At 40.7% G+C, this 116,593-nt stretch overlaps 1 protein-coding gene across 2 annotated transcripts; it reads left to right on the top strand.

Moving 5' to 3' along the window:
* Nucleotides 1–8,028: 8,028 nt before the first annotated feature.
* Nucleotides 8,029–106,795, top strand: LOC139161324 (ABC-type organic anion transporter ABCA8-like). 2 transcript variants are annotated; one of them, XM_070740302.1, is made up of 39 exons: nt 8,029–8,166; nt 8,810–8,926; nt 17,683–17,884; nt 21,324–21,518; nt 31,111–31,211; nt 33,616–33,842; nt 38,606–38,744; nt 41,697–41,882; nt 42,194–42,326; nt 43,703–43,874; nt 46,974–47,032; nt 47,459–47,569; nt 50,286–50,461; nt 53,115–53,234; nt 53,620–53,758; nt 54,551–54,641; nt 58,602–58,741; nt 60,810–60,929; nt 62,835–63,018; nt 67,607–67,770; nt 71,297–71,424; nt 74,508–74,645; nt 77,323–77,436; nt 79,180–79,356; nt 81,329–81,442; nt 83,936–84,061; nt 85,389–85,460; nt 86,899–86,990; nt 88,169–88,292; nt 90,874–91,006; nt 93,722–93,813; nt 94,994–95,160; nt 95,577–95,652; nt 97,844–97,938; nt 99,401–99,520; nt 101,049–101,189; nt 103,491–103,570; nt 103,752–103,807; nt 104,297–106,795. In XM_070740302.1, the coding sequence occupies exons 2-39, from the start codon at nt 8,822–8,824 to the stop codon at nt 104,372–104,374; spliced, it is 4,887 nt and encodes a 1,628-aa protein (XP_070596403.1). In that variant the 5' UTR covers nt 8,029–8,166; nt 8,810–8,821; the 3' UTR covers nt 104,375–106,795. The 2 variants fall into 2 exon arrangements, 1 of the variants encoding a protein (XP_070596403.1); XR_011558092.1 differs by lacking the exon at nt 8,029–8,166 and having other exon boundaries at nt 8,787–8,926; nt 104,297–105,219; nt 105,564–106,795.
* The last annotated feature ends 9,798 nt before the right edge of the window (nt 106,796–116,593 follow it).

The raw sequence follows: 116,593 nt of genomic DNA, 5'->3' as shown, positions 1-116,593 counted from the left end.
CCCCGACTCTCCCTACCTTCCACAAAGCTTTGAAGATCCACCTCTGCCAATAGGCTTGGTGGGGCCATTGAAACTTTGACATCTTGCCCCGCCCAATGAATGAATGTTAGATGTGTGATGTGAGAATCTGTTTGTTTAGTTTTAACTGTGGGGTTTTTTAGAATACTGTTTTTATGTAGATTTCTAATATGTTGTGAGCAGTCCTGAGTCTCAGGAGATGGGCAGCATAGAAATCAATCAATCAATCAATCAATCAATCAATCAAACAAACAAACAACAAACAAACAACAAACAAACAACAAACAAACAAACAAATAGACAAATGTTTCATGAATACTGGCATTTTCCCTACTAAACTAACCACTTGAGCCTGTTTATTTACTTATTTCATTTGGAGACCACACAACTTCCACAAGTTCCTTAGGGGAGATTACTGTAGAGACAGAAAAGCAGAAAACCAAATAATTAAAACATACATATGTATCTGGAAGAGAGAAACACCCAAACGTACCAAATCTGCAAAAACTAAGAGACTTGGCATCCATGCTAACGTCAAGACTGGGAGCACAGCCATATTTTTAATTACTCCCATAACAGCTGTACAACTAGAACCATATGAATGTCTGCCCACTCCCACTTTATTGCATGTTGTTCCAGATTATCTGTTGCAAATGTTTTAGTTTCATATAATTTGCATTGCTGTATTTGATTTAAACAGCACTGGGTGAAGAAGTAAAACATGGACAATGCAGTAGAGGCTCTACTGTTAAATCTAGAATATTTTTGTTCCAGCTTCCTATGAATCTCTTGAGAAGAAAAATCTTCCATAATAAAATGTGCACTTTGGACCAATGTTCCCTCTAATTTTTTTTCGGTGTGGGTGAAAAAGTATAGTGTCTGAACGGCAGTCCCTTTGGGACTGGGTGGCAAAGAATAATAAATAAATAAATAAATAAATAAATAGATAGATAGATAGATAGATAGATAGATAGATAGATAGATAGATAGATAGATAGATAGATAAACAGCCTTCTTTTTTATTAAAATAAATTAATAATAAAACAAAACCAAAATCTATTACTATTAAAACTAAAACAACCAGCAAAACAAAAAACACAACTATTAATAAATCCATGCCTTAAAATCTTCATTTCTTAAATATTTATCATAGTATTATAGTAATCTAGTAATACTATGAAAATCTATTTGAACACCAATGCATCAATTAATATATTTCCATAAATTATACTTTCCTATAATTTCCTTCAATATTTCCAAGCTCAATTAATTTTCAGGCACTTAGCATTTACTCTTATTAACTTTAATCAATCTTCTACATTTCCAAGTATATTTTAAATTCATAATGCAAACTCATAAAATCATACAGTACATATCATAAACCCCTTATTTATCATATGTATCTTCCATTAATTTTACCTATGTAATTCTATATAGTTCTAAAATTCTAATCCAATGTTTTAATTAATACTGTACATCCTAATTGCACTGATTTACCACATATCAATTTTACAGAACATAGAAAGGTGCTACACAACCTAAAACCATCTCTATCTTTTGGACCTGGTGGACTATCTGCCTACTTCTTAAAAAAGCTTTCCACTGCCATAGCAGAACCCGTGAGCATAGTTTATGAAAAGGACTGGCTCCTTGCCCAACCTATCTATGCTCACTAACTACAGTCATCCCTATCTTCAAAAAGGGTTCTTCACCTGTGAAGTCATGGAATCAATCATTAACTAATCCATTACCCTTCACTTGGAGGCAAAATAAACCTACTCTCTAACAAAAAATTTGGTTTCAGGAAAATTTTGTCCTGTAATCTGCAACTTCTACACTACAAAAACATATGGACTATACAACTCAACCAGTAATAGATGCAATTTGCGTAGACTTCTGCAAAGCCTTTGATTCAGTGGTACGCAGCAAACTACTTCTAAAACTAAAATCTTAGAACATTTTCAAATCCCTGCATAAATGGATAATTGCATTTCTGTCAAATAAGCAACAAGTACAGTGGTACCTCGAGATACGAGTTTAATTCGTTCCGGACCTGGGCTCTTAAGTCGAGCAGCTCTTATCTCGAACGACTTTTCCCCATAGGAATTAATGTAAATAATTTTAATTGGTTCCAGCCCTCAAAAAACTCACAAACTTAGTCTAAATTATGCAGAAAGACATGTTTTTAATGAAGAAATGTACATGTACATATAAATGAATAATGAAGTTTCTTTCACTTAACTTGTAAACTTTCTTAAACTTTTAAATTTACATATGTTCAACTTCTCTGCCACCCAATCCTGTAGGACAAAGGTCCCCAATCCTTTTTGCACCAGGGACCGGTTTTAAGCGATCAAGAGAGGAATGGGTGAATGAATGGACGGAGGGTGGGAAGGAAGGAAGGAAAGAGGGAAGGGACAGGAACAGAGGAAGGAAGCAAGGAAACTTATGAAAGGGGAGAGTAAGAGAGGAATGAGTGAAGGGAGGGAGGGAGGGAAGAAGGTGGGAAGGAGAAAGAAAAGAAGAAATACAGGAAGGGAAGGTAAAAGAGAGAAAGAAAAAGAGCAAGAAAGAAAGAAAGAAAGAAAGAAAGGGGGAAGGGACAGGAACAGAGGAAGGAAGCAAGGAAACTTATGAAAGGGGAGAGTAAGAGAGGAATGAGTGAAGGGAGGGAGGGAGGGAAGAAGGTGGGAAGGAGAAAGAAAAGAAGAAATAGAGGAAGGGAAGGTAAAAGAGAGAAAGAAAAAGAGCAAGAAAGAAAGCTGCAAGCCCCCCCCCCAAGCCCCCCAGGCCGGCTGCAACCTTTTAAAACACACGCGCCGCTTCGCAGCTGTCTCCTGAAGCCGAACGCGGAAGTTAGCGTTTGGCTTCAGGAGACAGCTCCTTGGCGCTTGTATCTCGAATTTGGGCTTGTAAGTAGAACAAAAATATCTCTCCCCTCCCAGCTCTTATCTCGAGTTGCTCTTAAGTAGAGCAGCTCTTATGTCGGGGTTCCACTGTATTTATAATTGGGAGCACTCTATCAAACCCTGCATCTGTTAACAGTGATGTCCCTCAAGGCAATGTTTTAGGATGCACACTCTTTGTACTTTACATAAATGACCTTTGAAATCATATTAAAAGCAACTGCATTTTCTTTGCTGATGATGTAAAACTATTTAAAAACATCAACAATGCTGCTACCATACAAAAAAAAAATTCTTGACTATCTGTCAGAATAGTCAACTCCAAATATCAACCAACAAATGCTCTGTCTTACACATTGGCAAAAAAAATCAGAATACCACAATCTAGACGGATGCATCCTGATAGACAACCCTCAGTTTGTCAAGAACCTTGGAGTACTCATCTCTAATTATCTAAGTGCCAGAGCTCAGTGTAACACCATTGCCAAAAAGGCATTAAGAGTTGTTAACCTAATCTTGAGAACTTCTTTGGTAATATTGTGTTGCAAACTAGGGCATATAAAACCTTTACTAGACCAATTTTTGAATACAGCTCATCTGTCTGGACCCAGCACTGTATAATACAATTGAGTGAGTCCAGAGATATTTCATGAGAAGAAATATCACAAGAAGAAATCCTCCACTCCTCTACTCACAACAGAATACCTGATACCATCAGGCTTGACATTTTGGGTTTAGACAATTTAGAACTATGATGCCCTCAGTCTGACTTTAGATTTGTGCACAAAATTATCTGCTACAATGTCTTACCTGACAATGACTACTTCAGCTTCACCTGCAATAAACATGAGCCCATAATAGATACAAATTTAATGTAAACCACTCCAAAACCGATTGCAGAAAATAAGACTTTATCAACAGAGTGGTCAATGCCTCTCCTGACTCTGTGGTTTCATCCCCAAACTCCCATCACTTTAACCTTAACCTTTAACCTCATCCCATTCCTAAGAAGTCTGTAAGGGACATGCATAAACACACCAACGTGCCTACCGTCTCTGTCCCACTGTCCCCATTTATTCTTATCCATTACCTGTATTCATGTATAAGTATGTTTATACTTATATCTTTTATCTTATATATGCTTGAGAAAATTAAATAAATAAATAAAATAAGATGGGTTGACAAAATCAGAAATGAGGAGGTGATAAGCTACTGGGAAAGCAAAATGAAATAATCAAAACCATTAAAAAGTGAGTTAGAATATTTTGGATATGTGATGTGACAACCAGAAAAATATGCCATATTTTAGTTAATCCTCTAAGGAAAGATTGAAGGAAAGCAAGGTCTAGCTAGAAGAAGGACATTGCGGCTTCAAAATCTAAGGGACTGGTTTGGACAAAGCTCAGCAACACTTTTTCATGTGGTTGATAAAAATAGCATAGCCAACATGATTGCCAAAGTCCAATGATGGATATGGCACAACAGCAAGAAGATGAACATCATATTATCCAGATGATTGGCCAGGAAGTACCTGAGCACTAGAATGTCCATGCTGGCGCCATTTTTTTTGTGGGTAAGGTTTTTTTAATTTTTCTCCACTTTTAAACAGTGCAATATCATATGCCTTCAATCTTCAATGCAATGCAAGCTTACATTTATATTCGACACTTATCATCCAAGAATATGCTGCCTCCTTTACTTTTATCACCTAGAAAACTTTCATATAAACTTTTTCAATATCATTATACAAACTTACAATACTATTTGCTATTACCTCTCATCTATTTGCTTTCACTTATCTATTAAATTTTATTACATTTAGGCCAAAGTGATTATTTTCAATTGTCATACATCCTTATTTACCTCTTAAAAATGTCTTTACCCTTATCATATACTAATTGCCTTTCAAAAAGAAAGGTTATTTAATCTTAAATATTAATTATCCATACTATATCATCCAAATCTTACAAGATATTATTATAACCATATCATTCCCAAGGAAAGAAAGGAAATCAAATTATATCAAGGTTTCCTCCAGTGACCCTTGCCTTCACAAATATCCAAACTAAGTCTTAGCTTCATATTAGTACTACTAGTGAGCAACCTGGTCTTACTTCACCTGGTATTGAATAGTTTGTTTTTGTGGTCCAATTATACCCCTCCACATGCTCCGCCTCCAGGGGCCCACTGCACATGCGCCAACCACGCAATGCCTTCTTAATGATCTCGCTCGCTCCCACGAGATTGCCCCTTCACAGCCGCCCACAAATGGCGGCTTTCATGTGTCCTCAGCTCCCCCACAAATGGCGCCAATGGGGGAGATCGGCAGTGGACACTTCTATTGGTATCTTTTTTTAAATTACCATCAATTGCATTTGATTTTTCCAAACATCAAAGTTTCCTTCAGTGACCCTTGCCTTCCCATGTCTCCAACTAAGTCTTAGCTTCATATTACTACTACCAGTGAGCAACCTGGATTTACTTCATCTGGTATTGAATAGTTCGTTTTTGTGGTCCAATTATTATCCATAATTTTCCTTCATTCAGCTTTTTGGTGGATGGATTTTCACGCTCGTATGACAATGTGATGTTTCCACCCTTTTGTGTTTTGTCCAGATTGGTCTTAGCCTTTCTCCTAAGTATCAGTTTAGAGCAGTGATGGGCTCCTATGGGAACAGTCAGGAATGCAGTTCCAGTAGCAAAATTTGGAGCTCCACCTCAGAGCAACCAATTTGCACTCAAAGATATTGAAACAAAATGCATAAGCCATGCCCACAGTGTGGTAGTAAATATTTTGGTAGCCCATCACTGGTTTAGAGCTACAATCATTGTCCCTGTGAGTGATTGAGTCACCCTTGAAAAATAAAATCACCCGTTATCTCAACTTCTCTATTTGCAATGGTTTGGCGTTGCTTGTTGGCATAAATTTAGTTACTTTTCAAGGTTTCTGAAAGGCAGAAAGGATGCAATGTAACCTTTACTCTGTATATGTTTGCAGTTGTGTTCCATTTAATAAAATCCATCTACTTCCTCCCTCCTTCCCACCATTGCCGTGCTGTGACTCTGAGCCAAAACTATTGCCTTGTTAGACCAAACCATTTGGCAAATCCTAGTAGATCTAAAGAAAAATCTGAATGGGCAGGAATTATAGCTAGCAACAAACAAAAACAAACTTTGGACCATTTAAACTTTTCTTTAAAATTCAAAGCAATACTCATTCAGATGCCATTATAAACTGAGAATTTGGGGGGGGGGGGTTGGGGGGGATTTTGCAGTTCACTGGTCAATCCTGTTTCCTAATTTGTTTTGAAAACCATGGAAGATGCTTCAAATGACCACATCGTTGAAACGGAACATTGGAAGTTTTATAACTCAGCATAAAATATTTTTTTTTAAAAAAAACCAATCAATTTTGCAAGGCACAATAATGAACCTGTGATTATCTCAAGAATGGGTCATCCTCTTATATAGCTTTTTCAAAAGTCACACTTGTACTATTCCTGCATCTATTTGACCCGGACCAGAAAAAGGTTGATTTTAGCTACTGTAATTTTTTTTAATACCTATTGCATTTGAACATTTCTGATCATAACCAAATGGAAAAATTAAATGAAAAAAAATTATGCTTAGTTGTTTATTTTGTTCAGAAAATCCCCCCCCCCGGGCTGTGGGCAATTTTGTTCTTTTATATATAGGTTAGGCTGCAAGATCCAAATTTTTTGAATACTTCTTTTTTTGTATACTAATTTGAACATTTTGGATAATAAAAAAATAAAAATGAAATTAAAAAAGTAATGTTTATTTGTTTATTTTGCTCAGAATAGGACCTCCCCCCAGCTGTGTGCAATTATTTCCATTCATATATAGATTAGGCTGCCAGTTCCAAATTTTTTAAAATCTTTTTGCATTGGTTTACTAATTTGAATTATCCTGATCACAACCAAATGAAAAATGAAATGAAAAAAATAATAATGTTTAGTTTTATTTTGCTCAGAAAAGCTCCTCCCACCCAGCTGTATTATGTTCTTTTATATTTTTTAGGCTGCCAGTTCCAATTTTTTGAAAACTTTTTGCATTGGTTTACTAATTTGAACATTCCTGATCACTACCAAATGAAAAATGAAATGAAAAACTTAATTTTAGTTGTTTATTTTGCTCAGAAAATCCCCCCCCAGCTATGTGAAATTATTTTCATTTATATATTTATTAGGCTGCAAGTTCCAATTTTTTAAAATACCTTTGACATTGATTTACTAATTTGAACATTCCTGATCATAAATACATTAAATATGAAATGAAAAAAATAATGTTTAGTTGTTTATTTTGCTCAGAAAAGCTCCCCCCCCCCCGGCTGTGGGCAATTATGTTTGCTTTATATATAGACCAGGCTGCAAGTTCCAAATTACATCCTTATTTTTAGTACAATGGATTTCTTGCATAAAACTAGTTGTCTGGGTACTTTTCTGTGTACTTCATCCAGGGGTGAGCTGCTGCCTCAACAAACAGGTACGCAGTACCAGTAGCAAAATTAGCTTATACGCGAGTATATATGGTAGTGCGTACCTATTTGTTCCGGCTGCAGTCCACCCCTGGATGAAGTATACAGAAAAGTAAGTAAATGATATCCAGACAACTAATTTTATGCAAGAAATCCATTGCACTAAAAACAAGGATGTAATTTGGAACTTGCAATGTTTAAGACAGAGCATTTGTTGGTTGATTTGGAGTTGCCAATTGTTGACCATTCTGAAAGGTAGTCAAGGTTTTTTTGTAGGGTAGCAGCATTGTTGGTGGTATGGAATAGTTTTACATCATCAGCGAAGTTTAATAATTTGATTAAGCTCAAATCTCATTTCCAGAATTGTGTTTTAAAAATGCATATTTTTATCTAAATGCAGAAAAAAATATAAATGTTAATAAATTCTTTGTCTCTCTCAAACTGGAATATAACTTAAATTCTTTTTCAGAGATACAGCTGTGTCAACACTGATGAAATCCTCAAAACAAAGTGCATTGGGAGAGGGAAAATGGGAGGAGGAAAATAAGGCCACCAAAGTATTGTGAAAAACTCTGCCTTTTTTGCTATGTTAATGAATTGAAGAATGAAGACATGAAAAAAAAATAGTAAGCTGTTGTAGCCTTCCCCCCCCCCCCCAAACAAATCACATTACAGATGGACATTGGTTTAATTCTTTAACAATCCTTAATTTCTTTCCTCCATTTCTTGTTCAAATTGTTTAAGGTAAGCATTTCTGGGCTACTTTCTCCTGACTGCATTAAGACAATAATCCAGCTATGCAGAATATTATTTAGATTTCAAGCATTATGCAATTTAACTCATTGAAAGCTATTATAAATTCAGTTTGACTTAATCTCCATATGCTTTGCCTGGATTTTCTTGTTGATGTGGATCATGCTTCTGAGTAAAAGTGTGTCAGATAGAATTATGTTTTAAAAAAAGATATTTACCGAAGTTTCTTAGAACATTGTATTGTTGCTTTTTCATTGGCAGTCTAAAGCTTATGGATAAATTGCTTTCTGCATTGTTAATATGGACCTCTACTTCCACATCTGGAAATGCTACTAAATACAGTGGAGTAGATGAGAATTCAATACAGAATTTTTAAAAAAAATGCTTTTGGTCTATCTATTCTATTGTATTTGGCTAAGGAAAAAGTGGCATGCTCAAATACTCTTGGTCAAATAATTCTAAGTCAAAACCCTGCATGACTTTAACCTTTATCGATCTGTTTAGGAAATAAATAGATGCACAGAACATGACCCCATAAGCAAGGAAAGGAGGGGGATTGTAATGTTTAACCTGTCCCTCCCACTACAGCTTGCTTGATGTTAAGATTTCTTAGTGGATTTCTTTTTTATTTCAGGCAAGCCTTACCATGCAGACAGAGTCAGTACGAAAAAGAAGCTTGTTCCAACAGACTGCTGCGCTCCTGTGGAAAAATATAATTCTGAAATGGAGGATGAGAATGCAGAGTTTTCAGGCAAGTGCCAAGCAGCCACTTTCACTTCTATGGAAACAACCCCTCCCCTTTCCTCACCCCCCTGCTACTCCCCACCGAGATTACTTTTCTTCTAGTTTCCTTTCTGTTTCTAAATATGAGAAAATTGTGAATGCAATGCAAAATTTGGACTAAAAACAATTTGTGTTGTGCTTATTTTACAACTTGATGGATAACATCATTACTTTTTACTTATGTTTATACAAACTACTACTATCCTATACATATTTGACAAATAAATTAAACAAACAAACACTTGTTTTGGGAAGAGTGGCAGGTACTCATGTTCTGTATCAGCAACAGACTTTGCTAATTGTCTATGACATGTCAAGAACTTTTCAGGCAAGCTAAGGGTACAGAATAAGATGGCACAGGATCAGGTTCAGCTTAGAGACAGACAACAATACTTGAGTGCAAACTGACATAGCAGGGATGGTGGCACATTTGGAGGACTTTCAGGGTACAAAGGCAGGAGTAGAAAAAAAATCAGTTTGCACATACTGTAAAAAGGGCAAAAAGTCCGATAAATATGTTGAAGAAAGGGCAAATAAAAAGATCTTTAACTTCTGGCTAAATCAATTTTAGCAACTTCCTTGAGTTGCTAACAATTCTTGGTTATAAACAAAAAGAGTGCACACGCCATCCATTTAAATGCTGTCCTTTGTATGCAATATAGAGAAAATTGAGTTTTTTGAAGAGTAATTTTTTAAAATTGTAACACTTTAGGAATATGGGTGATTCTAAAAGCATTTGTTAGTTTCTTCCCATCTGCCATATACCAGCTTGCTGAATTCATGATGCCTTTTGAGGTTAAGAATGAATGTGTGGCTAAACAGAGCTTTGCTGGAGAGACGGAGTAACGACACGGACACAAGAGCTGGATTTAAATTGGGTCATTTTTATTAACATAAATTTGCATAATTTATTCAATACTTTGCACAAATTAGCATAATCAACTATGACCCTGAAATGGACCTGCAGGGTCAAACAACTACTTCCGGGGCGGAAATGACGTTATGCCAAAAAACATTCCTGGGCAACTCATGGGCGTATCTCGATGCAAGTCCAGGTGAGGGCCAGGCCGTCACCTGCGACCCTGCCATGCTGTGCATGAGGGGGGTCCCACCGGCTAACCGGAATCCGGGAATTAAAGGTGCAGGACCCAAAGACAGGTTCCCCCCAGCTGCTCAGGCAGAAACTCCCTCCATGAGCTTGCGGAGAACCTGTCAATCATCCCCAAAGATGCCCAAGGGAGAACGCGCGGTTGCTAAACCACCCCAGTTTTCCGCCCCTAACCTGCCTACCCAAATGACCAAAGGTAAGCCAATTAACCTAATAAATGCAAGCACCCCCTAACCGCACATCCATCACCTCAGTGTGGAATGGGCGAAAAAACAGCTCTGCTAAGAGGCAGAACTGCAAAAAATTCCCATTCGGCCCCCTAAGGGCGACCCCTAAGCACACTGCGAAATAGTGGAGGGCGGGCGGGTGTCTGCTCAGCTCTGCAGTCCGGGCGAAAAGGGAGAGCCCCGGGCCTGCTCGCCCTTATATAGGGCAAGCAGGCCCCGCCCGGACCAATCAGGAGCCTGGCCAATCAGGCCCTGATCTCCCGAGCGAAGTCTCGCATCGCGAGACTTCGCCCGGGATCCAAAATGGCGGCCGCCATGAGGGACCGTGTCTCCCGGTCCCTCCAGCAAAGCCTGCCTGCCGGGTAAGTCCGGCGCTGCCCTTGCTGGAGAGACGGAGTAACGACACGGACACAAGAGCTGGATTTAAATTGGGTCGTTTTTATTAACATAAATTTGCATAATTTATTCAATACTTTGCACAAATTAGCATAATCAACTATGACCCAGAAATGGACCTGCAGGGTCAAACAACTACTTCCGGGGCGGAAATGACGTTATGCCAAAAAACATTCCTGGGCAACTCATGGGTGTATCTCGATGCAAGTCCAGGTGAGGGCCAGGCCGTCACCTGCGACCCTGCCATGCTGTGCATGAGGGGGGTCCCACCGGCTAACCGGAATCCGGGAATTAAAGGTGCAGGACCCAAAGACAGGTTCCCCCCAGCTGCTCAGGCAGAAACTCCCTCCATGAGCTTGCGGAGAACCTGTCAATCATCCCCAAAGATGCCCAAGGGAGAACGCGCGGTTGCTAAACCACCCCAGTTTTCCGCCCCTAACCTGCCTACCCAAATGACCAAAGGTAAGCCAATTAACCTAATAAATGCAAGCACCCCCTAACCGCACATCCATCACCTCAGTGTGGAATGGGCGAAAAAACAGCTCTGCTAAGAGGCAGAACTGCAAAAAATTCCCATTCGGCCCCCTAAGGGCGACCCCTAAGCACACTGCGAAATAGTGGAGGGCGGGCGGGTGTCTGCTCAGCTCTGCAGTCCGGGCGAAAAGGGAGAGCCCCGGGCCTGCTCGCCCTTATATAGGGCAAGCAGGCCCCGCCCGGACCAATCAGGAGCCTGGCCAATCAGGCCCTGATCTCCCGAGCGAAGTCTCGCATCGCGAGACTTCGCCCGGGATCCAAAATGGCGGCCGCCATGAGGGACCGTGTCTCCCGGTCCCTCCAGCAAAGCCTGCCTGCCGGGTAAGTCCGGCGCTGCCCTTGCTGGAGAGACGGAGTAACGACACGGACACAAGAGCTGGATTTAAATTGGGTCGTTTTTATTAACATAAATTTGCATAATTTATTCAATACTTTGCACAAATTAGCATAATCAACTATGACCCAGAAATGGACCTGCAGGGTCAAACAACTACTTCCGGGGCGGAAATGACGTTATGCCAAAAAACATTCCTGGGCAACTCATGGGTGTATCTCGATGCAAGTCCAGGTGAGGGCCAGGCCGTCACCTGCGACCCTGTCATGCTGTGCATGAGGGGGGTCCCACCGGCTAACCGGAATCCGGGAATTAAAGGTGCAGGACCCAAAGACAGGTTCCCCCCAGCTGCTCAGGCAGAAACTCCCTCCATGAGCTTGCGGAGAACCTGTCAATCATCCCCAAAGATGCCCAAGGGAGAACGTGCGGTTGCTAAACCACCCCAGTTTTCCGCCCCTAACCTGCCACAGGAGTGGGGGTCAGATCTCTATCTTGGCCCCCCGACTCCCCCCTCTAGCTGCGCCAGCTCACGCAGAGACCGCTGCAGGTCCTGTAAGAAGATGGCGTTCCCCCGCTCAGACAGGTGAACGCCATCGGCCCGGTAAAGCCATGGCCGGTCTATTGTAATAAGGGGATGGGGCACTACCACTCCACCCAATTCCCTAACTGTTTTACCCATAGCCCTATTCACCCGTCGCCTAGCCCGGTGAATGGCCCTAAGGGAAGAGGCGTCCCTCCACACAAGCCTAGGTAATATTTCTGACCACACCACTTGCGTGGTGGGCCATACCTCACGAAGCCTTCGCAGGTCTTCGCGTGCCTGGATGATCAGCGCCAGGCCTCCCAGTATGCACAGGTCATTGCCACCTAAGTGCAATACCAGCCACCTGGGTGCGGCCACAGGACTCTGCCCACCCAAACCCACTTGGGCGCGACTCCAGGAGCCGCCCCCCATATTGCCGGGCGCAGCCACAGAATGCTGACCGCCCAGCAACGCCGGTAGGAGACCCTCCCACCGCATACCTCTCCGGCCCATCCAGGTAACCCTGACCCACTGCCCCAGGGACAGCTGGGTCCCGATGGTGCTCCTGGCTGCCGCGCAGCCGGCCCAAAAAATCATGCTGTGGCCACACAGCAGCGCCGTCGGTTTCATGTTAGCCTGGGGACCTGCAAGAGGACACACACACAGAGAGGTTACCTAGCCTAAGCCCTGCCTAGGATCCTCAGCGGGCCTAACATAACCCAAATATGCCGCTGACCGCCAGCGGCCGATCTCCCGAATCCGATGGGCCGGGAAACCAGAAAGTGCCGCGCTAGTGGCGCCGCCGATACGGAACGAATGCGTTCCGTAACCGGAGGGATCCATGCCCACCTGGGCCATTGCCCTAGATACCAGCGCCCAAAATTGGAAATGGGTCAGAGGGGTGCCGTCCCAATGCCTAAACAGGTACCCCTGACCTGACCCCCGCAGACCACAATAAAGCTGTAGGGCGGCCACCGGACACACAGACTGGTCGGTGGCCGCACTAAGTTGGATGGTAACCCCTCTGCGCAGCTGATCTGTCTTAGACCGCCTTACTACAAGGGACACCCCCCCTTGTCTAAAGGCCAGATCAGCATACTGGAAGACTCGGAGCGAAGTGTCAGCCTGAGATGAAGCCATGGCCTCGCTGACCCGAAGGGCCCCAAAAAACATGACACAAGTCGCTGCCCTAAAAAGACGGGCCTCGTACAATGAGGAACACAGACTGTCAAAAACCACGTTGATTAAAGACAGCTGCTCCACCGTCAGAGCCTGACGAGTGTCACCAGGGGCCCCCGCTTGATCCCTAAGCCAGCCTTCCAGCATCTTCCGGATGCGAAAGTCACCCGAAAGATCTGCAAACCCCCCCGCCTTGGACAGAAAGGCGAGGCCGGCTAACCGGGACCGGATCGTCCTAACTGACAGGCCACGCTGCCTAAGGTGGACGCAAAACTCGGCCAAGTGCTCTACAGGGACAGGCCAACTAAGCTGGTAACCCCTGCCCTGCCTGAACTCCCCAAACTCCTTACCTGCACGCTGGTATGCCCGGAGGGTGCCGGGCGCTACAGACAAGGAGATTGCCCGGGATGCCTCGTCTCTCCACCACTCTGGATCCCCCCCAGACTCCAGAGGTGGCTGGGGAACGCTTCTGGCAACTCTCGGGCCCACGGGGCCAGGGTCCGAAACCTGGACAACTGACCACGGGACAAGGCATCAGCAACCCCGTTATCCAACCCGGGGACATGCTTAGCCAAAAACAATGCGTTTAGAGACAAGGACCTGTGCACAAAATGGCGGACAAGCCGCATGACCCTGTCGCTCTTTGAGGACAGGGCATTCACCACATGGACAACTGCTAGGTTGTCACACCAAAAGTGCACGGTCTTGTCCCTAAACTGCTCCCCCCAAAGCTCTAAGGCCACTATTAAGGGGAAGAGCTCCAAAAACGTCAGGTCCTTAACCAATGAAGAGGCGCTCCATTCCGGAGGCCATTCCGACCAGCACCACTGGTCACCTAACACCACCCCGAAACCACAAGTCCCTGCGGCGTCAGAGCAGAGCTGCAACTCAGCTTCCAAAAGAAGCTCGTGCCTCCAGAAAGACAAGCCATTAAACCTGACCAAGAAATCCCGCCACACGCCGAGGTCAGCCCTGACCCCAGCGCAGAGGCGGGTACGATGATGGGGCAAACGGAGCCCCTTCATCGCATCATACAACCTCCTGGAAAAAGCCCTACCAGGAACAACTACCCGACAGGCAAAATTAAGAATGCCTGCCAATTCCTGAAGCTGCCGTAGGGTCACCTTCCGGCAGCCCAGCACCTCATCAAGCTTCCTCTTAATCTTGACCAACTTCTCTGGGGGCAATCTGGAAGATTGCTCCTCTGAGTCTAATTCAATACCCAGAAAGGTAATCCTGGTGGCGGGGCCTTCGGTCTTCTCAGAGGCTAAAGGCACCCCCAATTGAGCACAAAGGGCTTCGAAGTCCCGCATCAGAGCAAAACATTGCTCCGAATGCGCAGGCCCCGCCAACAGGAAATCATCAAGGTAGTGAACGACAGTACCCAGACCACTTTGCCTCCTGAGCGCCCACTCCAAGAAGGTGCTAAAACTCTCGAAAAGAGAGCACGAGACAGAGCAACCCATGGGTAAAGCTCTGTCCACGTAATAACCCCCCTCGAAATGGAAGCCCAACAGCTCAAAGTCGTCTGGGTGTATGGGGAGGAGCCGGAATGCCGACTTAATGTCGCATTTTCCCATAAGGGCTCCCACCCCACACGTCCTAACCATCGTCACGGCTGCATCAAAGGACGCATACCGGACTGAACACAGCTCGTCAGGAATGAAATCATTCACTGACTCCCCTTTTGGAAAAGACAAATGGTGAATCAACCTAAATTCACCACTCGCCTTTTTGGGGACCACACCCAAGGGAGACACACGAAGATTCGGGAAGGGCGGTTCCGGGAAGGGCCCGAGGACCCTGCCCTCGGCCACCTCCTTCCGAATCTTCTCCCTAACAATGTCTTCATGTCCAACAACTGACCTAAGGTTGTCAGACATGAAGGCCCTCCTAACACCCATGTAAGGGATCCTAAATCCCTCCGAAAAACCTAGCAAGAGAGCGGCCGCTCTCGAGCGAGGGTGGTAGTCACCCAACCAACCCTCAAGCACCCGTAAATTAATTGGGCTGGGCCCCTTTTCCCCCAGCAGGCGGGGGAGGCTTTGGGAGACCCGAGCCTTTCTTTTCAATCCCCTTCTTGGGGCGGGGGCACACGGCTGCGGAATGGTTCCCCCCACAACTCCCGCAGGCGTGACGAAACCTGCAAATGGGACGAAAACACGCCCCCTTTGCAGTGAACTCGTGACACACCAAGGAGGCCCCTTTTCCAACGGCACCCGCCACGGCCTTGGCCGGCGCGGGCGTCACGGGCTCCTCTTCCATAAAGTGACCGCTATCGGTCCTATCACAGCCCTCCTTCCCTGACATATGCGTGGCCTGGAACCACAGGTCCGGAACCACCATATCCCAAGGCAAGTAGGGGTCATGGGCAATACGCATCCTGAACCCCTTATCGTAATGCCTCCATATGGTGCCCCCATATTCAAAGTGGGCCCTCGCTATAAGGTCGATGTACTTCAGCAAGGCAGCGGCCCTACCCGGCTGCCTCTGAATTACCACCGACGCAAAGGTCAAAAAAGGCGTACAGCCAAGAGCTGAAGCACTTTGTGACCTTTGTTTTCTTAATCTTCTCCCCAGGGACCACCTCCTTGTCTTGCTTGGGGACCTCCCTGTTTAGAATGGAGAAAAGATCGACATACTCCCCCCGCCATATTGCTTCCTTCACCGACGGGTGGAGATGATAACCTAAAGGCGTTGCGGGCAACCCACAAGGGATGACCCCAGGCTTGATGCTGGCGAACGGGTCCCACACCGTGGTGGCCCCCGAGCCCAGCACACCAAGCCCCGAAGGATACACAAAAGGGGGCGGTGGCATAATGGCAGGTGGAGGAGGCATCCAACCCCCCACCCCCGCCCCAGGTGGGAAAGACACCCCTGGCGCCCCCACTGGCGGGGCAGGCGGAGACCAAACCTGCCCGCATGTGCCCGCAGCAGCCCCCATGAAGCTGTTGCCACTCCCCAATGCCGGCGGGATAAACCCGGGACCCTACACAGGAAGGAGCGATGATGTGCCTACATGTGGTGCAACCTCACCTGCCCCGTAAGGGGTAGAAGCCATCCACGGTGGGCCCATCCTTGTTGGGCCCTGGAACGATGACCACTGCCCCGACTGGGCCATCTGCCCGGTCTGGGCCGTCTGCCCGGTGTGGGCCGTCTGCCCGGTGTGGGCCGTCTGCGTGTTGTGGGCCCCTTGCCCCTCTGGGGTTGACTCCCCTTCGGGGTCGGTGCCCCATGCTGCGGTGGCAGTCGTGGGAAGCCCCTCCGGGCCTGCACCCGACCGCCACCTCTCCAAGTCGTCCAGTCGCTCCAAGACCCTGGCCCAGGAGAGAGAAGGGGAAATCTCGGGTTGAGGGACTGTGGGTGTGAATCCCACCCCCCCCTACCGGGATCCCACCCAGGGGCCCCTCTGCCGCTGCCCGAGCCCGGGCAGACGGCCTGGCAGCCCTCCTGGGCCGCACCACTGGTTGGGGCGGAGGGCCCTGAGCTGGACGCTTTTTAGGGGCCATGACCCTAACTTATAGTCTATTTGTAAACCAAAGAATAGAAGAGGGCATGACAAATCCCCCCCGAAGGCCCTGCACCCCCAGACAAGGCCTGCCCTAACCAGCAGGCCTCGAAGCGCAAACCTCCCAGGAGGCCAAACCACCAACCCCCCCAAACTGTGGCAAGAAGGCCCCACCACCAGGCCTTTATGACAAGGCCTCAAGCCCCCAGGAGGACCCCCACGGGCCCGCGAGGCCACCCAAGGGCAGCACACCACACCACCACCAACGATGCTAATGTGGCTCCAAACCGGAGCGGAGCCCAGCCGATGCTGGCTCCTCTGTGACCAAGAAAGGCTTCTCGCTGTCCTGCAGGCCACAAAATGGTGCCTCGCACGAGGTCGTCCACAAAATGGCCGCCGCGAGCAGACTGACGAACGTCTGCTCAGCTCTGCAGTCCGGGCGAAAAAGGAGAGCCCCGGGCCTGCTCGCCCTTATATAGGGCAAGCAGGCCCCGCCCGGACCAATCAGGAGCCTGGCCAATCAGGCCCTGATCTCCCGAGCGAAGTCTCGCATCGCGAGACTTCGCCCGGGATCCAAAATGGCGGCCGCCATGAGGGACCGTGTCTCCCGGTCCCTCCAGCAAAGCCTGCCTGCCGGGTAAGTCCGGCGCTGCCCTTTTCGCTGTCATTATAATTACTCCCCATATTTTATATGTGCTTCTGTAGGGAGAGATGCCAATAGGCACACATACAGGCACATATATGCATGATGTGAGAGTGTGCATGTATTCAGCATCCTAAATTCTCTTTTGCTATATTTTCATTAGGGTCAATCCCCAATGATATGCCTATGGTTCAAAATAGAATTGCCTTGCGGTGATCATTCCAAATTTCTGTAATGGATGTTAATAACTTGGACTTATTTCATATTTCCAGGAATGGTTTTCTACCCTGGTTCTCCTCAGTACAATACTATTACAAGGACATATGTTTTTATATGAGGATACTCGTGAAATACCTCATGCCCTGCTTGGAAAACCTTCATTTAATATTACTGGAGTTAAACTTTTGTATGCTCCAAATACTAAGATGTCAAGAGAAATAATGAAGAAAATAGAAACTATCTCTCCTCTAAAAGGTATAAAGTATCTAGTAAAATGTTTTCAAAGACTTCAATAGATACTAATTTCAGCTGGACTCATTTGGTAATTATAGAAAAATGATTGCAGGTATCCTCCAATGCTGTGGAAACAGCACATCAATTTAGACAAAGTGGTATGAGAGCCAGTTAGGTCTAATGGTTAAGGCTCCAGGCTAAAAAACAGGGGAGTTTTAGTCTTGCTTTAGGCATGTAAGTGTCTGGGTGACTTTGGGCCAATCATTCTTTCTCTCAATCCAACACACCTCACAGGTTAGTGTTGTGAGGAGGAGGAGGAAGGACTGTTAGATATGTTTTCTGCCTTGAGTAACTTATAAAAATAATAAAGGCAGAATAAAAAAATAAATAAATACTACTGGTATATGAATTATGACTGGGTTCATATATCATGTCATCTATGGCTTGTCTGTGATGTTCTTTATAAATTATGATCAAGTGATTTTGTATAACCTGACAAAACCTGTTTTCAGATGGCTGTAGTCCTGTTTCTTTAATGTGAGAAGCAAAAGTTAAACAATTTTGGCGGTGGGTTGTAGATTAGTATGATGGGTCAATCCAGCCAATATGTTATGCGTGGAGATATGTTGAGATCAAGGTAACTATCAAATAGATGATGATGATGATGATGATGATGATGATGATGATGATGATAACAACAACAACACTTCCAACTCTGTTGTTGTTTTTGTTGTTGTTGTCATCAATATAAAACAGTGATCTTGTTTGTTGTGTTGTATTGATGATAACAACAACAACAACAGAGTTGGAAGTGACCTTGGAGATCTTTTAATCTAACTCTCTGCTTAGGCAGTTAACCCTACACTGCTTCAGACAGATGTTAATCCAACATCTGCCTAAAAACCTCCAGTGTTGGGGCATCCACAACTTCTGGAGGCAAACTGTTCCATTGATCAACCGTTCTGACTGTCAGAATATTTCTCCTTAGTTCTAAATAAGTTCTCTCCTTGTTTAGTTTCCACCCATTGCTTCTTGTTCTATCCTCATGTGCTTTAGAGAATAGGTTGACTCCTTCTTCTTTGTGGCAACCCCTGAGATACTGGAAGACTGCTATAATGTCTACCCTGGTCCTTCTTTTCTTTAAACTAGCCATGCCCAGTTCGTGCAACTGTTCTTCATATGTTTTAGCCTCCAGTCCCCTAATCATTTTTGTTGCTCTTCTCTGCACTTTTTCTAGAGTCTCAACATCCTTTATGCATCATGGCAACCAAAACTGAATGAAGTATTCCAAGTGTGGCCTTACCAATGCCTTATAAAGTGGTATTAACATTTCATGTGGCCTTACTTCATGTCACTCTTCATGTGACCTATTAATGCAGCCTAGAACTGTGTTGGCTTTTTTGGCAGCTGCTGCATACTGCTGGCTCATGTTTAAATGGTTGTCCACTAGGACTCCAAGATCCCTCTCACAGTTACTACTGTTGAGCAATGTACCACATATACTGTACCTGTGCATTTTGTTTTTCTTGCCTAAATATAGAACCTTACTTTTTTCACCATTGAATTTCATTTTGTTAGATAGCACCCATTGATCAAATTTTCAAGATCCTTCTGTATTTTGCACCTATCTCCTGGAGTATTGGCTATTCCTGCCAGTTTGGTGTCATCTGCAAATTTGATAAATTCCCCATCTATCCCCTTGTCCAAGTCATTGATGAAGATGTTGAAGAGTACTGGGCCTAAAACAGGGGTATTCCACTGCATACATCACTCCATGTAGATGTAGTTCCAATGAGCACTACACGTTGAGTGTGGTTAGTTAGCCAATTTTGAATCCATCTGGAGGTGTTGCTGCCCATCCCACATTTTTCTAGTTTATTTAGTAGTAGGTTATGGTCTACTTTGTCAAAAGCCATACTGAAGTCCAAGTAAACCACATCGACAGCATTCCCCTGCTCCGCTAATTTTGTCACTTTTTCAAGATTAGTCTGGCATGATCTGTTTTGATAAACTCATGTTGGCTTTTGGTTATTACTTTATTTGCCTCTAGGTCTTTGTTGACTCATTGCTTGATTATCTTTTCCAAAATCTTTTGTAAAATCTTCCCTGATATTGAAGTCAGACTGATAAATTTACATCCCTTACAACTGAATCACCAACCAGAAGGTGGCTTCTCGTATTGGATACCTTGTTGTTCTTGTGTAATAGGTGATTCACACTTTCCAAGATAGGCTCTTCACCTTGGACCATGATTCCCTGATTATTTGAGTTATCATTATCACAACTACCTTGACCTGTTGCTTTAGTGTCCCCATTAAGGTCAGCCAGGGCACTATGTCTGTTATACTGGGACACAGCATAAGAATTATGTTTATGTTTCACAGCTCTCACACTGCCAGATCCCACAGTTGTCCATGCTGCCCTTCTCCTGCAGAATCTTTGTGGTAGAGGGGGCTGGTAATGTGACTCATTAGAATGGAATGGCTGAATTTTGCACCTGATTTCTGCTTGAAGAGCACAGACCAGAGATTCTAGATAGGTAATATGTCCACCTAGACTAGTAATTTGTTTACAAAGAGGACAGTATCCCAATTTGAAAAGAGTACTTTGAAACACAGCTGTTAAATAAGTATTACACTGAACTAAGCCAGTCATTTTGAAATAAAATAGAATTACAGTCTCGAGCGCACTACCCCTGAATGTATTATTACTATTTTTGCTTTATAGTCATATGATTGTGCAGTTGAAAATGGCTTTTCCCCTCCTTTCTCATCCTTCCCAGCCAGTAGTATCTCCCCAACCTCTTTGAATTCAAGAAATAGAAAATGGCTAAAAATCACTACCTTTCTCTCCTCCTTCTCTCACTGGGCCTCAGGTCCCAGCCAGAAGCTCTTTCCCTGACCTCTGTGAACTGAAAGTGCAGTTGAAAATGGCTTTTTCCTTCCTTCCTTCCTTCCTTCCTTCCTTCCTTCCTTCCTTCCTTCCTTCCTTCTTCTTCCTAGCCAGTAGTTCCTCCCCAGGTCTGTGTTTGAATTCAAATTGCCAATGAAAATGTTCCTTTCCCATCTTTCTCCTCCTTCCTAGCCAATAGTATCTCCCCAACCTCTTTGAATTCAAGAAATAGAAAATGGTTAAAAATCACTACCTTTCTCTCCCCCTTCTCTCACTGTGTCTCAGGTCCCAGCCGGGAGCTCTTCCCTTGGCCTCTGTGAACATGAATGAAAAGCTTTGTGGGAACCCTTCAATCATGCATTTTTGATTATTTAATTAGACATTAACAGAATTCAGCTTACAAGATTAAATATCAGTCCAGTTTTTTAATATTCCTTTGGCCAAATTTTCGATAATGACCCTTGAAATCGTTAACTGATACAACAAATAAAACATCAGCATGCAAAGATGTTTCTCTTTCCCTGTCCTAGGTAGGATTTCACTTACTGACATGATTTTTATGCTAAAGGTATTGAGACAAAAGTGATGGAAGATGAGAAGGCCATGAAAGATGAGAAGATCAAGGAAGGTGAGAAGGCCATGGAATCAGACTACACTGACTACTTAGATATTATTGGAGTTCTATTCCAAGACGAAATGTCCTATCGACTCCGATTTCCAACCTACAGAACAGTTACACCACACAAAGAATTTGCTGCTATAGGTAATTCAAGATGGCTGTGTTTCATTCCAGACTTCCATATGTCCAAAGAAATGTTTTTCACCCTTGGCAACTTTATGATGTGAGCATTTCAACTCCCAGAATTCTGCTCAGCATAATTTGCTGAGGAACTCTGGGAGCTGAACTCCACACATCTTAAAAGTTGACCAAACTGAGAAACACAGGTTTACATATAAGTCAAATGCAAATGTAGCATCATATATACTTTGTGTTTGTGTGTGTGTGCATTTTCAACATGGCTTACAATATTTCATTTTTAGAATGACACCATAATTTTCATTTAAAGACATACACATACAGATATGTGAAGATTTTAAGTGACACTATTTTCATGCTTATTTATTGCAGATGTAACAATGCAATTTATGTTATAAATTCAGAGTATCAACCCTCAAAAGAGCAGCAAGGGACAGTACAAAATCCTGTTTTTTCATAATTCCTTGCGTATGAGAATAAATGAGAAACAAATCATGCTCTTTATTTATGAGATAATTTTGGTATATTGGAAAAGCAATGAACAAGATTTATTTTATTTATTTACTATTTAAATTTATAGGCTGCCCAACTCCTTCCAGACTCTGGGTGGTGTAAGACAATTAAAAACAATATAAAAACAGTTAAAAATTCACACAAATAAAAATTATTCAGATTCTATTATTCAGATTCTATTACTTAATGGCCCCAGGCCTGCTGGCGAAGCCAGGTTTCGATGGCTTTCCAGAAGGCCAATAGGGTGGGGACAATCCAGACCTCCAGAGGGAGTTGGTTCCAGAGAGCCGGCACCACCAAAGAGAAGGCCCTCCCACATGGTCCTGCTAACCGACACTGTCTAGGTGATGGAACCCAGAGAATGCCAATCCTGTGGGCCCTAATCTGTCACTTGGAAGTATGTGGCAGAAGGCGGTCTCATAAATAGGCTGGCCCTAAGTCATGTGGGACTTTATAAGGAACACTCGGTGGCTAATTGGGAGCCAATGGAGCTCATGGAGTGCATTCTGGGCCAGTTGAAGTCTCTGAACGCTTTTCATGGGGAGCCCCACATAGAGCATGTTACAATAATCGAGCCATGAGATGATAAGAGCATGGGTGACTGTGAAAAGAACCTCCTGTTCCAAAAAGGGTTGCAACTGGTACACCAGGTGAACCTATGCAAAGGTCCCCCTAGGTACACCCAAGAGATGATGTTCCAATCTCAGCTGAGAGTTTGGGAGACTCCAAAGGGGTTAGTACTGTATTTCCATCCCCTGTGGCACCCCACAAAGGTAGGTCCTAGGGGTCAACCTCTATCCACCCCACCAACACCGACTATGACCAGCCAGAAAGATAGGTTGCAAATCACCACAACATGGTGCCACCCACTCCCAACTCCTCCAGTCGTTGCAGAAGGATACCATGGTCAATGGTATCAAAAGTTGCTGAGAGGTCAAGGAGCACCAAGATAGAGGAATAACTTCTATCTTGGGCTCACAAGAGATCATGCATCAGAATGACCAAAGCAATCTCAGTACTGTAGCCAGGTCTGAAGCCCGACTGACAAAGTCTCTGCGCATGTGCCGAATTGCTTTCTAGGCATTTCACCTCTGGCTCCGAACAAAGATAAAATGTAAAGAGTTTTCTCCCTCTTAAAAAGACTATAAATCTTCCTTAGAAAAATATAGGAAGAAACAAGAATCTGTCGGCATCAAAGTGAGTTTGAAGATTTATGATTTCAAGCAAAGACGGAGGCGCTTTCGCTGTAACAAGGAAGTGATAAGTGAGTACAATAAATCTTAAAATGGCGGAGGGAGGGAAAGACCCCTCTAGTCTGGCTAACATTGAGCAGAAGTTAGATAAACTTCTGGAGATTTGTAGCGGGTTTGAAGAGAGATTCAACAAAGTTGAGAATAAAATGGAACAGATGGATTTAGAAGTTAAACAAATTAAAAAGGAAGGGGATTCTTCTGCTGGAAAGATACTGAAAGTTGAGAAACAAGTGATGGATTACGATGGAAAAATAAGACAAATAAATGACAGAATCGCAAATTTGGAGGACAGACAGAGAAGGAGGAATTTGCGTTTACGAGGGTTCAGAATGGATTTGCCCTCTGAATTTAAGTTAACAGAAGCTGTCTGTGCTTGGTTAAATAAACAGACAGGCGTGGAGGTCAGCGTGGAGGAGCTGTTACGGGTTCATTGGGCAGCCCCCAGGAGAGACGGCAGACAGAGAGATGTGATCATCGCTTTCCTTAGTGAAAAAAAAGCAGAGATGATTTATAAAACTTTGAAGACTTCTACGAGCCTTAAACAAGACGGAAATGAGATAAGGGTTCTGAGGGATCTTTCCTGGGAAACCCTGAGAGCGAGAGCTGTGTTGAAACCAATTGCAAGCCGGCTATATCAAAGTGGAACCAGATTTAGCTGGGGCTATCCAGTGGCCATCTTGGTGTTCCAGGACAATAAAATGTACAGAGCACGCTCATTGGAGGAGGGAAAGGCTTTGCTGGATCAACTGGGGATTAAGTTTGATGAAACTGGAGCACTAGCATATGAAGAAGAAGAGGCTTTTGACGGTCGGAGTACCCCTGATGAGGAGGAAAGACGAAGGGAAGAGCAGCTGAAGGAGTTAAGCGGGCAGGTGGAGGCCATCAGAAAGGAGCAGAGAAGAACACGGGCTCAGCGTGAGAAGAGAGCCAGAAAGTGATGGTGTTTGGTCCCTTGTCTTGTTGTGGGGGGGGGGGGAAAGGAAAAGGAAAAGAATTATTACTATTACTATTACTATTATTGTTGTTATTATTATTATTATTTTTCTTGGAGATGCCTTGGGATTCCTGTATATCTGTCATTCAGTGGGGGAAGTCTAAGGGGAAGAAAAAGGGGGTTTAAGAATTTAAAATTAAAGAAGAAATTAAAGAAGGAATTATTTAAAGGAGAAAGGAGGGGGGGAGAAATCTTCTCTTTTATAAAATTAAAAAGGGTTGAAAGAGGAGCTAGTTTGAGTGGGAACGCAATCCAGAAAATGTGCCTCAGGTATGGGCAAGGTTTTTTCTTGTCTTCTCCCCTCTCAGTGGGGGGAGCACAGGGGGAGGCACGTTGGGGGGGGGTAATAGGGGTAAAGAAAAGGGAAAAATATAAACCAAGGGCAAAACAAGAGGGGAAAAGGGTGTTTTTGGTATATTATGACGGAGTGTAAGATAATGGTTTTAAATGTGAATGGTTTGGGATCGGATTTGAAACGTTTTAGGATATTAAGGATGGCTAAGCAATATAAGGTGGATATTATGATTTTGACAGAAACACATAAAAGAAGGGGAGGAAGGGATAACTTGATTAATGATAGAAATTGGAAATGGGTGTTTGAGTCAAGAGGAACGCAAAATAGTCGAGGCACAGCGATTCTGATTCATCAGAGGGTTAATTTTGAAGAGGTGGGAATTCAGAAAGACAGAGAAGGAAGGTGGATATTTGTTAAAGGGAAAATAAATCAAAAGAAGTTGACATTAGCAGCAATTTATGCCCCAAATGGGAAAACAAAACAATTTATAATAAATACTAAGAAGAAGTTAGACAATTTTAAGGAGGGCTCAACTTTTTTGGCAGGAGATTTTAATATGCAATTAACAAATGGGAATGCAAATAGCAGGAGGTTACATTTAAATAGACTTAATATGGTGGATCTACATGCAGATATTTTAAACAGAGCTACATATTATTCAGCAAGATATCACACATTTAGCTGCATAGACTACATATTAATGAACAGGGGAGGTAATATACAAGTTAAAAAAGTGGACATTAAAAGTATATGGATATCAGATCATGCCCCACTATTGGCAGAATTGGAAATAGGTCAGGAACGAAATCAAAAAATTTGGAGATATAATGCAGTTGTAACTGCTAGGGAACAAGATAAAGAGAAATTGCAAACAGAGTTATCAGAATATTTTAGAATTAATGATGTGGGTGGTATTAAACAATCAATTGTATGGGATGCATGTAAGGCCTTCATGAGGGGACAATGCATATGTATGGAAGCAGATATTAGGAAGAGGTGGGGTAGAGAGAGGGAAAGGAAGATAAGGGAAATAGATTTGATACAAGAGCAGTTAAGAATGACGAAAAGTAGAGATTGGAATAGTTTACTGAAATTGAAAAAGAAACAGTTGATGGTGTATGATGAGATTAAATGGAATAAGATGAGAATGGCGATGCGACAAAAAATACAGAGTTGGGGGACAAGATCAATGCAGCAAATGGCGAGATATCTGAAGAAGAGGAAAGAAAAATCATGTATTTTAGCATTGAGGGACACCAGTGGAGTGGTTAGATATGGTAATGACCAGTTAGAGGAGATAATGAGGAAATATTATGAAGATTTGTATAAAGAGGAGCAAGTGAAGATAGAAGTCCTCAAGGTTGGGAAAATAGTAAGTGAAGAAGACAAACAAATTTTGAATGCAGAAATTACACAAGATGAAATTGCTAGAGTAATTAAAGGGTTAAAACAAGCCAAAGCACCGGGCCCAGATGGGTTTACAGGGGAATTTTATAAAACTTATGTGAATGTTTTGCTGCCGCATTTGGGGAAATTGTTTAATAATATATTGTCAAATCGTGATATCCCGCAGACATGGAAGCTTTCAGAAATTGTTACCATTCCGAAGATGGGTCGAGATTTAAGAGAGCCTGGGTCTTACCGTCCGATCAGTTTGGCAAATCAGGATTATAAAATATTTATGAAAATACTGGCAAATAGATTAGAAAATATTTTACCAAAAATAATTGAAGAGGATCAATATGGATTCGTGAAGGGAAGGAAAATAAGTGAACCAATTAGAAATGTAATGAATGTGATGCACCATGCTACCGCTACTAAAAGGAAATTGGGAATTTTGAAATTAGATGTTTATAAAGCGTTCGATAAAGTTAACCATAGTTATTTATATAAATTATGTAACAAATTAAATATGGGGGAAAAATTTTGTGAAACTATAAAAGAGATTTATAAAGGAAATGAAGCATATATAAGAGTGAATGGACAAAGAACGCAGAGTATTAAAATATTAAACGGCACCAAGCAGGGATGCCCTCTGTCTCCAAAATTATTCGTAATAGCAATAGAGATCTTAGCTAATAAGATAAGACAAGATAACACTTGGGCAGGATATAGAATAGGGAAATTAGAAATGAAAATAAATTTATTTGCAGATGATGCAATTATATTGACCCAGACCCCGATGGAGATGATTAAAGGTATAATAAATATTTTACAAGAGTTTAAGCAGGAATCGGGACTGTCGGTTAATATGGAAAAATCAGAGATTATGTGTTTAAATACAGATCCGAGAGAACAGATAGAAATTAGGAAAGAATCAGGGTTGAAATTAGGACTTAAAAAAATAAAATATTTGGGAATTTGGTTATTAAAAAACCCAGTGAAAATGGAAGAGATTAATTATAGAATAACATGGAGGAAAATGTTGAAACAGATGAGGAGCTGGAAAGATAAAAAGCTAAGGAGACTCTCTAAAATAAGAGCTTTAAAAATGATGATAGCTCCCAAGATGATGTACCTATTTCAGGTGCTGTCGGGGGGGTTATCGGTATGTAAGGTTAAAGAGTGGGACAAAAAATTAAATTATTGGATTGAAGAAGATAAGAGACCAAGAATAAGAAAAAAGTGGTTAATTGCGAATGAAAAAGAGGGGGGATGGGGTGTTCCATGTTTGGAGCTGTATAGGGAAGCTTTTCAAATGGAAAGGTTAATGGAGTTGCAATTAAGTGAAAATAAATGGGCGAAATTGGAAAAACAGATAAACGGGATGAATAATAGAGAATTAATTTTTAGGAAGTGGAATAGGAGAGATATAGGAAAATTAATAGGCCCAATGAAAGGGACTATGGAAATTTGGAAAAAATGGCAAGGGAAAATAGGATTATATAAATCTAAACTGTCATCGCTTTATGTAATAAATAGAGAAAACGAAATTAACTTAAACAGGGTTATAGGAGAGTTGAAGGGAAGAGGGATAACTAAGATAGAACAGTTATACGAGAAGGATGGCAGGCCAAGTAGAAATCGCATAGAATGGTGGTTAGGTAAGGGAAGGTGGCTACAAATAAATGCAATATGTAAATATCTAAATGAAAGGGAGAATAAAGAAGTATTATGGCGGGAGGAGACAGGGTTAGAGAAAATAATAAGAGAAAAAAGTGAGGGGATAAAGGCGCAAGCAACTAATATATACAAACTGCTAGTACAGTCAGATGGGGACACGATTGATGGATTGACTAAATGGTGGCAAAATGAGATATTAGTAGAGGTACAAGAAATGGAAAATATAGTAGAAGATATAAGGAAAATTAAAAATACAAGAATTAGGGAAATGAGAAGGAAAATATTACATAAGTGGTATTTTACTCCCGTTCAATTTGCACATTTTCAGCAGAATGTTAGGGGGAATTGTTGGCATGGTTGTCAAGATAAAGGAGTGTTTATGCATATGTTTTGGGAATGCCCGATAGTGCAGGAATTTTGGCAAAAAGTGAAAGAGGATATCAATGGAATGTTAAATATACAATGGACAATCACTAAGGAAATGGCAGTATTAGTAAAAAGCAATGCGATGGGAGAATTTAGAGAAATAAAAAAAGCAGCAATAGAAAGTGCTCAGGCAGTAATAGTTTTGGGTTGGAAGGATGCGACAAAATGGACAATGCAAAATTGGTATAGGTACATGGTGGATCATATTCAATTTGAAATTATGGAAAAAAGGATAAATTTGGATAATGAAACTGATTTGGGACAGCTGATTGGACGGTGGGACAAGGCAAGACGATATATGACGAGCAGAATCCGAGACCAAGCTACAAGAAATAAACTAGAATCACTCTATAATATGTAGACAGATATATTGCTCTTGGGTTAAGTGGATTAAAAAAGAAATACCCCCAATTTGGTGGTGGGGAATGTGTGTATGTCGGGGTGATGGGCACAATTCACATTTCACTATGCACTGTTTTATGTTGTGTGATTTTAAATTGTTAAAAATCAATAAATAAAATATTTTAAAAAAAAAAGATAATCGTTTTTATCCAATGACCCTAGGAGTTGGAGCACCATCACTTTCTCAACAAACTTTCCTATAAAGAGCAGGTTGGAGACTGGACAATAGTTTTTTAAATCAGCTGGATCCAGGTAAAGCTTCTTGAGGAGGGGCCTCACAACCACTTCCTTTAGCGGATGCAGAAAAGACCCTGGAGCCAGCCTTGTGTCACCTCCTTGCTGGCCAAAAGCAGCCAGGAAGGGCATGGGTCCAGTAAGCAAATGGTGGGGTTCATCACCCCTATGGCCTTGTCTGTTTCCTTAGGTGTCACAAGATCATACCAAGCCAGCAAACTAAGGATCCATTGTATCTGAAGAAATCTGATTGGATTTTTTTAAAAAATAAATAGTGTCTGAAGTGTGTCCTATTGGACAGCTATTGGTTTTGTTAAGTAGGCAGCAGCTGTTTGTTCTGAGCTGATTTATTCTTGGTATATGAAACCATAAACAAATTTAGAGGATTAGTTTCTTTGGAAGGGCTGCATGGTTTTGTAGCATATGGATTGTATCTGTGTAGTCATCATAGATCTTGGAGGTGGGGAGGTGGATGGGAAAGAAACACTAAAGAAAGAGAAAAAGGAAACGGAGAATGACTGCAGGAAAGAAACTATAAGTCCTGCTCGATTAAGTTTTAGGGTTAAGGTTAGGATTCTCATCCAATGGAAAGGAGAGGAAGTGGTGAAAAAAGAGAAATAAATCAAAACAGATAGTAGTTACTTGGAACACGGTAAGCAGAATTATGTTACAAAGTATTAGATATATGTTTGAGATTATGGTAACTGGGAATTTTAAAGAGTACTGTACTGGAATGATAGTGTGAAGGAAGCTATGAATTAAAAAAAATACATACAAGACACATACTTACTTAGATTTCCTCTGCGGGAAAGCAGACAACAAATTTCCTGAAAAACAAAGTGGTAAGAGAACACTACAAAAATGAGAATTAGGGAAAGATACTGTCTACTCTGTAAAGAGAAGAAACAAATATTGCAAAGAATATAGACAAAGGAAATAGCAAACAGTTATGATTATAACAGGCAGAGAAAATGGAGAACAATTGGACAAAATAAAAAAGCATTTTGGAAATTAAAAAAAACAGAGTATCCAATGGAATGATTAGAATTAGGCTGCAAGGAATGCTTGCTGTGGCATTAGAAGCATATTGGATGGAGATGTGAATGTATGAAGGGAATGCTACATTATTGGAGGAGAACTTGAATTATTTGCACAGAATGTTAGACAGATTGCACAATAACAATAAAAAGCATGGGTCTGAAATTAATGCATCAGACTTCAGGATTGTGAACCATAATGAAGTTGGCAAGTTGTAAATAAATGGAAAAAAATAAAGCAAATAAATGAATATTTACCATAGATGGAAAACAAATGGAGAAGATTGAAGGCAAAGTGGATAAAGAAAAGACCTGGTCATGGCTTACAAGTGGAACACTCAAAAAGGAGACAGAAGTACTAATACTGGCGGCACAAGAACAGGCCATTAGAACAAATGCGGTCAAAGCCAGAATTGAAAAATCAACAGACAATCCAAAGTGCAGACTCTGTAAAGAAACAGATGAAACAATCAATCACATACTCAGCTGCTGCAAAAAGATCGCACAGACTGACTACAAGCATAGACACAATGCTGTGGCACAGATGATCCACTGGAACTTGTGCCAGAACTACCATCTATCATTGACAAAGAACTGGTGGGATCATAAGCCTGAAAAAGTGGTCGAAAATGAGCAAGCAAAGCTACTGTGGGACTTCAGACTTACTGAATTCTGAAGCATAACACACCAGACATCCTGATTGTGAAGAAAAAGAAAGCATGAATCATCGACATCGAAATCCCAGGAGACAGCAGAATTAAGGAGAAGCAGCTAGAGAAATTAGTGAAATACAAAGGTCAAAAAATCGAGCTGCAACGACTCTGGCATAAGCCAGTGAAAGTGGTCCCAGTGGTACTTGGCACGCTGAGTGCAGTGCCAAAGGATCTCAGCGGACATTTGAAAAGCATCGGAATTGACAAAATCTCCATCTGTCAATTGCAAAAGGCTGCTTTACTGCGATTGGCAAACGTAATTCAACGCTACATCATGCAGTCCTAGGTGCTTGGGAAGCGCCCGACTGGTGATGAAATACCAAATCCAGCATAGTGATCTCATTTGCTTAGTTGTATTGACATAATAATAATAATAATAATAATAATAATAATAATAATAATAATAATAATAATAATAATAATAATAATTGCTTTTTCAGAATTGTCCTTTATTTTTTCCCCCAAGAAAATAGGGCCCTGTAATATGTCTGACCCAGTTCAATCATGACAGCACTTAACTTAGAGCCTTCAAACCAAGGAACAGTTTGAATGGAAAGAAGAATTGGAAACAGCCCCACTTTCTTCTTGACTTTAGATAGGAGGATGTATTATGCTGAGTATTATTCCAGATGTGGTTGAGTTAAGTCTGCTTCTCTTCTTTTTTGTAGATACATGTTACAACTATTCCTCAATTTATTGTAAAAATCCAAAGTATTGGACTCAAGGCTTTGTCTCACTGCAATCTAGCATCGACAGTGCACTTATTGAAGTAAGTAAAAAGTTAAAAGGATAGGGCTCACTTTTAACTGCAGCAGTGGCAATGACATTTGGTCAGTTTAGTTTGAATGACTTCTCTGTTCCTTTAATTATATATTTTGATTAACTGGGCTGCTCTTTTTAAAAATCAACAACAAACAATTCATTGGTTTTCCATTCTTTTCTTTTAAAAAAAGTAATACAATAAGTACATTAAGTAATTCTGCATTGTTATATTGTTTCATACATTTCTTTTGGGCTCCATATTTTGTAAACCTACCGTATTTTTCGGTGTATAAGATACATTTTTTTCCTCCCTAGAAGTGGCTGATAATTAGTGTGCGTCTTATACTCTGAATGTAGTGCTTTTTTTTCAACCCTAACTAGCTGCTAACGATTTTCCCAGCTCTTACCTTACAGGCTCTTTCATTGTTTCTCTCTGCACATAATGTTTTCCAATCCTTAAGTCTTTGCAGGGTTTTTTTCATTACTCTAACTTACTCTGAGTAAGTTTCTTTCCAGCCCCTAACCAGGTGCTAACAATGTTCCCAGCTCTTACCAGCTAGCAAGCTCTTTCATTGTTACTCTCTGCCAAGAATCTATTCCAAACCCTGTCTTTGTAGGGGGGCGGGGGTTTCATAGCTTTACTTGTTCCAGATATTTCTTTTCAGCTATTTCCAGATATTTCTTTTCAGCCCTAGCCAGGTGCTATTAATGTACCCAAGCTCTTTCATTGTTACTCTTTGTGAATAATGTTTTCCAAACCCTAAGTCTATGCAGGTTTTTTTCCCCATTGATCTAACTTGCTCCAAATGTTTCTTTCCAGCCCTAACCAGGTGCTAATGATGTTCCCAGCTCTTATCCGCTTGCAAACCTTAAGCCTTTGCAGGGATTTTTCCATTGCTTTACTTGCTCAGATTGTTTCTTTCCAGGTGCTAATGATATTCCCAGCTCTTACTGGCTTGCAAGCTCTTTCATTGTTAATCTCTCAGAATAATTTTTTTTAAAGCCCTTAACCAGGGAATAAAATAATGTGATGAAGCTGATCAGGCTAAGGATGCTAGCCAGATGAATACCTGGTAAACAGATTCTTTTCCCTGTTTTCCTCCCCAAAAACTAAAGTGCGTTTTATATTCCGGTGTGTCCTATACACCAAAAAATATGGCAATTACATTATACTTAATCTTGGTTTTGTTGCACTAATTAGAATACTTATACATTTCTATTTATATATTTATATATTATACATCTGTTTTATCTCTTTCTTTTCATTTTATTTTTCTATGCTCAATCCATCGATACCATCTATCCCAAATTTCAAAATATTCTGAATCTTTCTGGCCTTGCAAATCAATTGAGAGCATTTCATATTTTTAAAATTATTATGTTCTCTAGGGGGGGGTTTGAGTCGTTCCAAAATTGAGCAAAGGTAATCCTAGCTGCCGTGGTGATAAGGAGTATTAAATATTTGATAATCTTGGTATAGTTTTCCTAAATATTTTTAAGAGGAGGAGTTCCAGTGTAAATTCTATTTGTATTTGGGTGATTTCTTGCATCCATTTATGTATCTTGATCCAAAATCTTTTTGTGTCAGGGCACAACCACCACATGCAAAAGAAGGTGCCTTGATTTTTTTTTTTACACTGCCAACAAATTGGATTTAAATTTGGATAAATCTTTGCCAATCATATTGGAGCCAAATACCACCCATAACACATTTTGTAATAATTATCTTTATACAATACTGATTTGGATAATTTAAGATTTCTGTTCCATATCTGCTGCCAATCTGTCAAGTGAATATTGTGTCCTATATTTTGGGCCCGTGGATCCTTTAACTAAATCTTTATTTCTTTTGTGTTGTAACAGATAGTTATAGAATTTGGATATGCTTTTGTTTTCCAGGCCTATCAAGAGTTTATCTAATACACTTGATTAGATTCCAATTCCATTATCTTCCATGTCTGTCTTATAACGAGATTGTGTCTGAGTGTGTGGCCACCAATCTATTTCTATATTTTGATTACTTAATTCTTCTCTGTTTTTAAGTTTCCATTTTTATCTAAAATATCCTTGTATTTCAACATTTTATTCCTATCAAATGCATTCTAACCAGGCTGCTCTTTATCCTATTCACTGCCTCTGGATCTCCCTAGGCTGTAAAATGAGCTCATTCTAATCTACTCAGAGTGTCCTCAAGTGCTTTCATTTTTCTGAGTATGTGCTGTTCCTGAATCCAGTATTAGATCATTGTTATCTTCCTGTATCAGGTCAACAATTTTACACACACACACACACACACACACACACATTTTAAGTAATTCAATCATTTTTTTCTTTATAATTTAGTTGTCCAGGTTGCATGGCAAATTACCTATGGAATAAGTTATCAGTAATTTCAATGTCTTTTCTTTCAGAGGATCACCAATCGCTCTGTTTGGGACGAAATGACTTCTATCAATGGCATCCGTATGAAATCACCTTCTGTTACAGTGGCATTTGAAATAGAAAGCGGTCTGTTCCTTTGGTCCCTGTCACTGTGTTTTGTTCCATTTATGTATTTCTTGGCACTAACTCTTTCAAGAGAGAAACGGAAATTAAAGGAGATGATGAAGACAATGGGACTACGAGATGCAGCATTCTGGTGAGCTATGAAATTGGCTGTACACTGATACCTAATTTTACAAACATAATTGGTTCTGGGACAAGGTTTGTAAGGTGAAAAGTTTGTAAGATGAAACAATGTTTCCCATAGGAATCAATGGAAAAGCGACTAATGCGTGCAAGCCCAAAACTCAACCCTTTTGCCAGCCAAAGCACCCGCTTTTGTGCTGCTAGGATTCCCCTGAGGCTCCCTTCCATGGGAAACCCCACCTCAGGACTTCCGTGTTTTTGTGATGCTGCAGGGGAATCCCAGCAGGGGAATCCCAACAGCACAAAAACGCCTGCTTCGCTGGCAATGGAAGTCCAGAGGTGGGGTTTCCCAGCGAGGAGAGCCTCAGCGAAATTGCAGCATCGCAAAAACATGGAAGTCCTCAAAACCCCACCTCCGGACTTCTGTGTTTTTGTGATGCTGCGATTTTGCTGAGGCTCCCCTCGCTGGGAAACCCCACCTCCAGACTTCTGTTGCCAACGAAGCACCCGTTTTTGCCCTGCTGGGATTCTTCTGCAGCATTGCAAAAACACGGAAGTCCAGAGGTGGTGTTTCCCATGGAAGGGAGCCTCAGGGGAATCCCAGCAGTGCAAAAATGGGCGCTTTGCTGGCAACAGAAGTCCGGAGGTGGGGCATCCCAGTGGCGGTGGCTTGGGTTTGTAAGGTGAAAATAGTTTTGAAGAAGAGGCAAAATAATCTTAAACCCCGGGTTTGTATCTCGAAAAGTTTGTATGACAAGGGGTTTGTAAGACAAGATATCACTGTAGTCTCCTTTTCTCAGATGGATCCAGAAGGTTTTAAAGAAATAGTTGAATCTGTTAGATAGCGCACATGGGAAGGAGAACGATTCAGCATTTATTATCAGGTTAGCTTCTGTAACAGGAACTGGCCACAAGCAGCAGAGAAGCCACTTTTAAGGGTTTCCCTCCTGTTCAGCCAGCCAGTGACAAAATCCATGCCAGCCAGAAAGCTCAGCACAGAATTTAATGAAACTTTGATCATGGAGCTGGTGCTGTAAATAGTAGCTCCATGTTAGGTTCTATTTCCTTTGGACCTCTAAACACTTATGTGACTGATGGTGTCCTCACTCAGGTCCTTGTTTCCCTCTTTATGTTAATGGCTGTTCTGACCAGCCTTTCTGCAACTTAGTTAAATATAACTAAAAATTCTCAGATTTACAATTTTACAAAATACTTTGGTAAATTACCCAACTGCAATCACACGTACAACATACTATGTCTGTTTCTGGTTTTTAAACAGTTAATAACACTAAACAGTGCTGTTTACAGAAATAACTATTCTATCTATTTTAAGCCTCGAAGTTACTTATGTTTCCATAAAAGGAAAACATTTCAAGTATTTAAACATAAAGCCATCATAAATAATAAAACCTAATAATTCAAATCTGCCACTGTTAGCACTCATATATTTAATAAAAAACACAGTAGAGCCTTTGAAGGTCAATAAATTGGAGGCACCATTTTCTCAGGCATAATATTCCCCCAAATTGAGCAGCCACTGGGAAAAATCATAGTTAGGACTTTTACCTTATTTAGGGTATGGGTCTCCAAAATTGTGGCCCTGTTTGGACCAGGAGGCTCTGGGCACAGTCACTCAGGATCTCATCACCCATCTTGATTATTGCAACACGCTCCACATGGAGCTACCCTTGAAGAGTGTTCAGAGACTGCAGATAATCCAGAATGTAACTGCGCAAGCTGTCATGGGTGTACCTAGGTACACCCATATAACACCAATGCTCTGCACACTGCACTGGCTGCCACTGCACTGGCTGCCAATTAGTCTCCAGTCACAATTCAAGATGTTGGTTATCAGCTATAAAGCCCTACATAGCTTAGGACCAAACTATCTATGGGACTGTCTCCTGATGCATACCTTCCAGAGACAAATTAGATCAAACAGCCTCTTCCTGCATGCAGATTGGTGGGCCCACGTGGGAGAGTCTGCTCTGTGGATGCCCCAGCCCTATGAAACCAACTCCCCCAACACCAGTGTCCATACTATTCACACACTACTGGCCTTCCGAAAGGCCATGAAGACCTGGCTCTGTTAGAAAACCTGGGGCCATAAACATAACACCTACTCATGGCCGAATTGTGATTAATTGGGTATGCATAGGTGTTTGATTGGATAGTTGGTTATAGTTTTATAATGGGGTTCTACTGTTTTATAATAGGGTTTATTGTTTTTATTAATTAATATCTGACTTTTGTAACATTTTTTTATTTAAATGTATCACATTTTTATTGTTGTAAGCGGCCCTGAGTCCCAAGGGATTGAGAGGCATATAAGTAAAATTAATTAAATTAAATTAAATTAATTAAATATTGGCCAGAGGAGATGGTATTGCAGGCTTTTGAGATGGTAACTTCAAATTATGAATTTATGAATTGGGTCCTCCCATAGTTGTGGCTCATTAGATCTAATGAAGTTTACAGTTGGCTCACATCCTGTTCTAGGTGAGCATTTCTGTTTAAAATTCTCCCTTTTGACTCACCCATTCTTTTTTGTATTTTAAGCAACTAACTCTACACAGAAGTCTGCTAACATTCCCTGCTGCTTCTAATTCTGTTCTACCTCTTTTAATTTCTCAAAGATTGCTCTGCATCCACTAAGTAGACCCTCAAATAGACCTGATAGTTTTTTATTATATCCTTGAACATGCACCTTTCTTTATGCTCCTAAAAACTCAAACAATGCTACTGTGAGCAGATGCACCTTAAAGCTTTGTTCTTTCCATTGGCTACCCTCCAGTTTAAACACCTAATATGCCCACTTGGAGCAAATATTTTCTAATATATTTAACAACCTCTACAGGTGTGTTTTTAAGAACAGAGCTGGAAGAGGTATAATGTCACTACGGTTTACTCCAAAAATGGATCCTCTGCTCATTTGAAAAAACTGCTTCTAGCCAGCTAGGATTGACCAAATTTTAGGTCACTTGGAACAATTTTGGCAGGACCAGCACTCCAGCCCAATAGTATTCTACATGTCACTCCTCTGCTAAACAAAAGAGATGCCAAAAATTTGAAAGCCCTTTTTTAGAGTCCTTTCGTTGACAAAAAAGAGTTCAAGAAAAGTCAGCAAGTCTTCGCTTTGAATAGCAAAAGAAAAAACCCACAAAACATATCACCTTATGTGGATATTCTTTTATTACATCTGCCAAAGACTCTACAATCTGGGAAGAGTTGAGAGAGACATCTGCTTTATCTGTATTTGGAAGGGTCATCCTTGACTCCTTGGTGTTGGACGGCTAATGCATTTAAGGAAAATAATAATATTTTTTATTTTTTTGGTCATTCCTTGAATTGGTGTAGGCAAGGGGTCATGGGAAAGCTATCAAAGGCCTCCACTCTTCTTCATAATTGGCTACTGTTCCTAACCAGATATGACTGCCAAATGCCATTTTATTTATTTATTTATTTATTTATTTATTTATTTACTTACTTACTTACTTACTTACTTACTTACTTACTTATTTACTTATTTATTTACTTATTTATTTATTTATTTATTTATTAGATTTGTATGCTGCCCCTCTCTGTAGATTCAGGGCGTCTAACAACAGTAATAAACAGTATGTAACAAATCTAATGTTTAAAATAATTTAAAAACCCTTATTAAAAACAAACATACACACAAACATACCATGCATAAATTGTATAGGCCTAGAGGGAAAGGTTCCCCCAAGCCTGACGACCGAGGTGGGTTTTAAGGAGCTTACGAAAGGCAAGGAGGGTGGGGGCAATTCTGATCTCTGGGGGGGAGCTGGTTCCAGAGGGTCAGGGCCACCACAGAGAGGGCTTTTCCCCTGGGTCCCACCAGACGACGTTGTTTAGTTGATGGGACCTGAAGAAGACCGACTCTGTGGGACCTAACCGGTCGCTGGGATTCGTGCGGCAGAAGGCAGACCTGGATGTATTCTGGTCCGATGCCATGAAGGGCTTTATAGGTCATAGCCAACATTTGAATTGTGACCAGAAACTGATTGGCAACCAATGTAGACTGTGGAGTGTTGGTGTAACATGGGCATACCTGGGGAAGTCCATGTTTGCTCTCACAGCTGCATTCTTCAGAGAGGGGCGGCATACAAATCTAATAAATTATTATTATTATTATTATTATTATTATTATTATTATTATTATTATTCTGCACGATCTGAAGTTTCCGAACACTTTTCAGAGGTAGCCCCCTGTAGAGAGTGTTACAGTAGTCAAGCCTTGAGGTGATGAGGGCATCAGTGACTGTGAGCAGTGACTCCCGGTCCAAATAGGGCCGCAACTGGTGCACCAGGCAAACCTGGGCAAACAACCCCCTTGCCACCATAGTTCCCTCTAAGCTGAGCAGTGAGCAATGGCTCACTTAAAAATCATCATCAACTCAGAGTTTTTCAAACCTGCCCAGAAGCCGAGAGGGAAAGAGTGAGAGGGAAAGAGTGCCGCCCAATCCCAAAGGGACAGCCGCTCAGACACTATACTTTTCCGCCCACCCCAAAAAAAAATTAGAGGGAACACTGCTCGCCACAGCTGAAAGATGTTTCTCCAATGTGAGCTGTGGATAATGATGAGAGCCTCATTTTTACTGAACATGAGATGCCTTTCCTGCAATCATTCTTTTTCTCCTGCAGGCTAGGACCATAATATTGAGCTTAATAGGATAAATAATTTAGGGGAGGTGGATAAAAATCAGATAAATATTATCAAGAAGATTAACAATGTCTTTTTCTTCATAGGCTCTCCTGGGGTTTGCTCTATACCATGTACATCTTAATTCCAACCATAGTGCTGACATTTTTTCTGAAAGATCTGTTATTTTACCTAAGCAGCAATTCCGTCTTATTTGTCCTGATTTTCCTTTATGGCATTTCATCTGTAAGTCTTGGACCTTCCTTTTCTCAGTTAAAGTGATATGTTTGATGCAATAAATATTTCTCTTCTACTGGAGGACATGTGAAGAAGAATCTTTTAAAAGGTTAAATTAAAACATTTATTTCTCAAATGTTCTCTCTTTTTTATGAAGCACCAAACCATGGGAATCGTTTGAGGGATCCTGGAGATACCGGTTCAATGAAAGCATATCTGGACAGATTATTCCCTTTAGCAGAAAGCTTTTTTCTGGTTAGATGAAAGATAGGAAAAAACATAGCTCTCTATTTTGTATTAATTGACATTTATTTGATAAGCAGGCTGCACCTTTCTAGAGAATATTGAAAATGGCTACATCATTTGTTTCCTGATAAATTTGAGATTAGATAACTATTAAATGTTTTATAGGCAATTATTCAGAATTTTCAGCTCCTCTCAAATGTTGCTGTGTACTAACTGGCTTGGGTGGTTAAAGAAATCCTGTTAGTTCCTTATTTTTGAAAAAAGACATCCTGAGCATCACGACTCAAGATTACTTCACTTTTGCCCTTACCATTATAATTACAATAAATGGAATATGCAGATGCTCTCTGAAGACCGTTTTATTGGAATAGTTTCTTGAGGAAGATACCCACATGGGATAAGAAGATTTTCTCCAATTTGTAATAGTTAGGGGCAAGGGTGGGGAAATGGACGCCCTCTAAAATAAAAGTAGGGGGGAATTCTCATGCAGTTGTGATATAGTGGGAGAATTTTCCAAAGAGAATGAAGTCTAGTAGCCATAGTTCAACCATCAGTATTGACTGGCAGAGCAATGAAACTGAATAGATTATTGAACATGGAGGCATTAGCAGTCTGTTCAAAAGTAGGAAACAGAAGTGCCACATTCCATTTGTGGTCTCACAGTCTTTTCATGTTGTCTGAATGTCTCAGGACCCAGACAATAGGGACTCAAATGGACCCTACTGCTGATTGGACACAAAAGGACTCAATGCACTCTACTGCTGATTTTCTAACTCTCTTTATCTTGAGTATATACGGTTTGATTGGACTCCATCTCCTCCTCTTTAGAGATATAATAAGCTTTTGGGAAATGTGGCTATAGGAACGCATTATGCGCTGTCTTTTTATTCATTCAATTCAGTTTGAATCCTGGCCAGCAAATATCTGTTGCACTGTTGGCAAAACATTTTGGCACCAAGTGCTGAAATGGAAGCACCCACAAAACTTTTCAGCACTGAGTGCCAAAACGGGAAGGAGCACATGTGCATGCCAGAAAATGGAAAAGTGGGAGATTTTGTGGTTTCTTATATACACATGCACATGCAAAGACCAGCTGTCTAGTACACATTCACTGGCTATGCCTGGCCTTTTGGGGATCCTTGCAGCTCTCTTCCTACCCTCCACAGCCCCAGTCAAGGAGAGAAAGTTGGGTAGGGAATGCTGCCTCCTTCTTCTGGAAAACCAGAGCCCCTTCCCAGCCTTGTAGGGAAGAGGTGCCAGCGTTCCCAGTGTTTGACTTGCAGGAGAAGCAGGCGGGACAGCTTCACCCCAACTCTGGCTGCCATGAAGCACCCCCCCATCCTGCCACCGAGAACAAGCCAGCACATTTCTGGACTGATTCTTTACTCCTTGGCAGCACCTCCATGCATGAGGAACTGTGCTCTCCTCTGTCCCTCCCTCTGTCTCCCCGATGGTGCCTCCTCCTCCTTTTCCTCCTGGCTGCTCCAGTATTCCAGCTGGAAGCGGCAGCATGAGAACTCTACTGCCCCCTTGCAGTGGCAGGAGCAGTGGGCAGGGTGGCTATCTACTGAGCCAACAAAACTTTGCACCTCTTCCCCTTGTTCCCAAGTTGGCCAGGTGCAAGGGGAGGGCTGAGGCCAGGCAAGGAACCCATTTGGGTGGGGAGGAAGGGAAGCCCTGGCCCACCTCTCCTGGCTGGCAGCTCTGCTCCCCTTGCTTTTCCAGGTTCTAGTGTGCTGGCTAGCTGATCTTCACGTGCACAGGAGGGCCAGAAACCAAATGAGAAGCCACCCAGTGTGCATGCAGGAAGATGATATTCCATTTTCCTGTACGCGCATGTACACTGGCCAGTTGGTCTTGGCACATGCATGCACTCCAGAAACTATGAGACCAGGTGGATGGCATACAGGGTGCATTCCAAAAGTAATGCATTTTTTTTTATTGAACAGTAATTTATTGAACAGATTTGCAAAAAACCTGAAAATGCTTCTAAGTACTGTCCTTGGGCCTCTACACATTTTTTCCAGTGACTCTGCCATGACCGGTACGCACAAGGTCTTCGTCACGGCTGATTAGATCTCTTCTATGGACAAAAAATGTGTTCCTTTCAGGGCTGGGAACAACAAGAAATCTGCTGGGGCGATGTCAGGACTATAGGGGGGTAGGCAGCGTTGGCACCTGGTGTTTGGCCAGGAACTCGCGGACACATGGCACATTGTGGCAAGGCGTGTTTTTCATCCATAGAAGAGATCTAATCATGGCAGAGTCACTGAAAAAAATGTGTAGAGGCCCAAGGACAGTACTTTGAAGAGTTTTAAGTGTTTGTGCAAATCTGTTCAATAAATTACTTTTAAAAAATTGCATTACTTTTGGAATGCACTTTATAGATATACATGCCAGAAACCAGAATATCATCTTCCCAGCACACACATGCACACCGGGCGGCTGCTTTTTCTGGCACTTGTGTGAAGACCCGCTGGCCCGCGTGCTGGAACCTTGAAGAGCAACAGGCAATGGCTCTGCATGTCCAGAGATATGGCTCTGTGCGCCACTTCTGGCATGTGTGCCATAGATTCTTCATCACAGTTCTACTGCACCAATTTCTCTTTTTAATATAGAGTGCAACAATTACATATAAATACAGAACAATAATTCACTCATTATATCTTGCCTATTTGTAGAGACTGTACTAACGGGTAATTTCTTCTGTCACAGATATGTTTGTGTTTCATGTTGAGCTCTCTACTAAAGAAACCCAGAACCACTAGCTTTGCTATCTTCATCTTGACTTTTTGTATGGGAGCCGTCAATCTTACTACAAAAATCAGGTTGATACCTCCAAGTTTGGAGTTGATTTTGTGCATCGTCTGTCCATTTGCTTTTGGTGCTGGGTTTTCAAAGGTAAAGTATTTTACTTCAAAATTCTATCTTCCTAATCAACTAATGGGAAACACATCTGACGCTCACTCTGGCAGTTTAGGTATTTTTCTTCCAAATATATTTTGATAGGAACGCATAGCATAGTAAACGTGGACACAAAATAGCAATCCAGCTCATTCTTCCTTCATCCTGTTTAGACCCATGCCCCCATTCCTAGAGGGTTACAACCGGATCAATAGTTTCACCTACTACATAGTTAATTTCATTTCAATTCTTTGTTCTTTCTTATGAGAATTTGATTTACCAAAATAAATTTTGTTGTTTTCATGCAGGTTCTCTATTTTCAAAAATATGGAAGGACTTTTGATTTTAATGACTTAATGTTGGAACCATATGGTTATTATTTGCTTATTGACAGCCTCTTATACATGTTACTGGCTTTCTATTTTGATAAGGTTGTACCTGGTAAGAATATTACTAAGAATATATTATAGTTTGCAAGTTGTTTTTCATTTCTGCAAGTTGATTTCATTATCTCAGAAGCATTTTTGAATTAGGAATAAATTGTAACTGGCCTGAAAAAAGGCGAAAAATAACAAAATTATACTGTATCTTTCTTAAGTTGAAGTTGACTGAAATTCATCTGAAGCCCCTAATGCAACAATCTTGTTCACATACCATGCATACATGTATGAGCTGTTGACCATTTTAAAGAAATCAGTAGTATGCAATACATAGAAATGGTGTATAGTATAGTAAGCAAATAAAATTAAAGGTAGATGACAAGAGAGTAGGAAAAGTTTCCTTTTGTTTTCTAAACCTCAGTCATTTTGTGCAGCTCATCAATTCCATTGGTTTCACATTTTTGTGTTGCAATTCCATTCCCATTTATTTTTCCTACATAACTAATAATTCCAATGCATTGGTTTCATACAAATCAGTCACTTCGCATTAGATTCATAAATATTCAGCATCCATCCATTCTGAGTCTTTTAGGTTCTTGTTTCATCATTAACACATTTGCACTGCATTTATGTTTCTTCTGACATATCCAGCTCCCACTTACATCTACACAATTGGAAGAACTTGCTTTTATACTTAGCAATTTCTGCTTTTCTTGACAAGCATCTTCACAACAGAATTATTCCACCCAATACCTTTCTACCAGCACTTGCGTATCTTAAAATATTTCCATTTGGACTTTTAAGAACAGTACTAACATTTTTGAACTTTGGTGTTAAGAGTGGGGACATGAAAAATACCATAGACAGCCAAGGAAATAAACACAGATTAATCAACAAACAAATCACTCAATCCAGAATTCTCACTTGAGTCCTAAAGATCAGGCTACTTTGGACACATTCCTCAAAGACCTAAGTTTCTGGAAATAATTCTAATTCTGGAGAAAAGAAAAGAAGAGAACAATCAACAAAAGTTGGATAGACTCAGTTATAATGGTGATGACTACAATTGACTCAAAAGCATTCGCAGACAAACAAAATGTAGGTTACTGGCTTTAGTTTTACCAGTGCTAAATGCAGATTTATCTGTTAATGTTATAGGCATTAAGATCAGCAAGAATTCTAAAATGAATTATATATTTCTGTTTGTTGCTTTGGTCTATTTTCCTCTTTCTTTAGTTTTGATGTAGGTTATGATTTATTAGGTAGGGAACTGAACTGACTGCATCAGTTCAGTTTATTGTCTATTTCACAGTTACAAAAATAGTACAAAAGAACAAGAAGACTAGCTTTGTACTTTATTATATGTTCAATGTGAACATTAAGAATTTACAGATATTTTGGGTTTATGACAACTTGCTGTTTGTAAAATACTTTCAGACAAATATGGGGTGCCTTATCCTCCACTGTTTTTCTTGAAGAAGACCTATTGGTGCAAGCCAAAAATCCCCTATACTGGGAATAGTCCTACAAGTGAACAAAGTCACGGGAGTATCTTCAGTGACAATGTAGAGCCTGTGCCTCCTGAATTTGAAGGGAAGGAAGCCATAAGGTAAGCATCATTGAATCTGGATATTCAATAGTATCAGCATATTGTAAATTTATTTTACTTATAGGTTCTGTTCTCAGAGGACATTTGGGGAGATTCATTCAGGGGTAGACTGCTGGGGGTTTGGAGGGGCTCGAGAGAACCTCTAACTAAAATTCCATGCAGTTCAGAGAACCCCCAAATCCCACTCCTGGGCGGTCTTGCCAATTGGGGGCTTTCAAATGGCCTGATACCTCCTTGGCAGACTGAATGGCCCGTTCTACCCTGCCATTGCTGACAGGGTGCCACGGGGAAGTCAAGGCCTGGCAAATACCATGAGAAGCCAAAAACAGCTAGAACTGAGTGGATGTAAACTGTGGCCTATTGTCAGAAACCACAACATCTGGGAACCCATGAGTTCCAAATATTTTCATTAGCATGCAAACAAGGGCATCAGCAGTGATGGTGATCATCAAGTTCCACCCAACCTGAGTAAGTATCCACCACCACAAACAACTTGAAGAAGACCTATTGGTGTAAGCCAAAGATACCCTATACTGGGAATACTCCTACAAGTCAAACTCCTCCCAGACAGATGGACAAAGACGTTTAGTTCCAGTCACCTTGACTGACTCGTTGTCAGTTGATACTGCTATATAATTGGAGTCGAGATCCGCCCAGATCCGAGCGACTTTATCAGTGAAAAACGAATTAAATTCCTCGGCACTGCCCTGCAAGAGCTCCGCAACTCCCCTCTGATTTAGAAGGGAGTGGGTCAGCCTAAACAGAGCGGCTGGGTGGGATTCCACTGATGCAATCAAGGCAGCATGGTACACGCATCTTTCTGCCTTGAGCGCCACTTTGTAGGTCTTAATAAAAGCTCTTACAAGTGTTCAATCAGATTCGGACTTACTCTTCCTTCATCGCTTCTCTAGACGTCTCTTCTGGCATTTCAACTCCCGGAGCTCCTCGTTGAACCATGGAGCTCTATGGTGTCTAGTGCCACAGAGAGGTCGCAGTGGCGCAATTTGGTCAAGAGCCTCCACTGCAGCCTTATTCCAGGCTTCAGCAAGAGACTCCGCCAAGCTGTGGACAAGTGAATCTGGTAGAACCCCAAGCGCCCTCTGAAAGCCCTCTGGGTCCATCAGGCATCTGGGACGGAACCTCCTAATTGGTCCTGCCTCCCTGCGGGGGAGGATTGGAGCCAGAAAATCAAGCTGCAGTACAAAATGGTCTGACCATGACAAAGGCAATGTTTCTAAGCCCCTTAGTCTCAGACCATTACTCAATTGCTCCGAGAGGAATACCATGTCGGGTGGGTGTCCCCCCTTGTGAGTCAGACCCTGAACTACTTGGGTCAGGTCCATGGTTGTCATGGTGGCCATGAACTCCTGTGCCAATCCAGAGAAACCACCGAGTGACAGCAGATTGAAGTCCCCCAGGACAATAAGTCTGGGGAACTCCATCGCCAACCCGGCCACCTCCTCGAGCAGCACAGGCAGGACTTTTGACATGCAGCTGGGAGGCAGGTACGTGAGTAACAAGTCCACCTGAAGCCCTAAATCCAACTTCACAAGAAGGGACTCACAACCTGCAATCTCAGGGGCAATGAGTCCACGCAGGCAAAAGTTCTCCTTGGCTACAATAGCCACTCCTCCCCCCCCTTCCCTGGGGTCGCGGCTGATGCCATACCTGAAACCCAGCTGGGCATATTTCTGAGAGGAACTCCTCCCTCTGGGCCCAGCCAGGTTTCGGTCACACATGCCAGATCGGCCTCATCATCCAGGATCAAATCCCGGATGAAGACAGCTTTGTTTACAACCAATCTGGCATTGAGTAGCAGCAGCCTGAGCCCAGGGCCCAGATTACCAGTACCCCGGGTTGAGCTCACGGGACCGGAACAGAGGATTGCTTTTAGGCAGCGATCCCTTCTTGCTCCAGAATGGCTAGCCCCGTGACTTCCACCATATCTACCTCTCCCCAGCAAGACCGGAATATTCTGGCCCTCTGTCACCCCGGAGATAGATATCCCCATTCCTCCTGTTTATTTGATAATGTTGACTGGTCTTTTATGAAATTACAACTTAATAAAATGAATTTTGGAACTAAATTCTTTAATATAATTGATGCTATATATTCTACCCAAACAGCCAAAATTATTCTTAACAGGGACCAAACAGAAAAGTTTGAGATGCAAAGAGGAGTTAGACAAGGCTGCCCCATTTCTCCATTGCTATTTATTTTAACATTAGAAACCTTATTGATAAAGGTAAGAAAAGATAAAAACATTAAAGGCTTAGAAATTAAAAAAGAAATATGTAAACTACAGGCCTTCGCGGATGATGTTGTCTTCATATTAGGAGACCCAGTAATTTCTATTTCAAAGTTAATAGACTCATTAGAAGAATATGGGAGAATAGCCGGCCTGAAAATCAATAAAAATAAGAACACAAATATTAACCAAAAATATGATAGACCTCCAGATAAAGCAATTAGAAATAAAATCAAACATGAAAATAACCAAGAAAGTAAAATATTTAGGTATTTGGATATCAGCAAAATTCATGTCATTAAAAGAAGATAATTATACTAAACTTTTAAAGCAAATTAAAAATGACTTAGTAACTTGGAACAACCTGCAATTTCATTGCTAGGTAGGATTTCCACAATTAAGATGAATATTTTGCCTAAAGTTCTGTTTTTATTTCAAGTAATCCCGATAAACCCAGGAAAAGATTTTTTTAAAGAATTAATGAGAATAACAAAAAAAATTATATGGCAAGATAAAAAACCTAGAATAAAGCAGTGTGCATTAGAAGATATAAAAGAAAGAGGAGGCCTTGCCCTCCCAAACTGGAAGTTGTATTATCAAGCTGCAACTTTAACTTAGATTAAAGAGTGGCTTACCTTACAAAATAGAAGACTATTAAATTTAGAAGGACACGATCTAATGTTGGGGTGGCATGCTTTTATATGGTATGAAAAGTATAAAACACATTTTTACTATGATATCTTGAATGCTAAATTAATATTCTCCTATTTCAATGTGATATTTTGAGTGATTCTGAAATTTGTAAGAAGAATCTCACAATGTACTGACCATAAATATTTTACTATTTTTAGACTAAATAACATTAAAAAAATATATAAAATGAAAAGCATAGAAACAGAAGCTTTGAAAGGTAAGATACCTGCACTTTAAAATATATATTATTCCTTTGATTCTATGAAATGAGACAGAAATTGCACAAATACAGGCATTTCTGCTCTGCTTCTTGTATGAAAAGCTTCCTGAGATGCTTTAAATTTAAGAATTACGTTTAAGTAACTTTCAAAGGTCATCTTTCTGACCAGTCTCCAGGGCTTTTACACCTTCTTGATGAAGGTGTAAAAAGGAAAGGCAAATTGATTTTTAATTTCCTCCCATATCTTGATAGGAAGTCCTGTGGAAAATTGGTTGCCTGAATGCCAGTAAAAAGAAAAAATGACCGGCAGTAGAATCAGTAGCAATTATAAAATTCAGGATAAAAATATGTTTTCTCTTGTTGGATGCCTCAACGGATCATTTAATATATACAGTAAACATGACTTCTTTATATACGTATTAGGATTGTCCTTGGATATTTATGAAGGTCAAATCACTGCAATACTTGGTCATAGCACATCTGGAAAAACCACATTACTAAACATCCTCAGTGGACTTTCTAAACCATCTGATGGTAAGAATCAAAACTTTAAAATGAATTCAAATGCCAGCTGAATCTCAAAGTACGTTTACAAAAGTGCAGCCCTGTTGGATCTCATCATAGTACAGCCTAGTTCCATTTCCTGCTTTTCATAATAATCAACTAGGTGTCTTGGAAAAACTACAATACTGTTGTTCTCTAGTGAATCTATAAATTGTTATGACTAATAAGTAGTTTTATTTTCCATGAAGTTGTAAAACTCAATTTTGAAGTTTTCAAAGTTCAAGGTTTCTTTAACATAAGATTGTAATTTTGTTATGATTTCCTAGATTTGTTAATAATAACAACAGACTTAGAAGGGATCTTGGAGGTCTTCTAGTCCAACCCCCTGCTTAGGCAGGAAACCCTATACCATTTCAGACAGATGTTTATCCAACATCTTCTTTAAAACTTCCAGTGTTGGAGAATTCACAACTTCTGGAGGCAAGCTGTACCACTGATTTATTGTTCTAAATGTTCTCCTTAGTTCTAAATTATTTCTCTCCTTGTTTAGTTTCCACCTCTTGTGCTTTGGAGGATAGGTGGATTCCTTCTTCTTTGTGGCAAACCCTGAGATATTGGAACGCTGCTATGATATCTCCCCTCGTCCTTCTTTTCATTAAACTAACCATGCCCAATTCCTGCAACCATTCGTCATGTTTTAGCTTCCAGTCCCCTAATCATCTTTGTTGCTCTTCCCTACACTCTTTTTAGAGTCTCAACATAGTTTTTCCATCATGGCAACCAAAACTGAATACAGTATTCCACGTGTGGGCTTACTAAGGCTTAAATATATATTAAATATATCTTAATATATGTTAAACTTCATATATTAGGGAGCAATTATTTCAATTTCCTTACATCAGTTTGTAATTTGAACAACATAGTCCTAGTTAAATACAGATAGTCCTTGATTTACAACAGTTAATTTATTGACCGTTCAAGATTATGGCAGTGAAAAAATGCCATATGTCCATTTTTCTCACTTTTGACTGTTGCAGCATGCCCATTGTCATTTGATTTACATTTGCATGTTTGACAACTGGTTTAGGTTTATGCTGGTTGCAGTGGTCATGTGGTCACCTTTTGTGACCTTTTGACATGCAAAGTCAATAATGGAGTCAGATTCACGTGACAACCGTCTTATAATTTAACAACTGCAGTGATTCACTTAATAACTCTGGCAAGAAAAGTTGTAAAATGGGGCAAAATCCACTTAATTTTTTTTTACTTAGCAACATAAATTTTGGGTTCGGTTTTGGTCAAGGACTATCTGTATTATTTTAGTACTGGCATGACATTTTAAACTGATATTCCAATATGCAGATTTATATTGGTGTCTTTTTGAAAAATGTTTAGCTATTTTCTTCTCAGTAGTCTTTAAAGGAGAGCTAGTTCGATGCACTGGTTAAGGCACTATAGACATCAGAAGACTATGACTTGTAGTCTTACCTCAAATAGTGGGGTACACCCCCTTGGGGGGAGGCAGAACAATGCCAGGGGGTGCGTGTGAACCCGGGGAGCATATGTGGTCCCTCTCGATGGATTCCCCTGGAAGGGGAGTGTTTTCCCAGTTGCACGCTGCTCCAAGTCCAGAAGAGGAGGCCAGGCGAGGCGGGCAGCTTCATGGCCTCTTGTTGTTCTCGGTGGACGTCACATTAGCCATGAACGGCATAGCAAAACTGCTGCTGGACAAGGACAGCATTCTCTACAGCTGGGAGAAAGCTTCGAAACACACCCTAAAGCCTCTTTCCACAGCATTCGCTGTGAGCGCCCAGCAGAGGTGGCGCTTATGGGCCAGGCCGGCAACCCCAAAACATCGGCTTGATTAAACTGGCCTGACCACATGTCAACAGAGGGTCCTAACCACAGTATCTTATGCCTGCCTAATCAAAAACAGGCTCCACTGAGTTCAGTGGGACTTACACCCAGGTACATGGGTAGAGCAGCCTTCCCCAGCCAATAGTTTATGTGCAGCTTATAATAAGTAAAATAATAAATATTAGCATTGACATTCCATTTGGGACCAGATTGGAGAGTTGGGGAGGCGTGAAATTACTTCTTCCTGGGTGTGGGGGGCATAACAGAAAATAATTGAGAAGCACTGCCTTAAGCAAAAAGCCAGGTCACTGACTATGGTCCAGCCACTTCCTCTCAGCCCTAACAAGAAGGCAAGGGCAAATCACTTCTGAAACTTTACCAAGAAACCTGCAAAGATCAGTCAAGGGAGTCAACAGGAGTCAATCCCAAGTTTAAGCTCCCACTATTTTAAGTGTTCCAAGCATAGTGTTAGGTGATGAAAGGATGAGTAATGAAAACGAGCATACTTCTTGAGGAATGGCATCACCTGATACAGCAGGGAAGGTGGAGAAAGCTCCCAGACTGCAGTACAGACTAGCCCTTGTTGGGGGGGAGGGGATAACAATCCCCTTTAGTACTAAGGTTAAAACTAGCCTTAGGGAGACAGTCACTAATATTATATATATTATAATAAATTGGATAGACAAAGAAAAACCTACTTGAAAAGCAGGCTTTTATTTATTTTGTCAAGCATGTATATGGCTACAAAGTGTAAATATTATAAAGTATAATTTTGGAGCGATTTATTTTAAGTTTGTTATACTATTGTATAATTCATAATATACTAAAGTAATAGCCTATTTAATTGGAAAGTTCTCTATGTAGTCTTTTTTTACCAATGCTAATGCAGGTTTTGCATCTATATGCAAGTACAATGTATGTGAAAAGGAACAGATGGAAAAGATTTGGGAAATAAGTGCTATCTGTCCACAATGGAATATTCAATTTGAATTTTTAACAGTGAAAGAAAACTTAACGACATTTGCTAAAATAAAAGGGATACCATCCAGTGCTGTAGAAAAAGAGGTAATAATGGATTCAGTTATATTCTGTTGTTCTGCACAGATTTGTGTTGCACAGGGGATTATGTTCTACATTAGATTTGATCACATTATTCTCCTCTGATTGTATTTAGTCAGTCCATTATACAAAAGTTCACTTATGCTTTGGAATCAATTGGACAAATGTGTTGATAATCAATTTAATGTCACCTGGGGAAGTCAGGAGATTCAGGCTATTCATATGAGTATAAAGATTTATTACACGTTTAAGCTCTCTATAAGAATCTGACCAAATGACAGTCAAGGGAAATGAATGGGAGAGACATTCAAGGTGGGCTGGACTTGGATCTCTTGTAGGTTCACAGGGACTTGTTACTTATAAAGCGTTTGACTCTTTCCTTGGCCTCAGCCTCATCATCTCCTACACTTAATTGCTTGATAAATATTTAAAACTTATTTATTTTATTTATCGTCCAAATTCCACAAAGCCCTATTTGAAAAACACCCTGTAATAGACCATTTATCTACCAATTGGATCAGGGTTTGTCAGCCAATTGAGAGGTAGTGTCCAAGTTGAGCAGAGCTGCCCTCTATCTCTCTGGATTTGCAGTTTATTATTTATTATTTATGACAATATTGTTGTGTACAATGTAACCTACCCCAAAGATAGCTAACTAGTAGCAGGTTAATATACAGTATACAGATAGATCATACCAAGCAAGCAGGTGAGCACCTGATTGCTAATTTAAAATTTTACTCTTAGCTAGAACAATTTATTTTTTTATTTTTTTATTTGTTTGTTTGTTTGTTTGTTTGTTGGTTGATTGATTGATTGATTGATTGATTGATTGATTGATTGGATTTGTATGCCGCCCCTCTCCGCAGACTCGGGGCGGCTAACAAAGGCAATAAAACAGTATATAACAAAATCCAATACTAAAAACAGTTAAATAGAAGAGCTGAATAAATAAGTAACCTTTACCCTAGATACACAGAGAATAGAGCAGGTAACCTTTAAACTCAAATAGAGCAGAAAAATAAGCTGTTCGGTCAAGATAGGTTTTCTGTATGTTTGGCAATAATTGACAACTTACAGGTAGACTGCCACTTCCACAGCAATGAAAATAAGATGAACAAGCCAACACTTATTTTTAAATCTTGGGAAAGAAGCCAAGAGAACTCTGAAGTAAAAAAAAATGTGGTAGAATATAATTTGGTTTTTTCAGGAAAAGGATGTGCAAACTATGGCCATCTAAATTTTAGGTATATGGTCTGTCTGAATAAGTACAAAAGACTAAACTTTCAGCACTTGATATTGATTTACAATGAAATATTATTTACCTGTTGGGAGATCAATACAACTGAAAACATCCAAGCTAAATAGTCAACAAAAGATGAGCAGCAACATAAATAAGATCTAAACATGCATTAAAAACTAAGTATATAAAATGTATGGACTGCCTGCACATTTCTTTCATTCAGTTAAGAACATAAGAACATTCAGACGAGCCATGCTGAATCAGGCCAATCTAGTAGTCACATGTCATAGTCAAGAATTGATATGATAAATATAGAAAGTGGTACCTGGGCAGATCACAACCCCATGATGGTTAAATGGAGAAGGAAAAGAAAAATGACAAGATGAACCTTAAACCAGGAAAATTTACAAGAAAGGGAATTTCAAATATATTTTGAAAAAGAAAGGAAATTGTTCTTTAAGGTGAATAGAAAAGAAGGCACATCTTTACAGATACTATATGATACTGCTAAAGCTTACTTAAGAGGCCTAAACATGACGTATACTAGGAAGAGGAATAAGTTAAGAAGGGAGGCTAAAAGCAGATTGGAAGTAGATTTTTTTTAAAAAGTAGAATTTAAAAAAGAAGAAATTTATTTGATAATACATGTGGTGACTCTGTCTGAATAGTATATGCCCCAAAGTGGAAATTAAAGGCAGTTCCGATGGAAGGAGAAGTGCTACAGAAGATATCGTACTAGATTGTGCAGAAATGAATAGATTGACAATGAAGACTAAAGATAAAGAAGATTCTGAACATTATAAAATATGGGTGAAATTTTATGTGTGCTTGAATAAGAAATTTAATTAGAAAAGAGATTGAGTAATGATTAAAAAGAAAGGGGGGATTAGAAATATTACTATTCACCCACATGACAAGAAGAGATAGGATCAGGGCGGCAACATCCAAGATAAATGTTAAGTTAGATTGAAAATAATAACACAATAAAAGCTTTGTGAAGACTATATAATTGCAGAAAGAAACTGTCAGTCTGTTTCAATAAACGATTGATAAAATTAGAGATACTGTATTTCACTCAGGGAAGGATAAAGAAAAAAGGAGAGGAAGTAGGAAGGCAGGAGGAGATAGAGGGTGGATAGGGTGGAGAAGGAAGGCGGAGAGAAAGTCAAAGAAAGTAGATGGGAGAGGAAAAGAGGAAGGGAAAGGAGGATTGAGTGAAAAGATAATGGAAATTCAGATTGGCAGACACTGATAGTAATGATTTAGATTGAAGCTAAAGGAAGATATTTTTGGTGATTCTTTATTATACTTTATTTACAGTGATGTAACTATTTGATGTATGGAGGAGAAAAATAAAAATAAAAAACTTTTTTTAAAAAAAATGCAAAATAAATGAAATTTATACACAATATATTACAGGTTGAAAAATTGTTGACACTCTTGGACATCAAGGCCATCCAAAACACCCAAGCTAACCATTTAAGTGGTGGACAGAAACGGAAATTATCTCTTGGGATTACATTTTTAGGAGAGCCACAGGTAAACCCACTATTAAGCAAAAAGTCCTGTTGTACATATTCCATTAAGTGTGTGTGTGTGTATTTGGAAGAATGCAGTGCTTTCATCCTTACTGATGACTTGCATAGATAGTAACCATAGAAATCCCTGTTTTTTCTTTCAGCTTTAGAATCTCAACTGCTTTCCTAACATTTTTTTTGACTTTTGCAAGTTAAATGAAATTTACAATAATTTTAATAGAATTATTTTCTATTATGAAAACAAAATCTTCTAAATGTTATTTCAAAAGCCATACAATTTTGTAATATTTTGTGTATTCGTAATGAGAAACTGTACATCAACAATGAATGCTATGTAAAGTTTTAATGTGTTGAATTTAAGATATGCAATCAAATGCCTACTATAGGTATTATTATTAGATGAGCCAACCTCTGGATTGGATCCATATTCTAGACACCAAGTGTGGTCTCTCCTGAATGAACGCAAAGCAGATCGAGTCATTTTATTCACTACCCAGTTCATGGATGAAACTGATATCTTTTCTGGTGAGCAGACCTCATATTGAAGTAGATCAGAACGTAGGAACTAAGAGAAACTATAGAAATAGTATTTATTGTAATTTTATTTCTGCAGCTACCATTATTTGTCATTCTGTTCTTATTGATCAGAAAGGTATTTTATTCAATTGCACTAAGTCAGATGATCCATGTAACTTCTTAAATCCAGTCACACATATCACTATGCATCAGTCTGCTTCTCCTGCCAATTTCAGAATTTTCATGCATTGCAGCTGTTCCTCTGTCCCCCAGGAAGCCTATTTGAACCTGAGCCAACAGGTTTTACTCATCTTTTACTTATTTTTTAGATCCATCAATGTTACTTCCTTTCTTGTTCCTTGTACAGTATATTGGTTTTTCTATCTGCAGATATTTATTTGTCTGTCTGTCTGTCTGTCTGTCTGTCTGTCTGTCTGTCTGTCTGTCTGTCTATCTATCTATCTATCTATCTATCTATCTATCTATCTATCTATCGACTACTGCCCATCTCCCTGAGATGGATTCAACTGAAAAAGTACTGGAACACCACCCTTCCACCTCTATGATTCTATGTCCATTTCCTACTTCTCTACTTTTAGTTTGCTCATTTTCTATGTCAGTAAGAATTAGGTCAAATCCTATGCCAATCACTATGAATATTTAATGCCAAACCAGTGCTTTATTTTCTGCATTGACTCCACTAAATCTCCAACAATTATATGTTTAATACATTGAATTTGGAAAATAGAGCTTATTATCAAATGAGATAAACTAAAAAAAAGCTGTTTGCTCTTTATGTAGACAGGAAAGCTATAATCTCACATGGGAGGCTGCAATGTGTTGGTTCATCCATGTTCTTGAAGAAAAAATGGGGCATTGGCTATCATTTAAGGTACTATTAATATGTTAGTGTTATGAATATATTTTTGTTTGTAGTTTAAAAGCTTAATATTAATTCTATGCTGGAATATGTAATCCATTCTTTCAGTCCTTCATTTGTTCTTTTCAGATTTACACCTTGCTTTTCTATTTTGAAATAGAGACACTTAAGGCAATTTAACTAAATGCAAAAAAAACCCCTCAAAAATGGAGAAAAGTAATATAGAATCATATTAAGAATAAAATAGTGAAATAGTAAATATATTTAAAGTTTGTTTGAATGTGTGCTTGAATTGTAAGCAAGAAAGACACTGAGAAGCATACCTGCTAGCCATATAAATTACATGTGTGCAGAAATGTATAGAAGGGCCTCACAAAGGCAAAACTTCAAAACAGAGCTGCTCACTGTGTGCCATAGGTTCATCATAACAGGACTAGATGAATCAGACCAAATACTTATATATGCACCTGTAATACTATGTAGAAATGGGTCACCACATTTTGAAAGCTATATAATAAAGTTGGGAAAAGTGCAGAAGAGGACAAGTAGAAATGCATGTTTCTGTGTGTTGAGTTTAGTTCCAAGATTTGGCTACAATGTAAAGTACAACTCGGGGATTTAATATTATGAATGGCACAAAGGGCACAGGCAGAAAAAGTTTGATCCATTCAAGGACTGGATCAACACTAGGACTGGAAGTGAGTGGAAGAGGTTTTAAAACAGATAATACATCATTAACTTGTATTAATTATTATAACATGTGGTGATCCTTAATTTGGATGGTGTGTTCAAAAGGAATAGTTGAATTCATGGAGGGAAGGTCTACTAAGACAGCGTTTCCCAACCGGTGTGCCGCGGCACACTGGTGTGCCGCGACACACCGTTAGGTGTGCCGCGGCGAGAGGCGGCGGAGGAGAGTGGGCGGATCGGGTGGGCAATGGGGCAGGGGGGAGAAGCCAGGTGCGCGTTTGGCCGGGAGTCCGGGACTGTGTGGCTTTCCGCCATGAAGAGAAAACGGCCGACTTTTCCCTGCTGCCGTTTTCTCTTCATGGCGCAAAGCCACACAGTCCCGGACTCCTCGCCCCAAGGCAGGAGGCGGCGGCGGAGGAGAGTGGGCGGGCAATGGGGCAGGGCGGAGAAGCCAGAGGCGCGTTTGGCCGGAGGCACCGTGGGGAGGCAGGGGCAGGGAGGTGCGGCAGTAGGAGTAAAGGGAGCCGCGGCTGCCCCTGCCTCCCCACGGTGGCAATGGCATCGGGAGTGCTAATAGCGGCGGCGGGAATAGGGGGGGCTGCAAGTGGAAGCCTCAGCCCTGGAGCCCCCTCGCACCCATGGCTTCTCATCGATGCCTCTGCCTGCCCGATCCGCGGGAGTGCTAATAGCGGTGGCGGCGGCGGGAATAGCGGGGGGGCTCCTGCCCGCCGCTGCTATTAGCACTCCAGCGGATCGGGCAGGCAGAGACACCGACGAGAAGCCATGGCCGCGAGGGGGCTCCAGGGCTGAGGCTTCCACTTGTGGCTGTCCCCGCCAGCCCGATCCTTCCTTCTCTCAAGCTTTTTTGGGGTGCGGCTTCTTCCACAGCGGTGGCTGCAGCGGCGCTGGCGATCCGGCCGCTAGCCACTCCAAGCGCTGTGGGAACGCCCACCCCTCTCACAGTCCTGTCACGGGCTGTCAGTAAAGGAGCTGCTTGCTCGGAACATTCAAACTAAGGGAAACCTTCGCTGGCCTCCACAGAGAAGAAAGGAAGAGAGAGAACGAGAGAGAGCAACAGAGAGAGAGAGAGAGAGTGATAAAGAACAAGAGGGAGAAAGCATGAAAGAGAGAGAAAGAAAATAAGAGAGAACAAGAGAGAGAGAGACTAAGAGAGAGAGAAAGAAAAGAGAGAGAGAGAAAATAAGAGAATGAGAGAGAGCAACAGAGAGAGAGAAAGAACAAGAAAAAGCACGAGAGAAGAAAAGCAAGAGAGAAAAAGAGATAGCAAGAGATACTGAAAGAAAGCAAGAGAGAGAGAGAGAAAAAGATAGCAAGAGAGACAGGAAGAGGAAAGGAGAGAGAGAGAAATGAGAACAAAAAGGGGAGGAGAAATGAGAAAATGATTGAGGCAGAGAATGAGAGGAGAGAGAAACAAGAGAGAGAGGTGATTCTTGAAGCATATGGTAAAAAGCACCCAAATAATAAGAAAACCCCCCCAGCCCTCACCTGTTTTTGAAAAGAATAAAAGAGAATTAAACCCCAGCCCTCACCTGGTTTTGGAAATGGTTGGAGTGTGTATACATACACACACATAAGGGGGGGAGAGAGACAGGGATGGAAAAAGAGGAGAAGTGAAAGGGAGAAGGAATGAGGGAAAAAGGGAGGAAGAGAGAGAAATGAGAAACATGAGAGAGAAAAGGGGGAAAGACAGGAGAAGTACCCATAAATGAGACAGCGGTATAAATTTCAGGAGGGATGATTGATGATTGACTGTATTTATAAGGGGATGTTACATGGGATTATATATATGAGGGGGTTATTTATGTATGTATGTATGTATGTATGTATGTATGTATGTATGTATGTATGTATTTATTTATTTATTTATTTATTTATTTATTTATTTATTTATTTATTTATTTATTTATTAGATTTGTGTCATTTTGGTTGGTGGTGTGCCCCAGGATTTTGTAAATGTAAAAAGTGTGCCGCGGCTCAAAAAAGGTTGAAAATCACTGTACTAAGAGCTATTAATTCTAAACATTCAATCTTGCCTCCAAATATTATTGGAAAAAGAACAATATTTGGCCGTACACTTATTGATTGCAAAACTCCCAGAAGCCCCTAATTAGGTATTAAGGGAAACAAAATACTGGACTATTGATCCAACAGGATTACCCATTGTATAAAATTAATGTAAGAAGATGAGCCATTATTTAAAATTATTTTAAGAATCCAGTATTTTTGAATTCCAATATAAATATACTTTAACATACCCTGCCTTCAAGAAGAAATAATGAAAATATGTTTTATGATCTACTGTCATATTTGATTTGATTTGATTTATTGGATTTATATGCCGCCCCTCTCCGCAAACTCGGGGCGGCTCACAACAAGATTAAAAAAATACATAATAACAAATCCAATACCCACCAATCCAATTACAATTTAAGCTAAAAAATTTATAAAAAACAACCCCAGAATATTAAAAAACAAGCACACAATCAATCTAACACCAAAACAACATGGGCAAGGGGGAGATGTTTCATTTCTCCCATGCCTGACGGCAGAGGTGGGTTTTGAGGAGTTTGCGAAAGGCAAGGAGGGTGGGAGCAATCCTAATCTTAGGGGGGAGCTGGTTCCAGAGGGTCGGAGCCGCCACAGAGAAGGCTCTTCCCCTGGGTCCCGCCAGATGGCATTGTTTAGTCGACGGGACCCGGAGAAGGCCAACTCTGTGGGACCGAACCGGTCGCTGGGATTCATGCGGCAGAAGGCGGTCCCGGAGATATTCTGGTCCGGTGCCATTTGCCCAATATTTTGTTAAGGGTATACCACATATACTCCAATCAAATCTGGTTCAAAGTGCATTTGAAAGGAAACAAAGATTTTTTAATATGCTGATACCAGTAACTCTTGTACCAGCACTAAGTTGCTTCATGGACGCATGAGATAAGCTGAAATATGTTTTTTACTTGAAAAGATTCATTGAATACTCTTTAAAAATTGGACATTGCTCTGGACCAGGGGTGAAATTCAATTTCCCCCCCCCTGCCAATTCTGTGGGTGTGGCTTGGTGAGCAGGGGAAGGATACTGCAAAATCTCAATTCCCTCCTCACCCCTGGGGGAAGGTTATTGTAAAATCCCCATTCCCAACCCACTCTGAGGCCAGTCAAGGGTGGTATTTTTCAATTCTCTGAAATACTCAAAATTTCTGCTACCGGTTCTCCAGAATCTGTTAGAATCCCCTGCTCTGGAACTAAATTGTTGTTTAATATCAATAGGATGCATATAAATGATTTTTGTGACTTTGAGAGGATAACAGCACTGGTCCAACACCACATCCCTGATGCCAAAAAATCAGGACAACGTGAGAATGAGCTGAGCTATACCCTGCCCTTACAAAACGTGGATACGTTTTCAGGTAATTTTCAAGCTGTATAAACAAAATGAATTTAACTGTTGTTTCTTAAAGAACCCAAACAGTTGAGATCCATGCTTTCCTGTTCAATAGAGGAAGGTTGTTTACTTTCCTACCGAACCAGATGAAATTTTGTATTACTCTATGTTTGATCCTTTGAGCAACATACAAATTAAAACATAATAAAAACCATTTAAAATCAAGTTCATAATTAACATTTCATATTAACCACATAAAAATGGAGAACCAAATTTTTTAATCAACTGCTCTATAGCAAAGAGAATATATGACACATCTTTCACAGACCGAAGCCATTATAATCACAATACTCATTGATTAATAAGACCTATGAAAATAAAAGGCCCCTCACACATATTGAATGTAAATTTGTTGTAAGTAAGTATGCAGTTAATTTATAAAACAGTCATACTATAGTCATACTATAATCATACTATAGTCATACTATAGTCATACTATAATTATAAATTATAATTTATAATTATAATTTATAATTATAGTATGACTATAGTATGGCTGTTTTATAATGGTTTTTTTATAATTGTTTTTAATATTAGATTTGTGCTTTGTATTTGTTGTGAGCCGCTCCGAGTCTCCGGAGAGGGGCGGCATACAAGTCAAATAAATTAAATAAATAAATAAATAAATAAATAAATAAAGTTTATTTATTTGATTGTTTTATGCCACCCTTCTCCTTAGACTCAGGGTGGTTTACAACATGTTAGCAATAGCACTTTTTTAAACAGAGCTAGGCTATTGCCCCCACAATCCAGGTCCTCATTTTATCCACTTCAAAAGGATGAAAGGCTGAGTCAACCTTGAGCCGGGGATGAGATTTGAACCGCTGACCTTCAGATCTACAAGTCAGCTTCAGTGGCCTGCAGTACAGCACTCTACCTGCTGCGCCACCCCGGCTCAAATAAACAAACAAACAAACAAAATGGTGAATATAACTTTTTTGTGTGTCAGAATATATTTTTCTAACTGCCTTGGATGGCTCTTGGAGGCAAAAGAGGCAAAAGAGAGGTAGTATGTTCCCTCCATATTTGAGTATACCAGCATGATTTGACAGAGAAAATAACATATAAATCTTCCCTGGTACAAGCTGAGACTGAAGGAGAACCTGTATGTAGATATGTGTGTGCATGTGCATGTGTATGTACATACTTTTAAAAAATGATGATGACAGATTTCCTAACATGTTAAGGAAGCTATAGACAAAATAGAAAAATAGAGTGAATTGACTTGACTTGAATTTTCGAAGGGGATAAAAAGCAGCCTAATTTAATAATCTAGCTCAGTTTATTCCCAGGCTCAGTTAGTTAGTTTATTTTTATTTATTTATTCATTCGTTCGTGCGTTCATTCATTCATTCATTCATACATACATGCATTCATTCATGTATTTATTTATTTGATATGCCACCCAACACCCAGGGATTTGTATCTTCCAAATACTGTACTGTGTTTTGTGAATTTAATATATTAAATAATACAATGATTTCAATGGATTTTCTTTTTAAAATGCTAGCATGTTACCTAATGTCCATTTCAAAATCCTTTGATGAAGTTTCTGTGTTAAATTAACCAGCATACTTCTTATTAAATTGGGTTGCTTTTTATATAATCACATTGTAGTGTTGTCCATTAATTATTAAATAAAACCTTTTTATATTCTGGGCAGCTTTTCAAGATACAGAATTATCTTTGTCATCAACAAAGAATAGTTTTTTTAAAAAAAACAACCTTCTACAGGTAGAATGAAATAAACCAATGTTTTAAAATGAACTTTGCCTTTATTGGATTTATTGTTTTTATGTTTCTGAAATGGTGTTACTTTGGATATATTGATTAATTTTCTCAATTAGATTATAGCTGTTTTTTATAGACTCAGGAGGTAAACATTAAAAGCAAATCTTAAGAACAGTTCACCTAAAATCTCACTTTAGTTCAATTAAATGAAATTACAAAAAATTCTAGTGGGTATTTGATCCTTTCCCTTAAGTCGAAAGGATATGACAATTGGTATGTGTTTTCTCTTGCCCAACACATAGATTTGTTCCGTGATATGGATCTTCAGACAAACCTAGGGATCATTAATTATGGAGTTGCCATGACGACTCTGGAAGATGTCTTCTTGAGGCTAGGAGGAAATGAAAATATGAAGGAAAAAGGTAGAGTATTGTTTTCAGTATTGTATTACAGTATTTTCAGGCTTCCTACTGAGAAAACTGTATGTTTGGACTGATAACTATCTGAAAACCCAAGGAAGGTGCTAGACTGGGGTTCGGTAACCTGAAGGCTCTTTAAACCTTCTGGCCTGGCTTCCTGTCACCCTGTCACGGGAGAGGGATAAAAGAGTCATTGTCCTGTTGTGGCAATGGCATGGTTGGAGCCTTTGTGCATCCCTGCACTTGCCTTTGGGCAGCAATAACATTCCACCTGGGAGATTTGCTGTTGCCACCAGCAAAGACTGCTGTTAGAGAATGGCAGGGGCAGATCTTGCTTGGTGGGGGCCATCCCCTGAGCCTGTCTTTTTTTTCTTTCTTTTTTCTTTCTTTCTTTCTTTCTTTCTTTCTTCCTTTCTTTCTTTGATTCATTGATTGATTGATTTCTATGCCACCCTTCTCAACCAACTAAATAAATAGAAATACAAAGTGTATAACAAATCTAATATTAAACATTCTATAAATTCTAAAAATTCTTCCTCCTTCTTTGTCGGCGGAGCCAAGAAAAAAAAGGGGGTGGTGTGGGGAAGTGCTCCCTTCCCCTGCTGAGTGTCGAACACAACAGCCCAGCAGGGAGGGAAGACCCAATACCCCCTCCATGTCCTGCCCAGTGCTCTCACAGCACCTTGCACTTCACAATGGGGGAGATTGGATTCCTACCTCTTCCTGGAGCCCATTCCCTGCTCCACTTGCCCCTGGCGGAGAGATGAGGGGCGGGGGGGGGGGAGAGAGAGATGAGAGATGAGAGAGAGAGAGGGGAGGAAAGGGATGACAGGGAGATGGAGAGAGGGAGATGAGACAGGGAAAGAGACAGAGAGAGGGAGATACCTATTTCCCATAGAAAACCAGGGAAGCCAAAAAACTTGACAGGCATGTCTGGGTGTGTGTGTCATCAAGTTGACCATGCCCACCTAGGTTTTGTGGGTCCTAGTGTTTTGTTTTCTATGGGAAACGGGCCCAAGTGACTCTTGGAGTGTTTAAGGTTGCAGGTTCCTGTGCTAGACTGATCTTTCAGTAACAGGTGATATAGCCAATAGGACGAATACGATGTGGGAAGAGGAAAGAACAAGCATGGATGTTCTGTCGGGCTCTCTGGTAGAATCCTCCCAAAATTTCACAGGTACAAATTTCAGACACACACACGTTTGAAAATTCAAAACAATGTTCTTTATAATGAAAATTCACTTAAACTAAGCCCTCTTTTGGGATAGCAAAGAGCACTCGTCTCCAAACAAACTGGTAATTTATACAAGTCCCTTATCAGTCCTGTGATACTTAGCTTGCAGCTGTGAGGCAATTCACAGTCCTTCTTTCACAAAGTGAAACACACTTTGCTCTGGTTTAGTTTCAAAGCAGGGAAAAGTCAGCACACAACAAGTCAGTCAGTAAAGCAGTCATGAAACACAAGGATCAGATAATCCCCCACAATGGCCAAACCCACAGGCTGCTCTTTATAGCAGCCTCACTAATTACCACAGCCCCACCCAACCACAGGTGGCCTCACTTTCTTTGATAATAATCTCTCAGTTGTTGTTGCCTATGCATCGCTCTCCGCATGCGTGGCTGTATCATTAACTCTTGTTCTGAATCCAAGGAGGAGCTAGATAATTGATCTCCTTCTGAGCTGTCTGCACACTCTCCTCCTCCCTGTCACTCATGTCTTCTTGGTCAGAGGAGCCTTCATCTTCAGATTCCACCGGGGGCAAACAAGGCCTGCAGCATGTGGATGTCTCCCCCACATCCACAGTCCTTGGGGCTGGAGCTGGGCCAGAGCTAACCACAACAATGGATAAACAAGATTTTCCTTCAGTTGAAATTAAAATAATGGTTTGAATTTGAAAATGCTTTTAGATTATGGAATTCTTCATGGAGGGGAAGCGGCAGGAAAGGATGAAACGGAACAGGATAAACTGATGTTCTCAGACACGGGAAAGGTGACCATGAAAGGCACAGAGCTCTGGAGACAACAAGTTTATGCCATTGCAAGAATGCACTTTCTGAGCATCAAGAGAGAGCGCAAAATATGGGGAGCCTTGTGAGTGTCTTTTAAAAAAACAATTTATCAATTTTATCTTTAATGCAAAAAGATTAGTATGAAGACTTGATCATAGGCTCTGATCACAGAGTAAATTTCCCTCTGTTAACCTTGAATAAGCTAAAGGAAAAACAGGTTTTAATAACCCTTCAAAGTTGCAAACCTACAGTGATTAAGACGAAAGCTCAAGAGAAGTTAATGATATTTCACATTTCTCCCTCCAAGTTTGGAAAGAGAACAATGATTTCAGATAGGGGGCATTAAGTCACTGATTCCAGCTACTTCATTTCCCCTGTTCTGTTTCCAAACTACCCCAGCACTTACTCTACCCCAGCCTAGAGCTGGCATATTTATATTGCTTCTCCTTGCTCATCAGGGAAGGAGATCACTTAAAGCAAATCCAGCAGCTAGGAGTGAGACAAGATCATTTAGTTCTGCCAAAATCAGAAATATCAATAGTTTCAACATTCAATCTTTCATGACAACAGATCAATACTTGTCCATAACTTATGTTGGTTGCTTATTTTTTCAATTTAGAAAAGTATCTTTTGTGTTAATATAAAATAATTTCAAAACCTTTGAAATACTATAGTAGCATTTGGGTAAATAATACTACCATATATACACGAGTATAAGTCGACCCGATTATAAGCCGAGGCACCTACCTCTGCCAAAAAACCTGAGAAAACTTATTGACTCGAATATAAGCCCAGGGTGGAAAATACAGTGGCTACTGGTAACTTATAAAAATGGAATATTCTTCTATTGTATCTTCTTAAAATTGTTTTTGAAGGAGAATAAAAAAAAACATATGAAGAACGGTTGCAGGAACTGGGTATATCTAGTTTAATGAAAAAAAGGACCAGGGGAGACATGATAGCATTCTTCCAATATCTCAGGGTTTGCCACAAAGAAGAGAGTCAACCTATTCCCCAAAGCACCTGAGGGCAGAACAAGAAGCAATGGGTGGAAACGAAACAAGGAGAGAAGCAACTTAGAACTAAGGAGAAAATTCCTGACAGTTAGAACAATGAATCTGTGGAACAGCCTGCTACCAGAAGTTGTGAATGCTCCAACACTGGAAGTTTCTAAGAAGATGTTGGATAGCCATTTGTCTGAAGTAGTGTAAGGTTTCCTGCCTAGGCAAAGGGGTTGAACTAGAAGACCTCCAAGGTCCCTTCCAACCCTGTTGTTATTATTATTATGTAACTTTTTTCCTTCCGAAATGTTTTTTATTTCTTGCATCTTTCTTCCCTTCCAAAATCTTTCTTTTTCTAAATTCCAAAACCCTCTTAAAATATCTTTAGGAATATTATCTTAATCTTAAAACCTGTTATCTTAATCTTCATTACAATATCATTATAATTTTCTTAATAATTGGGATTTCATATATTCTTTCAAAACAATTGCTTAAATCAAACTTCCATATGATAAATATTCAGATTTTCCATTTAAAACATATTTCATAAGTTAAAATCATTGCTACCTCAATAGATCAGTAAATAACAATTGGGGGTTACTCAATCATTAATTGTAAAATCTTTCTTCTACATGATATTTATCTTGCATAAGGAGAAACCATACTCTTAAAAAAAGGTAAATCTATTCATATTAATTATGTAGAACAAATGATTAATGACAAAATTCATACTATTATATTATCCTAACTTTTGTATTGTTTTAACAAGTCAGCATTAACAATCCTCTTGGGTATGATAAGTATAGTTGGAAGAAAAAGTCTATTACACAGAGTTATCCCCACTTGAAGCAATATTTTCTTACAAAATAATCTCTCCTGTTACTAGAAATTAATCAAATTTAAATGGGTAACTTACATTTTACTTGTACATCTTATTTACTTGTAAAATATTGTTGCTGGCTTGATCAGAAGAGAAAGCCATTGTTCCTTCGTTCTGAAAGTCTCTTCAACCCTCCCGCCACTTCCCCCAGTGCTTCCTGTAGAGGAGGAGCTGTGATTGGTTCAGCCTGCTGCCAATCAGACAGCTCTCAGTGCCTCCTTTATGTGTAGAGGAGGAACTGTGATTGGTTCAGCCTGCTGCCAATCAGGCAGCTGAGGGGTGTTGCGGGCTGGGCTGTAGCAAGAGCAAAAAGAAAAAACCCTCGTGTTGCCAGAGCCATGAGGTTTCCTTCCTTCCTGCCTTTCACATCAGAACTGTGGAGCTTTGGGGCAGTTTGCAGGTCAGTGAAAGTGAGTGACTCTAGCATAAGTTGAGATTGGATTTTTCAGCACATTTTTGTGCTGAAAATCTCGACTTATACTCGAGTATTTATTTATTTATTAGATTTGTATGCCGCCCCTCTTTGTAGATACGGTATTTTGTATGCCGCCCCTCTCCGTAGATACGGTATTTTGAGATTTTGAAAATATAGTATTTATTATATAGATCCCTGGTGGTGAACCTATGGCACGCATGCCTGAGGTGGCATTCAGAGCCCTCTCTGTGGGCATGTGCAATGTCACCCCAGCCCATAGTTCACTGAGGGGGCGTTTAACCCAGCCCACTGTAAAGAGCTTCTGCAGCTTCTCCAGCTTCAGTTCCAGCTCCATCACGCTCATCTCTCTTCCCCTCACCTTCACTGCTTCACTGAATTGACACAGGGTGAATGTACAGTTGGGTATCATCTGCGTACTGGTGGTAGCTCACCTTGTTTTTGTTGGATGATCTCAGCCAGCGGTTTCATGTAGATATTAAACAGCAGGGGGGAGAGGACTGACCTCTGAGGAACCCCCACAAAGGAAAGACTTAGGAATTGACCTCTGACCCCCTGCCAACACTGACTGTATCTGACCAGAGAGGTAGGAGGAGAACCACCACAGAAGAGTGCCTCCCACTCCCAACCCCTCCAGTCGGAGCAGAAGGATACCATGGTCAATGGTATTGAAAGCTGCTGAGAGGTTAAGGAGCATCAGGATAGAGGAATAACCCCTATCCCAGGCCTGCCAGTTTTCTTTTAGAACCTCTGCCTGCAATTCCGCCATTAATCCAATCAGATTTTCACCCTTATCTTCTGCCACATTTTGAAATATTAAATAAGATTCTGATCAATCTATCTCTAACAAAATGATGGTTCCATCTTGTTTTTTGTCAGAACCCACCAACTCTCCCACCTTCATCTCAGTTGCCTCAACTTTGCTTGGTGACTCAACGATCTTCTTTCCAGCTTTGAGGAAATGCCACTGAGGCTAATAGCAACAAATTACTCCCAATCAACTGATGGTTGGGGAGTTTGTTGCTGCTACCTGTGGGGTCTTGTGATCACCCCACATGATTCACAGCAAGTGCACCCCTTCTTCATCTCTCCTACAGAGAGACTCTGGTCCAAAATAGACCCCCAAAAGCTGCAGTTCAAACCCTTCCCAAGGGAGCTACCAAGGGAAAGGTCCGTGTTGCCCTGGCATTAGCTCCTCCTCCATCATAAGTTAAGGACTACCTGTACTTAGTTATGAATAAAATGTTCATTCAATGAAGTTCCCCAGGAGATTACTGTAGTGTAAATAGATCTGACCAAAGTAATTTTTAGAATTTGTTTACTGCTTCCTTCTATATACAGAGGACAGAAAGTAGGAAACATCTACTTTTGTTTATACTTTAACAGAACTACTTTGCTTCTTTAAAACATATCAGGGTAATGATGTTTTAATGCCTGACCAGCTGCTGTAAAGTTGTAATACAGTAATAATGATGGAATGGTAGTAATGTGTCAGCAGGGTTATTTGACTGTTACCACTTTAAGAGACTGTATTATAAGGGAGGCCCTATTGGGGTGTATCTCTCACTCCATGTGTGCTTCTGTGCTTTAGTTGATGATTGATTGGCTGACTTTGCCTAGTATGTGTATGTATGTATGTATGTATGTATGTATGTATGTATGTATGTATGTATGTATGTATTCCTTGAGGATAAATCATTTGAAAGACAAACGTCTGTTTACTGTATTTTGCTCATGGGTTGTCTCAAAATAGTGATATTGTGTGCAATCTCACAAAACACTTTAAAACTTTGATATACCATATTTCTCAGAGTATAAGATGCACCTCCTCCCAAAAAGATTCTGAACATTTGGGTGCATCTTATAGTCCAAATGTAGCTTTTTCCCCAGCCCTAACAAGGTGCTAATAATCTTCCCAATTTACAGGATTTTTTCATTCTTATTCTGAAGTTTTTTTCCAGCCCTAAGTCTTTGCAGCCTTGGTTTCATTGCTATTCTCTCTGAATAAGATTTTTTTCCAGCTCTAACCAAGGGATAAAATGATCTTCTGAAGCTAACCAGACTAAGGACACTAGCCAGATAAATCTACCTGGTAGGTAGATTTCCCCCCCCCCTGTTTTCCTCGCCCAAAACTAAGGTACATGTTATACTCCAGTGTGTCTTATACTCAGAAAAATACAGTAAATAGGAGTCTGCATGGAAGAATGAAATTGCTCCCAATCCTTCAGGAATTCTGATAATACACTTAATTATCAAATATTTCTGCTCTATAATGCCTAATGTTATAAATGCAATAGAATGCAACTGATCAAACATCACTTTTCTCCTATGCTTAATCAGTATTTCATTATCCTAGGCTACTACTTACTGCAGTTTTGTTATCACCTTATATTTTCCAACTTACAAGCCATGCTGTTTGGATGAATCTTCAATATGAAGAGATTCATCCTGGGCTTTATTTTGAGCCAGGGAAACAGTTTTTCAAAGGGACATCAGGACTTCTGGTCCTTAATAATACAGGTAAGAATGCAAAACAAAATTTGAGACATTGATAGTTTTATGACATTCCTAATTGGGGTTCAATTCTGTTGGCTCCTAAATTGGCTTGAGAACTTTTTCCTGAACATGAGCTGAACTTAAAATTGCTGAAGAATAAAGTCAGAGATTTGTGAGATAGTTGGTGCCTTAATGATTCTTTATATTTAGCTTCAGGATACAAGAGTAAGACCTAATAGACTTACAAAGTAAGACTTACAAAGTGGCGCTCAAGGTGGCAAGATGCGCGTATCATGCCGCCTTGATTGCATCAGTGGAATCTCGTCTGGCCGCTTTGTTTAGGATGACCCGCTCCCTTCTTAACCAGGGGGGAGTTGGGGAGTCTTTGCAGAGTAGTGCCGAGGATTTTAACACATTTTTTGCTGATAAAGTCGCTCGGATCCGAGACCACCTTCTGCCACACGAATCCCAGCGACCAGTTAGGTCCCACAGAGTTGGCCTTCTCCGGGTCCTGTCAACTAAATAATGTCATTTGGTGGGACCCAGGGGAAGAGCCTTCTCTGTGATGGCCCCAACCCTCTAGAACCAACTCCCCCCAGAGATTAGGATTGCCCCCACCCTCCTCGCCTTTCGCAAACTCCTTAAAACCCACCTCTGTCATGAGGCATAGGGAAATTGATTCCCCTGGGCCGTTCCCGCTTTACGTATAGTTTGTATGAGATAAATGATTGTTATTTATATTAAGAGTTTTAAATTGTTTTTAACTATTGGATTTGTATTGTTCTGTTGTAGTGAGCTGCCCCGAGTCTTCGGAGAGGGCCGGCATACAAATCTAATAATTAAATAAATAAATAAATAAATAAATAAATAAATAAATAAATAGAATTCTAAACTGAACCATCTCTGTTCAAATGCATTGTCAATTAATATCACTTGTAAGAACTTTGAGCACAGTCTTATTTTAAAATGATCTGATTGGAGAAAATCAGGATGAAATCCAAATGGTTTATGATTGGAAATCCTATCCTTTTCTATCAGCCAAAGGAAAAAAGGGGGGGGGAGAGACAAAGAAGATGACAAAGAAATTGCACACTGAAACTTCATTCAAAAGGATACCAGACCTATAGCACAAAGTTTAGCTCAGATACAATACAATAAATCTACGAGGTCTGTTAGTAAAGTATCTTATTTATTTTTGTTTGCAAAAACCTGATGGATTTGAATCAAACGCGCTTGCATGAGCCGAACTTGAACCTTCATGTATATGTGTGAATTTCCTCCCACCCTCCTGTCGATAGCGTCTGTTGATGGCAAGCAGCATTTGAGTGTGGTAGTGTGTAGTGCTCTCGTGGTTTTTTCATTGCAGGGACAATCATGGAACGATTGGAGCAGTGCTACTGCATTAAATTTTGCCAGAAACTGGGTGACAGCCATGTGGAAAGAAGATTCAGACGGCTTTCAGTGACAATGCTATGGGCATCACACAGATTAAGAAGTGGTACAACCAGATTAAATACAGCCGCACATTGGTGGAGAGCAAGCCACACTCCGGTCAGCCAAACATGTTGAAATGACCAGGTCATTGCCAAAGTGAATTGTGGAAGAGGTGGGCATCAGCACTTTTTCGGCACATTCCATTATGACCGAAGTTTTGGCCATGAAGAGAGGGGTGGCAAAATTCATGCCGAAGTTGCTGACAGCAGAGCAAAAGCAACTTCATGTTGAAGTCTCACAGGACATACTGGACTCCATAAACAGTTACTTCACGAGCACCATAATTACTGGTGACAAGTCCTGGCTGTACAGGTACAACTCGGAAACCAAATCCCAGTCATCACAGTGGAAGCATTCCATGTCACCAAGACCAAAGAAGGCCTGCCAAGTGCGCAGCAATGTCAAACTGATGCTGACTGCTTTCTTTGACTCCCGCGGTATGGTACACCACAAGTATGCACCACAGGGTCAAACTATCACCAAAGTGTACTACAGGGATGTCCTCTGTTGCCTACGTGATGTTGTGTGGTGCAAGAGATCGAACTTGTGGTCAACTGGAAATTGTCACCTCCATCACAACAATGCTCCAGCACATTCCTCACACTTGGTTCAGAATTTTTTGGTGAAAAACCAGACTCCTGTGGTTCAGCAGGCTCCTTACTCTCCTGATATGGCCCCCTGTGACTTCTGGCTGTCCCCCAAACTCAAGAGGCCATTGAAAGAAACATGATTTCAGACAAGAGAGGACATTATGGCTGCAACGACAGCCGAGCTAAACTCCATTCCGAAAGAGGCTTTCTTGGAATGCTTCTAACAATGGTGGCACTGCTGGGAGAAGTGTATGGAGTGCCACACACTTTGAGGGTTATTAGGTTTCCAACACTCCGGGTACACTAGTTTTTCCCCTGGCCAAAGGTTAGATACTTTTCTAACAGACCTCGTAAAAGGAGATTCCCTCCCATTCCTCACCAATTCCTTTGCTGAGCTAGGCCACATTTTGATCCAAAACAGTTTCAACCATGTTTTAGTAATTTAGAATTCAGCAGTTTGTTGGTTTAAAATATCTACAATGCATAAGTACCATGATTTATTATTATTATTATTATTATTATTATTATTATTAATAATAATAATTAGATTTGTATGCTGCCCCTCTCTATAGACTTGACGCAGCTCACAACAACAATAAAACAATGTATAACAAATCTAATAATTTAAAAGTCACTAAAAACCCCTTATTAAAAAGCAAAAACATACACACAAACATACCATGCATAAACTGTATAGGCCCAGGGGAGATGTCTCAATTCCCCCATGCCTGATGGCAGAGGTGGGTTTTAAGGAGTTTACGAAAGGCAAGGAGGGAGGGGAAAATTCTAATCTCTGGGAGGAGCTGGTTGCAGAGGGCTGGGGCCGCCACAGAGAAGGCTCTTCCCCTGGGTCCCACCGAACGACATTGTTTAGTCGACGGGACCCAGAGAAGGCCAACTCTGTGGGACCTAACCGGTCACTTGGATTTGTGTGGCAGAAGGCGGTCTCGGATATATTTATGATTTCTAGTTTGCAAAACACAAATTTTAAAAAAGAGGAGCAGAAAACGGGTATACTACAATGGAGGGCTAGTTCATTGAGCAAATTGTGCAATCTCTCTTATTCTTAATAGGCATTTGGAAACCAGCATATCATTCCTAAAATATTGTATTAAGCAATATGGACAATTGAATAATTAGAAAACCTTTCTAAAATTCTTCCTTTTAAGGTGGTATATCTTCTTGTAATGATTGGCACCCTCAGCATATTTAATTTCCTAGAGACAATACCTACTGAATTATATTATCATAAAGTCAGTGTGTAAGAAATATACCTTTATATAAACTTCATTAACAGGGATTCTGCTGGCTGAGAAAGTTCATTCAGCAATGTTTGGAGGCCAATATTTTCCCATCCTAATGGCTTTACAGATATAATTTCATTTAAATTCTGTACTGTTCATTGTTTGGATGCTCTCTTCTTTGTTTGTTCTGCAAATTCATTTTATCATTTTTTTCTTTTCCAGGTGAAAAAATTGATAATTTTATCCAGGCACTGAAAAGTCAAAACATCCTGATGGACGTCATCTCTGGTAACATAGTCAGTGACCAGCTGGTTCACAATGGGGCCATAAAAGTAGACCTTGAAAACAAGGTAACTGTCAACTCCGAATCTGTTCTGTCCCCCCCTCCCCCCCCCCCCGTTCTGTAGTTTTCTACATTCTTTCACATGACTTCAGGCTTGACAAAGCTTAAAACCAAAAGGAGGGAGGGCTCGTAATTAAAACAAACTGGTTCATTCTTGGACATTCCAACTGCTGGCTGGCTGGATGTGAAGGAAGGACTTGCCAAGGAACCAGCCAGTGCATAGGTTGGACAATGTGATTTATTGTTTTGTGGGAACCCACTTTACATCTGATGGTAAGTGAAGCTGTCCACCATTTGCCCTCCAGTAAAAAATAATAGCACCCATGACAGGGGCACAAGGGGATGAGATCATAGACATCAGCTACACTCACTGTCTGATCAACTCACCCAGAATCCTAAAACTGGAAATCAGGATGAAGGCAATGACCTGGCCCATAGGATTTCAGAAAATTGGTGGGTCACTGATAGTTGGGGCCCCTACCACAATCTTCACTGAATCCATAAGGCTGGAAATGGGCTGACACTGGGAACTCATCCGTTTCATGGTGGCACCAAAAATGTTGGAAGCGGTGATTCTAGGCTTGGCAGGGTGGGCATGTGGAGGTCCCACCATTTTCTGGGGAGATGGCAACATGAAGCTAAAGCTGGGAATAGGCCCCAAGTGGTTGCTAAAAGAAGGGTGGTCCAATGACCAAGCAGCACCAAGCAAAGTGAGAGAGCTGCTGCTTTCTCGGTGCTGCCTTTCCACATACCTCAGATCCTAGAGAATACCGGGACTTGGTGGAAGTGTTCAGCGAGGATGAATGATGTGCTACCTCCCCACTGCACCACAGACTGTGCCATAGAGTTCATACCAGGAGCTAAATTATCTAATCCAAAGATGTACTCCATGACCCCAAAAGAGATGGGGCAGCTAAGAGAGTACATGGACACCAACCTGGCCCATGGATTTATCCAACTGGCTAAATCTAGAGTAGCCAACCCAGTCCTCTTTAAAGAGGAAAAAGATGGATCGATGTGGCTATGCATAGACTTCAGGAGAATTAACACTGTATGCATGGAGAACACCTACCCACTTCCCCTCATGAAGGACATGTTAGCTCACCCGAATAAGGGGAAGGTGTTCACCAAATTGGATCTGTGAGAGGCATATTATTGGGTCCAAATCATGGAAGGGGATAAATGGAATGCATTCAACTGCCCTTTAAAGTGATGCCTCTGGGCCTGCAAGGAGCCAATGCAGCTAATAAATGAAGTGCTGCATGAGCACCTATATATAGGAGTTCTCATGTACTTCGATGACATTCTCATCCTCACTGAGACACGAGAAGAACATGTGAAGCTAGTTCATCAGGTTGTAAAAAAGACATGAGTTCCATAAGACCCATCTAGACTATCTGGGCTACCAAGTGTTGAATGAGAGTGTGGAGATGGATCCAGCTAAAGTCAAAACTTTTCTGGACTGGCAACCTCCGCAGACACAAAAATAGCTGCAGAGCTCCCTGGGGTTTTCTAACTTCTATTGGCAATTCATCTCCTTCATTGAGATCACCCTATCCATCACTGAACTGTTAAAGATTGGGAAGTCCTCCACAACCATGGCCGAGACAAACCCTAAAGTGGACCTTAGAATTCCAGTGGGCATTTGAGGAATTGAAGTGGATATTTGCCAAGAAGCCAATCCTAAGGCACCCTGGGCTGATCCACAATGGCTCTTCAAGTGATGTGGCCATTGCAGCAGTCATCCTTTAGAGGAATACAGAGGGTATATAACAACCTTCATTTACATCTCCAAAAAACCGAGACTGAACAGAGGTGAACCCTGTCATTGTACAACTCAAACTCCCCAGGTTGCTAGGGAAAGTGCATTCAATATTTCACCGTAGCCTATTAAAAATTGTTATTTGAGAATCAGCTTTGGAGTTCGGTTTTGAAATGGGGTCATTACTTGGAATCTTGATAGTAATTATTAGTTCTTTTCCACCTTTCTGAGAATTTATTAAGGAATCTAAAATAACTACCTGAAGAGATGATATGACATGATTTTCTCTTCAAGAAAACACTATGGTACTTTAGTGGAGTCATAATAACAGAAAAGAAAAGGAAGACTACTGTTTGGTTTATAATTGAAAATGGATCCCAAATCTTAGAGAGATACTAAAGAATAGTAATAGAAATATATAGTATTTCTACTAGGGATACAAACAACATTGTATAAATCAAGGGTGAGTTCTTTTCTGCACTGCCGGTTCACTCGTTCATGTGCCACATCCAGGAGCATTTTGGCGGCGTGGCAGACCTGGATCACTGCTGGTTCCAGTGACCCAGGCCACCAAACTGCTACTGTTTCCAAACTGGCAGGAACCCATCTCTGGTATAAATGCAAAGGAGGATGTTATGTGGAATATTATCATTTTCTAATAGGATGAATTTTTATTTTACTATGTTAAGAATGTGGGGTTTTTTCAAATGATCAAGTAGTTTGGTTTGCATTCTAAAAAAAGAATTTAAAACATTATTAAATTTCTAATGACACTTCTATGGGATGGTTGTGTTCTGCTTTAATGGATGATCATACCAAAAACATAGCATACATATGTCAGAGGTCCACAATACAGTATATGGTCCACGGTGAATGGCCAGAGGAACTGCTAAATTGAATGTTTTAATATGCCATAAGGAGAAAAGTATGAAATATGTCTGGAATAATTATACTTTTACTAATTTGTCCTGGTCCTGCCTAATTCTTTGTTATGATCCCACATACTTTGGGAGGAAATTAAGATCTCAGTTCAAAGGCCAAATTAGACCTTAGTTTTAAAAAGGTGCAATCATATTTTTTGCCTTTTTTCAAATTAGAAAACAATGAAATGGCTTTTATTAGAAGTTAAGTTTGCAATTATGTTAATAATAATAATAATAATAATAATAATAATAATTATTATTATTATTATTATTATTATTATTATTATTATTATTATTTAGTTTTGTATACCGCCCTTCTCCGAAAACCCGTGGTGGCATACAAATTCTTTAGAACTGTTTTTCTTATTTTGGTCCCTTGTGTTCTTACTTTTTGCCTTGGTTCAGAAATACAGGTTCACGCTTATGTGCCACATGGAGATAACTAACTGCTATCCTGTGCTTGTCAACACCATCAGTAATGCATTTTTGCATATGTTTAATTCTACTGCCCATCTTCGAACTTGGAATCATGTATTTGTCAGAGTAAGTGATCCAGAGGAATATCAAATGAAGTTGTTGTGTGCAGGAAGCATCAGGGAAAATATTCCTGTTTACTTTTCAATATAATCTATTCATAGTTTTCAGGATATTATGTAACGGTAAAGGAAGCATCTTTTGCATATTGCCTATTTCTCTCCCCAGTAGGGTTATGAGGCAAAAAAAGATGGTAGAGGGGTACCTAAGGAAGGTAGGAATAAGAACAAGGGGGAGAAACTGGTGATTAGCACACCCCAAGTATTGCCTCATAACCCTACTCTACCCCCTGGGGAAAGAGGTGGGTTTTGACAAGTTTGCGAAAGGAGAGTGGGGGCAGTCCTGATCTCCGTAGGGAGTTGATTCCAGAGGGTTGGGGCCACCACAGAGAAGGGCTCTTCCCCTGGGTCCCACCAGACGACATTGTTTCATCGACGGGACCCGGAGAGGGCCAACTCTGTGGGACCTAATCGGTAACTGGGATTCGTGTGGCAGAAGGCGGTCCTGGAGATATTCTGGAGTTATATATGTTTTTTCTGTCGAATCATTTTCAATTCAGCAAAAATATGATTCATACATACATACATACATACATACATACATACATACATACATACATATACTTATCAGCAAAAATATGTTACACACACACAAAATAATATACACACACATTATAAACATTATAACGTGTGTGTGTAGTGTAGTTGTGTGTGTATATAGTTTAGGTCTATGTGTCTATTGATGAGTGACAAGGTGCCAGGCTTCCAAGAATTTGCTAGCTTTTTTATTTGATTTGGCCAAGAATGGTCACAGTTTCCCAGTTGAAGTTATGATTAAATCTGCCCATATGTTGTGAAATTAAACAATTTCATCATAAATCAAAAGCCTCAGCAGTTCCAGAAGAAGAAAAAAAGGAGTCATCTACAGCAGTGTTTCCCAACCTTTTTGGAGCCGCGGCACATTTTTCATATTTTCAAAATCCTGGGGAACATTGAGGGGGGGGGGCTAAAAAAAGTTTGGACAAAAAAAATCTCTCTTCCTCCCTTTCGCTCTATTTCTCTGTCCCTCCCTCTTTCTCTCTCTTCCTTCCTTCCTTCCTTCCTCTCTTTCTGTCTCCTCCTTCCTCTCTCATCTCTCTTTCCTTCCTCTCCCTCCCTTTCTCTCTTTCCTTTCTCTCCCTTTCTGTCTATCCTTTCTATCTCTCACCCCTTCTCCCTCTTTCATTCCCTTTCTCTCCCTCCCTTTCTCTCTCATTCCTTTCTCTCCCTCTTTCCTTTCTATCTCTCTTTCTTTTTCTCCCTCCTTCTTTCTCTCCCCCCTTCCTCCCTCTTTCCTTTCTCCCCCTCCCTTTCTCTTCCTTTTTCTCTATCCTTTCTACTTCTTACTGTTTCTTTCTCTCCCTCCTTCATTCAATTTTCTCTCCCTCCCTTTCTCTCTCTTTCCTTTCTCTCCCTCCCTTGTTCTCCCATGGGGCTGCCTGTGCCTGCCCTGCACCACCCAACACGGACGGACAGCCCCCGGTCGTCGGTTCGTCGCTCCCCCACACACACACGGAGGGAGATCAGCCACTGGGGGGAAATCGGGCTGGCGGGGTCGGCGAATCCACCTCCCCACCCGGGTGGAGGGAGATCGGGCTGGCGAGGGCGGTGGATCCGCGTCCCCAGCCACGCGGAGGGAAATCGGGCAGGCGGGCGGGTGGCGCGGCTCCCTGCGTGCCCCTGGAAAAGGGTGCGCGGGGGGCATTTTGGGGGGCATTGGCGTGCGCAGCCTACAAGGAACGGTGCCTGGGGCCGCTGCAGCCAGCAGCCTGTTTCCGCTGCCATTGCCCCCCAAAGGACAATTGTTGCCACCCCCGCCAGGAAAGCTCCAGCTGGGCGGGGTGCTGCCGGTGGCTCCGCCCTGGAGCTCTTGCTCACCGCTGCCATCCCCCAGCAACTGCCCGGGGCCACTGCAGCCACCCCCCCCGCTCCCACCGCCAGTGCCCTCCCGCCGGGCCCCAAAGGACACTTGCCGCCGACGCCAGGGAAGGCGGGAAAAAGGCGCGAAGAATGAAGCTCTCCTTCTTCCTGCCTTCCTTCTTTGGGGCCCAGCAGGAGAGCGCCAGAAACCGCGGCATCGGGCAGGAGCCGGGAGGTCGGAGGCACCGGCAGCGCCCCGCCCAGCTGGAGCTTCCCTAGCTTGGCGGCACACCGGTTGGGAAACGCTGATCTACAGCATAGACGGCTGTTGCAGTGTAAAGACTGCAACAGCCACTATGTACGATAATGAGTGACGGAATGCATCCATGAACACCAACTAGCAATTAGAAGGCATGATGAAAAGTCTTTAATCATCATCATCATCATCATTATTCCACCTTATATAGATGATTTCAGAGCATGAAATCTCCATTCTTCTCAGAAAGCTTAATTAAGTAGCAGAAGCCTGGTCAAGACATTTTTCTTCCTTCAGAAAATGAATGCACCAAAGTACTACATAATCAAAATATGCAACATGCAACTGAGCAGCAGGGAGGCCAAAGGTCAGAGTCAAGTTCCTCCAGCTGTGGTTGTACTTATTTTAAAGAAAAGAAGTACATAACAAATGTTCTTTGTTGTTTCTAAGCTTACTGACTAAATAGATTATTAATAACTATTATATTAGGACTTTTTAATGGAATTAAAATATACTTTAATTTATTCCTCAGGATAATTTAAATACTGCCTTCTGGATTTTTGTGCAAATTTACATGATTACAGCTTCAGTTTTGTTACCTGCTTTTCCAGCACAATTTGCAATGCAAAGCAATCAAGATTACATGGTAAAATAATTATATTTCTTTGATTTCTTCAAAGTTTTATGAAGATGTGCCTATATTGTACTTCCATGTGGCATCTGCAAATGACAGCAAGAGAGAGTTAAATGTTTCTGTCAATTGCCACAAGTGGACAGCATCTGTAATCAGATTTTATCTCTCATTGATCATTATAGCTATGGTGTCAGGCTGAAGCCATCACTGATTTGGAGACTTTGGCCTGCCACACTTTATGCTTCAGAATGTATTCTTGCTGTGGGAACTTGGGAGGGGCTATTGCATGAGGAAAGTAGAGATGTAGCCATAACAAATTACTTCTAGATTCTCAAGGTTATCCTTTGTTCAGTACCTGTCCGGAAGCTGATGGGAGTAACAGATATGTTGGCAGAAGACAATTGGTCAACATGCTGAACTTATAGGTGTGGGAGCAAGGGAATGAACTTTAAACAGGGTTAAGAAATTCTCATAGCTTTAGATTTGAGTTTCTCATAGGTGTGCCAACAAAGCTGTTAATAAATTGGAACTTTGAGGAATGCTATGCCTTGGACTCCGATTTAATTTTGGATGCTATTTGGAATTTTCTTGACTTTCTGTTGATGTTATCTAATACAAATGTACTATTTTTAAAAAATGATTGGATTTCAAGGTTGCCTGAACTCCAAAAAACAAAGCAAAAAACCCCAACCCTTTGGGCAGCTTACAATATTTAAAATAACACATATTTATAATTTACAAAGTTTAAAACTGCACAAATAATGTCTGAGAAAAATCATGAGGGGTGCCAAAATATGTTAAACCCAGGCATGGGAATAGAGTCTGGTCCTAAACGAAGTTCGGCTGGCCAGGAACGATGTCTTTGTGACATCAAAGCTCCACCCATGGAATTCCCTATTGGGATTCCCCACCTCCTTTCCAGCCTCCCGACCGGCCCGACAGCTCCATGGCTCTTTTAAAAAGCTAACAGCCGGGTGGCAGGGCTTCTCGGCGTCCTCCTGAACCCGAATGCCAACCCCAAACTTTTGCCGAACTTCCGGGTTCGGCGTTTGGGAGAACGCCGAGAAGCCCCCCGGCTGTTTCAAAAGGCGACAGCTGGGCGGCGGGGCTTCTCGGCGTCCTCCCGAACACCGAACCCGGAAGTTCGGCAAAAGTTCGGGTTTGGCGTTCGGGTTCGGGAGGACGCCAAGAAGCCCCCCGGCTGTTTCAAAAGGTGACAGCCGTGCGGCGGGGCTTCTTGGCGGCCACCCAAACCCGGACTTTGGCCGAACTTCCGGGTTCGGCATTGGGAGAATGCTGAGAAGCGCCCAGCTGTTTCAAAAGGTGACAGTCGGGCAGTGGCGTTTTTTTTCCTTGCACGCATTAATTCGTTTTACATTGTTTCCTATGGGAAACAATGTTTCATCATATGAACTTTTTGCCTTACGAACCACCTTCCGGCACCAATTAAGTTCGTAAGACGAGGTATTACTGTATTTGTAAATAGAAAGAAATGAGACAGGAAGGGGGGCATTCAGATTTGTAAGACATGGTTACTACAACTTTAAGTAGTAGTGGCTTACAAAACTTTCATTTTCTAGGTTGGTTGTCCTTGAAAGACTATTAGGCTTTGTTCTGATATATCAACATACTGATGAAAGTTGTGGGATGGAAGGAAAGTAGTAGTATTTATGTCACACTTGTGAATTTAATTTATGCAGACCCTTAATTAAATAGTTTAGTGATTATTTGGTAATTTTATTCCCTTTTTTCTAGATAAGAACTCGCTCCCAGCTGCGGATTGCAGGACTTTTTCCTTCTGCCTACTGGTGTGGACAAGCTCTGGTGGATATGCCCTTGCATTGCATTCTACTTCTTTTAGTTCTTTGGCCATCGTTTTTAATAATAGGAGATATAAAGCCTCAATTTATGCCCAGCTTGATTTTCTGTTTGGTAATTGAATTTCATTCATTTTTAACATGTGACTTTTAGTCAGCTTTCACATTTACAATTTTTAATGACAAGCATTCACACCTTTTTATAATAATCGGAATACAGGTAGTCCTCAACTAACAAAGTTACAGTGGTATTGAAGAAAAGTGACTTATGATCATTTTTCACACTTTACAATCCTTACAGGTTCCCCATGGTCATGTGATCAAAATGTGGATGCTGGGCAACCGATTCATATTTATGGCTGCAGTATCCTGGGGTCATGTGATCACCTTTTGTGGCCTCCTAAAAAGCAAAATCAATGGGGAACTCAGATTCATTTAACATCTGTGTCACTAGCTCAATAACTGTATTGATTCACCTAACAACTGTGGCAAAAATGGTCATAAAGTGAGCCAAAACTCACTAAAACTTTCTCACTTAGCAATAGAAATTTGAAAGCTCAACGGCAAGTATATGTTGAGGACTATTTGTAGTTTGTTCTACAGATTTTGAATAATATATTTTTAATCAACATCAGCCTGAAAAAGCCACTCCCAAACAGTGAACTAGAAATAAACAGCGGGGTTTGGGGGCTGGTGACCATAAGTGAAGCCAAATGCAAACCTAGATTTCGAAATATCTTGTAAATAAACAAAGTTAATTAAGAAAGAAACTGATTGTTTCCACTAACTTACAAGCTGACCAAAACAACCAGAATATTTAGGGGAGGGGGTTTCCCTGGACCATCCACCACCACAAAAGCATTCATTTAGACCCATGGCCATAGCCTTGCTCAAACTCTCTACCACCAGCAAGAAAGTTAAGAAGTAGTCTGCAACACAAGATCACAATCAGGACTGGAATTTTGGCCACTAAGCAATGCAGTCAGTAAGGGAGACCTCGCATGACAGGACCCAATTTCCCAAACATTTTACCTTGGTTGTTAAAGGAGTCACATGATGATTAAGTGACTCTGGTTTCCCCAATTGACTTTGCTTGTCAGAAGCTGGCTGAGAAGGTTCCAAATCATGCAGGGGAATGCAATCATTGTAAATTTGAATTGATTGTCAAACATCTAAATTGCAATCATAGGACAGATGGAGGTGGACTGAGGGTCATAATTTGGGGGATGGATCATGTCACCTTTTCTGAGGCCATTGTTAAACAGGTGGTCGTATATTGAGCACTACCTGTAAGGAAAGCAAAAGTAAATTGAATTGGTCGATGTGGTATATCATTCCTACTGACTCATCTCATATAATGAGGAAAAAATAATAAGGAATATAAAACTTTGCAAAAATATTGCCGGGTATTAGGCACAGCTTTTATAGAAATAAAAGGATACATTGATTTAAAATAGTATATATTAATGGACCTTCTATTGACATAGCATAAGATCAATTTTTATTTTGCTAAAGTTCTTTTCCTTAATGCTGCAAAGGTTTTGACAATCTTTCTTTCAAGGGTGTGGATTTTCTCTGGCAGAAGTTGATAACCAAGCTTTGCAATGTACACATAAATCGTTACTAATTGCTTTACAATGAGTTATTTTCACTAAACCAAAATACTTGCTATGTCAGCTTGGTAAATAAGTTCCTTATACTTAAAGCATTGTATGAAATTATTGTAATTATTGGTATAGTATTTAAGATACCGGGCTGGAAACCAGGAGATTCTGAGTTCTAGTACTGTTTTAGGCAAAAACCAGCTATATGACCTTGTGTTGGTCACTTTATCTCAGCTCTCAGAAGGAAATGGTAAAACACTTCTGAAAAACCTTGCCAAGAAAACTGTAGGGACTTGTCCAGGCAAGACTCAAACATGATCCGCCCAGAGTCCAGTTGGAGTTGGGCGGCAGATAAATCCCATAAATAAACAATTGAACAGAATAAAAAACATCACTATGAGCTATTAAAATGAAATAAATATTTTTGCTCTTTATTTTGTAAGACGTTAGCCAATTGTTAATACAAATCTTTCTTCTGTGCAGGTGGCATTTTTCGTCGGTTACAGCATATCGATTGTTTTATTCCTATACATCATCGCCTTCATATTTCGCAAAAAAAAGCATACTGCCAGTTTTTGGTCAGTCACCTTTATTTTAGTAAGTTTATGTCCAATGTATCCATATGCCAGGAGCCGCTTCTTAGCGAAGGGGTGGTTGGATGTAGCTTGATGTATTCTTAGTTGACAACTATGTGGCCTGCAAGATTGTATGGTCATACTGCTGGCCAGAAAGGCTCCAGTTGGGAGAACCACCTAGAAGGTGGAATTTGTCTTTCAAAATTGGACTTGTATGGTCTGCATTGGGGCTTTAAAAGAAGGCTAACTATTGCACCATTCTGTTGCCATTTCCTGCCCTGTACCAGGCTTGTGGCTGCAGGAAGCATATATTCAGGGCTTAACTATTTCCTACATAGCAAAAAGAAATAAGGAAAAAAGAGCTGAGCAAGAACAATTAAAACAAAAATTACAGCAAACAGAATCAAATTTGCAAATTGACCCAGAAAATAAAACTATTAAAGAAAAAAGATACTACATCAAACATAAAATTACTTTAATTGAACAAGAAGAAATTACAGAACAAATTAAATTAGCAAAACAAAATTTCTTCAAGCAAGCAAATAAACCAGGTTGTTAGTTGGTTCACAAACTGAGGAAGCAGAGAGAAAAAATTATAGATAAACTGAAAGTTAAGGAAGGAAAATACAATATGGCAATGAGCAGAAGAAAAAAATAGCATGGGAATTCTATAAAACGTTATACACTCATGAGGAGGTAGAAGAGAATAAAAAATAAGTGACTTTTTAAAAACAGTAAATATAAATTCATTAACAGAAGAACAACAATAATAATCACCAAATTAAAATAATAATAAAAGAACAAAAATATAATAAAGCACCAGGCCCTGATGGCATTCCAGTTGAATTCTACAAGCAAGAAATAAACATAATTGAAACAAACATGCTGGAAATATATAACGCTATAGTCCAACAAGCTAAATTACCAGTGACATGGTCAGAGGCATTTATGTCATTGATTCCCAAAACTGAAAAAGATATGGAAAAAATTCAAAATTATAGACCAATATCTCTTTTGAATACTGATTATAAGATATTTATCACAATATTTGCAATAAGGATTAACAAAATTTTAAATGAAATAGTACATCAAGATCAAAATGGGTTTCTCCCCAAATGGCAAATAAAGAACAATTTGAGAACAATAATCAAAACAAGGTAATCCGGGAAAGCAGATAGCATTGGTTTTCCTTGACATGGAAAAAGCATTTGACAATGTCAATTGGAAATTTATTGAAATACAATTAGAAGAGATGAAATTTGGCCCTAGGTTTATAAAATTAATTGATTCAATATATCATAAACAGAATGCAAAAATATTAATTAATAGACAACAAACAGATAAATTTGCAATTGAGAAAGGGGTAAAACAGGGATGCCTCCATCTCCTCTTTTGTTTATTCTAACGTTAGAGACACTACTAATAAAAGTCAGAGAAGAGAAAACATTAAAGGACTGCAAATTAGAAAAGAACATTACAAATTATAAGCTTTCGCCAATGATGTGGTATTTATAACAGAGGACCCTTTGAAAACCATTCCCAAATTAATTGAATGGATAGAAGAATTCAAAAAAGTGGCAGGATTAAAAATTTATAAAAATAAAACAAAGATTATAACTAAAAATTGTACCAGGAATGTAATAGAATAATTGGAAAAAATTACAGATATGAAAGTAGTTAAAAAAGTTAAATATTTGGGAATTTGGATAATGGCAAAATACATGTCATTAAAATAAGATAATTATATTAAATTAGTAGATCAAATAAAAATTGAGTTACAGAGTTGGAAAAATTTGCAATTATCGTTATTAGGAAGAATTAATTCTGTGAAGATAAGTGTCTTACCTAGACTGCTTTATTTATTTCAGATCATTCCAATTAACCCAGGAAGAATTTTTTAAATAGAATTAGCTAAAATAATATCAAAATGCATTTGGCAAGGTAAAAAAAACAAGAATAAAATTAAAATCACTTCAAGATGTAAAAGAAAGAGGAGGATTAGGGTTGCCGAATTGGAAGCCATACTATTATGCGGCACGATTAACATGGATCAAAGATTGGCTCACATTAGAAAACAAGAGAATACTAATATTAGAAGGGCATGACCTTCTATTAGGATGGCATGCCTACACATGGTATGAAAAATACAAATCCCATGCATATTTCAAGAAACATATACTGAGAAATTCCCTAATACAAATTTGGATAGGGATAAAAATGTACCATTACCCAAAAATACCTGAATGGATTTCCCCAATAGAAGTAAAATACCACCCAAACTTAATACAATCAGAGAACAGTATAAGATATAAAGATATCCCAATTGTGTATATTTTGTGTTTGTTGTATATGTCTGTTTTGTTTTGTTTTTAAAAATTAAAAAGCAAAAGTCAGGGTAGTTTAATTGAAATCACTATATAACATGTCAAGTCAAAACAGAGGTTATAGAAAAGAAAATTTGGTAAAATGACTTCATTTGTGAAAAAAATATTAAAATATTTTCCTTTCATTTTAGGTCGTGCTGCTTTTCACCATGGTATATATGCTGAGAAGTTCAATTGCAGAGCACTATGCAAAATACCTGTTAACCTTTTCTCTTCCTATGTTTCCAGTTACAACTTTTCTAATTTGTTTTGCAGCTGTAAGTGCAATATTATCTATTATCGCTTGGCCTCTTATGAAAACTGGATCTGAGCATAAATAATTTTTAATCCACCCAGTTTATATAGGAAATACAGTAAATGGGTAAAAAAAACTTCTCTGAATTTTTCTCAGGAAGCAGAACTTCTCCAACTTTCTCAAGGGCAGGACTGTCTCTTCCCAAAACTAAAATTTTACTAAAATTATTTTTTTTTCAAAGTGAATTCTAGTGAAAACCTCCCCCCCCCCTTGGGAGCTCTGTGTCAGTTGGTTCCTTTTGTCTCACTGGATACAGGCCAGTGGACAGTTAGACAAAGCAATGTTGTAAGCCAACCTCAAGCTTAAATGGTTGTCAGCTCCAGTCATAATCCCATTTGCTTAAGTCTATGTAGAGAATGGGCTGGAAAGCCCAAAAGAATGGGGCAATCTTAGTATAACAGATATGGGAGATTTGGACTCTATCTGACCAAACATCTCAAGTCCCAGACTTAGTTCTTAGTTCTGCTAAGGTTTTATCAATGCCCAAAATATCAAACCCCCACCCCCACCACCACACACACAGGTTCTTCTTTGAACTAATAATAACCAGATTCACACAGACTCCATAGACCCATAATACTGGAAAGTTGGATGGATTTTTGGATCTGTTCAATGGCTGGAGGAAACTGGCTTTATAAAACAAGTATAGCCCTCCACTTCCCCCGCAAAAGAATCCTAAATTATTAACAGCTTCTATATTATTAACTGATTCTATAGTTCCCAAACTATGTTCTATTTTGACTATTATTTTATGGATACTTAAACTATACTATATTCTTTTGAAGTCCAATTTTACTATATGTTCCTATCATTCCATTCTGTATCTCTACTATGTTTGCTTATTGCTGATCCCTCTGTCTCTTTTTCTTTTTACCTTTATATTGTAGTCATTTTCTACTAAGCTGTTTCCACCTATGCCATTTCACTTTTTGTTTTCACCTATATCCCTATGGTCATTGTCTCTAAAGCTATACATTTTTCTCCAGAATTCAACCTGCTTTCTCTTTCTCTCTCTCTTTTTTTCTAAAGTTGTTTTCTATTTCTATTCAGATAAAATGTCTTAACTTTTTCCCCACTTTTCTCTCTTATTTATTCCCAGCTGGGATTCTTGACGCTTGTCCTCTTCCAAATCTTGACTCAATCTGAGGGACCCAAAATATTTTCCTCAGGCCAGGCCGGAAGTAGGAGGGGGGAAAACACAATGATTTAGAATTTGCTCTGGCAGTCTGCCCTTTCTTGCATGAAATAGAAATACGGAAAATAACTGTCCTTTTTATTCCTTTAAATAGCTGCTGGAAGGCTTTTATCCTGATGAATATAGAGCTTCAAAGGAGACACAACTCTTTATATCTACTTTCATGGTGAGAACTGAATGTATTTATTTATAGTTATAGTACCAGGGGTCATCTTCATATATGTACACAGATCTTCAATGGAATAGTTTTTGTTATAGATTTTGCATTATTTCTTTAACCCTCCTGAGGCATTAGGAAAATAATAATATTCACTATGAGAGCGAGGTGAGGAGTTTGCCATAAACCATGAAATTCTACCTGTGAATTCCCTCAAAAGACACCCATCCACTTGTATAGCATTGATGTGAGATGGAGATGAAGAGTTTTGGCCTAGACTTCAGCATACAGCCATTGCTAAAACAAAGGCAGTCATTAATATTATACAGTACACTGCCCACCGTTTAAGTGATACCACAGGCACAGTGTGATAGCAAGCAGATTCGCCCTCTAGGGTTTGCAGGGAATTATTATTATCATGAGTATAAGGTTTCTGAGAATGTGATAGGCCTGAGTGTTTTCTGTCTGAAAGAATGACTAAACTTATGAAATGTCTGGAAAGCAGAGCTCGGAGGAAGATGGAACAAGTTCCTTTTATTATTTTCATTTCTCTGTCAAAGGCCAACAGAGAAGGAGAACATCTTCCAGGCAGATATTCCAAAACTCAGCCTTTTTACTTAGCTATGAGACCCTGATCACATAATAAACTTCATGCTAATCAGTACAATCGAAGTAATTCAGATATTTCATGGGAAGAGTCCTCCACTCCTCTGCTCACAACAAAATACCTTGTTTGTTTGTTTGTTTGCTTGCTTGTTTGATTGATTGATTGATTGATTGATTAGACTTATATACTGCTCCTCTCCGAGGACTCGGGGTGGCTTACAACACATAAAAAACACAATATGAGCATCCTAGTCCAATTAAATTAAAACTAGTTATTCTAAAAACCCCAATAAAAATTAAAACCAATCATTACCATTCACACAACAAACATGCATTACATTTGTCAGCCAGGGGGTTAGAGTCTAATAAGCCCAAGCCTGGCAACACAGATGAGTCTTACGACTCTTGCGAAAGGCAAGGAAGATGGGGGCAGAACGAATCTCTAGGGGGATACAAACTTAAAGTAAACTGTGCCAAACTTGATTGCAGAAAATATGACTTTAGTAACAGAGTCGTCAATGCCTGAAATACACTACCTGACTCTGGTTTCTTCCCCAATCTCCCCAAAACTTTACCTTTACACTGTCTACTGTCAACCTCAACCCATTCCTAAGCGGTATTTAAGGGCTGTGCATAAGCACACCAGCATGCCTACCGTCTCTGTCGTAATGTAATTTATGACTCTGGTGGAGAGAATCACAATTTGGATTGAACAGAAACATAATGTGAATTGAAGATTATTCTGATTCCTGCTGAACCAGTCAGAACATTGTTCCGTATAATCTGTATAACCACACTGCTGGATATATGATTGTAATTTTCTATTTTTGCTTGTATTTAGCCCTACTTGCATTGTATAATCCTCATATTTTTACTACGTTATCTCGTGATGAAATATGACCAGACAGTTATGAAAAGAGATCCCATTTTTAGGTTTGTATATATTGTAATAGACATGCAGTATGTTTTGGATATGTATGTTAGTTGGATGAAAGCAATTATATTAATAATAAATTTGATTGCATGACATCAAGCTGGAGTCAACTCTTAGTGGCCACATAGATTTTCTCCATGACAGTCTTTCCTAACCTTGTCCTTCATGCTTTCTAATGCTGCAACCGTCTCTACTATCATTGAGTCCATCCATCTTGCTACTGGTTACTTCTATTTCCTTATAACAACTATCTCTCCCAGGTGCCGTGTGCTTCATAAAGAAAAAAATGAAGACAAAATCAAAAAGTACAATTTGCTATAGGTAGTCTTTGACTTACAACAGTTCGTTTAGTGACCATTTGAAGTTACAACACTGGAAAAAAGTGATTTATGACCATTTCCCACCCTTATGATTGTTGCCATGTGATTTACATTTGGATGCCTAACAAATGACTCACACTTATAAAAGTTGCAATATCCTTGGGTCATGTGATCCTTTTTTGCAACCTTCTGACAAGCAAAGTCAATGGGGAAACCAGAGTCACTTAACAACCATGTTACTAATGCAACTGCAGTGATTCACTTAACAAATGTGGCAAGAAAAGTCGTAAGATGAGGCAAAATTCACTTAACAAATTTCTTACTTAGCAACATAAATTTTGGGTGCAATTGTGCTTGTAAGTTGAAGACTACCTGTCGTAGGTCCCTCCTAGTTGGTGGAACACCTTCTATAGCAATAAATGCCAACTTGTTGCCACTGTCAAGTAGTCATTTAGATGTAGGCTACCCATTTATGGTAGCTCAATGAGGGAGAAAGCCAAAAGGTCCACAAAATGTGATTCTGATTGTGGGGAGAGGTGGGTGGAAGGCCAGTTACGATCTGGGAAGAAGCAGGTGACATTTCTTGCAGACACAGATGCCAGAAATCGCCTAATGTGTCAGGTTCCTTTCCCTTTTAAGGTCTTTCCCATGATCAATTTTGTTGAGAGATTTTTCCAATTGTTTCTCATTTAATCTCAAAATGGTTCAGAAGCTCTTCCTAATTGTGATAACTTTCCTAATTGTGATAGTAATAGTATACTTTATTGATTAGTCAGTTGACCATATCAAAGCCTTCCTAATTTAAATTACCCTTTATTCTTTGAGATTAAATCACTTGCTATCTCTTTGGCCCCTAGGATTTCTCCACAAAGAAAAAGAACCCATCAGAATCCTGAAGAGCTCAGCCAAGCAGATGACAGAGATGTCCTAGATGAAAGGACCAGAGCTCATAGTGCACTGGCTTCTGTCAATGAAGAAGAGGTATAGCATAACTATTGGGCTTTTCTTATTTTGGGAAAAATGTGTAACTTGTTCCAAGAATACATTTGATTTGCTCATGAAATACAATATAGCTAAATGCACAATCCTGCATAGCGTTTTACCTAAAACCCTTCACACTGTAAATATCTATTTACCTTAAGGATATTGAGGCACTACTGAAATAAGAAAACACAAGAGTTCAAAAATGACAAGATTGTATTTGGAAATAAATTCCTGGATTGGTAAAGCTCTGTGTATACAGAGGACAACGTATTAGGAGCAGGCAAGATTAGGCACTGAGAAGGGTATGGGCATAAGATGAATTTCCCCCAAAGAGATGCTTTTGATTTGTGCTGGTGTTTGATGATGAAAGATTCCAATTCTTAAAATGGACACGTGCTGGTGGAGGCCAAAAATATAGATAAAAGATAGATAATCATATAGCAAGCAGACAATGGGAAAGCTCTGCCTGGACACAATGGAAATCAGCTTCCAGGTAGAGATAAGTTGAGCTACAATCAGGGGTGAAATGTTCCCGGTTCAGGTGTGCCTGCCAGTCATCGGAGACCCAGTAGCGATGACTTTGACATTTGGCTTCTTTGCTTTGCACATGCTTTGCTTTGCACATGCGCAGAGATTAAAAGAACCCAAATAGCGGCATCTGGACAGGTGGGCAGAGCCTTGTGCTGACATCGTGACCGGCTCTCTGACGACCAGCAGGCACACCCGAACCAGGAGCATTTTACCCCTGGGTACAATGGCATACTCTCAGGGATGAGATGCTATCAGTTCAGGACAGTTCACCCAAACCGTTAGTAACAAATACAGTACTTCTGGTTCTCTGAACTAGTAGTTAAAATGTTTTTCTTTAAAAAAAAGTTTCCCACAATCGCACGGCACAGCCGATTGTCAAAGCAAATGGACCTTTTTTTAACTTTTTTAAAGTATTTTTTAAAAACTACCTATTTGGTGGAACTGTGACTGTGTAAGGTTCCTGCTTTGTGGCAGGGACCATTATGTGTGAAGTCCAGCTGCTTCTGCATTCTGTGTGAGTCAGTTGTGTAGTTTTTGTGTTATTTTTGTGTAAAATATGAAAGTTGATTTTTGAGCTCTTTGTGCTCTGTGAGGTTACTGCTTGTTGTTCCAGGGGGGCATTCTATATTTATTTTTATTTTATTTATTCATTTGTCCAATACATAAATACATAGGAAGAAAATAGACATGTGATAATATAAAAGAGGGTGAAGGTGAACTTAGAGGAGAGGATATATGAAAGGAAGAGAATATATAAGATAGGTGAAAGAAAGGAAAGACAATTGGACAGGGGACGAAAGGCACACCAGTGCACTTATGTATGCCCCTTACTGGCCTCTTAGGAACCTGGAGAGGTCAATCGTGGAGAGTCTAAGGGAGAAGTGTTGGGGGTTAGGGGTTGACACAATTGAGTCCGGTAGTGAGTTCCAAGCTTCAATAACTCGATTGTTGAAATCATATTTTTTACAGTCAAGTTTGGAGCAGTTCGTATTAAGTTTGAATCTGTTGCGTGCTCTTGTGTTATTGCGGTTGAACCTGAAGTAGTCATTGACTGGTAAGACATTGCAGCATATGATCTTGTGGGCAATACTCAGATCGTGTTTTAGGCGTCGTAGTTCTAGGCTTTCTAGACCTAGGATTGTTAGTCTACTTTCGTAGGATATTCTGTTTCGAGTGGAGGAGTGAAGGGCTCTTCTGGTGAAATATCTTTGGACATTTTCAAGGGTGTTGATGTCTGAGATGTGGTATGGGTTCCAGACAGATGAGCAGTAGTCTAGGATGGGTCTGGCAAAAGTTTTGTAGGCTCTTGTGAGTAGGGTGAGGTTGCCTGAGCAGAAGCTGTGTAGGATCAGGTTGACAACTCTAGAGGCTTTTTTGGCGATATTGTTGCAGTGGGCTTTAGCACTTAGGTCATTTGATATTAGTATTCCAAGGTCCTTTACAGAATGTGGGTTGGTAGTGAGAGATTGTTTATTCAGTTTGTATGTGCGGTTAGGATTCTTTTTGCCAATGTGGAGGGTAGAGCATTTGTTGGTTGATATTTGAAGTTGCCAGGTGTTAGACCAGTCTGAGACAAAGTCCAGGTCTTGTTTTTATGTTTTTGCATTGTGTGTATCAGTTGTATGGTTTTTGTGTTGTTTTTGGGCAAAGTGTGATAGTTGGTTTTTGAGCTCTCTGTGACTCTGCGAGGTTCCTGCTTGTTGCAGGGGCCATTTTGTGTGAAGTCAGCTGCTTTTGCACTGTATGTGAGTCAGTTGTGTGGCTTTTGTGTTGTTTGTACGTGAAGTGTGAAAGTTTGCTTTTGAGCTCACCTGGTCACATGGTCATGATCATTGAGCCATGACCATCGAGCCATGCTCACCAAGTCATGCCCACAGAACCGGTTAGGGAACTTTTTTAGATTTCACCACTGCATACTCTTGATAGGAAGTAGCCACTTCTATTCGTTTCTGTGATTTACCAAAAGAGATTGCCTCATACTTAGATCAACTAAGACTGCAAAATGGCCATGTGTCTATAGTGTAATCAATATCTTCTCTCTGCTTAGAAACCAGTGATCATTGTCCATGACTTGCGCAAGGAATACAAACATGGGAAGGCTTGTTCCTCTTCTTGCTTCAAGAAGAAGAAGGAAGAAATAAAAGTGGCTACCAGAAACGTCTCCTTTTGTGTTAAAAAAGGTTTGATTCGAATGAACAATATTCTTAACTCAGTCTCTATTATAAATCTAGTAAAGTCATTGCTCAGCAAACATTGGGAGAAGAATTGTGGGGTTTGAAACACCAATGTCAAATTAGGGACAGTAATTCTCAGAATTTCACCAAGCAAATGATCTGTAAGGGAAGATTAAATGTGACATATTTCCTATCAGATTCTATTATTGAACCACAGAATTCAGTTAAACTGTTATCTGATTAAGGTCAAACAATACACCTTTTCTCAGTCCCCACTTTGGAGTGATGATTGAGGACCAGACTATATTCTATGAATATAGCACACAGCAGAAAATAAGGCTGAACCTTGTATCTAGTATGGTTTTCCTTTGCTTCAGTGTATGAAGCATGAGTCTGCGGAGAGGGGCGGCATACAAATCAAACCAAACCAAACCAAACCAAATCAAATCAAATCAAATCAAATCAAATCAAATCAAATCAAGTAAATAAATGAATGAATGAATAAATAAATAAATATAGTTAATGCCCATCCATAAAATTCATTGGAAAACATAAAATTCATTGGGAAAAAAGTTATTTATTTATTTTTTAATGCAAACATAACAAAAAGTATATAGTTCATCCTCAATTTACAACCACAATGCAGCCCAAAATTTCTGTTATTAAATGAGACAGTTAAATAGGTTTTACCCCAATTTATGACCTTTCTTGCCATAGTTGGTAAGTGAATCGCTGCAGTTGTTAAGTTAGTATCATAGTTGTACTGTGAATCTGGCTTCTCCTTTGGGTTTGTTTTTTTGCCAAATGTGATCACTTGACCCTGGGGAGCAATAATGGTCAATAATGCGCCAGAGTGCCCACAGTCCCCTGTCCTATTGTCTCTCCTATATCTCCTATATCTTCTCTTCTATACTCTCTCATGGTTATACAGTGTTCCCTCAATTTTCGCAGGTTCGAACTTCGCGGAAAGTCTATACCACGGTTTTTCAAAAATATTAATTAAAAAATACTTTGCGGGTTTTTTCCCTATACCACGGTTTTTCTCACCCGATGACATCATATGTCATCACCAAACTTTCATCTGCCTTTAATAAATATTTTTTTAATAAACTTTAATAAATAAATATGGTGAGTAATAATCTGAATAGTTGCTAAGGGAATGGGAAATTGCAATTTAGGGGTTTAAAGTGTTAAGGGAAGGCTTGTGATACTGTTCATAGCCAAAAATAGTGTATTTACTTCCGCATCTCTACTTCGCGGAAATTCAACTTTCGCGGGCAGTCTCGGAATGCATCCCCCGTGAAAAGCGAGGGAACACTGTATTTCACTCCTTTATTTTCTCCTCTATCCCCCCTTTAATACATTCTACCTAATTATATCCTCTATAACCCTCATTGTGTACTATTGTGTATTGGACAAAACAAATAAATTAAATAAATAAATAAATAAATATCATCCAATTGTCAAGCATCCAATTTTTGATCACATGACCATGGGGATGCTGTAACAGTCATAAGTGTGGGAAAAGGTCATAGGTCACTTTTTTCAGTGACATTATAACTTTGAACAGTTACTAAACGAATCTTGTAAGCCACTGTAATGAAGAAGTACTGTAAGAACTGTAATAAGTACTCCAAAAAGAAAAACAAGGAAATAAGTACTCTTAGAAATTTTCATTTCTAAGCCTTCTATCGAGGTTTAAATTCAATCCAACAGCAGCATATACATATTTTTATCTATTTTAGAACAGAGCTGGGATGGTGAGACTCTGAGTTTTTTGCTATTACCTTCTCAATAATCGTAACTGATTTATCATTTTTGACTGATAAATTAAAAAGAATAACCTAAAATTTAAAAAAATTAACCAAGGCAAAAATATATTTCATTTTCTCTCTTATAATATACTAGTATGCATATAACTGGAAGCAATTATAATTATCACATCTCGCTTCTCCCCCACACTACTGCCACCCTTCCCAATAAAAAGATGACGGAGAAGGGAAGCAGCCTGTCTGCTGTTGAAATTGGGTGGGGTGGGTCATGTTGGGCTGCGAGATGCATGTCTTACCTTTCCAGCTCCTTTGTGTTCCTTGCCATTGTGTCCAGGGAACATTGTAATAAAAATTATAATTATAATTGTTTTGTTAAAGAGGTACTGTACATCCATGTGGTATGTAAGTCAAACCTCATAGAAGCAAAGGAATTTTCTTTTTCTTTCCTCCTCCTCAATCTTTACAACAGGATGTTGAATGAATTGTACTAGTTGAAGATACGGTGGGATCAGGGGTGGGCTACTACCTGGACAGGGGAGAACGCAGTGGGGTAGCGAAATTAGAGCTCCACCCCAGGCAGCCCAATTTGCACTGAAAGATGTTGAAAGAAAATCAGGGCATCCTACATAAGCCACGCCCACAGTGCGCTAGTAAAAAGTTTGGTAGCCCTTCACTGGGTGGGAGGCTACATCTGTCAGAGGAAAACAAATACATTCTTGAAACAGTTCTGTTCCAGTAACATGTGAGTATTGTATCTCTTTGCCTTAATATTTTATCGATTGATGTTTTGAATACAACTCAAAATGTTAGACCAAGGTACTCCAATACTCATTAAATTGATAATGTAATAAACCAGTATGTATTCTTATGAGTTCCTATTGAGTTCTTATTAATTTATTGCTTATCAGTTTTTTTGACTCTATTTTAATGGAAATATTTTATTTCGTAGGAGAGGTTTTAGGGCTTCTGGGACCCAATGGAGCTGGTAAAAGTACAACAATTAACTTGATATCAGGAGACACAGAGCCAAGTGCTGGACAGGTAAATGTAATTTTAACAATGTTAACAAGAAAGAATTTGTACAGGATAGCTTCTTGAATCCTTCCAGTTGTTGGCATAACATCTGGAGGGTTTTTTTCTGTATAACAAAGTAATGTATTGTGTCTGTCTTTTGCTTTTGATTTCCCTTGATATGATATCTTTGTATGTGAATATGCCTATATAGGGGAGAGGAGTGGGTAGGCTTCATATATTTTGTCAGAGTTGTCAGTGATCCAGCCAGCACACAAACAAATAATTCAGCAAGATTCATTATATAGAAGAAACTTCTTTATATACAATAATATAAAACATGATGCATGTGTACAATACCCATGCAGCTCTTGCAATGTGGGAGAGGTATTAGCAAATACAACTACCCACATGCTCCTTGTATACAGAACAGTTAAACCACGCCCAGGCTCCAAGACATCTGGCATGGCTCAGACAACAAATGTTGTGCCTCAGTCACCAAATATTTCCCATTGGCTGACTTGTTGCTATGCCTATTCCAGCTCATGAAATACCCTGACATATTTCTCTCTGGTTCATATGATCAAGAGGAAGGATGGTGTATATGGCTAAGAATGGAGCAGATGGCAGCATTGAAAGTTTTTGCCCAACTGACTCACCCATTTGGAGGTTTTTCCATTTGAAAGGTTGTTTTCCTTCCTTCCTTCCTTCCTTCCTTCCTTCCTTCCTTCCTTCCTTCCTTCCTTCCTCTGAAAAAGACATCAATGGGTGGCCAAGACCAGAGTCCATTTCACATTTTCTATATCATTGAGTTGGAAAGAACAAAAAGTAAAGCTTGAAAATGTCTTGCTCTTCCTTCTATTTATTGTAAAACTTTAAAAAAAATTAGGAGAATAAAGAAAATGAAATAATCTTAAACTAGTATATTGGAAAGTATTAAAATATTAAAGTTAATACTTTATTTAAAAAATTTCTTGTGAAGTTTCACACACAAATCTTTTGCTCTGGTTAATAGCTGCAGTTTGAGATTAAGTGTAGCCCTATGGCATGCTATGCCTCTTCATCTTTCCTGAACTTGGTTCTGAGTGCACTATTTTGGTATAGAATACTTGCATTTCATATTATTCCTTGTCACCTCACTGATATTTCAAAATATATTCTCACATTGAACAAAAACAAATGAGATACGTATGTTATCTATTTGGAACAGGTGCAGATTAAAGGAGCTGATGGAGCTGTGGAAGGGGAAAATGTGGCTCTTGGCTACTGCCCTCAGGAGAATGCACTCTGGTCCAACCTGACCATGAAAGAACATTTGGAGATTTTTGCAGCTGTAAAAGGGATCAGGAAGGATGATGCTATTGTGGCCATTAATCGGTATGGACAAAGAGCCCTGTTTAATAATTAGTTCCCCACTACAAGATTTGTTATTAATAGAAGTCAGTTTGTACATTCAAAACTGAAACATATTAATTGTTATAACAAGTTTTGTGGTTTTATTAGTTGTGTTTTATCTAATTGTGTGTATTGCCTACTGTCTGTCTCTGTTAGTTGTACATGGCTTGCTGTCATTCCTTTTGTTAAAAGGGCATTATAAATAAATGTTTATTATTATTATTATTATTATTATTTATTTATTTATTTTCAGTTTTGATTTTTCATTTTTGGCTATTGAGCTTCACAACTGAAATTTCTACGTGTGATCCAATATTACAATGGAATGTCTTTTATTTTCTTAATATGTCTGTAATTGCATTATATATCAAACATTGTAAGTTCTGTTTTGTTTTTAGAATATCTCAAGCTCTAGAATTCCAAGGGCATTTAAATAAGACAATAAAGACTTTAGGAGCTGGATTAACCAGAAAAGTAAGTTCAATATTTTGTTACTCTGGTACTAATGGACAAATACTAAATATTTGATAGCAGCATCAAGAACAATTGAGTTGCTGTTCTTTGTTATTTTCCCCTTATTTTTGTCAGTCATTCTACTGCTTTATCGTTTGCATTATGTGATCTCTTTTTGAGTGTGAAAAAGTCCAGGGCATTTTGGTGCTGTTTGAAAGCAAATTTGAATAGGTTTGTGGCAAGAAAAGAATGCCTAATACAGCTCTAATGGCCATGCTTGGAACTCTGGAACTCTGGAAACCTGGATTCAGTCTTTATTAAGCACCAAACCTTATGATTGCCTTATATTTTGCTTGGGGACATTATATTTTTTGAATCTGTTGGAATAATGAGGTGAGTTGCTGGACTGCAAACCATCCAGTCAAACAATACTGACATATTAAACATTGACTTTGGTTAACACATGTTCTGTTCTGCATAACATGCAATAAAAAAAAATTGATCTGGAAATTATCTTCTAGCATGTTCAAAAATTGATTCTCATATGTTAATGTTTAACTTGATTCATGCATGCTTAAAATATTTCAAACTGGTATATTTCTGTGGGGGTATCAGAGAAGTGTTAGTGAAATCCTAAATTATACATGGTAGAAAATGTGATATCATATTTTATAATTTTGTTTTGCCAAGGTGATTTCAGCTGTCTAGAACAAACTGTGAAATATGAAGAATATTAATATTAGGATTTAATAGAATGTTGAGGCATATTTAACATTTTTAATTTCTTGGTGCTGATTATGTGTTTCCAATGTAAGGTATCTGCATTCGTTATTAATAAACACTTTATTCATCCCAGTCCATAATAATTTAATATAAAACTGACAAGATCTTTTGACATTTTCTGGTTGTGGTTGATTGAAGGCTACTGAACATTTTAGCAGTCTTTTTTCCTGACATATTCCTATCAAGGGTGGGTTCCTACTTAACTTGCTGCCGGTTCGCATCACAATATTTTGTGTGTGCGTGCATGCTCTGTTCACACATGTGCACGTTCTGTCATCTAATTTTGCTTCCACACATGCTCAGTAGCTGGAATCAGCCTGAAACACAGCCGAAGAGCTGACTGGCCGAAGGAATAAGGTTAAGTATTACAGTGAACCCTCGATCATCGCGAGGGTTCCGTTCCAGGACCCCAAGCGATGATCGATTTTTCACGAAGTAGCGTTTTTTACTTCCACTGCCGCCCGCCCTTCGCCCGCCCACCCCGTTGCTCGCGCCTGGGGTGCGCGCGCGCTTGGGGAAACCCTAGCTCCGCTTCCCAGCTGGGAAGCGGAGCTAGGCTGCCCCAAGCTCGCGCGCGCCGCCCGCCCGCCCACGCTGTTGCCGGCTCCGCTTCCCAGCTGGGAAGCGGAGCTAGGCTGCCCCAAGCTCGCGCGCGCCGCCCGCCCGCCTACGCTGTTGCCGGCTCCGCTTCCCAGCTGGGAAGCGGAGCTAGGCTGCCCCAAGCTCGCGCGCGCCGCGCGCCCACGCTGTTGCCGGCTCCGCTTCCCAGCTGGGAAGCGGAGCTAGGCTGCCCCAAGTTCACGCGCGCCGCCCGCCCGCCCACGCTGTTGCCGGCTCCGCTTCCCAGCTGGGAAGCGGAGCTAGGGTGCCCCAAGCTCGCGCTCCAGCCCACCGCCGCTGGGGTCTTACCGGGGCAAGAGGGGGAAGACCCAGGGAAGCCTCTGCCCGGCGGGGAAACTCCACCATCTACGCATGCGTGGAAGGGCACGCATGCGCAGATGGTGGAGTTTACTTCCGGGTTGAAAACTAGCGAAATAGCCCTTTCGCGATCCTTGAGGACGCGAAACTCGAGGGTTCACTGTAACCCGGGGGCAGGCGGGAGGGCTCTTTTTCAAGCTACAAAAGAGGAGAAACAATCACAAAACAGAAAAAGTCACGAAAAAAGATGGCAGTGCCCACGGACCAGCACTGACTGAACCAGATCTGTGATGCCATTGTCACATCACCAGCAGTTTGCTAGTGTTTCAGATGGTCTGGTCCAAATTGGGAAGAACCCACCCCTAATTCCTATGGAGCTTTACAGATTCAAAAATGTGTAGTTGCAGAGCATTTCATAAATACCTTTTTAAAATTATGTCTTCACGTTTCTGTTTTGTGTTTGCATGAAACATTGTGATTTCCAAGATAAGATTCCTTTTCTACATTTTAGCTGTGCTTTGCTCTGAGCGTGTTGGGTAATCCCACTCTGATGCTTTTGGATGAACCAACCACAGGCCTGGATCCAAAAGGGAAGCGCCAGGTGTGGTAAGTGAATCAGGGATTTACCCTTTAGAATAGGAGTTGCACTTTTATATAGACAGATATCCATTCTCTCCATTTCCCTACCCCCCTTTTCTTTTAATTCTATGGTGTAGGGTGGTGAGATCTTCTACAAATAATATCTGAATCCTATGACTAAACATTACTTCTCATACCTGAATACAGAGAAAGCACCTAACAATATTGCAAGAAGAAATACTTTCCATTCATTCCTCTAGAACATGGGTGTTAAACTTGACCATGTCACTTGATGTGTCGTGACGTATCACATTTTTAACCTTTGCAGAGCTGGCTGCACTTGATGCATCCAGTCTATGGGTTGCCAGTTTGCCAGGCATACCTCAGCCACTGTTGGAAAATGTTATGTTCCTATCTGTGCAAATAAAGAATCTGACTCATGCTGGGGAAAACTGGTTTCTTCCTTCCTCCTCTTCCATCTTCTCTTCATGATCCCAAAGGCTAAAAGAGAAAACTCTTGGGGAAACTTTAGTAATTTTCTATGGGGAAGGGGGGGGGGAGAAAGGTAAGGAGAAAAGATAGAGGTTTTCTTATCGCTCTTTACAATCCTTTAAAATTAAAATTAATTTGGGACTAGATGGTGTTGTGGTTAGCTCTGGCCCAGCTCCTGCCCCAAGGACTGTGGATGTGGGGGAGACATCCACATGCTGCAGGCCTGTTTTGCCCCCGGTGGAATCTGCTGATGAAGGCTCCTCTGACCAAGAAGACATGAGTGACAGGGAGGAGGAGAGTGTGGCAGACAGCTCAGAAGGAGATCAATTATCTAGCTCCTCCTTGGATTCAGAACAAGAGTTAGTGATACAGCCACGCATGCGGAGAGTGATGCATAGGCAACAACTGAGAGATTATTATCAAACAAAATGAGGCCACCTGTGGTTGGGTGGGGCTGTGGTAATTAGTGAGGCTGCTATAAATAGCAGCCTGTAGGTTTGGCCATTGTGGAGGATTATCTGATCATTGTGTTTCATGACTACTTTACTGACTTTGACCTTTTGTGTGCTGATTTTCCCCCGCTTTGAAACTAAACCAGAGCAAAGTGTGTTTCACTTTGTGAAAGAAGGACTGTGAATTGCCTCACAGCTGCAAGCTAAGTATCACAGAACTGATAAGGGACTTGTACAAATTACCAGTTTGTTTGGAGAGGAGTGCTCTTTGCTAAACCAAAAGAGGGCTTAGTTTAAGTAAATTTTCATTATAAAGAACATTGTTTTGAATTTTCAAACATGTGTGTGTCTGAAATTTGTACCTGTGAATTTTTGGGAGGAGTCTATCAGAGAGCCCGACAGAACAGATGGGAGTAGTTTTTCTTCTGCCATGGAAGATGTCCCCATCAATTATGCAGGATCAGAACAGAATGGCAATTGCTGGAACAGGCCTTTGAAGCTGCTTCAGGGTTGCTTAAACTTCCTCAACCATTTGTTGTCAACAGGAGAGCAATTCACACTATGCTACAGGAGAAGGATGAAGGAGTCATTTTGACAACTCACCACATGGAGGAAGCAGAGGTGTTGTGTGACCGAGTAGCTATCATGGTGTCTGGACAACTCAGGTGGGTTTCTTTAAATGTTTTACCTATGTAACAGACTATCCAAATAAAGAAAATATAGATAAAACCCAAATAGAGAATTGCATGAAGCAAAGTGAATGAAGTAAAGGATAGTTCTTGTTCAGCTTGTATTTTTTAATTCAAGGAAGCTTTCTTTCTTTTTGGTGATATCAATATTTTCTAGTAGGAATTGCTTAAATAGCAATTTTCTATTTCCAAGTGGATTGTGAGAACACAAAGACAAATGCTGAAACTGAATGAGTTTCATGGGAGTTCAGATGATTCCACAATAGACTAGAGAAGATATCATAGATATTACACAGATACCACATCACATAGAGCAAAATCAAATATGGGCAATGGTAACAGATGTCCTGTGCATGGTTTAATACAGATAGCAAGTGCTCTGGGGTGACGTTTTTTTGTTATGGGCAAAGAACTTCCACATGAACAAATGCCCAAACTGGGGCAAAGTATGCCTTCACCTTGAATAATAATTATTTAAGTAAAGCTACTTCCCACATGGGCAAAATTCATGATTGATGGGAATTGGGATAGTCCACAAGATCCAATGACTTCATATGGATATTCTTTGAATGCATGGGAAAGGGCAGCTGCATGAAACTAGTGGAAATAAACTATATTTCAAAATAGAATTCACAGATACCATAATGTCACCTCCCAACCCTGGCAACAGGCATTTAATTACCCAATGGTTTGCCTGTAAACTACCTGGGACTTGCAACTTCCCTAAGTACCCCTCCACTAACTCTGTTTGTTGGAAGTCAGCAAGAAATGGGAAAGAGCCAGGGATGGACCAGGACCCGGAATGGAGGGAACAATGTTCCAGTAGCGGAAATGGAGCGCGTAGTTTAGCTCCATTATCACCGGCTGTACATGTGCAACTGGCACGATTCCGGTAAAAATTACTGGGGTTTTTGCTTCCATGCACTCATGGCAGAGCCGCCATGAGCAGAGCGTCAAGGTGGGTGAGTGGATGGGAGCGGAGTCACAGTGGGCAGGTCGCTTGTGGCAAGCGAGCGAATAGGCCACTCGCAGCAGAGCTGCTGTGAGCAGCATGGCAGAGGGACCAGCAGCTGTTGCCTTTTTTTGAATGGTTTTCCAGGCCTTTTTGCTTCTGCGCATGCGTGGAAGCGGAAAAAAAACCCTAGAAATCTCACGCGCGCGCATCCTCACGTGATATTTGGCTTCTGTGCATGCATAGAAGCTGAATCCTATGCCAGGCAGGCAGGCACACCGGGTGCACATTTGCTCCCGCACTCTTGGCCCATTCCGGTAGCCCCAGGAATGGTGGCCCACCGCTGGAAAGAGCTAATTGCTGAACAATCCATAATTGTTGCTTAACAATGGCAACAGGGAGTGCAGGAATTGCTGTACTAAGTGATAAGGTCAGATGGCATCGTGCTTTATAACCATATTTCTTAGAAACAGAAGTTCCAGTCAAAGGGTCTGTTGTTAAGCCAGGACTATCTACGTCTGAATGGTATATGATAATCCTTTCTTTCTGCAGGTGCCTTGGTTCAATTCAGTATTTGAAAAGCAAATTTGGGAAAAATTACTTGTTGCAAATAAAAGTAAAGGGAGTAGAACAAGGAGAACTTGTGAATACTGAGATTCTAAAGATTTTCCCACAAGCGGCACGTCAAGAAAGGTAACATCTCTGCAGTTTTTTTAAAAAATGTTTTAATTAGTACATTCCATATTATTCTGATAGTGATTTTTTTCACTTTTATTTTGCTTTTGGGATCTGTCAGAGTAACCAGCTGAATATGGCTTTTGGCTGTTGCCTCTGTTCACTCTGCCTTTGGTTAAGGAGACAATTCAGCCTGATTTATTTGGCTTTCATGTGCATTTTCTAAGCTGAATTAGGACTCTCCTATGGAGCTGTTTTCCAAAATACATTTACTTATTTTATTTATTTATTTATTTGATTTTTTGCCGCCCTTCTCCTTAGACTCAGGGCGGCTTACAACATGTTAGCAATAACACTTTTTTAATAGAGCTAGGCTATTGCCCCCACAATCCGGGTCCTCATTTTACCCACCTCAGAAGGATGGAAGGCTGAGTCAACCTTGAGCCGGTGATGAGATTTGAACCGCTGAACTTCAGATCTACAGTCAGCTTCAGTGGCCTGCAGTACAGCACTCTACCTGCTGCGCCACCCTGGCTCATCCAAATTACTATCAACTACTGTATATCAAGAGAGTTTTAAGCAGATGGAAGTGTAAATGTTCCTTTCTGTCAACCTCACATTAAACAGGAAGTTTTAATATTGTTTAAAACTTATTTACTTGGGTACTGTTATGACTCAGTTGGTCATGGTTAGGCAAGCCTCCAGAGAGTTCTCCATTTCTCTTGGGAGTGGTTGAACAAAATGGCCCTCCGCCAATCAGTAAGGCTCCACCAGAGGCGGGATGCTCTTACCTGAATACCAGTGTGCTGCACGCACATCATGATTATTCACACACATGTTCCTACCACGTGATTTTGCTTCTGTGCACGTGCAGGAAGCAAAAATTGCTGAAATCACGCATGCGCATGCATCCCCTCATAAGATTTTGCTTCAGCGCATGCGCAGGCAGCAAGATAAAGCCATTTTTAAAAATAATTTAAAAAGATGGTGCCACATGACAGATTGGTAAAGACTGCACCGGAGCCATTGTGTGCAAATTGCTCAATCTGTGGGCTGCTACTGGAATGGAGCTCTGGGGCATACTGGTAGCAACCCACCCCTGGCCGCTCCACCCTCAGTCCAAGATTACCCAGCAAGTCCACAAACAAAATTCCAGGCATAAAACAAAGGCAGTTTCAAATGCAAAGACTTCAGGGCTCAGGTAAGACAAAATCGGTTCTCAAAATAAGGCAAAGCAGTCTTCAAACCAAGGCAAAACCCCAAAAGGTGAAGAGTCAATGCCAGGGGAATGTAATTTTTAAAAAACCCAATATTTGTTCCTGGCAAAAGCCCTTCCTTACAGCATCTCCTTAAATTCTACTCTCCAGGTGAACGTCATGAGGAGGGGCGGGGTGCCCTCCTCTCAAGTAGTCAGGTCGCCCTGAGCTGACACTGCCTCCTCTTCATTCTCCATCCTCGGGGATTGAACGGGGGAGGCATTTACTCATCTCTGGAGCTCCGCTGCTTCTCTGCTCTGCTGCCTGCCCTTTCCATCTCCTCCCTCTTCCTCCTGCACCCTCTCTTCCTCCCTGCGTATTCTTCCAAAGCCCAAGGGACCCAAGACTGCTTCATCTTTGCCTACAGGTCATTCCTCATGGGCAGAGGAACTCCTCCTCCACATCAGACCCTACTCTGATGGGGTCATGACAGGGGTGTCATGCATAGTTCCCTCTAAGCTGAGCAGTGAGCAATCGCTCACTTAAAAATCATCATCAACTCAGAGTTTTCCAAACCTGCCCAGAAGCCGAGAGGGAAAGAGTGAGAGGGAAGGAGAGAGAGAGGAAGAGAGGAAAAGAGGGAAACAGATAGAAAAAAGAGAGGAAGGAAAAGGGAAAGAAAAAGAATGGGAGTAAGGAAGAGAGAAAGAAAATCAAAATCTAGTTTGAAACTAGCTCAACTATTTAAGTGGCATTTTGATATTGATAGAGTTGCCCTATTATGAGCTCACTGTTATAGATACACAGTAATTATTTATTTACTTATTTATTTATTATTTCTGTGCCACCCAGTCCCGGACTGCCGCTCAGACACTATACTTTTCCGCCCCCCCCCAAAAAAAAAAATTAAAGGGAACACTGGTGTCATGTGTATTTTTCTTGCCAGATAAGGCATCTTGCATGCAGATTCTTTCCAAAATACTCATAACTCTGCCCCAAAATATTGCTATGGATTTATTCCTTATATTCCCTTCCCTTCCAACTTTTCTTTTTCTGTACAAGTTGCCTTGGTTAGCATTTTGTGTTAATTTAATAACTAATGATTGGTTTCCCTTCCTCTTAGGATATCTACTTTGTTGGCCTATAAGATCCCAATGGAAGATGCCCTGCCTCTCTCCAGAGCCTTTGCCATGCTAGAAGATGGTAGGTTGGGATAAATGTTGCACTGATTTGTAAGGGCCTGCAGACTGCCTGGCAGTTAGATCAGGGGCAAATTTGTTGGCTGTCAATTTCAACCACACACAATGAACAGTCTTCCGTGTGTGTTTCTCACTAAGGGTAAATCAACTACAGTTATAACTGACTTTCTATTTTATTTACACAGCTAAACAACGCTTCAGCCTTGAAGAGTACAGCTTTTCTTTGAACACTTTGGAACAGGTAATGGCTCAGATATTCAAATAATATAGTGGTACTTATAGTGAGAAAATACTGTCTCACATACTAGGATAAAATAAATTTGGTCTATAAGTTATTTTGACTATTTGGGAGCAGGAGGTGACTGGAATAATTGTAAGACTTATTTTAAAATTTAAAAATGCCAAGAGGAAATTAAACTAACAACCTTCTCTAGGTTAAGGGAGAATCTTAAGCTCTATGCTTAGCACTGGTAAAGGGAGAAATACAGTATCAGATGCATGCTGGGAAAAACAGAATATTTTAATGCTTTTTAAACCTTACATAGATAAATTTACCTTTGCGTTTCCACTTCAAGAAAAACACAGACTTAAGGTGCTATAATCCATTATGCAATTATTGTACATTCTCAAATGTGTCTAGGTAGAAGCCAAAATCAATGCTAGCAGTTTATAAACAAAATGTACTGTATGTACAATTCCTTTACAGTTATTGATTTATTGTATTATTCAGGTATTCCTGGAACTGTGCAAAGAACATGAGCGAGATTATTTTGAATTGGCTCCAACTTTTGAATGGAGGGAACTGTAGCACCAGCAAGATAGTTGAAAGACTAATCAACAACCAAGGGAAATACCTGTTTCTTCCTCCAGCAAAAATGAAGGACAAATAGGTTAAACACTGTAGGGAATGTTGCATCTGGACATCCAATGGATAAAAGATATTCTGTAGTCTTCTGTATGTTTAACAAATATGTCTAGTTATCTGTTAGATTAACCCTCATATTGATCATGTATATAGCATTTCTCAAAATTTCGCAACGAGAGGCAAAATGAATGTTTCTGCACTATTTTGTTTTTCATGAGAAAAACTGGAAATGAAAATATATATTTTTAATATATGTATTGTTTATAGCCTAGCACACAAACATGTAAAGATGGGATATTTTTCTCAGAATGTGTTAATATTTTTAATTCAGATAACAATTCAATGTATACCCAGTGTTTATTGGATGGATATATAAACAGCCATATTCTGTTTATATATACTCTATATTCCCTACTCTAAATTTTCCATTTTAATAAATAATAATATAGCTGACCCAATTAACTATTGTACTACCACAATGGTTCTCGACCTGGGGGTCAGGACTTCTTTGGCGGTCGAATGACCATTTCACAGGGGTCGCCTAAGACCATGGGAAAAGACAAGTTTCCCATGGTTTAGTTAGGAACTAAATCTATTATTTTGGCGCCTTGGAACATTTTTACAATCTGACCAATCAGGCGTTTACAATGGGGGTGTCCCTCTGACAATTCCTGCCAATTAGCTTAAAGCTCTGTTTTGAGAATTGGTGCCAGACTTATGGTTGGGGATCACAACAACACGAGGAACTGTATTAAGGGGTTGCGGCATTAGAAAGGTTGAGAACCATTGTACTACTGTACAGTAGTCCCTCGCTATACCGCGCTTCACCTACTGCGGCTTCACTTCATTGCGGGTTTCTGAGGAAGTCGATCGGCAGATTTAAACAGCCCGCCGAACTCGATCGGCAGGTTTTTTTAAAAAAAAAAAAATCTAAAATTGTAAATACTGTATTTAAATACTGTATCTAAAATAAATACTGTGTGGGAAGGGTTTATAAACACTTAAAACAATGAAAACTTACCAAACAATTACAATATAAATACTTAAATAAGTACTATCAGTCGATAAATTCCCCATCGCGGATTTCACCTATCGCGGCCAGGTCTGGAACGTAACACCAGCGATAGGTGAGGGACTACTGTATATCATCAGAAATTGTTTGCTAACCTGCTTCTTGTGAAATGACTAGAAAAAAGACATGAGCATGCTTTTTACGAGGGTCACCAGAAGGTAATGCACCAATTTTTTTTCCTCAGGCAACAATAATGGTACGAATGCGAAACTTTAGATATACATTATTTGAATTGTCACGAGTGCATGTGTAAATTTTGTATTTTTTCAGACAGATAGCAGTGTTTTGAAATGCTGTTTGCAAGTGATGTACGTTACAAGCAGTGTGTCGTCATTAAATTTCTCACTGTGGAGAAAGAAACTGTTGGGAACATTCAGAAACATTTGGGTACAGTTTATGGAGAATCTGCATGGATCTGAATGGATGCAATTCGCGGAAGACATTTTGAGGATGACAAAGAGGCTTGGTGACCAGAACAAGGAGTGGTATCGACAGGGCATACACACCCTTGTATCTCGCTAGAGGAAGGCCATAAAACGGGATGGAGATTACGTGGAAAAATAGAGAGTGTAGAAGAAACATCATTTATTCCTTTGTGTAAGTTTCATTGTGTTCAATAAATAATTATTGAAGAAAAAAATGTGGTGCATTACTTTCTGGATGACCCTCATATATTGACTGGTTCCTAATAGGATCAGATTGCTAATTTGTACCCAGACTATCATTGAGTGTTGTATTTTATGATTCTTAATGAACTTTTCTTTTCTTTTATGTACACTGGGGGCATGTGCACCAAGACAAATTCCTTGTGTGTCCAATCATACTTGGTCAATACAATTCTATTCTATTCTACTCTACTCTACTCTACTCTACTCTATTCTATTCTATTCTATTCCTTTCTATTCTATTCTATATATTCCGACCTCAAAGCCCTATAGAAAGGTGCTCACTTTTGTCTCATATCTGCATTATTTGAGATTATTTGAAATTCAGCCATGTTGCTGGTGAAAGTTGTTTCTAGTCCTCCATCTTGGATGGGGGAAATCAAATACATTGCATTCATACTTTTAATATGCTTTGAATACCAGATGGATGATAATTTTGTTGAGAGAGAAATTTGCAGTGAAATTTACTCTTTCCCTATTAGATCATAAAGAGTTAAATACAAATAATCATGAAAGGTTTTACTGGATGGCAAAGAAGTTGAAGTTTATACGGTAATAATACTGAACTCTTAGTGATGTATGGAAAATAACTCGTTTAAGCAATAAATACCATGTACGTTATTGAAATACTACAGGATTGTTTCTTTAAACACAATTTTTTTCAAACTGCACTTTAATTTTCTTGTCCTAGAATTAGAAGAATTGCCTTAGAAAATTTAGATTTAGTCAAAAATATAGTCATAAAAAGTGTTATCCTCATAAATTCTTTACATTAGCTCTTATCCTGTTGTATCCTATTTTATATTATCCTATCCATTTGACTACTATATTTCATGTGTTTGATTTATATGCCAACTTGGATCCTAATCCAAATATTGTTGTTGGATGCATCATCAGAGTTTAAAGTCTGCATTCAGACTTTTTTAAGAAGGCAACTTGGTGGTTAGATGAATTCAGGCTGCCAAATTCCCAACTGCAGTTCAAAAGTTCCTGAGATTATCTGTCCATTAGAAATGCATGATAGCAAATGCAAGGAACCTTAGGTAATAATTACTCATCTTAATGTTGACAGATGTGAGTAGGGGAAGTTTTGAACTGTGATACGCCAATTGTAGCGCTTATTACTATTTCTGTTTTTTAGTTCAAAGGGGCAAGAATATTTGCATTCAGTTTCAACATCGTAGTAAAAAGAGGACATAAATGATAGCAAAGTATTACTCTGAGGTTACTCTTCCCAGAGCAGAATAATTATTTATTAATAAACTTCTTATAATTTGGGTGTATTACTGGTCTGAAGTACATGTATATATATGTATGGAGAATTGTGCAAAATTACTTCCATGGTTAAAAATGTTTTATGTTTTTAAAAAAATAAGCTTATATTATTTTTCAGCTTCTAAGAAAAGATACTATAGTCAAGAATTCCCTCAAGAAAGCTTTTAAATACTCTCTTTTCTTCATTTTGCAAATAGATATCATTGTCATCTTGCCTCGTTTACTGGAAGCCCAGACTAAAGATGATCATATCAATGGAATTCCACCTGTAGGTGCCACTCCTTCTCTGTGATTAAACTGAAGCGCTTTGGTCGAAATGACTCACATTTCAAGTGATATGGGATTTACAGTATATTTATTTATTTATTTATTTATTACTTGGATTTGTATGCCGCCCCTCTCCGAAGACTCGGGGCGGCTCACAGCATGTAAAACAAATCATAGTAATCAGACAGATTTAAGATATTTAAATATTTAAAAAAAACCCAGATACTAACAGACACACACACAGACACACCATGCATAAGTTAAACGTGCCCGGGGGAGATGTTTCAGTTCCCCCATGCCTGATGGCAGAGGTGGGTTTTAAGGAGTTTACGGAAGGCAGGAAGAGTAGGGGCAGTTCTAATCTCTGGGGGGAGTTGGTTCCAGAGGGCCGGTGCCGCCACAGAGAAGGCTCTTCCCCTGGGGCCCGCCAACCGACATTGTTTAGTTGACGGGACCCGGAGTAGGCCCACTCTGTGGGACCTAATCGGTCGCTGGGATTCGTGCGGCAGGAGGCGGTCTCGGAGATATTCTGGTCCAATGCCATGAAGGGCTTTAAAGGTCATAACCAACACTTTGAATTGTGACCGGAAACTGATCGGCAGCCAATGCAGACTGCGGAGTGATGGTGAAACATGGGCATACCTAGGTAAGCCCATGACTGCTCTCGCAGCTGCATTTTGCACGATCTGAAGTTTCCGAACACTTTTCAAAGGTAGCCCCATGTAGAGAGCATTACAGTAGTCGAACCTCGAGGTGATGAGGGCATGAGTGACTGTGAGTAGTGAGTCCCGGTCCAAATAGGGCCGCAACTGGTGCACCAGGCGAACCTGGGCAAACGCCCCCCTCGCCACAGCTGAGAGATGTTGTTCTAATGTGAGCTGTGGATCGAGGAGGACGCCCAAGTTGCGGACCCTCTCTGAGGGGGTCAATAACTCCCCCCCCAGGGTAATGGACGGACAGATGGGATTGTCCTTGGGAGGCAAAACCCACAGCCACTCCGTCTTATCCGGGTTGAGCTTGAGTCTGTTGACACCCATCCAGGCCCCAACAGCGTCCAGGCACCGGCACATCACTTCCACCGCTTCGTTGACTGGGCATGGGGTGGAGATGTAAAGCTGGGTATCATCCGCATATTGATGATACCTCACCCCATGTCCTTGGATGATCTCGCCCAGCAGTTTCATGTAGATATTAAATAGCAGGGGGGATAGGACCGACCCCTGAGGCACCCCACAAGGGAGAAACCTAGGAGTCGACCTCTGACCCCCCACCAACACCGACTGCGACCGGCCAGAGAGGTAGGAGGAGAACCACTGAAGGACAGTGCCTCCCACCCCCAACCCCTCCAGCCGGCGCAGAAGGATACCATGGTCGATGGTATCGAAAGCCGCTGAGAGGTCAAGGAGCACCAGGACAGAGGATAAACCCCTGTCCCGGGCCCGCCAGAGATCATCCATCAACGCGACCAAAGCGGTTTCCGTGCTGTAACCGGGCCTGAAACCCGACTGCTGGGGACCTAGATAATCGGCTTCTTCCAAGGACCGCTGGAGCTGGAGTGCCACCACCTTCTCAACAACCTTCCCCATAAAGGGAAGGTTGGAGACTGGACGATAGTTGTTAAGCACAGCTGGGTCCAGGGAGGGCTTCTTGAGGAGGGGGCGCACAAGCGCTTCTTTATAGAGTGATGGAAAAACTCCCCTCCCCAAGGAAGCGTTGGTAATCTCCTGGGCCCAGCTCCGTGTCACCTCCCTGCTGGCCGAAACCAACCAGGAGGGACACGGATCCAGTAAACAGGTGGCGGAACTCACAGCTCCAATGGCCTTGTCCACTTCATCAGGTATAATCCCATAATTCTCTCAGGCATAATTACATTTGAAGCCTGGACATTCTAGACCCTATAATTTGTGCTCAGTATCCTCACTTCTTGCATGGATTAGGTTTATAATCCTATCCACACATCCTTCCTTGATAGTAGGTCTGAAAAACAGTGGGCCTTCTTCTGAGTAGATCTTCATAACATTGCTATTGTCTGCAAAGGCTAATTGAAGTGTTTTCCTTGCTATTCAATTAATCTAGTCAAAATCCTAGACTAATGTTTTTCTCATGAGTCATACTAAAGCTGATAATTTTGTAATGCTTCATAATGTTGCTTAAGTGCTTGAATAGTAGGAATTAAAAGGAACGATAAGAAACTTGGCATCATATCAGTTTGGAATTCAAAATGCCTAGAGCAGCCCAGATATTTATGGCCAGGGTTGAGCTCCAATTTTTCAATCAAACAGCAGCATTTCAGTTGTTTACTCAGTTGGTTGTAATTAGCAGAATAGGATCTCCATCTCTCTCTTCCTCTCTTTTCATCCCTGTTAAATATTTTTCCATGTTATCTCCTAAGGGTTTGTTATATACATTTCATATCTTCTGCTCTGTGCACTATGTGCTATTGTTCAGTGCAAAAAAACCTTACTTCCTGCAGCCAAAAAGCATGTTCTCCGGAATCACACCACACCCTCTGGCATCGCTCCACGCCCCCCCAGGGGGGGCCGCCCCACTATTTGAGAAACACTGCTTTACGGGAATCCTGTCCTGCAACTGATGGAGCCAACACAGTGACACCTCGTGAAAAAGGAAGTGGTAGTTGCTGCCCTAATGGCCCATCAAATCTAATTAATAATAATAATAATAATAATAATAATAATAATAATAATAATAATAATAATAATAACAATGGTTTTCAAATGTCCGCTGAGATCCTTTGGCACTGCGCCCAGCATGTCAAGTACCACTGGGATCACTTTCACTGGCTTATGCCAGAGTCGTTGCAGCTCGATTTTTAGATCTTCCTATTTCACTAATTTCTCTAGCTGCTTCTCCTCAATTCTGCTGTCCCCCGGGATTGCAATGTCGATGATCCATACTTTCTTTTTCTCCACAATTAGGATGCATAACACACCAGACATCCTGATTGTGGAGAAAAAGAAAGTATGGATCATCGACATCGCAATCCCAGGAGACAGCAGAATTGAGGAGAAGCAGCTAGAGAAATTACTGAAATACGAAGATCTAAAAATCAAGCTGCAACGACTCTGGCATAAACCAGTGAAAGTGGTCCCAGTGGTACTTGGCACGCTGGGCGCAGGGCCAAAGGATCTCAGCGGACATTTGAAAACCATCGGAATTGACAAAATCTCCATCTGTCAATTGCAAAAGGCCGCTTTACTGGGATCGGCAAACATAATTCGCCGCTACATCACGCAGTCCTAGGTGCTTGGGAAGCGCCCGACTGGTGATGAAATACGAAATCCAGCATAGTGATCTTGTTTGCTGTATTGTATAATAATAATAATAATAATAATAATAATAATAATAATAATAATAATAATAATAATAATAATTTGCTGAAATTCCAGCGTAACTTATTTGCCTCAAGTAAGCTTTTTAATAATCTCTTCTCATTTTGCAAATAGGTCATCTTCTTGTCTTTTTGTCTTTGCTGGATGCCCAGACTAGAGATAATTATATCAATGGAAGCCCACCTGTGAGTGCCACTCCCCCTCTCTGTGCTTGAACTAAAGCCCATAATTCCCTCAGATGTAAACATAATTACATTCAAAGCCTGGACATTGTAGACCCTCTACTTTGCACTTAGAGGCCTCATTTCTTCATGGATTAGGTTTATAATCCTATCCATGCACCCTTCCTTGATAGTAGATCTTCTGAAAAACAGTGGGCCTTCCTCTGAGCAGATCTTCATAACATTGCCATTGTCTGCAAAGGCTAATTGGAGTGTTTTCTTTGTTATTCAATTAGCCAAGTCAAAAGCTTAATGTTTTTCTCATCAATCATAGTAAAGCTGATAATCTTGTAATGTTTCATAATGTTGCTTAAGTGTTTGAATAGTAGAAATTAAAAGGAGCAGTAAGAAACTTGGCATCATATCATTTTGGAATTCAAAATGCCTAGAGCAGCCCAGAAATTTATGGCCAGGACTGAGTTCCAATTTTTCAACCAAACAGCAACATTTCAGTTGTTTACTCAGTTGGGCTATAATTAGCAGAAAGGGATCTCTAACCTATTTTTCCAGGCATGTGATTATGAAAGGGATTTGAAGCACTTTGCTTGCTTGCTTGTTTGCTTTGTCGTTTCCATCCTAATGGAATCTGCAGGTGATATTGAAGTGGATTTCAAATAGAAAGTTATTAGTGTTGTATATGTAGGTTCCACATGTAGGTTTCCCAAGGAGCTTCCTAACCAATAGCATCTTAGAGATGTGGAGTTGCCACATCACAAGCACAGCAATGGTGATATTCAATTATTTTCCTATCAGTTCTGTGGGCGTGGCCTGGTGGTCATGTGACTGAGTGGGCGTGGCCAACTCAGTGTCACTCATGGCCACGGCTATTCAGTCACATGACCACCACCACTCACCAAGCCACGCCCACAGTACCCGGTAAGGAAATAAATTAATTTGTTTGTTTGTTTATTTGTATTTCTAGGCCGCCCTTCTCTGTAGACTCAGGGCGGCTTACAAAACAAGAATAGATAAAATGGAACATGAAGAAACCCAAATCTTATAACCTATTAAATCTAATCTAAAAAACCTCCAATTTATAAAAAAACAATCATGCATATTCATTCCATTTCGATCATACATGCAGCTGGAGCAAGATGCCAAAACTCAACAGCCCCAAACCTGCTGGCAAAGGTGTGTTTTTAAAGCCTTACAAAAGGCCAGGAGTATGGGGGCATTACAAATCTCTGGAGAGAGCTGGTTCCAAAGGGCTGGAGCTGCCACAGAGAAGACTCTACATCAGGTCCCATTAGGCGGCATTGCCTAGCTATCAGGACCTGGAGAAAGCCAACTCTGTGGGACTTAATCAGTTTCTGGGGATTCATGAGGCAGGAGACGGTCCCATAAATAACCTGGTCCTAAGCCATGTAGGGCTTTATAGGTCATGACCAACACTTGCGTTTGGAGACTAATCGGTAGCCAATGCATCACATGGAGTATTGTAGAGATATGGTATACTTTGAAAGTCCCATAAAAGCTCACACCGCTGCATTTTGCACTAACTGCAGTCTCCAAGTGTTCTTTCAAGGTAGCCCCATGTAGAGGGCATTGCAGTAATTGAACCTCGGGGTGATGAAGGGATGAATGACTGTGAGAAGAGACTCCTTATTCAAATAGGGCCGCAACTGGGGCACCGGGCAACCTGTGCAAACGCCCTCCTTGCCATAGCTGAAAGATGGTGTTCTAAATTCAGCTATGGATCAAGGAGGACTCCCAAGTTGCGGACCCTCTCTGAGGGGGTCAAAAGTCCCTCCCCAGAGTGATGAATGGACAGATGGGATTGTCCTTGGGAGGCAAAACCCACAGCCACTCCGTCTTTTCAGGGTTGAGTCTGAGCCTATTAACACCCATCCAAACCCTAACAGTCTCTAGACACCAGCACATCACCTCCACTGCTTCATTGAATTACTATCTATGTACTTATTTTATGCCCAGGCCTCGCCTAATCTATCAAAGACATCCTCTTGCATGCCGTCCCCTCTCCACCAGTCCCATTTCAGAGGCCCCGGCCCTGGTCCCGCCCTGGCTTCATTTCCTTTCTCAGACTGCTTCTTTCTTCAGGCTTACATATCTCCTGCAGTGGCTGGTGGCAGAGGGGAACGCAAGCCAGGGCTGAGTCCTCACCGCTAGGCTGCCTGCCAGCCCACACCTCGCCCCTCCCCCTTGTTACAACATGCCGCCCCTCTTCTTCCACCATGACTGCCTCTTTCTTTTGACTTATCTTCCTCTCATGGGAGCCGGTCCGGACTCTGGAAGGCAGATTGCAAGAAGCTTCCCAGCTGATGCCTCTTTGTCAGCCACTTCCCAGCAGTGGTGGCCGGCTGGGGGCTGTCAAAAGCTACTGGAGGTCTCAAATGTGCCGATAAAGCCACTGCTGTCACTGCTCTGTTCTTCTTTCAAATTGCATCCCATTGCCTGCTGTGCCGGAGGGACTTGCCCAGGCATGTAAGGTGAATGGGCGGCATCAGCAGCAGATTTTTCAGTGCGTTTGAGACCTCTGGTAGTTTTGGCAGCCTCCAGCCAATCGCCACTGCCGGGAAGTAGCTGGCAAAGAGACAGTAGCTGGGAGGCTTCTCACATTTACACCGAAAAAGAGACCTTGCCTTCCAGTGTCCAGATGAACTTCCGCTGGAGGAAGGAAAACCGAAAGAAAGAGCCAGACGTGGGTAAGGAAGGAGGGCTAGGGCTGGGACTTTTGAAGGAGGAGAAATGGGATGATGCATATGACTGGGAAAGGGAGAGTGTGCAGCAAATAGATGGCAGTTCTGGGGCCTGGCTGGAGCCAGAGAATTGCACATCCTTGGGACCCTGGCCCCTCACCCAAGGTGAAGGGCAAATGGATGACATGCACTGCTTATCTTTGGTGAGCTGAGCTAAGTCAATATCAGCAAGGTGACTGGCAAGGCGATTAGCTGGGCCAGGTGACAAAGGCAACATATATAGGGTGGGTGGGGCAAGCGGCCAGAATGGGTGAGCGGCAAGCAGTTGGAAGAGGTAAGTGGCCGGAAGGGTGAGTGGTGACCGGGCGACTGGGCAGGCATGGGCGGGGTCAGACAGAGGTGGTTTTTATTGATTTGGTGAATTGCCACTACCGGTTTGCTGAACTAGTCTAAACCAGTCAAATACCACCAGTGAAGCACATGCTCCTTTGGTCTATTTCTTGGTTCCAGGAGGAGATTATGCAACCACCCTCCTTCCCATCAGGTTTGATTCCCACATTCTTCCCTTGGCTACAATACCATTACATTGCTGTCATAGTAGATAAGCCATGACAATCCCAAGAGTATGAGAAACAGGATGGAATGTGCATGTACTGCTTTTTTGGACTGGAACTATTGAAAGGGAAGTCAGATTGCCACCTAGAGGCCTAGAATGCTATTTAATCTCTGCTGTATTCTAAGATCTCACAAAGATCTTAATGTCAGTGATGCTTTCATGGAAGCTGTTTTGTTAGTTCCCTCAAACTTGACTTCATTGCCTAATGTAGCAATTATTTATTTATTACCTTCATAGCCAACCTTTTCTCTGAGTGCTTATGGCATTTTACTCTCTTTATTCTCTCTCAGTGGCTACTTCTGGCAGCTGGTTTTCTGCCTCCAGCAACAACCATTATGGTTAGACATAGAAAGGATTGCACGTAAGGGCAAATGCCACTAATAATAACCTACTTACCAAGGAGTACAGGTGTACATGGAATATTCCAAGTACACCAGGCAATTGAAGAAATAAAAGGACAGAGAAGAAGATGCACTAAAGGTAGCACACCATGAAGGTTTACTGAATACACTACCAAAGAGACCAAACTGGCCCCATAGGAAATAAAGGCTGGGAACCAATTAAATCCATTTCCATTATTTCCTATGGGGAAAATTGTTTCAAATAATGATCATTTCAGTTAACAACCAACCTTCTGGAACGGATTGTGGTTGTTAATCGAGGTACCACTATATTCACATTCCTGGCAGAGGCCGGTCCTCCCAAAAGGGGGGTGGTGGTCATTAATAAAACATTTCTAAAAATACTAAATAGCTGATAATTAAATATGCAAAGCTTTCTAGCTAATTTACCTGTGGCAGAAAAGGAACCTTGCCCTGACTCAATCAAAACAGCTTGGCTGGTTTGAATTCCTTATAGGGCTGTAAGGGAGACTTCCAGGAATTTTGGGACAAAAGTGAGATGCTCAAAAGGAAAAATATCTAAAATCAAAGTGAAGTGGTTTCCCCACGCCCCCTCCCCAACAAAAATGGGAGTTTTTTCTAGGTAAATCTAGCTATACCAGTAATACACCATATCCCCTCACAACAGGCCTTTTTATACAGCTTAGAAATTACATCAGCCATGTTAATTGTTTGAATACATTTACCTCAACGGACGCCTTAATTTTTGGCAGGCTTTTCTCTGTCTCCAGGCAGATTTTCCAGGCTCCTCCATGGGATGATTATGTCACTTTTTTTTTCTTTCCAGAAACTTCCAGCAGTCTTTTGTGGCATCATTAGGGTAAAGCAGAAGTTGAAGGGCTGGGCCCAAAACCCTTTCCCAGCCCAAAACCGTCTCCCAGCCCCTCCCTGGCTGGGAAAAAAATAGGAGGGGTTTGGGAGTGGCCTGTTGTTGCAGACAACCATTTGTTTTCTAGTATAGAGCCAGTGATGGACTCCTACAGGTATGGTCAGGTATACACAACCGGTAAAAAATTTTTGAATTTTTTTCTTTTTTTCCCTTCTGGGCTCTGGGTATGTTTTTCCTGTCACAGTAAATGAGGTTGAATGTGTATAATTTTAGAAGAGCTGTGTGTGTGTGTGTGCATGTGCGCGCGTGTGTACATATACATACAGTTTATATAATAGATAATGTATATTTTTGTGTGCCTGTGTGTAATTTGTATGAACACACATGATATTTATACATAGAATTAAATACTATATTTTGGATGTTCAGTAATAGTAAGTAGATAGGAAAATTGTATCTCTTTGAGGCAAGGAGAGGCCAGGCACCCTAACCCAAACCCTTGATATGAGTGACATCAAGTTGGCCACCTTTAAGCTAGTCACATGACCTTTAAGCCACCCCAGTCACATGGCTGGTAAGCCACACCCACAAATAAGCCACACCCAGTGTGCAAAAAAAAATTGCAGCTCTTCACTGTACACAGCAAATAATTCGGATTCCTTGGCCAGAACCAGGTTTGTTGAGACTAATTACATTTGGTTTTTGTTTATCCACGTGAATAAAAGACTGTTCTTGCCCTGTTTTGAAAAGGTGTTTGTTTTACTCCCGAGTAAGCAGCTTATCATTACTTATGAAGGCTGGATGAGAAC

This window comes from Erythrolamprus reginae, chromosome 2 (assembly GCF_031021105.1).
Source record: "Erythrolamprus reginae isolate rEryReg1 chromosome 2, rEryReg1.hap1, whole genome shotgun sequence".
NCBI classification, from domain to species: domain Eukaryota; kingdom Metazoa; phylum Chordata; class Lepidosauria; order Squamata; family Dipsadidae; genus Erythrolamprus; species Erythrolamprus reginae.
Note: the sequence above shows the minus strand (reverse complement) of the source record. Positions and strands in the feature narration are given on the sequence as shown.

Bases quoted from the DNA above. Each gene is read 5' to 3' on its own strand.
- LOC139161324 (XM_070740302.1), top strand. From the start codon at position 8,822: ATGCAGACAGAGTCAGTACGAAAAAGAAGCTTGTTCCAACAGACTGCT. The intron at 17,885-21,323 runs GTATAAAGTATC...TTTATGCTAAAG, and splicing joins AACTATCTCTCCTCTAAAAG to GTATTGAGACAAAAGTGATG. The intron at 54,642-58,601 runs GTACTATTAATA...TAATATCAATAG, and splicing joins GGCATTGGCTATCATTTAAG to GATGCATATAAATGATTTTT.